Raw genomic sequence first — 142,578 nt, 5'->3', positions numbered from 1 at the left:
CCACTGGGCCCACACCTCGCTGCTTTCCTGCCATCCGGGAGTTCGGAGGACTATGTTCGCCATCTCTCGGAGGTTCTGGTGGCCATCCATGGAGCCGGGGGTCCGGGAGTACGTAGAGGCATGTTCGGTCTGCGCCCGAAACAAGACGTCCTCCAGGTCACGCATGGGACTCTTACAGCCGCTCCCCATCCCCTCCAGACCGTGGTCCGACATCTCCATGGACTTCGTCACGGGGCTCCCAGTGTCACAAGGTAACACCACTGTCCTCACAGTGGTGGATAGATTTTCCAAAATGGCTAGATTCATTGCTCTGCCAAAACTGCCCTCCGCCAAGGAAACGGCAGAGACCATGATGAACAATGTTTTCAGGATTCATGGATTTCCCAAGGACATAGTATCCGACCGGGGGCCCCAGTTTGTTTCCCGGTTCTGGAGGGAGTTCTGTCGACTCATCGGAGCCAAGGCCAGCCTGACCTCCGGATATCACCCGGAGTCCAACGGCCAGACCGAACGCCTAAACCAGCAACTGGAAACCGGCCTCCGGTGTCTGGTCACCCAGAATCCCTCTACATGGAGCAAGCACCTGGTCTGGGTTGAGTATGCCCACAACTCACTGCCCACCTCAGCCACAGGTTTTTCGCCGTTTGAATGTGTATTTGGTTACTTGCCTCCTGTTTTTGCAGACAACGAGCCAGAAGTCTCTGTGCCCTCTGCCCATGCCGTAGTTCGTCGTTGTCGCCGTATCTGGGCGGCCGCTCGGCAGGTGTTAACTCGTCAAGGGGATCGAGTCAAGAAAGCGGCAGACCGTAAGAGACGACCCGCTCCAGCCTACCAGCCAGGTGAGAGGGTGTGGCTGTCTGCTAAAGATCTCCATCTCAGGGTCCCCTCCAAGAAGCTGGCGCCTCGGTTCGTGGGTCCATTCCCCATCACCAAGATCATTAGCCCCGCGGCCGTCCGCCTCCGCCTGCCTCGATCCCTCCGTGTTCATCCGACCTTCCACGTAAGCCAGATCAAACCGGCCAAGGAGAGTCCCATGGTCCCGGCTGTCACACCTCCGCCGCCGCCAGAAGTGGTAGATGGCGGCCCAGTCTACAAAGTCAAGCAGTTGCTGGCGGTACGCAGCCGGGGCCGGGGTAGACAATACCTGGTGGACTGGGAAGGATACGGACCAGAGGAGAGACAGTGGATTCCCTCCCGCTACATAGTAGACCCTGGTCTAATAGAGGATTTTCATAGGGACCACCCTGACCAACCTGGGCCGTCAGGTGTCGGCCCTAGAGGGGGGGGTACTGTCACACCGCGGTGAGGTTTGTCTTGTTCTGGGTTTTATTTTGTCTTGTGACTTCCTGTTTTATTTTGAAAATTAACTCTCCTCTCGTTTCAGATCACTTGCCCTTCCCCTGGTGTCACTAGTCTGATTGTCTTCCCTGATTCCTGATTGTGTCCACCTGTTCCCCATTGCCCTCATGTGTCTTATAGTCTGCGTCTCCCTTTGTCTTGTGCCAGAGTGTTTCGTTCCTGTCGATCACCCAAGCCAGTTACCATAGTCCAAGTTTTGTCTCTGATTCTTTGTGAAGTGTTTTCTTTTCCTCCAGGCGAGTGATTTTGTGTTCATAGTGTTCTTAGTTTGTTCCTAGTGCCATAGTGTGTTTCAGCCTCTGTTTTTTAGGAGTGCCTTTTGTTTTGTATCTTTAGCCTTAGCATTTTTTCCTCCCTTTGGAGTGATTTTCTGTTGGTTTATTTTCCTTTTGTGTCTGCTGTTTTGTCCCTCCCTTTTGGAGTGGTTTTTTGTTCTTATTAGATTCATAGGATATTTTCATAGCCATTTATTTTATCACTGTGTCCTGAGGATAAGAGGGATTAATAAAGTCCACACGAATCTACGCTCTGCATCTGAGTCCTCCTTCATGTCCAGACCTGACACATTCAAATTTTGTCCATTCATTATATTGCAAATATATATTTATATAGCAAATTGCAGCCGTTTTAAATGCAGTCTGTTTTTACCCCATTGGTCGAAGTTATGTTTTGGAACTGAAATAGATTGTTAACGCAAGTTGCTCAACTTCCTGTGTAAGTTGATGTGATATCTTGCTAAAGGATAGATGACAGGTGGTTGAAATCAAGTGAGTGTAATAGATGGAAAAGAGTACGTAGGGGAAGAGAGACAAAAAAGAAGGTATTAGTATGTGTTGACAAGAGAAGAAAAGAAAAGGGCAACTTGCTTGCTACGAACTGTATGTAATTAAAAAAAAAATTTTTGGATGTTTGAACTCACAATCTGCCTGAATTTATATTCTTGCCCCAACATTTCTTGCAATTTATTCTCCGATACTGATTCAGTTATCAGTGTACTGAGATATTTTGTTACATTTTGGTTTCATTTCCACTGAGTGTGCTTCACTATTCTACAGTAAATGTTTTAAAGGGCCAGCCACTGTGGGTGAAAGGGGGGTGCCCCTGGATTTACCACGGTTGGATCATGTGTCCTTTTGCTGTACATTAACTGCACTGGAAGCCTCCTGTCCTCACAGGTCCAGGAGACATGACAGCTCCAGACAGAGAAAAGCTCTGGTAAGGGTGTAAGACTCTCTGAGTGTGTGTGGCTGAAGGTCATCAACAGGAAGTGGACAGAATCACGTTGGGCAAGTCCATATCAGGTTAAAAAAGAGCTGTGAGAATCATACATTCATGAAAAAATCATATTCATATAATCAATTGTTTTTGACATTATATACTGCAAAAATGTTTGATAAATGGGTACAGAAAGATTGTTTTGGAACGGCTGTGTTGTTCTGTTAGGCTCTGCTATCTCTCTTTATAGTGCTTCCTGTTCTGTGTCACCTGGAGCCGAGGGGGAGAGTGGACGGTGGTAATATTACTATATTATGTACAGAAATTGACATATTGATGACACAAGCATCGTGGTGTTGTGTGTTATGTGTATTTCTCATATCTGTTCTGTCTGTGCCTCATCTCCATGGTCATCGAAGGTAAAACCCTTTCCCCATATCAAATGACATTAATCCACTCTGAAATGCTTTGCTGCTCACTGATATTGCTACTATTCATAATTTTGTTTGAGTTGGCCTAATGAATGTTAGGCCAAAAGAGGGAATTGTTAAAATAATTGATTATTTTCTATATTGGTAAATGGTTTTATGCTTTATTTCTGCTTCTGTGGTCTGTCTCTGTTCTCTGTGAGTGACGCAGGTCACTATCAAAGGTCAAACCTTGACTGTAATAAATATCTCTATGCATTTATATTAAGTCAGACAATATGATTTGATACATTGATTGTGTTTGTGTGTTAATATTGATGTAGAAAACTTTAATTACATATATTCCATTTGCTTAAACTGATTAAGATTCTATAAATCACAAAGAATGACATCCAGATATATTGGTGCACAGTTTTTGCTGTGTGTGTATGTGCATTTGTGAGAGTGTGTGTGTGTGTGTGTGTGTATGTGTGTCTGGAGAGGGGAGACCACAGAAGGCCAAATGAAAATCCCGTGAGAGAATCTCTGTAAGTCATAACAAGGGAAAATGTTTGTGCTAACAAGTTTGTTAGTGGGTCAAGGCAAGGCCTGGTTTCGGCAGCAAGCAACCAGGTGGCATGACGTGCCGTTGTATGCATTAAAACTGGCGAATGAGCGGATCAAGAAGGCGGGACTTCCTGGAAGAAATCAACCAGCATGTTTTGTAAACAAATGTTAGTATTTTAATGGGTTCCAGGGAGGGAGTCGTGGTTCAGACTTCACAAACTGAAACACGTCTGTTTGTATTCAGGGACATGAGTTAATTTTGAACCCGGAGATCTCTGTAAAGTGCACATTTTTTGACGTATTGCAATAAAACTTTTGTTAAACTGAGAAACTTGGACGTCTCCAGCTCTTCATTTCCCCATCAAAGAATGCGCAGAAAAATGGTGAGGTTTTTTCTGTTGGTGACAGATTTTTTCTGTCGGTGACAGATTATCAATTTTCAAGGTTTCCTCATCTATCTATCTATCTATCTACCTATCTATCTATCTATCTATCTATCTATATATACACACACACACACACACATAGGCCTATGTGTGTGCTCAGACTGTGAGGGCCTTATTATTATTTAATTATGAGGCCTCAAAGTAGGTCCCTTTTTAAATGCAATGTATTCCAGTACATAAGAAGTTTTAGTTGTTAATTCTAATTAGACCATTAATGACAACTCAATTCAAATAACCATAATTACACTCTTTTTTCACAAAACACACTTGCACACATAAGACTGAATTACATTACTTACTAAGTTTTGTTAAGTACTATGCCAGAGACAGGTAATGCTGACGCTCGGTCCACCACTTGAAGGCATCCTCTGGCCAAAATAGGGACGCCCCGTTGATATAATCCAGTTGACGCCCGGCTGGGTTGCCAGATATGGGAGCTAATTTAAATATTTAAGCTACAAATAAAACTACAACTCCAAGCGGAAAGAGTTATTTTAAAATATTCGCAATTGGAATTTTTCATTTCCTTCTACTGCTTTCTTTATTATCAACTACATTTCTGACAAATAGGCTAATTGGTAAGCCCTACTTACCTTGCCTTTGATGCTGTTAAAATAATTGATTATTTTCTATATTGGTAAATGGTTTTATGCTTTATTTCTGCTTCTCTGTGGTGTGTCTCTGTTCTCTGTGAGTGACGCAGGTCACTATCAAAGGTCAAACCTTGACTGTAATAAATATCTCTATGCATTTATATTAAGTCAGACAATATGATTTGATACATTGATTGTGTTTGTGTGTTAATATTGATGAAGAAAACTATGATTACTTTAATTACATTTATTCCATTTGCTTAAACTGATTAAGATTCTATAAATCACAAAGAATGACATCCAGATATATTGGTGCACAGTTTTTGCTGTGTGTGTATGTGCATTTGTGAGTGTGTGTGTGTGTGTGTGTGTGTGTATGTGTGTCTGGAGAGGGGAGACCACAGAAGGCCGAATGAAAATCCCGTATGAGAATCTCTGTAAGTCATAACAAGGAAAAATGTTTGTGCTAACAAGTTTGTTAGCAGGCCACAAGGCCTTGTCCTGGGCTGCAGTGATTGTTATGCCCAGGTGGCCTGATGTGTGACGGTATGAAAGAAGACTGGCGAATGAGCGGATCAAGAAGGCGGGACTTCCTGGAAGAAATCGACCAGCATGTTTTGTAAACAAATGTTAGTATTTTAATGGGTTCCAGGGAGGGAGTCGTGGTTCAGACTTCACGAACTGAAACACGTCTGTTTGTATTCAGGGACATGAGTTAATTTTGAACCCGGAGATCTCTGTAAAGTGCACATTTTTTGACGTATTGTAATAAAACTTTTGTTAAACTGAGAAACTTTGACGTCTCCAGCTCTTCGTTTCCCATCAACGAATGCGCAGAAAAATGGTGAGGTTTTTTCTGTTGGTGACAGATTTTTTCTGTCGGTGACAGATTATCAATTTTCAAGGTTTCCTCATGCAATTTTTCTAACAATGCTCTGCATCTCCTGCGTCTCTTTCTCAAAAAATTTGTATAAACACAAATCTGGCAACCATTAAAAAAAATATTTTGTCAATTATTGAGATTAGAAATTATAGAGTGAGAAACACACTGTAGACTCAAAATGCAGCCATAGCTCATTATTATCATCATATAAGTAAATATCAGATGGACCTAATTGGTGTTGGTTGGCATTACACAAAAACGGAAAGATACAAGGAATATTGGATAAGACAGAAAAGTGAAACTGTTAAAGATGGAGAAGCTTAGGTTATTAAGCTGGAATACATTATCTTTAAGGAGACTGAACTGACAAATTACAGACAAATTAACAGTGACAGTATAGAAACATTAAAAGAAAACACTCAAAATTTGAAACATAGACAATTTTTTTAATTGTTTTTTTATACCCTACTTAACACAGTGAAAGACATGTATATTATGTTTGATGATACATAATACACAAATAGAACAAGGTGGAAACCCTTGTCTGTCTATTGATTTCAGACACAGCACCTGAGCTTGCCATGGAAGTGCCACGGCTATCTCCCCCAAACAGTGGTATCTGCCACGACATCTACCCCAAACAGCGGCACAAGCAGTGGCATCTCCCCCAAACAGCGGCATGTGCCGTGGCATCTCCCCCAAACAGTGGCATCTCCCCCAAACAGCGGCATGAGCCGTGGCATCTCCCCGAAACAGTGGCATCTCCCCCAAACAGCGGCATGTGCCGTGGCATCTCCCCGAAACAGTGGCATGTGCCGTGGCATCTCCCCGAAACAGCGGCATGTGCCGTGGCATCTCCCCGAAACAGTGGCATGTGCCGTGGCATCTCCCCGAAACAGTGGCATCTCCCCGAAACAGCGGCATGTGCCGTGGCATCTAGTAGCATGTGCCGTGGCATCTCCCCGAAACAGTGGCATCTCCCCCAAACAGCGGCATGTGCCGTGGCATCTAGTGGCATGTGCCGTGGCATCTCCCCCAAACAGCGGCATGTGCCGTGGCATCTCCCCGAAACAGTGGCATCTCCCCCAAACAGCGGCATGTGCCGTGGCATCTAGTGGCATGTGCCGTGGCATCTCCCCCAAACAGCGGCATGTGCCGTGGCATCTAGTGGCATCTCCCCCAAACAGCGGCATGTGCCGTGGCATCTCCCCGAAACAGTGGCATCTCCCCCAAACAGCGGCATGTGCCGTGGCATCTAGTGGCATGTGCCGTGGCATCTCCCCCAAACAGCGGCATGTGCCGTGGCATCTAGTGGCATCTCCCCCAAACAGTGGCATGTGCCGTGGCATCTAGTGGCATCTCCCCCAAACAGCGGCATGTGCCGTGGCATCTAGTGGCATGTGCCGTGGCATCTCCCCGCTAGGTGCCGCTGCCACGATTTGCGCTTGGCCTTGCTGACTGCTTTAGAAGTGGAAGCAGTGAACATTTCAGGGCAGGTTGTAAGGCGCAGAGACCAGCCGGACCTGCCAGGGAGAGCCCTTTAAACTAAGAGGGGTTGCTCCCGGGGGGCATGGAGCAACCGGTAATATGAAGTCCCAATTTTGTGCAAGCTGTGAAGAAGAGAAAATAATAGAGACACTTAGATGTTGTTCAGTTTGCAAAACCACATTGTACTGCTCAAAAGAATGTCAGGAGGCTCACTGGCCTGCACACAAAATACATTGTAAGCCGTACACATGTGCAAGTGTTAAGAGGCAGGCAACAAAGTTGTGTGGGAAAGCCAAATTCCACGAAGATGGTGCTACAGAGAAAATACCTACAGTAAGGGAGCTAGTAGGAAAAAAATGCATCATCAGGTGTTACCTACACAAACAGAAGGTCCAGGCTCTTGGGATACGGGCTCACAAGTTTGCGCTATAGATGAGGTATGGAAAACAAACCACTTACCTGATGTGCCACTAAGAGATGTTGCAGAGCTTGTTGACCCACTTGACCCCCTACAAATCGAAGCTGACAATGGGACAGAGATGCCATATATTGGTTGGCTTGAAGCACCCTTTAAGCTTGCTGCTAGTGATGATGAGATAATAATACCCATACTAGTGCTAAAAGCAACAGCCAGCAACAGTGTCCCATTATAGGTTTCAATGTCATTGAACGCCTTGTATTGGATAGTTTGCAGGACAAGAAACAACATGGGGACAAAGAGAAACTTGTGGAGACAGTAAAAAGGGCCTTTCCTCATCTAAGGAAAAATAAAGCACAAACCTTTATTAGAGCAGTGAGTGTCAGGCAGCCATGTGAACATAATGTGAGGACAGCAAGTGAGAGAATCAGTGTGCCTAAACACAGTTTTATGCAGATTGAGTGTCGTGTACAGGCCCGACCTTTCAGAGAAGATAAGACCCTGATTTTTGAGCCTCATGAGGACCCACAGTGGCCTGAGGGACTGAAGTTTTGTGATACTCTTGTGTCAGTCAAAGCAGACAAGACTCCAAAAGTCATTATCAGCATCCAGAACCCTACAAGTCACGACATCACACTGGCTGGAAGGACCATGATTGGAACTGTGCAGTGTGTCAGGTCAGTGTATCCTGCCAACATCTTTAAAACAGACCACACACCAACTGCATCTATCAACCATGTTCAGGCACAGGGCCCCAGTGAAAGCACCCCTACTCATGAACAATGGGATCCTCCAGTTGATTTGACTCACCTGGACGAACAACAGAGACAAATTGTCAGCCAGATGTTAAGAGAGGAGTCAGGGTCATTCTCCAGATCTGATGATGACATAGGCTGTGTAGGAAACCTGCAAATGAACATTTCACTAAAAGACTATGAACCAGTGTCAAGAGCATATCTCTCTGTTCCAAAATCATTATACAAGGAAATGAAAGACTACCTACAGGACTTGATAGCACAAGGGTGGGTTGAAAAGTCTGCTTCTTCTTACTCTTCTCCTGTCGTCTGTGTAAGAAAAAAAGATAGTACCCTGCGCTTATGTATGGACTACAGGGAGCTCAACAGGAAAACACACCCAGATCGCCATCCCATTCCCAGAGTGCAGGACATTATGGACAACCTGGGAGGAAACACTCTTTTTTCACTACTGGATCAGGGTAAGGCATACCACCAGGGGTTCATGACCAAGGACAGTAGGCATTTAACAGCTTTTGTGACTCCCTGGGGCCTATATGAGTGGGTTCGAAGTCCGTTTGGCCTTATGAATGCACCGGCCGCATTCCAGCGCTGCATGGAGGAGTGTTTGGAGGGTTTGAGGGATGAAATATGTGTGCCCTATCTTGATGACGTCCTTGTGTTTAGCAGAGCATTTGAGGACCACGTTAATGATGTGAGGAGGGTGCTACAGCGGCTGAAGGAGCATGGGATAAAACTGAAACCTCGAAAATGTGAACTGTTTAAAGCAGAAATACGGTACCTTGGGAGGATTGTGTCAGCTGCTGGAAGCAAGATGGATCCAGCTGACACTGCTGCAGTCACGGCCATGAAAAACAAACAGCCAGGTACTGTCGGTGAGTTAAGAGCTGTCTTAGGACTGTTGAGTTATTATCGGCAGTATATCAAAGATTTTTCTCGTATTGCCAGTCCTTTGTATGATCTGCTTAAAGCCCCAGCACAGACGGACACCCCACAAAACACAAACAGGAAGTGGCAAACAAAACGAAACACCAGAGGAGTTCCATCCAGTACACCCATAGAGTGGAAGAATGTGCATCAGTCAAACTTGGAACAGTTGTTAGACTGTCTCATTCAACCTCCTGTTCTAGGCTTTCCAGAGTTTTCACAGCCTTTTGTTCTTCACACTGATGCATCTAACCAGGGACTGGGTGCAGTTTTGTACCAAAGACAGAATGGAAAACTCCGAGTGATTGCATATGGTTCCCGTACTTTAACTGCAGCAGAGAAAAATTATCACTTACATTACATTCACAAAAAAATCCTAAAAAATTGCTGACCCAATACATAACATTCTCGTAACCTTCTGTTATAGTGGTCTGATCACGGTGGAGGAGACCTGGCAGTTTCCTGAGGGAAAAAAAAACATTTTCATGGGGCTATCATGGCTGAGCAAGTAAGTCACACAGTTAGCCTATCTCTCAGATTTCATTTTGATATCATTTGATTTTTTGCCGGGACCAGTGGGGTAGTAGGATTTTTTTTAGTGGGAGGTATGTTTATGAGTTTCACATAAGTTGTAACAATAGGAACTTTTGTTGGGAACCCTTGTTTAGCTTCGGTTTTCACACGGACATTTTTGAGTGTGACACCACCGGAGTGACGAGACGGAGATTTTGTTTATACCCTGCATGCTGAAGATAATAATAATAAGTTTGTAACCTAAGTGGGTGAAACGCCGAGAGAGTGTGTCCTTCTCAGGAAGAGATAACAAACTTTATCATAAGTCACCAAAGTAAACAGTGTTTGATTCGCAATGATGACCCGCCCTACTCTGCATCGGATTGGCTCTGATCTGAGACAGTAGGCGTTTAAAGTGACCAATCAAAAAGGAGGGGGGTTGCGGGGGCCGTCCATTCAATGCCCGCCCCCAAAGTGCCAAAACTCAGCAAAGTTGAGCGAGGAGAAAGCACAGAGAGAGACCGCGAGCGCGCAGAGAGTGACCGCGAGCGCACAGAAAGTGACAACGAGCGTATAAACAGAGACCACGAGCGCGCTGAGAGTGGTCTTTATGCGCGCTGATCATGTTTTTACGCGCGTGGATTTTGGCACTAAAATGACGCCATACCTACCTCCACTGTCAGGTCCCTCCACTGTCAGGCCCGGAAGTGCACGGGATACATTTCAAAATAAAACTGCAGACCTCCTCTGTCAGGCCCCTCCACTGTCGGGCCCGGAAGTGCACGGCATACATTTCAAAATAAAACTGCAGACCTCCACTGTGAGGTCCGTTCCGCCGCAGGCTCCACTCTCAGGCCCGGAAATGCAAGGGATACATTTCAAAATAAAATCGCAAATGCACTTCCAGTTGAATCGTTTTCTTCACAAATGAATTAATTTGTAAACAATATGACAAAATATATCAATCCCCGGTCTATTGTATATATTGTTTTTATTTGTATAGTAAACTTTTGATTCGTCAGTGCACACATTTGCTCTTAAGTTATTACTCAAATTCATAAGCCAACATCTCATAAGATGTCATAGGCCTATACTGTACATTATATTAGTATAGAGTACTTCACCGCCTTTTTCATTATGATTTAATTTTGACTTTATTGCACTGCTCTTTTTCTATACATTTGTTTCAGTTCTGTTGTATTATTCTGTATTTTTATTGTTAACCACCATAAATTTCATGTTTGGTTCTATGTCTATGCTAATTATGTTCTCGTGCTGCTGGAACACCTAAGTAACACTAAATACTACCCTAACTCTTGATATCTACAGTATAAGCCATGTAAAATTATTAAGTGATCAATGAGAAAACAAAAACACACACAAAAAAAAACACCAAGTCACAACATGATCAAATGTTCTGTATACCTTTACTAACATATACACACACTCACTCAGTGGGACATTCACAATAAGCCAAATAATTTATTTTCTCTATTATTTCTTCACAAAATCTCCAAATGTCATCAGGGTTGTGAAATGTGAATTTGAATGGCTCCAGGGTTGCTTCTCTTTCGTTCTCGTCCAAGTCTTCTTTCCACAGCCTCCCATACTGTAAAGCATAAAATAGGCTATATCATGTGTTTGAATTATAGTACATGAACTTCAATTGAAATTAATGTATACAGGCTGCAAATTTATTGTTTGTCTTGTCTTTGCTTACAGGTAAAATGGCCACTTGCACCAGGTAGTGTAAATGAGGCCATACTTATGTAGAAGAAGTAATAATGACTACGAAAGTACGAAAGCCGGCATGCTTCTTAATATTCACACCACCACAGCAAACCTCTCAACTGGACTCGATAATTTCTGCGACAGTTAAAAGCAAAATATACTCAAGTATCAAAAATAAAAGTACTGATGGTGCAGAAGCATTTCAGTTACTATTCCGTTTTTTATACACTGTAGTATACAACAGAGGTGGAAAAATAAAAGTAACAATGTTCCATGTAGTTCTGCCACATGTTGATTCCACAAGTTCAAAAATATGTTTTCAACTTTGTGAATATGCTCAATTAATGCACGGAGAGTTTACAAAAATATTTCATAACTTACATACAAACAAATGCGAACAGTTACTTTACACTATGCACTAAAAAGTTAAGAATCATTAGGTGTTGATGCAAACCACCATTGGTGAAAGTAAACTTTGAAGTCATCTAACTTAGCTTCAAAACGACAACCCAAACCGACATGTAACATTCGGTAATTTGCGTCATTAATGACTTCTATAACGACTATTACAACGGCACGTATATTGACGAAGAACACAAACCATGCATTTACTTTCTCTGGAAAATAAAAATCAGAAACTCACCGCTACTCGCAGAATAAGCTTACTCTTCTTCTTTTCGAACATATGCGCTCTCGCTGGTCTCTCTTGAATTCAAAGGGCAGGTGAAAATGACCCTCCCAAAATGTCCTCCCCACCTCCCCACGCCCCAAAAAACGTCCTCACTTCCGGGCCTGACAGTGGAGGTAGGGGCCTGACAGTGGAGGTCTGCAGCCAGGTGCCTCTCGGAAAATCAGGATGAATCCAGTGTGTCCTGGTCCATGGGAGTCTCAGTCAAATGTGCGGCAGTTAATGAAAACTCACCCCTCATTCCACTGACAACAGGACAGATTGAAAATGATCAAAGAAATGATCCCATCATTGGACCAGTGATTCAGTACAAACTAGCAGGTACAAAGCCATCAGGCCCAGAACTAAAACAACTCAGTTCACAGATCATATGTCTCCTTAGGGAGTGGGACAAGCTTGAAATTGATGAGAATGGAGTAATGCACAGAAAAACTGTAAACAAAAGTCAGTTGATACTTCCAGAAAAACATAAAAGTACAGTGTTGAAAGAACTCCACAATGAGATGGGTCATCAGGGAGTCGACAGGACTACATCACTGATCAGGGACCGATTTTACTGGCCCTATATGCAACGTGAGATAGAGGATTACGTCACAAAGAGATGTGTGTGCCTGAAACACAAAAAGCCAAGCCATGTAACAAGAGCACCACTAACGAACATTGTTAGTACTCAACCATTTGAACTGGTCTCTGTTGATTTCTTGCATCTTGACAAATGCAAGGGTGGTTATGAATATGTTCTTGTTATCATTGACCATTTTACACGTTTTGCCCAGGCGTACGCAACAACTTCCAAATCAGGTAAAACAGCTGCAGACAAAATCTTTAACGACTATGCATTGAGATTTGGCTTCCCCACAAGAATCCACCATGATCAGGGTGGTGAATTTGAAAACCAACTGTTCACACAACTGAAAAAGTACTGTGGAGTCGATGGGTCAAGGACTACTCCCTACCACCCCCAAGGGAATGGACAGGTTGAGCGGTTTAACTGAACTCTGCTCCAGATGTTAAAGACACTCACAGAGAAACAAAAGACTAACTGGAGGGATTCACTGAACAAACTGATTTATGCATATAACTGTACTCGGTCTGAAGTTACAGGTTTCTCTCCCTTCCACTTGTTGTATGGACGCTCCCCACGGTTGCCAGTTGACATGCTGTTCAACTTGACCTCGAACACGGAGATGGTAATCATCACAACTACATGGAAAAGTGGAAACAAGGTATGGAAGAGGCGTATGAGATCACGCGAGAAAATGCTCACAAGGCTGCCATGAGAAGTAAGAGACATTATGACAGTAAGGTCAAAAGCTCAGTGTTACAGCCGGGTGATCGTGTTTTAGTCAGAAACTTGAAACCTCGTGGCGGCCCAGGTAAACTGAGAAACCACTGGGAGGATATTGTCCACACAGTTGTGCGCCAAGTGAGTAAAGATATTCCTGTGTATGAACTCAGACCTGAGAAGGGAAAAGGGAGATCTAGAGTTTTGCACCGTAATCTTCTCCTCCCATGTGACCACTTGCCACTGGAAACTTCAGTGCAGCCGCAAGCAAAGAAAAGAAGTGTGGAAGAAGTTCAGGAAGCTGAAAAATCAGAGGAAGAGGACGATGATGAGTATTATCCAGTACAACCTCAGCAGCAATTCAGGCTGTGCTCACCTGAGACAGTGAATCCTGTATGTTCCCCCACACCTCAAGAGCAATGCACCCAGTCTGAGGAAAACATGCCACCTGAGCAGGAGGAGAACTTACCAGAGCTGGAGGACAACCACATTGGGGTCCCGCTTGAGGAGGCTGCTGTCCCCTTACCTGTGCCTAGTGTTTCCAGCGATGAGGAGCTTCAGCGGCCTAGGCGACAACATAGACGACCCAAGGTCTTCACATATGATAGGCTCGGTTCACCAGCCTGTTACAACCTGAGAACACTACCACAGTATATCAACTGCAGGGTGCCATGGTACACTGTGCAGCCATACCACTTCAGGCAATAGAGATGTGGTAGAGAAGTATGATGGGCTGTTGAACACTGCATCTGCATCCACACGGACTGTGGTTATACATAACGTTTACATGACATTTGCAGTCAATTCCATCACACTCATGGACCTGTGATAAAGGAGTTTCTGAACTGAACATACTGCACAAACAGAACTGTTAACAAAGCAGTAATGGGTTGTGAAGGGAGAGTTTTGAAACTGTATGCAACTAAATGGACACTGTAGGTCAAACAAGACTGAGACAGGAAACAAGTACATTGAGTATTTACTCATATGTGACAGAATGTATGAAAAGAGTTCCAGTCTGTAAATTTTGCACTATATATGGTCAAATGTGGCAATAGAGTTACTCTTACATGATGCATTGTGTGCGTATAGATGGATTTGAAAAAAATGCAGTACTGTCTGCACTAGAGTTCAACATTTATGATGTTGGGGACAACATCTATTTTGAGGGGGAGTATGTGATAGTATGATTTCATGTGTGGTTAAAGACATAGACATAGAATAAATATGTGTGGTTAAAGACATAGACATAGAATAAATAGAATAAATATGTTTGGTAAAATTATATTTAAAAAAGGGTTAAAAACTTCATAATTCATTTAAGGTATTAAAAATATGTGTTCATGGGTTAAGGGTTGAGTAAAATGCGTTAAAATACATGTTCAATGGTTTAAACTTTAAAGCTTCATAACAGTGCACAGTGATGTTGGGAGGATGTGTTTTTTCGGTGATTGATTGCTTTTGCCTGCAGGCCTGAGGAGGGAGCCTTTGCCGCTCAACGCTTCACTTGTAATGAAGCTGGCAAAAGGATTCAATCGTGTCCTGTCCTTTTCATTTACATTTCCCTCTTCAGGTACAGGAAACACAGTAATTGTGTAATGTGGTTGTAGGTGTTTTTTGTTTATGATTCATGAGTGCCCGGACGTAAAACGGAGAGTTGTCGGGAGTGTTGTTTTGTATCTTTTGTTGTGTGTCGCTGGTGAAGCGTTGTTTATTAGCAGTGGCTAAGCTAACTAGCCACCTGTGGCTCCCGTGTTAAACGTCTGAGAGAGATACTGTGTGTGCGTTCTCAGGGATGTTGTTCTCGTGTAGTGTTGTGTGTTAATGAGTACATGACAGTGTTAAATGTATGAATTATGTTTTCTTGACTTGTAATGAAGCTGGCAAAAGGATTCAATCGTGTCCTGTCCTTTTCATTTACATTTCCCTCTTCAGAGGGCGCAACACATACATTTCTTGCCTCATTACACCAAGTTTAGGGGTCCAGTGGAGGATTTTGCCTCAAAATGAATCTCACACTTCAGCTGACACCCTCCTCTAAGGCTGCACACATTTTTCCTCCCTGTAGCACTCTATAATGTAATTTGCAGATCTGTTGGCAATAACACATCTGTCCTGCATGTATGTGTGTTCTTTGAATGAAAATGTTCATGTAGTTTGCTCCATTTATGCATAACAAGAAGGTACTGAGCTGTTTTCATTGTAGAGGCCTCAACCTGTCTCCAAATGATCTATTGCACTCTATTGGCTTTTTTATTGAATGGAGGTTCTTCCTTGTCAGTTTCGTCTGTTAGCAAACAACAGAAAAATATAAAAAATGATAGCATTTTTGTCCCGATCAGCCCACCACAACTGATTACACCACACCGTCTATCTAGCGACCCCCTGAATATTTAGATATACTGACCATATCACTCCACACTTCACTACATGTAGGCTACTTAATATGGCCCTCATCGCAGAGTGTCAATCAGAACACAGGAAGTCAGGATGGATAAATTTCACTCTTTAATATAAATGCAATAACATGCTGCGCAGCAAAGACAGCCCATCAGCCTGCAGGACTGTTGCGTGCCCCTCCTCTCCCTTTGCTCTCCCTGTGTCATGAGTGTCATTCATCTGGTGTCTTGTTTTTCCTCAGGTGTAATCAGTGAGGCTGATTGAGGGAAGGTGAGAAGGCACTAGATTGTGGGTGCGTCCCATGTCGTCTATTTCGCATCCCTGCATCCCTCACTTGCGCCGTTCACTTGCGTCTTAGTCCCGCCCACTGGGGATGCATGGAGAGACGCAAGCGAGGGAAGCGAGGAGAGAGGAAACGATTTAAGAGACATGAGACGTCCTTCCCTCCGGAGCGTCGCGTGAAGCGACGTCCGTTTCTAATGACGGCGGCAGCAGATCACAGCTGGATCAGCTGTCAGTCGCTTTAACAGCTGGAGACATGCACTAATAATAATAATAATAATAATAATAAGTGTTTTCTCTGTTTAACAAACACCTGCACATGAATAACAACCTCCATTGTGTATTTATATTGTGAACTGTGTCCAGCTCAGGGGCACGGGAATGCCTTCATATTATTTATTTATTATTATTTGCTTCTGTATATATTAGGACGACTATTAGGGCCAAGTATGAAAAAAAAACGACCCAGGGGAGGGGGATAATACTGGTCCATGCCTCACTGGGTCCGTCCGGTGCCACACACATACACACACACACACACACTTCAAAAGGCACACGCTTCATGGCACGCGTAAAGACGCATCACATGAGAATGTCCGTGAGGAATGAAGGCTGGGAACAATAAACCTGCTGCTGTGAAATAAGTTTAGGCGAACGTTACACACTGTAACTGTCAACAAGAAGCAGAGGAGGTCTGAAAGAGAGCGCTCCGTGTGAACTCGAGGAGGAGAGAGCGTCAGTCGGATCACTCTGATAAAACACCCAAAACAGAGTGAGTGGTGGAGAAGAAGAGGCATCCCGCAGGTAGAAAGGAATGAAATGTGGTGATGTCGTAACATCACCTCATGTTATCTGTTTTTAATCATGCCATGGTGGCTGGGTCCCTCTCCCCTGGGTTCCTTTTAATTTTTTTCATATATGGCCCTAATACGCCGTCGTAGTAGACGATCCTGGTGATACATTAATTATTTAATATCCCAGAACATGATTGTGTCCGCTGAACACCGGCCAATATTTTATTAGGTTAGATGATGAAGGTAAAATGTAAATTATGTCACTCAGTAATGATTAGCCTCGCGTGGGACTGATGAAAATGACAAACAATGTAAAAGTGTTTCTTGCTGACGGACAGACTCTCATACTCTCTACTGTTTTTTTTTTTTTCTAACTTTAATATATATATATATATATATATATATATATATATATATATATATATATATATATATATATATATATATATATTATATCCATAATAAATCTGTATGGTGGAAAAAACAGATCACGAAAAGGAAAAAAAGGAAAAAGGAAAAAAAACTTCTAGAGCGATCTTTCTCTTAATTTATTATAAATGTAGAAATATGTTTGTGGTGTTTTTGTTGTTCAGAGTCACAACAAAACAGATTTTAATTACATGGTGAATCATATAAATAAAATATAAAACTTGTGGTGACACACTTTAGTTTAATCTGTGATCTGTCTTCACTCCGATATCAAACTACAGCGATGTTGATGTATAACATCAGTCCGATCAGCTGCTGCGTCTATTCAACGAGTCAGGGGGCGGGGCCACCGCTAAAAGACTTCCGCATAGGATTCTCTCGTGTATCCTCGCTTGTGCCTCCTCCGATATGCCTCCTCTATCCTCTATCCTCTGATCACAAATAAGAGCTTTGGGACGGTCTTAAAGATGGCGCCCACGAAAGAACTTCCGGTTCAAGCGAGGATAGAGGATAGAGGAGGCGAACATTAAGAGCTTTGGCATGTACCCTGTGTGTTGGTTATATACACTGCCTGGCCCCCCCAAAAAGTCACCAATTGGATAGAACTGAGAAAATAGTTAAGGGCCTCCCATTGAATAATTACTGCAGTGATTAATTTGTTTCAGCTGGCAACAAGTTATTTAACCCTTACTGACTGAGTCAGTAACTTCTCATTTCTTAAACAACCATGTTGGAAGACATATCCTGTGGTCGTAGAAAAGCTGCTTACATAAATGCATCAATACAAATAATGTAATAATATATTTTGAGTACATACAAATATTTGAGAGGGGCCATTCTTCATAACATGTACTTGATTTAATTAATTAATTTAATTTAATTTGATACTTTAAATACATTTGGATGCTGACACTTTTGTGCTTTTACTTCTGTAAGTTTTGAATGCAGGACTTTTACTTGTAGTGGAATAATTTCATGCTCATGTCTATGCTTCATAGTGAAAGTAAGAGCATTCCACATGCACAATGTGAAGAGAACTAAAAATATTGGACAAAACAGCTGTGTAGCCTCAAACCACTTGTCAGTGAGGCTAATCGAAGAAGAAAAAGGCTTCGCTTTTTTCCCCAATTTGCTAGGGAGCATAAAGATTGGACTCTGGAGCAAGGGAAAAGGGTCATGTGGTCTGATGAGTTCAGACTAACGCTGTTTCAGAGTGATCTGTGCATCAAGGTAAGAAGAAAGACAAATGACATGAAGAATACTGAAGTGTGACATTCATTTTGAGGCAAAAGCCTCTACTGCACTCCTAAACTTCTTGCAATGTGTCCAGAGATGTATGCTTACTATAAGAACATCAGTCCAACGAAATAAATGGCCAGGATTCGTACAGATGTCTTTGAAGGTTTATGTATCTCTCTCTCTCTCTCTCTCTCTCTCTCTCTGTGCTTCTGCAGACACCATGAAAACTACAACAAAATACAGACAGAAATGTTTCTAAGACACATGCAACTTCCACTCACTGTTAAGTCTCTCATTGTAATGTCTGAAGCATATAAGCGGAACAGAAATGTGCTGGAATAAATTAACTTCAAACACATCACCAATGTCCATAATAGGGCATATAAAGAACGTTATATACATAAACATGAACCATATTAAAGGAAAATGAATGTTGCTTTAAGGAGTTGCATGCTCTTTGTCATTTTTGTCAGCCATGTTGTTCTGACCATAATGCAACTAACCAACCTATCAACTATCAACCTCACATTTCCCACAATGCCCTCAAATCAAACAGACATTTTTCAATAAAAGTCTTACATGATGAGCAATACTTTCATTTTTTTAACCAAACATTTTAAGTTCCTTTAGACATGTTTATAGACCTTTTTAACAACGTATCTATTGCATTTTAATCACATTTTAATGACTTTATGAACTTAAATGATTATGAATAAATGTCTAAAACATAAACACAAAGCATAAAAATAGTCTCTGAATAGTTACACTGACAGCTCAGGGTTTGATTTGCAATCAGTGTTGGCTAAAGTGTTTGAAAGCTTGATGTCACACAGCTTTTACTGCAAAATGAATAGGGAAGGTTTCAAATGAGTATTTCCAGCTTCCACACACTCTGTCACACCTGGTGCTGGAAGAAAAACACAAAAGAAGTCATCAGCAGTATGAGTGTGGGTAAATAGCTGGTTTTAACCATCACAAACAGTTAAAAACAACACTTATTATTCTGGCTGTTACCATTCTGAGCACGGAGCCACGACACAGCCTTCATAGCCAGAAGCTCCCACTCTTCCTGAGCATCCATCTTGAAACCATGAAGCCAGATCAGAGCCAGAATGGTGGGCCACACATCCTGCTTCACCTGCTATTTACAACTGTGAATGCAAGCAACACACACATTGTGACAAAGTTGATTAACAATGCGCATGTCAAAGGAAAATGTCAAAGGTCAATTTAGATCAGAGCTGTCAAAAGTTTTAAGGGGGGAAAACACAGATACAGTTCAGGCTCTTGGAATGAACAGTAAGAGTCTGCAGCCATGTAAGCTTTTCTGTGGGTAGTAGCTTATCAGAACAGAAGCCTCTGCTTTTGCATCTATCACAGTCCCTGTAACATCCTACAACGTAGCAATACTTATTTTAATTTATTCTTTATTTAATTCTCGAGGAATCATTGAGGGCAACCCCTAATTTACAATGATGTCGAGAGTACAGAGAAAACAAAATGAAGAATAAACAGCACAGACAAAACACATGCAAAAACATTAAAAACAGTTGCAGTGAAAGGCAGAGTTATTGATTATCATAGTTTTAAACTGGCCCAACGTTGTAATTGTGTTGAGTTTAAGTGAATGTTGAAAAGATGTTCCAGTTAGATGCAGCAGAAAAACTGAGAGCAGTTTTTTCTAAATTCAGTATTTGTCCGGGGAACATTAAGCATTAAGCAATTACTAGAGCATGTTGGATAATTACTATGTGGCCAGTTTAATAAAGTGTTGAGGTATGGTGGCATGTCGCCTATCAAGACTTTATAAATGAAAAGGAACCAGTGCATGTCTCGTCTGATAGATAAAGGTGCCCATCCCACCTTGTTATATAGGATGCAATGATGGGTGGAGTAACTGTCACCAGTGATGAATCTGAGTGCAGAGTGATAAACAGAGTCCAGTGAAGTGAGAGTGGAGGCAGAAGCATGTCTATAGATAACATCAGCATAATCCAGAACTGATAAAAAGACAGCCTGAATGATCCGTTTCCTACAGAACAGAGGGAAGTTTGTTTTGTTTCTGTATAAGTATCCGATTTTTTGTTTAAATGTACTTGCAAGTATGTTAATATGAAATTTGAATGTGAGTTTTTGATCCAACCAGACACCCAGATATTTGTATTGTGAAACCCTTTCAATGCTGTGACCTGTTAAAATGGTGAGGAGAGAATGTTGTAGTTTGTCGAAGGCTTGCTGGAGAGTTTCAATGGCTGTATGTGCAGTGTCATCGGTGTAGAGATGGATGTTACAGTTTGTTATAGTGGATGTAATGTTGTTAATGAAAATAGTAAACAGGACAGGACCCAATATTGAACCTTGTGGGACCCTCTTTGTTAATGGTAAAACTTCAGGTTGGATATGAGAGTCGCACATTGCTGTCTGTGTGATAGGTAGTCCTGGAACCATTTACATCTACTAGAGTCAAAGCCAATGATACTGAGTCTTTGTAGTAGCAGAGCATGGTCAACAGTATGAAATGCTTTTGATAAATCGACAAAGAGGGCGGCATAATAATTTCCTTTGTCTTCTCATGTTCAAATGCATCAATCCCAGGCCACGTCTTGATTTAAAAACCTGTGGGTTAAATAGTTCTTCCCTGGAATCATCAGAGAAGTTTTAGTGCAAACTGTCAGCAACCAATCTTTGCTTGAAAACTATGTATTCAAAATGGAGTGTTTTGTTTCATAAAACTTAATATCACAATACTTAAGTCTATTGATATGTTTTTTTAGTATTAAACCACTGGGTTTCAGTGGATGCACTAAGTTCGTCTAAGCCCTCTGTCAAACTATGAAGTCAACAGAAATTAATTTAAGGTGTGTAAGACATTTTTTAAAAGCAGTTCTCGAAAGGCAAGTGCACTTTAGTCACAAGATATCATTTTATTATGAATTTCGCCGACACAACAAATACATTTTCGGCGCGACGCAATTTGATTATATCACGTGGAGTGTCCATGTAAAGTTAACACTTCATCTCCTCTCTGCAGGTAAGAGTTTTATACTGCAAAGTGAAATAGAATGACAGTAAAGTGTTTATCCTTCATGTCAGCTCGCTCTGGACCGGCTCAATGAATTTACCATAAATATCACAATACGGGCGCACTACATGGGCGACTGGTTTTACTATGGAGAAGTGAATGACGGCAGGAACCAATCAGGAGGAGGATCAGTGTCCAATATGTACCCTTTCCGGTTTGATGAATTGCTGGTGTGCTGTGATGAATTGCTGGTGTGCTGTGGTGAAATGCTGGCGTGCTGTGGTGAAATGCTGGCGTGCTGTGGTGAAATGCTGGCGTGCTGTGTGAATTGCTGGCGTGCTGTGGTGAAATGCTGGCGTGCTGTTCTGAAATGCTGGCGTGCTGTGTGAATTGCTGGTGTGTTGTGTGAATTGCTGGCGTGTTGTGTGAATTGCTGGTGTGTTGTGTGAATTACTGGCGTGTTGTGTGAATTGCTGGTGTGTTTTGCACTTCAGGGCCACCGTAGTGAAGTCCCGAATTAAGACATTCATTTTGTGTGTAAATGCATGATTTTACTTTACTTTTACAAAGTTAGGACAAAATTGGTATACATTTCAAAGACCAGTAAACATAAGGACGAGGGGAAACACCAAATGAAAATGTAAAAAAAAAAGAAGGGTATTTTATTGTTACTAAGGAGATAGTATGGTTATTATTGACAATGCAAAGCTTGTAGGATGCATTAAATCTCTTGTATATTAATCCTGAAGAGAATCCACTTCAATGAAAACCTCAGAGCCCCAGGACGTCTTTCTGCACCTTACAGCCCAACAGAGTATTTCCTGCTTCCACACACTCTGTCACACATGATGCTGAAAGAAAACCCGGAAAAAAGTCAACAGCAGAGTAAATGTGGGTGAACAGCTGATTTTAACCAGCACAAACTGTTAAAAACAACACTTATTATTCTGGTTGTTACCATTCTGAGCACGGAGCCATGACACAGCCTTCATAGCCAGCAGCTCCCACTCTTCCTCAGCATCCATCTTGAAACCATGAAGCCAGATCAGAGCCAGAATGGTGGCCCACACATCCTGCTTCACCTGCTTCACCAAACCGAAGGAAAAAATGCGGAACAAACGCGATTCAATACTTTCACAGAAAAATCTGTTCTATTATTAATTTATATGACTATCTGACAGTAACCCACCATAGCAGGTTTGGGCTTTTCCACCTCCTCGCTGGTCTTTCCCAGTGCAGCAGCCAGAGCTGGATCCAGCACCCAGCAGCCAGATGCCTTCTGGAGGGAGACCAGCTGCAGCAGAGGGTCTCTGGGAGGCTGTTTGGGGTCAATGCTGCTTCTCCCAGGGAAGGCAATACCTAAAATATAAAGAGTAAACTGAAAAGTTATAAAAGTGAAATGAAATTGACAACATTGAAGTTTAATTGATTTTGGCCACATGCAGGCAGAACATTAAGTTGAAAAAGTCTCCAGATGGCTCCTGGGGCACACTGCTTTGTGAGGAGTATATTAACGTGTTATTTTCACCTGCTGTATTTTAATATGTCCACATACTGGGGTCCCCAAACAGATTTATATCTATATATATGGATATAACTGGAAAGCTGAGACTATTGTAGATCAATGATCCCAATTTTATTCATGTGTGATGATGCTACTCACCATAAAAAAACATTTCATTTTAAAGAGAGCATTCTTTGAAACTTGACCACGCTGTATAAATATACCTGTTGAGAGCTCGAGGATATTCCAAATCACAGCATGGGTTTTCTATGTTGTTCCTCAAGGTCAAAGTGTCTTAATGCAACATATTCTTTTGAGGGGGTTCATATGATTTCCTACAGAAAGTAAAACATGATGGGCGCTGCTTCGACTATTTGCTGACACGTGCCTGGGACACCTTGGTGACACATGGCAATCGTTGTTATACCCTACTATCATGACTATCATGATAGTATGATATCTACTATCATACCCCTATCATGATCACTGTTTAAAACAGCATGCAGCCTGTTTAAAACATGCGATTAATGTTAAATGTTAATGTTAAATCCCCCAATTTTTTTGGATAATAAAAATGTCTGCCATAATTCTTACATGTTGTTTGCTCAGTGTTTATCCATTTAGTGATTTTATAGAAATACACAGATATGTGTTAAAAATCATATTTTGAATGTATACTATACATTTAAAATGACAACAATGATTAATCTGTTTATAAATAAGCAAATAAATTATTTGTTCTCCTCTCACAAATCTGATGAAATCTCATGTTCTGATACCAGCTGTAATTGTGATTCAGGCATTTATTGTGGCACAGCAGTCCATGGTCACAACAATAAAAGTGGCCAACCACATCTTGGTATAGTGATGCCAGTATGGTGTGGTTAACTATTTCTGCCCTGACATGCTGAAAATAATGGATCATAGCAGCTGACTGCATGTGTCTACTTACAATGTTCAGCATTGAGACTAGAAGGTGGTGGTGCACCTCTCCTCATCTGGTATGACATGTTCTTCACTGTTGAGAGAGTAAAAGCAGAATGATGTAGTATAGCTTATCCCACTGTGCCACAGAACGCCTTACCACGACCACCACGTCTACTACCATCATTACCACTACATCACCATCAAGTAGTAGTAGTGGTAGTGGTAATAGAATAAAAATACACACAAGAACCATATTTGTCACTTTGGTGACATATTGCTTCATTATGATGTATTTCATTCTTTCAACATTCTGATCAGCACAAAGCTATTCTCCAGACATTGAAACTACAGGAGTTGTTTCAGAATAAATTCACTGGCTGTGGTCATTCTTATGACACAAGATGTCACCCAGTGCAATGGAACGTCTCTTTAGTGCGGGATAATGACAATTATAGAAAATAGTTAGAACAAAGCTAGAGAAAAGGCTCTGGTGTTTGAGGAGTGTCTCATTATTCTGAGCAGACATCCAACTGTTTGTTTTCAATGCCTAGGACTGCCATAAAGCTTTCAAACAGTAAGGAGTTCATGTTGTTTGCTCAGTGTTTATCCATAAAGTGTATTTATAGAAATACACAGATATGTGTATAAAATGTAAAAATCATAGGTTGCATTAATACTTACGTCCAGATGGCATGGAACAGGGAACACGACGGCTCACTTTGAGATTAAAAAGAAAGAGAGCATTAGGTCAGAACGTTACCTGAGAATAAGTGAACATAAATATCAACCAGAAAACCAATGATTCACATGTTTTAAAGAAATATATATTTATAGTGTTTGAAAGTGAATATATGTGCAGGACACGCACAGAGGCAAGAACTGATGCACAAATGGGCAGACACAGATACGACAGCCTAACCTTCCTCACTTGCTGCACTCAGACATTGCTTGGTGCCTGTTAATGAAGCTCCTACTCTAGACACATCCATCAGAGTTATACTCCTATTCATTTTTTTTACTTACTGATATTAAGAGCAATAGGAGCAGGGGCACAGCGTTGCATACTACAGGCCATCATCACTGAGAGATTGTAAAAAAATCATAATAATTATAATTAAACAAATAAAGGTTATTATATATATAATTAGTAAACAACAATATTAACTAAACAACTGATGACTGAGCCAATTACACTCACATCTCACAACAAGCAGTTACATGTAGTACTTTACATATTCAGGTGTTTCCAACATTCAAAAATCTCAAAATTTAGTTTTTCCTTACAAACACAAAGTCATGGGACATGTGAACAGAAATGCTTTCTCTCAACTTCAAATCAAATGCAGGTATAACAGTGATATGTTTATCTGCAAGTGATCAATCATGTCCTTAAATGTACATCTCTTAACTAGAGATTGACTTTTTAAATTGATTTATCAGAAATACTCACTGGGTGGGTGGGAATACACTGGAATCAAGAGAGAAGGATTATAGATAAAGGTCATCAACTGGTGCAAAAATATCAATAGATTGAAAATAAACAGATAACTGATCAGAACTGTTTAATACTTTGATACTCTGGTTAAACTGAACATGTTTCTTGCTTTTTATTTTGTTCTTGGAAGAAAACACTTACTCGGTGTTGGGACATTTCTGCGCACCAGAGGTCCTTGGATCGCCTCACCGTCACCTTTGTTGACAGCAATGAAGGCAGTGAAGGCACTGCTCACTCCTGATTGGACACTGAGCTCCACCACCTTCTTCTTCTTCACTCCTCCATCTCCCTCCCCTCTGTGCTCCTTCTCCTCCATCTCCAGGGATCGAATCAGAGTCCGAGCAGCCAACCTGTGGACTGTTAATCTGCAGACAGGAGAGAAGGATAAAGACGTCCGCACAAACATTTGCTGTATTAAGTAACATTAGTAACATTTTCTAAGCATTGCATGTAAACGGTCTATTCTGGTTATGAAAAAAAAAACAGTTCACGGTTTTGTCTCCTTTTTTGAAAGAATGATTACATTTAAAGGCATTCTCCACCTTGTATCAGCCGCTGGGCAGACACTTAATGCCATGTATCAGTGCAATGTTCTTTTGTTTAACAGTGTAAAGTTTATCAGCGCTTGCTACTGTTTTATCTAACCTGACCTAATGCACCAGTGCAGTCTGAGCGAAACTTGTTTTACCCAGTGTCCTCTGCAGGTTTGAGACTGAAGCGGAGCTGATTCTGAGAGGGTTGACTTGCCAGGCTGTACTTCACCGTCACACAGCCCTCTGCTGCCTCTGAACTCTGAGAAAACATTTCAGTATTAGAAGACATGTTTATCACTGTCATCACATCATAATTAGTTTGAGGGATCACATTTTAAAAAATGTAACAGTTCCAAGGTTTGCTGATCAGTGGAATAGAGTGTACATTTATGTTGCTAAATACTAATTTAAACTAGAAAATTTCCTCTGGGGAAATTCTGAAAGGGCCACGGAGGCTACTGCCAGTGTGTGTACACTATGATGAGATTCTTAAGAGATTTCAAACTATGCCCTTTAACCTCAAAATGTGTGTGTGTGTGTGTGTGTGTTTGAAGCATGTGTATGCATGTGTGAGGAGTGTGCGCGCCTATGTGCATGTGTGTGTGTGTGTGTGTGTGTGTGTGTGTGTGTATCTGTGACTGTAATCAAATCAAAGATCAAAGGCAATCAGATCAAAGCAATCAACAGAATTAACTGACACCTGTTCCGGCTCAGTGACAGCAGAGGTGGACAGACTGGAATTTCTGGCCTCGAACAGAAAGCATTATTGGCAAAACCATAATACCTATCATTGATCCGACTTCACTTTGAGTGTCCTGAGTTCTTCCTGAATGTCTACATGTTTTTTTTTTCAGAAAAATGAAAAAATAGCTTTGTTAGAGCGATCTAAAAAAACTGTTCCATCTCCCTTTTTCAGAAATCTTCCTGCATTTTTAATATGGGAGCCAATGAGGCTGTTGGTGGTGCATCTGTGCTTCCTACGCCCAAACTATAACTCTGACAGCTTTACCAGAGGATTGTGAGTGAGAAGACTAATTTTCCTACGTTTATGTATAAATTATTTCTGTAGAGTGGAATTTGTGGCCTGGAGCGCAGTTTTCAAATGTATTTTTTGACAATTTTTTCTCTCCCTCTACACTCTGGCGATGATGTCACACACTGTGACACGAACATTCCGTGCAATACACACCCATTATAATCTAATAATAGAATTTCTCCAAAAATGATCATGGTCATTGAACAGGGATTGATAAAAAACTATATGACCTATCGAAATGTGGATTAATACACCGATACACAAGACTTGTGTCTACTGTTTAAAGTTTAAATGGAGTCTCTAGGTGAAATTATGCCGGAGAAGTAGACGTTTAAAAATCTCCAATTATTGTTCTTTTTCGCTCATTTTTTTTTCAGCCGTCCCATTCATTTCAATGCAAAATTTTGGGCAATTTTTTGCGACCTAAGTCGCGAAAAATTCTTGTTATGTAGAGGAAAGTAATAGCACAAAGATCCTGATCAAACTGCAACTCTTTCATTTGTCCTGCAACTCTTCAATTTGTAGGACTAGTAGCGGGACAAAATTGCGTCCGGAAGAGGAAGAAGAAAAAATCCACAGTATAACAGTAGTGCTCGGGGCAGCTATTGCTGTATAGGACCAGTGCTCGGTGCGATTGCCCCGTGGCCCTAATAATAAAGAGCAGGTATGTATTCCTCTATGAGATGAACTGCTCCTACCTGTCCAATGAGCTGGGCATAAACCAGTGACCTTTGACCCTGGAAAAGAGCTGTGATTGGTGGAGAGAGATCAGTGACAGAGACTCCCTCTGGTAAATCCCACTTGACTGAGATGTCGACCACAGCTGGTTGTAGAGCAAATCGCAGCGACTGCATCACCTGATGAGAAAAGAAGTTTACAAAAAGTTGTGAGAGGCACTGAGATTTTGCTTAATATATTTACTTCCATTTGTGATAATGTCTTTTGTCCAAATGGCATTATTCATTACAATGTACATTATTACTGTGATGTCTCTCTTACTTTGGGTTGCATCCTGTCAGTCCCTGTGATGAACTGAGCGTGACCTCCTCCTTCCTTGGCCAACCCGTTGATGAGAGCAGAGCTGGCCCCTTCCCCAATCCCAAAAGAGAAACACCTACAATACAGGAGTTTAGTTTTGAACACAACACAACATTTGAACAGTTGACATGTTTTAAGAATTGCGTAGGTGTTGATTGTGCTTTGTGTTTCAGTGGTTTCACCTGTGGGAACCTGAATTCTTCTTCACCTGATTGATAACTTCTTTGGTGTTCCCCACCTCTCCGTCAGTAAAGACAAATAGCTAGGGAGGAACATTTTTAAGGCACCCAGAAAAAAACCATGCAGAGCATGTGTTGAGTCATCCACATAATTCTCTTGACATCTTTGTTCGTTTGCTGTTTCAGCAACACAAGCGGTTTCAATGGTAATGTGTAAAGAACAAGGTGTGGCAAGAATGGACTTTAAAAACACACCTGTTACTTCAGCATTGCACTCGCAAAGTAAAAACAAATAGGACAGTAGTAAGTCCTACAGAATTGTATCGTAATGTTAACAGAGACATATATTTGTAAAACTGGTTTGTCATGTTTGTGTGTGTATGTGTGTGTGTGTGTGTGTGTGTATTACTTGTCTAGGTTGATTGGGAATGCAGCTCTGGCTGTAAATGTGTTCAAGGGGCCTCAGGATCTCTGTTCCTCCCAGATTAGCCTCCATCTCCTCAACTTTCTTCAGAGCCTCTTCCATGGTCTGCTGGCTGTACTCCACACTCTTACTGCCATCAACAAACACACACATGCACAAACATTGATGCCAAATGCGGGAACTAATCTGTTAGATTGAGTGGACTGAGGGAGTGACTAACGGAAAGATGTGTTCATATCTGGACCCAAAACTGATGATGTTGAAATAGCAGCCCATTGGTAAACTCTTCAACAGGAGCAGCAGAGTATCCTTAAAGGAAGAGAGAAAAGTTCATGAAGGCCACAGTGTGAGAGGAACACTAGGAATGATTTATGATGTAAGTTATTATTTTTTTAATATACTGTGTTTTTATGAATTAACTTAAAAGATGTCTGTGTTGTTATCCTGGAACCCTGGCACTCTTCATACGTTCCCCCTGCATACTTCCAGATCGATCCAGTAAGAACACAAACTCTCCACATGAGGCGACTGAAGACATCACAGCCTGGGGGAACTCAGGGTACAGACTCAGCATCACTACTGGATCACCCATCAGAGTGCCTGGAACACAGAGACACACAGCTTTTAACATATAATACAACATGTGTAATGTTTCAGGTGAATGATGAAACCCATATGATTTTACACTCACCAGGTTTGGCAGAGGCCTGTCCTGCCTCCACCACAGCAGTGGGCTGGTGAGCATCTTTGTAATAAATCAGCAGTTCAACATCTCTGTCAAACTTGTGTCCTGCAGACAACTTCACCTGCAGTTCGCAAAACACATGAAATAAAGTGATATATTTTATTATCATTAATATTACGGAACAATCATTAGACACATGATCAGTCTACCTACCGTGGCCTGGGTTTGCTCTGTGTTGAGGTACTGGAGAGGGTCCAGGGGACAGTTGGACTCTACTTTAGAGACTGGACGAGCAGAGGACACTCTGGCAGAGAAAGACAGACTGTAGGGCACCAGAGAGGCTGGAACAGAGGTCACCTGGACAGGGTTGCCTTCACTACCTGGAAACATAATGAGACTGGTTTGAAATCCAAGAGGCAATTACTGTGAACATGAACAAAACCTTATATTTTCAGAATAATTTAGCTGAACTTGAACTACTCACTCTCAGTTACACTGCCAAATAGTTACAGGTAGGTTGGTTGGTCTGAATGGTTAAATGAAATGTGCACGAATCTAAAGTTTGCTAAGACTAAGTATTAATGGTATGCACTATTACAGTGAGCCACCAGGACAACCCTTGATTTTTATTTTTCTTCACCTGCTTTAAAAGTACAGGTGTTGTGTACATGAAGCTGAAAAGGGTTGGCTGGTTATCCTACCTCTAGGTTGGTAGCGAGGGTTGAGCACAGCAGGCAGACAAAACCTGAGGCCTTCATCAGCCTGCACAGCCAGCTCAGTGACGTACTCCAGCCTGATGGAGGCGCTCTCTCCTGGAGGCAGACTGCCCACACTCATAGAGAATATATCTGGACTCTGATCACTCTCCTCCAACAGGAAGGCCTGCCGACCGGAGCTCAGTGCATCATCATACTCCTCACGAGCCTGGAGTACAGATGACACATGTCACCAACATTCACTGTGTTTTTAAGCTCCATTGTAGTGAGTAAGTCTTTACTGTCCAGCTCACCTCCTGTTTCTCCTTCACCTCAGCTACAATCTCTGTCTGTCCAATCTTAGCACTGAAATGACAGACAGCAGCATCTCCAGGCAGAGGGAAGACAAAAACTGCCTCCAGTGGTTTGTCCTCCTTGTTCTCATAGTTCAGAGTGGAGACCACTGTAGCCACATGGTCCCTCACCTCCACCTCCACCTCCACGCTCTTCACAGGAACTGACCCAGAAACAGAAGACAATCTTCAAAATTTACATCTGGTTAATGAAAAACTTTGGATATAATCTTGATTAAAAAGCTCCTTTGCTGCCTCCCTGTGGCCAAAACACACTTGCATGGAAAATTAAAATGTGTTGGAAGAAAACACAAGAAAAAAAGACAAAGAGACAGACAGTTAAATGTCTGCAGTAAACCACAGAAACTGTTGATTTGACAGGGTGCTAAACACTTTACATCTGTTTAAAGTTTAGGTTTGCTAACAACTCTTTACCTGGTTCCTTCTGAGCAGTTAGCAGACCACAGCAGTTCATCTTTGTACCTAAATGACAGAGATAGGGATTTACATTTTTTTTTAAACTACTTTATTTGCATCTAAAAAACATTTCATGTGTCACAGAAAGCATGTATTCTCTGTATAAACACAAGATGAACAGTGTCACCTGAGTAATGTTTTATTAAATCCAAAGGAACTGTTAAAAAAAATCACTTGGTCAACATTTCATCCAAATGTTCTAAATTTAAATAATAAAAAAAAAATCTTCATGACATCAAGACATAAGGAAGACATTTGGAGGAAAAAGACAATGTATTTCATCCTTCATCGATATGAATATATATATATATATATATATATATATACATTTATGGTATTTATTTTTTATGATATTTCCTATTTTTAAATGAATAAACTAGACACCTTTTCTGCTGACAGAAACACAAATTTGCCTTTTTCTTTGCATCTCCACAACAAATATACAAATTGTGACATTAATAGTGCTGTTTAACAACAAATTATTTTTCAGATTTGTTTTTAGTAACAAAATAATTATAAATGAATAATAAATAAAATAAATAACCATTTTACTTTTTGTTTTCATCTCAATAACATATATCATAATTCTGACTTTAATAGTGCTGTTAGACAAGAAATTCCATTTCAGATTTGTTTTTAAATAGCAAAATAATAATAAATCAATAATAAATCAATATTAGTAACACTGCCTCATTTGAGGGCTTCTCAACAAGCTACTGTAGCTGTAGAACACTGAAAAACACACTTATGTATTTGAGAAAACATACATGGTGCTAAAAAAACAAAACATGCTGAAGGGAAACAAAACTTTTGTATAATCAACACCATGTTTGAACAATTTTTCTCAGTTCTTACATCTATTAAGCATCTTCGGCAGTTTAGCCTAGGCCAAAAGGTAAGATTTGAAGCAACTTTTTTTCCTCAGTGAAGCAAAGGGTGTTGGTTGCATTCATTTTACAGAATTTGCAGTGGTCACACTTATGAAATTTTACCAGCCAGTGTGCAACCTGGTCGGTGCAAACTACATCTGAAACTCCAACACAAACTCTCTGGGGCAGTATTGGAGGAGCTGAGGCGTCAAGTGATGGGTGGCCTCTTTGTGCCTGCCAAAGAATGAGGCTAGTGGCAACCTCTGGAAGCTCCTTTGTTTCATTGGCTTTGGGACACTATATATATCCTTTATTTAACCAGGTAAAAGTCTCATTGAGATTTAAAAAAAAAAAAAAAAATCTATTTTCCAAGAGAGACCTGGCGAAGAAAAGCAGCAAGAGACAAGTTACAAGATTTAAACACAGTTATCATCACAATTAAATACAAATACAGCCATCACAACAACACTAGGTAATTTACAGTCATGGTGGTAGATCAACCATGCATTAACAAGGCCTAACATGATGGTTTGCCAGAACAGGTAGAGGTACCGCCTCCGTGACCTCATGTGGTACTTGGATTTTGTAACACATGCATCAAGGAGGTCTACCCCACCCATGAAAGTGTTGTACTTCTTTAAAATGTGTGTCCTGTTGACCTCCACTAATGCTTTGTCTGATTTGCTCCAGCATTGAGCTTCATCCTGAGGCTCAACTGCACAGGAGGAGATCAGGCTAATATATAGGATTCTTTTTTGTTTATATTTAGTCAAATGTACTTTAAATTGAACAGCTGAGCATATATTAATTCAAAAATAATTTAAAAAGTGAAAATAATTGAATGGCCTATTACCATTTTTGTTATTGTGACAAATATGTCACATCAGGTTTTCCATGATGATTTTTAGGTTAAAAGCCCGATGTGACGTATACGTCACAGCGATATTTTTGTTACTTGTTTTATATTAATTTGTTCAGGAAATTTGGTCAGAATAGGATAAATGCAATAAAGGACACCCTTTTAAAGGATTAGAATTGTTAAATGGATTTTAACTTAGCCAAGTAACAAAAAATAAGCTGTTTGAAATAGCTACTTTTTCACATTTCTGTTTCCAGTCACGCCCACATTTTGGAGAAGTCACTTCTTGTCAAAGTCACATGACCACCACACCAGGGTGTTGAGTATGTGTGTGTGTGTGTGTGTGTGTGTGAGAGAGAGAGAGAGAGAGAGAGAGAGAGAGATGCTGTTGAGCAAAGAAGTCAGTCAGGCAGTCTAACCAATTGATGCTAACTTATAAGTTAGTACTTACTAACATCTAGCCAACAAACAGGCCGTGTAACATTATTTAAAAAACTCGTTAAGGCGTCAAAATGAACAGACGATATGGTACGAAACGCTAATTTTTGTCCTGTCTGGCTTTCCATACTTACGTGCAGCTGTGCTCACAGCCTCGGCTCCTATTCACAGTTAACACATGAAAAGTAGATCAACTGCGGTTATTTCTGACTGCATGGGTTTATGACGGACTTCAAAATTGAGTCGGATTCAGATTTTCTGTCGACGTAACGTTAGCCTTATCTCAGACTCTCATCTTGATTTTCCGGTTAATCCGCCCTGTTATTATTTTAAACTCACTTGAGTTTTCCTGAGTAGCCTATGTCACCGTTGATACTTGAAGAAATATCTACCTTTGAAGAGAAGGATTTTTGTTGGGAGGTTCTGGTAGTTACCTCGTACAGGTGAAGCCCACACCTCGGCTAGAAACAGAAACAAGGGTGGGAAGTACAGACCCTGGATATTCACGCCTCAATCTGACAACAAGTGTCACTCCTCAGGCCCGCCTCTGAGAGCTGCGCACTATTCATGGGACAGCTTCGGAGGGCGAGGCTTCTTCTTAGCAAGCTGAAACAAGAAAACTGATTCTTTATCTCAAATTAAAGAAAAAAACGTCTTTTTTTTTCTTCAAATGATGTCTAACAGTCTTCACATCATGTAACCCACAACAGTGTTCCTATGCTCCTCCTCACTATCAGGAACAATAAAACCACAGGGTGTCTGACAGCAGACTGACAGACTGATACAGTTGCAAGAAAAAGTATGTGAACCCTTTGAAGTTACCTAGTTTTCTGCATTCATTTGTCATAAAATGTGATCTGATCTGCTTCTAAGTCCCGAGTTTAGACAAACACAACGTGTTTAACCTAATATCATGCAAACAATTATAATATTTCATGTTTTTATTGAATATATCCATGAAACATTCGTAATGCTGGTAGAAAAAGTAAGGGATGGGTCACTGCCGAAATCAATGACCCAAATGAATAATGGGACCTATATAAAACATATTTCATGACAGTTTATAATGAAGGCATTTACTCATATAAAAGATTTAATAAGGCACTCCAAAAGACGGGTGGAGAAAGTTCTGAAATGTCTAAAAGAAACACAATCTGACTCAGAAACTGGTTATGATGCCCTACAGTGGTATTTTAACCACTTGTTTGTTAAAGGCTTTGTCTGTCAAAAGCTAAATCTGTTTTTCTTTGACTTGACACAATTGCACTTTCTCTACACTGGCTATCTTCTAATAAAACAGCAAGTCTAACTGATGTGTTTGAAGACATGTCTTGTTTACTGTATAGTGCACTACATTTATTTCAGAAACGGAGTGACAGTGAAATGGCATTTGCAGGTTATAAGTAAGTAAATCTTTTTTACTAAACAAATAAAAAACTGCAAATGGACAAATATTACACAGGCTTTCATCGCAGGGCACAATGTGACTTTAATCGTTCAATGTCTTGCTACTATTTTCTGTGAAACACTGATCAGTCTTCCCTACTTTCTCATTCTGTCAGGAAACACTAAGATTAATGCTCATAAATTTGACTTTATCAGTCTGTCTGTCGGCTGTCAGACACCTTGTGGTTTTCATGTTTCCTGATAGTGAGGAGGAGCATAGGAACACTGGGCTACATGTCGTCACACTGTTAACATAATCGCCTAAGTCATTTTTTGTCAAAATTGTTTGTTTTTTTGCCGAAATCATCTCCTCATGATGCGGGCCACCTATGGTAAAATCGCCTACATCCTCAGTTGATCAGATCATGTGATTTTACCCCTTTAAGATAATCATTTCTTTGAAAATTTGCCACATTCATAGGCATCAGATAAGAACCCAGCAAAGAAGAGCTAGAGGGAGATTGATTAGTTATCAGTTTAGTTTATCAGTGTTTTATTGTTGACACTAATATTGGTAACACTGACATGAGCGTGTCATAAACATGACATGGGATGTGTCATGAACATTAATGACACTTTGAAGTAACATTAATGCTCATGATACTTGTCATGTCATGTTTCTGACAGGCTTGTGTGCCTCTGGTGTAGACACCTTCAAAATTAAGTGTTACCATATCTTGCTTAAGTCACAAAGGCATGTTAAAAAAATTGCCTAAGTCATTTATTTCTCTTAACCCTTGTGTAATGTTCATATTGTTGTTACTCAGCCAGCGTTTGTGGGTCTGATGGACCCGTTGCATTTTGTGGCTTTTAATGCCTCACAATCAAACACTTTTATGTTAAAATACTGAACAGATGTTTACCTTATCCCAATTACAAGCAGTATAAACAATATATATGGTTAATATTTGCCCTTTACCTTTGTTAGGTCACATTTATAACAATTTATAACTGCTCTCATTTTCTCGCACATTTGACCCTCTGATGTTCTGTGTACCTACACTCTGTCCTCCTCCTGTCTAGGCCTGCTGTGTGCGTGTGTGTGTGCGTGTGTGTGTGCGTGTGTGTGTGTGGTACACAGAACATCAATTTCCACACTTCTATTAGCCCCGGGTCCAGTGGACCCGGACATCTTATATGTAATAGAAATGTGTAGGGGGGGTGTATGGTGTGTGGTCATTAAATATGTATTCTGATATATGTTCTTCACAGAAAATGAGCCAAAGTCAGTGAGTCTCAGTTTGAAAAATTAATTAATTGTATCATTTTTCTTTTAATAAAAAATGAAAACGGGTCCCACAGACCCGAACACCACACAAGGGTTAAGTTACATAATTTACACACAGTGTTATTACTATGCCAATAGCCTTTGTTACATCCTTTTTGAGTGAAATGATCAATAAATGTCACATGTTACACTTTTGGTGAAGTTTTTTGTGTTTCCTGCAAAACTTGAAAAAATTAGTTAGGCGATTATTTTAACAGGGTGACGATGTGTAGGTTGTCAAACACTCTTTGAAAAAAAGTTTTGATAATTTGAGATATAGCATCAGTTTACTGGCAAGTGACACAGCAAAAAGAAGCCTCGCCCTCCGAAGCTGTCCCATGAATAGTGCGCAGCTCTCAGAGGCGGGCCTGAGGAGTGACGCTTGTTGTCAGATTGAGGCGTGAATATCCAGGGTCTGTACTTCCCACCCTTGTTTCTGTTTCTAGCCGAGGTGTGGGCTTCACCTGTACGAGGTAACTACCAGAAACTCGAGAGAAAAATCATTCTCTTCAAAGGTAGGCCTTTCTTTAAGTATGATAACGAAAACATACGCAGGAAAACTCAACTGAAATCAGAAAACAGGGAGTATTAACGGGGAAATCAAGACTAGAGTTTGAGATGTCGATATAAAATCTGAATCCGACTCAGTTTTGAGAAAAAAAAGTCCGTCATCAGAAACTTGATGTGCTTTTCATGTGTTAACTGCGGATATGAGCCGAGGTCTCTTTTTTTATTTTTTTATTGACATGTTTTGTAGTAACATACAAACAGCAAAATAAAGAGTGAGGGGGGTTACATGGGGGAATAACATAATTACAATTAATAGTTGTGTAAAATCATAGAGTGTAGGTACATTTATGGTAGGACAACACAAAGTAATTTCAAAAACACGGAAACAGAGAACATAATTCTAGAGTCTTTATGGCTTTCTTGTTTTCAGATTGAGTAATTGTATGAATGTATTGTTTGATTTCCCTTTCAAGACGGTAAGTACATGGTATTTGATTGGTGAATTTCCGGTTATGGATATGAGTTTTGGCTACAAATAATATTAAATTAATTATATAATATTGGTCTACTTGGGGATGAGCCGAGGTCTCTGTACATAGACATATGTCTATGTCTCTGTACGCAGCTAAGTGTATAAATGACGCAGCGGTACAACTATGGAAGGCCAGGCAGGACAAAAAATATACGATACGCAGATACAGCTATTTATATACAGTCTATGAGATACAATCATGGAAAAAAATATTAGACCACCTTTGTTTTCTTCAATTTCTTATTCATTTTAATCCCTGGTACAACTAAAGGCACATTTGTTTGGACAAATATACTGATAACAACAAAAGTAGCTCATAATTATTATTATTTTTTACCATTTTCTGTGCTTTTCTTAATAATAACCAAAATCGTTTTCATTAAAGACATGGAAAATGGCTAGATATCAGCTCTTAAATTAAACTCTTATTTCTCCTGATTACATGAATCATTTTAAAAAAAATATTTATATTTCTAACATTAGATGAATTGTTGACCTAGTGTTGTTTTTTTACTCAGGTGACACTGTTCATCTTGTGTTTATACAGAGAATACATTAAGCTATCTCTGACACATGAATCGTGTTTTAAATGAAAATGAAGTAGTTTTAGAAAATGTAAATCTCCATCTCTGTCATTTAGGTACAAAGATGAACTGCTGTGGTCTGCTAACTGCTCAGAAGGAACCAGGTAAAGAGTCGTTAGCAAACCTAAACTTTAAACAGATAAAAAGTGTTTAGCACCCTGACAAATCAACAGTTTCTGTGGTTTACTGCAGACATTTAACTGTCTGTCTCTTTGTCTTTTTTCTTGTTTTTCCTTCGACACACTCAATATTTTAATTTTCCATGCAGGTGTGTTTTGGCCACAGGGAGGCAGCAAAGGAGCTTTTTAATCAAGATTATGTCCAAAGAATTTCATTAACCAGATGTAAATTTGGAGATTGTCTTCTGTTTCTGGGTCAGTTCCTCTGAAGAGCGTGGAGGTGGAGGTGGAGGTGAGGGACCATGTGGCTACAGTGGTCTCCACTCTGAACTATGAGAACAAGGAGGACAAACCACTGGAGGCAGTTTTTGTCTTCCCTCTGCCTGGAGATGCTGCTGTCTGTCATTTCAGTGCTAAGATTGGACAGACAGAGATTGTAGCTGAGGTGAAGGAGAAACAGGAGGTGAGCTGGACAGTAAAGACTTACTCACTACAATGGAGCTTAAAAACACAGTGAATGTTGGTGACATGTGTCATCTGTACTCCAGGCTCGTGAGGAGTATGATGATGCACTGAGCTCCGGTCGGCAGGCCTTCCTGTTGGAGGAGAGTGATCAGAGTCCAGATATATTCTCTATGAGTGTGGGCAGTCTGCCTCCAGGAGAGAGCGCCTCCATCAGGCTGGAGTACGTCACTGAGCTGGCTGTGCAGGCTGATGAAGGCCTCAGGTTTTGTCTGCCTGCTGTGCTCAACCCTCGCTACCAACCTAGAGGTAGGATAACCAGCCAACCCTTTTCAGCTTCATGTACACAACACCTGTACTTTTAAAGCAGGTGAAGAAAAATAAAAATCAAGGGTTGTCCTGGTGGCTCACTGTAATAGTGCATACCATTAATACTTAGTCTTAGCAAACTTTAGATTCGTGCACATTTCATTTAACCATTCAGACCAACCAACCTACCTGTAACTATTTGGCAGTGTAACTGAGAGTGAGTAGTTCAAGTTCAGCTAAATTATTCTGAAAATATGAGGTTTTGTTCATGTTCACAGTAATTGCCTCTTGGATTTCAAACCAGTCTCATTATGTTTCCAGGTAGTGAAGGCAACCCTGTCCAGGTGACCTCTGTTCCAGCCTCTCTGGTGCCCTACAGTCTGTCTTTTTCTGCCAGAGTGTCCTCTGCTCGTCCAGTCTCTAAAGTAGAGTCCAACTGTCCCCTGGACCCTCTCCAGTACCTCAACACAGAGCAAACCCAGGCCACGGTAGGTAGACTGATCATGTGTCTAATGATTGTTCCGTAATATTAATGATAATAAAATATATCACTTTATTTCATGTGTTTTGCGAACTGCAGGTGAAGTTGTCTGCAGGACACAAGTTTGACAGAGATGTTGAACTGCTGATTTATTACAAAGATGCTCACCAGCCCACTGCTGTGGTGGAGGCAGGACAGGCCTCTGCCAAACCTGGTGAGTGTAAAATCATATAGGTTTCATCATTCACCAGAAACATTACACATGTTGTATTATATGTTAAAAGCTGTGTGTCTCTGTGTTCCAGGCACTCTGATGGGTGATCCAGTAGTGATGCTGAGTCTGTACCCTGAGTTCGCCCAGGCTGTGATGTCTTCAGTCGCCTCATGTGGAGAGTTTGTGTTCTTACTGGATCGATCTGGAAGTATGCAGGGGGAACGTATGAAGAGTGCCAGGGTATTTATTATTTGCTAATTTTGTCATTCCTAGTGTTCCTCTCACACAGTGGCCTTCATGAACTTTTCTCTCTTCCTTTAAGGATACTCTGCTGCTCCTGTTGAAGAGTTTACCAATGGGCTGCTATTTCAACATCATCAGTTTTGGGGACAGCTATGAACACATCTTCCCGTTAGTCACTCCCTCAGTCCACTCAATCTAACAGATTAGTTCCTGCATTTGGCATCAATGTTTGTGCATGTGTGTGTTTGTTGATGGCAGTAAGAGTGTGGAGTACAGCCAGCAGACCATGGAAGAGGCTCTGAAGAAAGTTGAGGAGATGGAGGCTGATCTGGGAGGAACAGAGATCCTTGAGCCCCTCAAACACATTTACAGCCAGCGCTGCATTTCCAATCAACCTAGACAAGTAATACACACACACACACACACACACACACACACACACACACCAAAACACACTGAAACACACATTCACAAATTGTACAAGAATCTGCATGCACTGGGCAATCAGGACTTGCCCACCAAAATTAATGCAAATGGTATACAGTATATAAGGCAGCAAACATGCTGTCATGCAAGTTTTATGTACTTGAAGTGTGCATCAGATCAGCTAGGGATCGGGGGCAAAAAACTTCAGGACAGGAAATCGCTAGTTAAAACCAGTTGTGGTACTAAAACAGCAATTTAACACAGCTCTAAGCTAAATAATTTAAAGACTCAAAACATGCTGCATATTTCTAGGTGTTTAACTTCAATGGATATGTAAACTCTACCCCCTAGGTATTTGTCTTTACTGATGGAGAGGTGACAAACACCAAGAAAGTTATTAACCTGGTGAAGAAGAATTCAGGCTCCCACAGGTGAAACCACAAAAACACCTGCACACTGTTCATAAAATGCCCCATGTTCAACTTCTCTGTCTATTAAAAATAAACAACTCCTGTATTGTAGGTGTTTCTCTTTTGGGATTGGGGAAGGGGCCAGCTCTGCTCTTATCAGCGGGTTGGCCAAGGAAGGAGGAGGTCACGCTCAGTTCATCACAGGGACTGACAGGATGCAACCCAAAGTAAGACACAGTCGTTACCTACAATTTAATGACAAATGTAATATAGACAACAGAGATAATTACAAATGTGAGTGAATAAATTTTTTCATAACCTATGCCTGACTCATTAGGTGATGCAGTCTCTGCGATTTGCTCTACAACCAGCTGTGGAGGACATCTCAGTCAAGTGGGATCTGCCAAGGGGAGTCTCTGTCACTGTTCTCTCTCCACCAATCACAGCTCTTTTCCAGGGTCAAAGGTCACTGGTTTATGCCCAGCTCACAGGACAGGTAGGAGCCATGCCTATCACGACACAGAAAGCACTGAACGCAAAAGCACGAATCAGAGTGTCCAAAAAACAAAGTTTATTTAAAGCAACAAACAACTTAGGTAGCAAGCAAAAAGGCTAACTAAAGTGAGGGAGAGAGGCCAAAAAATCCTCTAGCAGAAGTCAAGACAAGAGCAGGGCATTTGGTATGATGATCTGACAGAGGGTGAATGAGAATGGGTAGCATTTGAATGGGAGTCTGAATGGGAGGCTGGTGAGGATGGTGAGGGCCAGGTGTGGAAGTGGGCGGGGAAGCACAGGTGAGGGGAATGAGGTGATGGGAGGGCAGACGAGGGTGGCAAGAGCTCCAATGACAGGATAGTTAGTGACAGGCAGATGAACAGGTGATAAACAAAAACAGTCCCTAAGCAGGTGATCACGTGACAATGCCATGTAACAGTGAAAACAACTTTATGGTTAGATTTGTCAGGTTTGAATAATCTGAATAACAGTGATTTATATGTTATTACCAAAACTGTGATGCTTTTTTCAGAGCTCAAAAGCAGCAGAGGGCTGTGTGACGGTGAAGTACAGCCTGGCAGGTCAACCCTCTAAGAACAAGCTCAACTTCAGTCTCAAACCTGCAGAGGACACTGGGTAAAACAAGTTTCGCTGAGATAGCAGAAGTTAATGATTTTTATTTTATTTTCTATTTTGCAATTAGAGTAATGAAAGGTAAAATACACCTGTTTATCCTTCTCTCCTGTCTCCTGTCTAGATTAACAGTCCACAGGTTGGCTGCTCAGACTCTGATTCGCTCCCTGGAGATGGAGGAGAGAGAGCACAGCGGGGAGGGAGATGGAGGAGTGAAGAAGAAGGTGGTGGAGCTCAGTGTCCAATCAGGAGTGAGCAGTGCCTTCACTGCCTTCATTGCTGTCAACAAAGGTGACGGCGAGGCGATCCAAGGACCTCTGGTGCGCAGAAATGTCCCAACACCCAGTAAGTGTTTTGTTCCAAGAACAAAATAAAAAGAAAGAAATATGTTCAGTTTAACCAGAGTATCAAAGTATTAAACAGTTCTGATCCGTTATCTGTTTATTTTCAATCTATTGATATGTTTGCACCAGCTGACAACCTTTATCTATAATCCTTCTTTCTTGTTTCCAGTGCAGTTCCAATGCATGATGCTTTGTGAATCTGGTAAGTAAGAGCTTTGTTGGCTTTTTGAACACACACTGATGTATTTCTACAGCCACTGAGCACAAGTACACACAAAGACAACATTTTCCCAGTCAGACTTACTGTAATCTGTACAGAGCTTCTCCTTAACATTTTTTTAGAAGGTGCTGTGCTTTATACATAGATACATACATACAAGAGTTTATTTGCAAAAACATAAGGAAGGTGATGTAAATTGAATAAACCAACAACAGTTTAATGGGTATTACTAGAATGAATTGCTCCCCTGGACTGATGAATCTTGTTAGGTTCATTGAAGTCAAGGTAACCAAGATCACACAGAGCAGCTCAGGAAAACAGTATCAAGCATTAATTTAGTGCACTGCACAATTTAATATAAGGAAACCGTCTCTTTTTGATTAGAATTATGAAATATTTTTCTTTGCTGTTGCTATTGTGACTTTCAGATGATTTTTGCAATGCGGCACCTTGCAGTTTTGATCTGGATGACTATGAAGAGGATGAGGGTGGTTCGGAAGATGACGAGGACGATTATGAAAATCGCTTCGGCCCAGGTATGTTGTATTTCGGTTGCACACAAACTTTTTATACAAATTGATGCTGTTCATGGAGATAGTCAACAATAGATAACAAATATCATTCCAATGAGACCTGCTCACACACTGTCGACTTTAAACATTTCTTACAGTTACTTTTTAGTGCACAATCAATACAATAAGATTATATAATTATACAAGAAAAACATGATTTAGACATATAAAGAAAATGGACATGAACCTGCAATAACTCTGGCTGTAGTTAGCTGCTCAAATGCTCACTTTTACAGTATATTATATATAAACATTAGTATTAAATAAACAACAACAATCATAACAAAAATAACTCATAAGGGGTTTAATTTAAGAGCTGATATCTAGCCATTTTCCATGATTTTCTTGATCATAACCAAAATCACTATCAAGAAACTTGTCCAAACAAATGTACCTTTAGTTGTACCAGGCATTAAAATGAACAAGAAATTGAAGAAAACAAGGGTGGTCTATGTTGTTATTGGACCACAGGTGAATCTTGGGTTCATTTGTGGATTTAAAACTGATGTGGACTAAAATGCGGCAGCATTTTATCCACCCCCATTTTGGCTCTCTGGCAAGGGACAGTCAGAGACCTGCCCTCCATTTTGTTTATCTGGCAAGGAACTTCCTCCCAGGATGCCTTGCGTTTACGACACCTACAGGCAAAGGGACCTTTGACACTGCAGGTGCTCCACTGTAAAGGCCAGATCTCCACCTCTGATCTTTCTCTTTCTCCACTGCTGGCTGAAGCAGCAACACCTCAATCTTCTTCAGGAGGGGACACAGAGGCCTGGAATCACCAGCCCACTCCTCCCTCATCTCCTGCAGAGCCCTGCTCAGATTAGGCCCTCTGTTCAGAAATCTCCTTTTCATAAGGAATTCTAAAACAACTGCAATCCTGATCTACCCTGCGCATCAAGGTTGCATTAATGAACGCAAAGTTCATTGCAACCGCCAGAGAAGACAACAACAAGGACAAGCCAGAAGCTTAATTTGCAGACAGCAAATTATTGAAACTCAACCTGAAATCAAACTTCCTTCCACGCCCTCCATCGAAAAGGATTTCTCCCCCTTTTCCAACTGGACTGTGAGTAATGTAACTGGGCTTAGATAAGAAATCAGCAAGGACCATAAGTACAAAGGATTTGACCTGTAATTAATGATTTGGTTTATATGTGTGTTTTTAAGTCTATTTGTTGTGATATTCGTGTAGCTACATAATAAATAATAATAATAATACATTTAATTTATAGGCGCCTTTCATGTCACCCAAGGTCACCTTACAAAGTCTAAAATCTTAAACATCTTTAAAAGCAAGACAACATGCTAAAAACAACACAACATGGTAAAAAACAAGACAATGTGATAAAAGCAAGTGAAGTAGTGTCCAGTTATACAGTGTATGCCAGTTTGAACAGGTGAGTTTTGAGTTGTGACTTGAAGGTTGTGATGGTGTCAGACTGTCTTATGTGTGGGGGGAGGGAGTTCCAGAGCCATCATTAGAAGTTGTATGTTACTCTTGCTTTATACAGGCAGTCAGTCTTATTTTCAACTAACTTTACTAACCTTTGATTTGCTCACACACTGTTTGACACATAATATAGCCTACTTTAAATTGGCTGTAACAGAGACACAGTTTTGTAGCAGCTCACAGAGCCACACAGCCATTTGGCCAGTTTTCCCTTCACAGCACAAGTTTTATAACTCTTTGACTCAGTCTGTTGAGCACTTTAAAACATTATTAAAACCCTATTTATTCTCCTTGGCGTTCAATCCCAGCTAGGCAAGAATCCTTGGCTTTCTTTTACTTTTTTTACCCTTTTATTTTTCTTTTCTATCCGTTTTTGGATTGAGTTTTTATTACTATCTTATTGTTTTACTGTTTTTTAGTATTTTATTGTTTTTATTTATAACTATTTGTGTATGATTTTATTCTATTTTAATAACTGCACTTTGATCAACTGAGGTTGTTTTTAAATGTGCTCTATAGATAAACTTTGACTTGACTTGACTCTTTGTGTGATGAGCCCCACACACACAGTATAAATGTAAATGTATGTGTATAAATGCCATACAATTAGGTTCTCAATTATGTTTGTGACAGAAATATGATGCTGTGATAGTTTGGAATTTCCCCGATCTTAAAATCCACTTTTCCCATCTGAAGGTGAGAGATTTGTTGAAATAAAGAAGCACACACAAGATCTGGGAAACTTCATACACGGAAGTCTACTTTCTTTGGGATCATGTTTACTTTTACAACTTTTACTTGTTTATTTAGAATAAATATCATTTTGGAATATACAAATGCTGTCTATTTAATGTTGTACACTGTGAACGATATGCTAACCTCTTCTGTGAAAAGAATTCACAATGCCTTAGACCACTACTAAATATAAATATGGTAATTTGATTATAATTATATTCATAATTATTAATCAGTGTCCCATATTGGTAGTTTAGTAACTTTATAAGACTGATTTAGGTGAATTGGCTATATTTTTCTCTGTTTTACAGAGTGGTGCCCCAACGAGCTATGACGAGGAGTATATCAAGTCATATCATTTATTATAATTAATAATTATTTATGATTATTATTGATAATTCTGATAGCCATCTAACAACACTTTTGAACCATGAGATTCACCCAAGTGTTGCTCAGGTTCATCCTTACATATTTGATATCCTTATGGGAGGGATAGCATTGATGATAATGCCCTTTTATTTAAATATTTTATGTCCTGTGCAAGGTATCATTTATTCATAAAAGAGGCATCTTAAATTCCCAACATCTAATAATTTTTTCCATGACTGTAGGTAAAATCAAAAAATACTCATAACAATAGAATAATTTCTGGGGATCATTTTGTCTTTACACTTTCTTTGATTATTTTACTCAGGCCTTCGTGGCTGTGCTTTAGGGATGAGGAATGACGTTGCCAAGCCCAAGCAGCCTCCCAGAGACCCTCTGCTGCAGCTGGTCTCCCTCCAGAAGGCGTCTGGCTGCTGGGTGCTGGATCCAGCTCTGGCTGCTGCACTGGGAAAGACCAGCGAGGAGGTGGAAAAGCCCAAACCTTCAGGGGTGGGTTATGGTCAGAAATAATAACACAAATAAATAATGACACATGTTGCATTGCGTTGTTTATAATGATTTCATTCATCAGTTCAAAGATATTAGTCTGAAGGTGTTTGTCTATGCCATCTCTTTTTATTTTGCCTTTACAGCAGTTTTTTGAAGTTCTGTTTCCCATTTGTTTTCTCCTCAACATCTGCAATTATTTGATTTGCTGATTTGAAAGGCTTTATCTGTGAAAAGCTCATGTGAAGGTATACTTCGGTTTTTCTTTGGTGAAGCAGGTGAAGCAGGATGTGTGGGCCACCATTCTGGCTCTGATCTGGCTTCATGGTTTCAAGATGGATGCTCAGGAAGAGTGGGATCTTCTGGCTATGAAGGCTGTGTCGTGGCTCCGTACTCAGAATGGTAACAGCCAGAATAATTGTGTTCCTTATCTATTGTGTAAATAAGTGTTGTTTTTAACACTTTGTGATGGTTAAAACCAGCTATTTACCCACACTCATACTGCTAATGACTTATTTTGTGTTTCTCTTCCAGCACCAGGTGTGACAGAGTGTGTGGAAGCTGGAAATACTCTGTTGGGTTGCAAAGTGCCAAAAAACGTCCTGGGACTATGACGTTTTCTTGAACAGGACTGGTACACAGAAACAGATTTACACCATCTTACAGCCTTTGTATTATCAACATATATACCTCGTAATTAAATCATATTCTGTTGTTTCCACTGGTTTTGTATGTTGTATGTTTGAAACCTTCCCTATTCATTATGCAGTAAGAGCTGTGTGACATCAGGCTTTTTAATGCACTTTAGCTTTCACTGATTGCAAATAATACCTCGAGCTGTCAGCATACATTTCTCGCCTCATTACACCAAGTTTAGGAGTCCAGTGGAGGATTTTACCTCAAAATGAATCTCACACTTCAGCTGACACCCTCCTCTAAGGCTGCACACATTTTTCCTCCCTGTAGCACTCTATAATGTAATTTGCAGATCTGTTGGCAATAACACATCTGTCCTGCATGTATGTGTGTTCTTTGAATGAAAATGTTCATGTAGTTTGCTCCATTTATGCATAACAAGAAGGTACTGAGCTGTTTTCATTGTAGAGGCCTCAACCTGCCTCCAAATGATCCATTACTCTCTATTGGCTTTTTTATTGAATGGAGGTTCTTCCTTGTCAGTTTCGTCTGTTAGCAAACAACAGAAAAATATAAAAATGATAGCATTTTTGTCCCGATCAGCCCACCCCAGCGCTCCCCTGAATATTTAGATATACTGACCATATCACTCCACACTTCACTACATGTAGGCTACTTAATATGGCCCTCATCGCAGTGTCAATCAGAACACAGGAAGTCAGGATGGATAAATTTCACTCTTTAATATAAATGCAATAACATGCTGCGCAGCAAAGACAGCCCATCAGCCTGCAGGACTGTTGTGTGCCCCTCCTCTCCCTTTGCTCTCCCTGTGTCATGAGTGTCATTCATCTGGTGTCTTGTTTTTCCTCAGGTGTAATCAGTGAGGCTGATTGAGGGAAGGTGAGAAGGCACTAGATTGTGTGTTGGTTATATACACTGCCTAGCCCCCCCAAAAAGTCACCCCCTGGATAGAACTGAGGGAATAGTTAAGGGCCTCCCATTGAATAATTACTGCAGTGATTCATTTGTTTCAGCTGGCAACAAGTTATTTAACCCTTACTGACTGAGTCAGTAACTTCTCATTTCTTAAACAACCATGTTGGAAGACATATCCTGTGGTCGTAGAAAAGCTGCTTACATAAATGCATCAATACAAATAATGTAATAATATATTTTGAGTACATACAAATATTTGAGAGGGGCCACTCTGCATAACATGTACTTGATTTAATTAATTAACTAAATTTAATTTGATACTTAAAATACATTTGGATGCTGACACTTTAGTACTTTTACTTCAGTAAGTTTTGAATGCAGGACTTTTACTTGTAGTGGAATAATTTCACAGTGTGGTATTAGTACTTTTACTTAAGTAAGGGATCTGAATAATTCTTCCACCAATGCTCATGTCTATGCTTCATAGTGAAAGTAAGAGCATTTACACATGCACAATGTGAAGAGAACTAATAATATTGGACAAAACAGCTGTGTAGCCTCAAACCACTTGTCAGTGAGGCTAATCGAAGAAGAAAAAGGCTTCGCTTTTTCCCCCAATTTGCTAGGGAGCATAAAGATTGGACTCTGGAGCAAGGGAAAAGGGTCATGTGGTCTGATGAGTTCAGACTAACGCTGTTCCAGAGTGATCTGTGCATCAAGGTAAGAAGAAAGACAAATGACATGAAGAATACTGAAGTGTGACATTGATTTTGAGGCAAAAGCCTCTACTGCACTCCTAAACTTCTTGCAATGTGTCCAGAGATGTATGCTTACTATAAGAACATCAGTCCAACGAAATAAATGGCCAGGATTCGTACAGATGTCTTTGAAGGTTTATGTATATCTCTCTCTCTCTGTGCTTCTGCAGAAACCATGAAAACTACAACAAAATACAGACAGAAATGTTTCTAAGACACATGCAACTTCCACTCACTGTTAAGTCTCTCATTGTAATATCTGAAGCACATAAGCGGAACAGAAATGTGCTGTAATAAATTAACTTCAAACACATCACCAATGTCCATAATAGGGCATATAAAGAACATTATATACATAAACATGAAACATATTAAAGGAAAATTAATGTTGCTTTAAGGAGTTGCATGCTCTTTGTCATTTTTGTCAGCCATGTTGTTCTGACCATAATGCAACTAACCCGGCCTTACATATCAACCTCACATTTCCCACAATGCCCTCAAATCAAACAGACATTTTTCAATAAAAGTCTTACATGATGAGCAATACTTTTATTTTACTACTTTCATTTTTTTTAACCAAACATTTTCAAGTATCCTTTAGACATGTCCTTTAGAGACAGCTCAGGGTTTGATTTGCAATCAGTGTTGGCTGAAGTGCATGAAAGCTTGATGTCACACAGCTTTTACTGCATAATGAATAGGGAAGGTTTCAAATGAAGCCTTTCACTTCATTTTAGACACAAATTGACATAAATGCATACTTCATTGACTTGACATTTTCAGTGATAAACCAAAATAGAAAATGATCAATAAAGATACAAAACCAGTGGAAACAACATAATGGGATTTAATTAGGTATATAATATGTATATATATATATATACACACACAGTATATATATATATATTATACAAATGTTGTAAGATGGTGTAAATCTGCTTCTAAGTACCAGTCCTGTTCAAGAAAACGTCTTTTGGCACTTTGCAACCCAACAGAGTATTTCCAGCTTCCACACACTCTGTCACACCTGGTGCTGGAAGAGAAATACAAAAGAAGTCATCAGCAGTATGAGTGTGGGTAAATAGCTGGTTTTAACCAGCACAAACTGTTAAAAACAACACTTATTATTCTGGCTATTACCATTCTGACCATGGACCCACGACACAGCCTTCATAGCCAGAAGCTCCCACTCTTCCTGAGCATCCATCTTGAAACCATGAAGCCAGATCAGAGCCAGAATGGTGGCCCACAGATCCTGCTTCACCTGCTTCACCAAACCAAAGGAAGAAACATGGAACAACAGTGAAAAGAAAAAAAACATTTTTTCTGCTCAATCATGGTGGTACAATATGTCCACGACTGTGAACAGAACCCCCTCTCTGTGTAGACATGAAGGGTTCATTCTAAGCTAATGACAAAGACATATTTTAATTATTATAAACTAATGATAACATAGTTATGAATATTATATGCCGCTTCAACCAACAGAGCCCGTAAATCATGCACACTGCTTCTTTAAGTAGAGTGAATAATATATCAGCAAATAGTGACCCACCGAAGCAGGTTTGGGCTTTTCCACCTCCTCGCTGGTCTTTCCCAGTGCAGCAGCCAGAGCTGGATCCAGCACCCAGCAGCCAGACGCCTTCTGGAGGGAGACCAGCTGCAGCAGAGGGTCTCTGGGAGGCTGCTTGGGGTCAATGCTGCTTCTCTCAGGTAAGGAGTGATCTAAAATATAAAGAGTAAATGCAAAAGTCTGTACAGCAATGCAAGCATTCTATATATATGTATACATACTGATATATATATATTTTTATTTGCTTTGCTTTTTATGAATAAATGCTTTTTGGAAAATACATGCTGTCCATTTAATGTTGTACATGGATGAGTGATGCAAACCACCAAATCCCTTAAGCCATTATTAATTATTAATATGATAATTTAGTTATAATTATTAAGTTAATTATTAATCAAAGCTCAAAATTTGATAGATTTGATTTAGTAACTTTATGAGACTGATTAAGTTGACTGGTTTTTTCATCCATTCATTCTCCTTAACCGATTATCCGAACTCGGGTCGCAGAGGGCTGGAGGCGATCCCAGCTGACATTGGGCAAGAGGCAGGGTACAACCTGGACAGGTCGCCAGACTACCACAGGGCTGACACATAGAGACAGACAACCATTCACACTCTCATTCACTCCTATGGCCAATTTAGAGTCATCAATTACACCTAAGCTGCATGTTTTTGGACCATGGGAGTAAGCCAGATTGAAGAGAACATGTAAACTCCACACTGAAGAGCTGCAGGCCGGAGTCGAACCAGTGACCCTCTTGCTGTGAGGCAAGAGGGCTAATCACTACACCTCCGTGTAACCCGCGCTGGGTTTTTGCTTAATATATTTACTTCCATTTGTGATCATGTCTTTTGTTCAAATTGCATTATTCATTCAAATGTACATCATTACTGTGATGTCTCTCTTACTTTGGGTTGCATCCTGTCAGTCCCTGTGATGAACTGAGCGTGACCTCCTCCTTCCTTGGCCAACCCGTTGATAAGAGCAGAGCTGGCCCCTTCCCCAATACCAAAAGAGAAACACCTACAATACAGGAGTTTAGTTTTTAACACACACAACATTTGAACAGTTGACATGTTTTAAGAATTGCATAGGTGTTGATTGTGCTTTGTGTTTCAGTGGTTTCACCTGTGGGAACCTGAATTCTTCTTCACCTGATTGATAACTTCTTTGGTGTTCCCCACCTCTCCGTCAGTAAAGACAAATAGCTAGGGAGGAACATTTTTAAGTCACATCGCACACAGAAAAAAAACATGCAGAGCATGTGTTGAGTCATCCACATAAGTCTCTTGACATCTTTGTTCGTTTGCTCTTTCTGCAACACAAGTGGGTTTAATGGTAATGCCTAAAGAACAAGGTGTGGCAAGAATGGACTTTAAAAACATACCTGTTAGTGTGTGTGTGTGTGTGTGTGTGTGTGTGTGTGTGTGTGTGTGTGTGCGTGTGTGTGTGTGTGTGTGTGTGTGTGTGTGTGTGTGTGTGTGTATTATTATTATTACTTGTCTAGGTTGATTGGGAATGCAGCTCTGGCTGTAAATGTGTTTGAGGGGCTCAAGGATCTCTGTTCCTCACAGATCAGCCTCCATCTCCTCAACTTTCTTCAGAGCCTCTTCCATGGTCTGCTGGCTGTACTCCACACTCTTACTGCCATCAACAAACACACACATGCACAAACATTGATGCCAAATGCAGGAACTAATCTGTTAGATTGAGTGGACTGAGGGAGTGACTAACTGGAAGACATGTTCATATTTGGACCCAAAACTGATGATGTTGAAATAGCAGCCCATTGGTAAACTCTTCAACAGGAGCAGCAGAGTATCCTTAAAGGAAAAGAGAAAAGTCCATGAAGGCCACTGTGTGAGAGGAACACTAGGAATGATGTATGATGTAAGTTACACATATAGATACCCTGGCACTCTTCATACATTCCCCAGCCATACTACCAGATCGATCCAGTAAGAACACAAACTCTCCACATGAGGCGACTGAAGACATCACAGCCTGGGGGAACTCAGGGTACAGACTCAGCATCACTACTGGATCTCCCATCAGAGTGCCTGGAACACAGAGACACACAGCTCAGACACTCTGGCAGAGAAAGACGGACTGTAGGGCACCAGAGAGGCTGGAACAGAGGTCACCTGCACGGTGCCACCTACATTACCTCCACTCCCTGTAAACAAGTAAAAAATGCTGTAATGTGAAGTGCCTTGGTAATCAAGTGGTTACAACACATGCCACATAACTACGAGGATCGATTCCCATCAGAAACTTTCTCTCTCTGACTGTCCTTCCATCTCTCTGTCGTTTCCTTTCTTTTAGTGTATTGCAATGAGGGGAAAATATAATTAGGGTTCTATTTACAACTGTGAATGCAAACAACACACACATTGTGACAAAGTTGATTAACGATGCGCATGTCAAAGGAAAGTGTCAAAGGTCAATTTAGATCAGAGCTGTCAAAAATTTTGAGGGGGGAAAACACAGATACAGTTCAGGCTCTTGGAATGAACAGTAAGAGTCTGCAGCCATGTAAGCTTTTCTGTGGGTAGTAGCTTATCAGAACAGAAGCCTCCGCTTTTGCATCTATCACAGTCCCTGTAACATCCTACAACGTAGCAATACTTATTTTAATTTATTCTTTATTTAATTCTCGAGGAATCATTGAGGGCAACCCCTCATTTACAATGATGTCGAGAGTACAGAGAAAACAAAATGAAGAATAAACAGCACAGACAAAACACATGCAAAAACATTAAAAACAGTTGCTGATTGATTATCATAGTTTTAAACTGGCCCAACGTTATAATTGTGTTGAGTTTAAGTGAATGTTGTAAGATGTTCCAGTTAGATGCAGCAGAAAAACTGAGAGCAGTTTTTTCTAAATTCAGTATTTGTCCGGGGAACATTGAGTATTAAGCAATTAGAGCGTGTTGGATAATTACTATGTGGCCAGTTTAATAAAGTGTTGAGGTATGGTGGCATGTCGCCTATCAAGACTTTATAAATGAAAAGGAACCAGTGCATGTCTCGTCTGATAGATAAAGGTGCCCATCCCACCTTGTTGTATAGGATGCAATGATGGGTGGAGTAACTGTCACCAGTGATGAATCTGAGTGCAGAGTGATAAACAGAGTCCAGTGAAGTGAGAGTGGAGGCTGAAGCATGTCTATAGATAACATCAGCATAATCCAGAACTGATAAAAAGACAGCCTGAATGATCCGTTTCCTACAGAACAGGGGGAAGTTTGTTTTGTTTCTGTATAAGTATCCGATTTTTTGTTTAAATGTACTTGCAAGTATGTTAATATGAAATTTGAATGTGAGTTTTTGATCCAACCAGACACCCAGATATTTGTATTGTGAAACCCTTCCAATGCTGTGACCTGTTAAAGTGGTGAGGAGAGAATGTTGTAGTTTGTCGAAGGCTTGCTGGAGAGTTTCAATGGCTGTATGTGCAGTGTCAGCGGTGGAATACAGAACCTTGTCATTGCCGTAGAGATGGGTGTTACAGTTTGTTATAGTGGATGTAATGTTGTTAATGAAAATAGTAAACAGGACAGGACCCAATATTGAACCTTTTGGGACCCCCTTTGTTAATGGTAAAACTTCAGAGCGGTTGGATATGAGAGTCGCACATTGCTGTCTGTGTGATAGGTAGTCCTGGAACCATTTACATCTACTAGAGTCAAAGCCAATGTTACTGAGTCTTTGTAGTAACAGAGCATGGTCAACAGTATGAAATGCTTTTGATAAATCGACAAAGAGGGCGGCATAATAATTTCCTTTGTCTTCTTATGTTCAAATGCATCAATCCCAGGCCACGTCTTGATTTAAAAACCTGTGGGTTAAATAGTTCTTCCCTGGAATCATCAGAGAAGTTTTAGTGCAAACTGTCAGCTACCAATCTTTGCTTGAAAACTATGTATTCAAAATGGAGTGTTTTGTTTCATAAAACTTAATATCACAATACTTAAGTCTATTGATATGTTTTTTAGTATTCAGTGGATGCACTAAGTTCGTCTAAGCCCTCTGTCAAACTATGAAGTCAACAGAAATTAATTTAATGTGTGTAAGACATTTTTTAAAAGCAGTTCTCAAAAGGCAAGTGCACTTTAGTCACAAGATATATTACTGTTGCAATAATGTGCAGGTGTGGTGTACACTAAGCTGAAGCTTAAGGGATCCTGCTGGCTGGTTTTCTTACCCTGAGGTTGGTAGCGAGGGTTGAGCACAGCAGGCAGACAAAACCTGAGCCCTTCATCAGCCTGCACAGCCAGTTCAGTGACGTACTCCAGCCTGATGGAGGCGCTCTCTCCTGGAGGCAGACTGCCCACACTCATAGAGAATATATCTGGACTCTGATCACTCTCCTCCAACAGGAAGGCCTGCCGACCGGAGCTCAGTGCATCATCATACTCCTCACAAGCCTGGAGTACAGATGACACATGTCACCAACATTCACTGTGTTTTTAAGCTCCATTGTAGTGAGTAAGTCTTTACTGTCCAGCTCACCTCCTGTTTCTCCTTCACCTCAGCTACAATCTCTGTCTGTCCAATCTTAGCACTGAAAAGACAGACAGCAGCATCTCCAGGCAGAGGGAAGACAAAAACTGCCTCGAGTGGTTTGTCCTCTCCCTCACCTCCAGCTCCACGCTCTTCAGAGGAACTGACCGAGGAACAGAAGGAAACATAATGAACATAATCTGTTTTGTTGTCTGAAAATGTCCTACGTTGTTGAGGTTCCAGTTTCACTGTTTCACAAACTGTGCAAAATTTTGCATTGAGATAAAAAGAAAATGCACGAAAAAGAACAATAACTGAAGATTTTCAAACGTCTACTCCTCGGCATAATTTCACCTAGAGACTCCATTTAAACTTTAAACAGTAGACACAACTCTTGTGTATCGGTGTGTTAATCCACATTTCGATAGGCCATATAGTTTTTTATCAATCCCTGTTCAATGACCATGATCATTTTTGGAGAAATTCTGAGATTATAATGGGTGTGTATTGCATGGAATGTTCGTGTCATAGTGCAGAGGGAGAGAAAAAATTGTCAAAAAATAAATTCGAAAACTGCGCTCCAGGCCGCAAATTCCACTCTACAGAAATAATTTATACATCGAAACTTAGGAAAATTAGTCTTCTCACTCACAATCCTCTGGTAAAGCTGTCAGAGTTATAGTTTGGGCGTAGGACACACAGATGCGCCACCAACACGCACCAACAGCCCAATTGACTCCCATATTAAAAACGCAGGAAGATTTCTGTAGACAAGCATATTTAACAGTTTTTCAGATCGCTCTTACAAAGCTTTTTCTTCATTTTTCTTCACAAAAAAAATATGAAGCTGTTCAGGAAGAAAGTGAAGTCGGATCAAAGATAGGTATTATGGTTTTGCCAAAAATGCTTTCTGTTCAAGGCCAGAAATTCCAGTCTGTCCACCTCTGGCTGCTGTCATTATGCCGGAACATTCTACAGCAGCAGTTAATTTCGTTGATTGCTCTGCCCTGATTGGTTGACCCCAATGTCTTTGATCCTTTGATGTATTGCTCACAGAAAGAGAGACCCAGACACACACGGACGGACATACGGACGCACGCACACACACACAGGTCACTTTATGTGATTACAGTTACAGATACACGCACGCACACACACACAGCTCACTTTATGTGATTACAGTTACAGATACACGCACGCACACACACACACACACACACACACACACACACACACACACACACACACACACACAGGTAACTTGATGTGATTTTAGTTACACACACACAGATTTGCGTGGAAGTGCGCACACTCCTCCAGATACACATGCTTCACACACAGACACACACACAGGTAACTTTATGTGATTTTAGTTACACACACAAATGCGCGCATTAGCGCGCACACTCCTCCAGATACACGTTTCACACACACACACACACACACACACACACACACTCATTTGAGGTTGAAAGGGCATAGGTTGCTGTATAAATAAATACTTGAAAAGGAATGCTTGTTGTAGGTGTGCTCCTTGTATATAATATAGTATCATAACATTACTAGTATTAATTGTTTGAAATCTCTGAAGAATCTCATCATAGTGTACACATACCGGCAGTAGCCCCCGTGGCCCTTTCAGAATTTCCCCAGAGGAAATTTTCTAGTTATTATTATGCAGCTGTTTGTTTTTCGATTGAGCCACGGAGATTAAAATACTAATTTCACTAGTCTCACTCTGACGGGAAATTACAGATCAAACTGATGTCTGGTTCAGTCAACGCTCCTTTTGTCCTTTTTTTTTTTTAATGGCAAATCTTTTACCACTGAAGTTCATATGGAAATTCAAAATGATTTTAAGCTAGATGAAGAATGCCTACCTCTGAGGACAGATGTAAATGTGTCCGCGGAAGTTTTACTGCAGTTTCCTATTGTAAGTAGCAGAAGACAACTTGTTGGTTCATGAAGCAGAAAGGTATAAACTTACAAATGAGAAGGTCAAAGTCCGATTTAGTTGTACACTCGATTACAACACAATTGGTAACCGGGTGGGTGGAGCTTAGATTTGCAATAGGAGTCCTTTTTCAAAGACTTCATGTCAGAAAATAATATCTGACTTCTGTTTTTCTTTTTCCAAAATGCCTCTAAAGTGCTGACTGCACAAAGTTTCCAATAATAATCTGGCCTACAGCCTCCACAGAAATGCAGTTGTGTGCTTGGCAGTAGTACTTACTCTCTTCTTCTTCTTCTTCGTAATAAACACACCAAGCGTCTGCTAAATGACATTGTAGAACACACATCTGCAATCTAATCGCAATAGAATAGAACTCCATATGTGTTGCATTAAGTCTAACAAGAGATGAAAACTGTGTGCAGCCTAAGAGCATGTCAACTGAAGTGTAAGATTCAGTCTGAGGTAAAACATCCTGTGGACTCAGCAGCAACATTACAAAAAGTTATTTAAATAAATTACTTAAAACTTGGCACAATGTGGCCAGAAATGTACGCAGGCAGCTCAAAGTTTGATTTGCAATCCAGTGTTTATTAAAGTGCTTGTAAACCTGGTGTCACAGTATTTACTGCACAATGAAAAGACAAAGTGTGAAGTCCCGAATTAAGACATTCATTTTGTGTGTAAATGCATGATTTTACTTTACTTTTACAAAGTCAGGACAAAAATAGTACACATTTCAAAGACCAGTGAACATAGGGACAAGGGGAAACACCAAATGAAAATGTAAAACAAAAGAAGGGTATTTTATTGTTACTAAGTAGATAGTATGATGATTATTGACAATGCAAAGCTTGTAGGATACATTAAATCTTGAATCTTTTTATGTATCAATCCTGAAGAGAATCCACTTCAATGAAAACCTCAGAACCCCAGGACGTCTTTCTGCACCTTACAGCCCAACAGAGTATTTCCTGCTTCCACACACTCTGTCACACATGATGCTGAAAGAAAACCCAGAAAAAAGTCAACAGCAGAGTAAATGTGGGTGAACAGCTGATTTTAACCAGCACAAACTGTTAAAAACAACACTTATTATTCTGGCTGTTACCATTCTGAGCACAGAGCCACGACACAGCCTTCATAGCCAGAAGCTCCCACTCTTCCTGAGCATCCATCTTGAAACCATGAAGCCAGATCAGAGCCAGAATAGTGGCCCACACATCCTGCTTCACCTGCTTCACCAAACCGAAGGAAGAAATGCGGAACAGACGCGATTCAATACTTTCACAGAAAAATCTGTTCTATTATTAATTTATATGACTATCTGACAGTAACCCACCGAAGCAGGTTTGGGCTTTTCCACCTCCTCGCTGGTCTTTCCCAGTGCAGCAGCCAGAGCTGGATCCAGCACCCAGCAGCCAGACGCCTTCTGGAGGGAGACCAGCTGCAGCAGAGGGTCTCTGGGAGGCTGCTTGGGGTCAATGCTGCTTCTCCCAGGGAAGGCAATACCTAAAATATAAAGAGTAAACTGAAAAGTTATTAAAAAAAAGTGAAATTGACAACATTGAAGTTTAATTGATTTTGGCCACATGCAGGCAGAACATTAAGTTGAAAAAGTCTCCAGATGGCTCCTGGGGCACACTGCTTTGTGAGGAGTATATTAATGTGTTATTTTCATCTGCTGTATTTTAATATGTCTACATACTGGGGTCCCAAAACAGGTTTATATAAGTGGATATAACTGGAAAGCTGAGACTATTGTAGATCAATTATCCCAATTTTATTCATGTGTGATGATGCTACTCACCATAAAAACATTTCATTTTAAAGAGAGCATTCTTTGAAACTTGACCTTGCTTTATAAATTTACCTGTTGAGAGCTCGAGGATATTCGAAATCACAGCATGGGTTTTCTATGTTGTTCCCCAAGGTCAAAGTGTCTTAATGCAACATATTCTTTTGAGGGGGTTCATATGATTTCCTACAGAAAGTAAAACATGATGGGCGCTGCTTCGACTATTTGCTGACACGTGCCTGGGACACCTTGGTGACACATGACAATCGTTGTTATACCCTACATCATGATCACTGTTTAAAACAGCATGCAGAATGTTTAAAACATGTGATTAATGTTAAATGTTAATGTTAAATCCCCCAATTTTTTGGGATAATAAAAATGTCTGCCATAATTCTTTCATGTTGTTTGCTCAGTGTTTATCCATTTAGTGATTTTATAGAAATACACAGATATGTGTTAAAATCACATTTTTTATACTATACATTTAAAATGACAACAATGATTAATCTGTTTATAAATGAGCAAATAAATTATTTGTTCTCCTCTCACAAATTTGATGAAATCTCATGTTCTGATACCAGCTGTAATTGTGATTCAGGCATTTATTGTGGCACAGCAGTCCATGGTCACAACAATAAAAGTGGCCAACCACATCTTGGTATAGTGATGCCAGTATGGTGTGGTTAACTATTTCTGCCCTGACATGCTGAAAATAATGGATCATAGCAGCTGACTGCATGTGTCTACTTACAACGTTCAGCATTGAGACTAGAAGGTGGTCGTGCACCTCTCTTCTTGTTTGACTTCTTCTTCACTGTTGAGAGAGTAAAAGCAGCATGATGCAGTATAGCTTATCCCACTGTGCCACAGAACGCCTTACCACGACCACCACGTGTACTACCATCATTACCACTACATCACCATCAAGTAGTAGTAGTGGTAGTGGTAATAGAATAAAAATACACACAAGAACCATATTTGTCACTTTGGTGACATATTGCTTCATTATGATGTATTTCGTTCTTTCAACATTCTGATCAGCACAAAGCTATTCTCCAGACATTGACACTACAGGAGTTGTTTCAGAATAAATTCACTGGCTGTGGTCATTCTTATGACACAAGATGTCACCCAGTGCAATGGTACGTTTCTTTAGTGCAGGATAATGACAATTATAGAAAATAGTTAGAACGAAGCTAGAGAAAAGGCTCTGGTGTTTGAGGAGTGTCTCATTATTCTGAGCAGCCATCCAACTGTTTGTTTTCAATGCCTAGGACTGCCATAAAACTTATAAACAGTAAGGAGTTCATGTTGTTTGCTCAGTGTTTATCCATAAAGTGTATTTATAGAAATACACAGATATGTGTATAAAATGTAAAAATCATAGGTTGCATTAATACTTACGTCCAGATGGCATGGAACAGGGAACACAACGGGTCGCTTTGAGATTAAAAAGAAAGAGAGCATTAGGTCAAAACGTTACCTGAGAATAAGTGAACATAAATATCAACCAGAAAACCAATGACTCACATGTTTTAAAGAAATATATATTTATAGTGTTTGAAAGTGAATATATGTGCAGGACACACACAGAGGCAAGAACTGATGCACAAATGGGCAGACACAGATACGACAGCCTGACCTTCCTCATTTGCTGCACTCAGACAGTGCTTGGTGCCTGTTAATGAAGTTCCTACTCTAGACACATTCATCAGAGTTATACTCCTATTAATTTTTTTTACTTACAGCAATAAGGAGTAGGGGCACAGCGTTGCATACTACAGGCCATCTTCACTGAGAGATTGTAAAAAAAGTATAACAATTATAATTGTTACAATAATGATGACAATAATAATGTACAATAATAATATTGTAAACAACAATATTAACTAAACAACTGATGACTGAGCCAATTACACTCACATCTCACAACAAGCAGTTACATGTAGTACTTAACATATTCAGGTGTTTCCAACATTCAAAAATCTCAAAATTTCGTTTTTCCTTGTGAACAGAAATGCTTTCTCTCAACTTCAAATCAAATGCAGGTATAACAGTGATATGTTTATCTGCAAATGAGTCCTTAATGTTAAAGCAGTACATCTCTTAACTAGAGATTGACTTTTTAAATTGATTTATCAGAAATACTCACTGGGTGGGTAGGAATACACTGGAATCAAGAGAGAAGGATTATAGATAAAGGTCATCAACTGGTGCAAAAATATCAATAGATTGAAAATAAACAGATAACGGAACAGAACTGTTTAATATTTTGATACTCTGGTTAAACTGAACTTGTTTCTTGCTTTTTATTTTGTTCTTGGAACAAAACACTTACTGGGTGTTGGGACATTTCTGCGCACCAGAGGTCCTTGGATCGCCTCACCGTCACCTTTGTTGACAGCAATGAAGGCAGTGAAGGCACTGCTCACTCCTGATTGGACACTGAGCTCCACCACCTTCTTCTTCACTCCTCCATCTCCCTCCCCTCTGTGCTCCTTCTCCTCCATCTCCAGGGAGCGAATCAGAGTCCGAGCAGCCAACCTGTGGACTGTTAATCTGCAGACAGGAGAGAAGGATAAACACATCCGCACAAACATTTGCTGTATTAAGTAACATTAGTAACATTTTCTAAGCATTGCATGTAAACGGTCTATTCTGGTTATGAAAAAAGAAACAGTTCACGGTTTTGTCTCCTTTTTTGAAAGAATGATTACATTTAAAGCCATTCTCCACCTTGTATCAGCCGCTAGGCAGACACTTAATGCCATGTATCAGTGCAATGTTCTTTTGTTTAACAGTGTAAAGTTTATCAGCGCTTGCTACTGTTTTATCTAACCTGACCTAATGCACCAGTGCAGTCTGAGTGAAACTTGTTTTACCCAGTGTCCTCTGCAGGTTTGAGACTGAAGCGGAGCTGATTCTGAGAGGGTTGACCTGCCAGGCTGTACTTCACCGTCACACAGCCCTCTGCTGCCTCTGAACTCTGAGAAAACATTTCAGTATTAGAAGACATGTTTATCACTGTCATCACATCATAATTAGTTTGAGGGATCACATTTTAAAAAATGTAACAGTTCCAAGGTTTGCTGATCAGTGGAATAGAGTGTACATTTATGTTGCTTAATACTAATTTAAACTAGAAAATTTCCTCTGGGGAAATTCTGAAAGGGCCACGGAGGCTACTGCCAGTGTGTGTACACTCAACCCGTTCTCATTCCCAAAGCGTAATATACCGACGATTTGTCACACCCCTAGACGTATCATACTGGCGCAAAGGGTACCCTTCCACGTCTGTGTGAAACGCTCTGGGTTCTCAATTGACTCCAATATAAACCCGCTCGCGGCGCTGACAAGCGCTTAGAGCAGAGGCTTACAGCCGTCTATTCACTCCAATAATATCCCGACCACGGCCCTCCATTACGCTGCCAGCGACAATCTGAATGGAGAACCGAGGACCCTGTGCACAGAAGTATTTTTCTCCCTATTTTAAGGATTTCTTTTAATGACATCGTCAACATTTCTCAACACAAACACATCAAAGTCTCACTGATAATTCAACAATAAAATAGCTTCATGTTGTGGCTCTCAGTATCATTTTTTTCTCCTTCGATTCTGAGAAATAAACTGTTATTCGTTTGTTTTACGGCATTCCACTGGCAGACATTTCTCTCATTTTTAGTGAAAAAAAATAAATATTTTGACTTTGTCTCTCCATAAAAATGGATTTTGATTACATTTCTAGCGAGAAATATATGTTTTATGTTCTTAATATTCACTCAGTGAATGTACATAATCACTTTGTGGCGAAGATCTCGCCAGAAAAAGACGATCCGCTGTGTTTTATTTTGAAATCTGTTTTATTTTGTAATCTACCGCGATCATAGCGGATGTGGTCCTATCCTCGCGGATGTGCTGTGTGATCTCATTGAATCGCGCTTCACTGTAAATGGCCCCGACTCTGCTCTCCTGTTTTAGTTAAAATATCTTCATTAAACAAACATTGTTGTCTTTTTTTAGCATAGATAATATACATACAGTGTAATTATTTATTAGACAGTGTGTGATATTCAATATATTGGGTAGAAATAGGTTTTCACAGCCCTAATAGGGAAGAACTACAAAACGAGAGGTCTAGGGAGTTGTAGTTTTTTTAATAAAACAGGTTTTTACCTAAAATTGGAAGTTGGAAATACTTAATTAGTGGCTTTCCAGGGGTTTGAGGGGATGTCAATCACATTTTTGGCATCAGAATTTAAATATTGTCTTGTTCAATGGGGGATTTGTTGTTTTTTCAGCATATCCTAAAGCCCCCCCACACCCACCCCTTAGTGACTATGCTTACATTATAGTCCATGTCAACACCTTTCTATAACAGTAGGTCTCATGTCTGTAACCCTTTTTGTCTCTTAGTTATAATCATTTATATATGCCCCAGGGTTAAGGTTCAAAGGTCAATATCTCAAAGCAAGAATATTATAGAACCTTGAAATTGATAAATGTTACTCTCCAGGCCAAGACCTTTCCGGTGATGTATTTGGTTTAGCTCTATGACAAAGTTTTATTTTTTTCAAACCTTGGAAATCTGCCCTAACAGACTTAGATTCCCACAGCCCTTTGAGTGCTCTCAGTGCAAGATGTGAAAAAATAAAACTTTGTCATAGAGCTAAACCAAATACATCACCGGAAAGGTCTTGGCCTGGAGAGTAACATATATCAATTTCAAGGTTCTATAATATTCTTGCTTTGAGATATTGACCTTTGAACCTTAACCCTGGGGCATATTTAAATGATTATAACTAAGAGACAAAAAGGGTTACAGACATGAGACCTACTGTTATAGAAAGGTGTTGACATGGACTATAATGTAAGCATAGTCACTAAGGGGTGGGAGTGGGGGGGCTTTAGGATATGCTGAAAAAACAACAAATCCCCCATTGAACAAGACAATATTTAAATTCTGATGCCAAAAATGTGATTGACATCCCCTCAAACCCCTGGAAAGCCACTAATTAAGTATTTCCAACTTCCAATTTTAGGTAAAAACCTGTTTTATTAAAAAAACTACAACTCCCTAGACCTCTCGTTTTGTAGTTCTTCCCTATTAGGGCTGTGAAAACCTATTTCTACCCAATATATTGAATATCACACACTGTCTAATAAATAATTACACTGTATGTATATTATCTATGCTAAAAAAAGACAACAATGTTTGTTTAATGAAGATATTTTAACTAAAACAGGAGAGCAGAGTCGGGGCCATTTACAGTGAAGCGCGATTCAATGAGATTGCACAGCACATCCGCGAGGATAGGACCACATCCGCTATGATCGCGGTAGATTACAAAATAAAACAGATTTCAAAATAAAACACAGCGGATCGTCTTTTTCTGGCGAGATCTTCGCCACAAAGTGATTATGTACATTCACTGAGTGAATATTAAGAACATAAAACATATATTTCTCGCTAGAAATGTAATCAAAATCCATTTTTATGGAGAGACAAAGTCAAAATATTTATTTTTTTTCACTAAAAATGAGAGAAATGTCTGCCAGTGGAATGCCGTAAAACAAACGAATAACAGTTTATTTCTCAGAATCGAAGGAGAAAAAAATGATACTGAGAGCCACAACATGAAGCTATTTTATTGTTGAATTATCAGTGAGACTTTGATGTGTTTGTGTTGAGAAATGTTGACGATGTCATTAAAAGAAATCCTTAAAATAGGGAGAAAAATACTTCTGTGCACAGGGTCCTCGGTTCTCCATTCAGATTGTCGCTGGCAGCGTAATGGAGGGCCGTGGTCGGGATATTATTGGAGTGAATAGACGGCTGTAAGCCTCTGCTCTAAGCGCTTGTCAGCGCCGCGAGCGGGTTTATATTGGAGTCAATTGAGAACCCAGAGCGTTTCACACAGACGTGGAAGGGTACCCTTTGCGCCAGTATGATACGTCTAGGGGTGTGACAAATCGTCGGTATATTACGCTTTAAGAATGAGAACGGGTTGGTACACAATGATGAGACTCTTAAGAGATTTCAAACTATGCCCTTTAACCTCAAAATGTGTGTGTGTGTGTGTGTGTGTGTGTGTGTGTGTTTGAAGCATGTGTATGCATGTGTGAGGAGTGTGCGCGCCTATGTGCATGTGTGTGTGTGTGTGTGTGTATCTGTAACTGTAATCACATCAAAGATCAAAGGCAATCAGATCAAAGCAATCAACAGAATTAACTGACACCTGTTCCAGCTCAGTGACAGCAGAAGTGGACAGACTGGAATTTCTGGCCTCGAACAGAAAGCATTATTGGCAAAAACCATAATACCTATCATTGATCCGACTTCACTTTGAGCGCCCTGAGTTCTTCCTGAACATCTGCATATGTTTGTTTTTTTTTAAGAAAAATGAAAAAATAGCTTTGTTAGAGCGATCTAAAAAAACTGTTCCATCTCCCTTTTTCAAAAATCTTCCTGCGTTTTCAATATGGGAGCCAATGAGGCTGTTGGTGCGTGTTGGTGGCGCATCTGTGCGTCCTATGCCCCAACTATAACTCTGACAGCTTTACCAGAGGATTGTGAGTGAGAAGACTAATTTTCCTACGTTTCTATGTATAAATTATTTCTGTCGAGTGGAATTTGCGACCTGGAGCGCAGTTTTCAAATTTATTTTTTGACAATTTTTTCTCTCCCTCTACGCTCTGGCGATGATGTCACACACTGTGACACGAACATTCCGTGCAATACACACCCATTATAATCTCAGAATTTCTCCAAAAATGATCATGGTCATTGAATAGGGATTGATAAAAAACTATATGACCTATCGAAACATGGATTAATACACCGATACACAAGACTTGTGTCTACTGTTTAAAGTTTAAATGGAGTCTCTAGGTGAAATTATGCCGGAGAAGTAGACGTTTAAAAATCTCCAATTATTGTTCTTTTTCGCTCATTTTTTTTCGGCCGTCCCATTCATTTCCATGCAAAATTTTGGGCAATTTTTCGCGACGTAAGTTGCAAAAAATTCATATTCTGTAGAGAAAAGTAATAGCACACCGATCCCGATCAAACCGCAACTCTTTCATTTGTCCTGCAACTCTTCAAGTTGTAGGACTAGTAGCGGGACGAAATTGCGTCCGGAAGAGGAAGAAGAAAAATCCACAGTATAACAGTAGTGCTCGGGGCAGCTATTGCTGTATGGGACCAGTGCTTGGTGCGATTGCCCCGTGGCCCTAATAATAAAGAGCAGGTATGTATTCCTTCATGAGATTAACTGCTCCTACCTGTCCAATGAGCTGGGCATAAACCAGTGACCTTTGACCCTGGAAAAGAGCTGTGATTGGTGGAGAGAGATCAGTGACAGAGACTCCCTCTGGTAAATCCCACTTGACTGAGATGTCGACCACAGCTGGTTGTAGAGCAAATCGCAGCGACTGCATCACCTGATGAGAAAAGAATTTTACAAAAAGTTGTGAGAGGCACTGAGATTTTGCTTAATATATTTACTTCCATTTGTGATAATGTCTTTTGTCCAAATGGCATTATTCATTACAATGTACATTATTACTGTGATGTCTCTCTTACTTTGGGTTGCATCCTGTCAGTCCCTGTGATGAACTGAGCGTGACCTCCTCCTTCCTTGGCCAACCCGTTGATGAGAGCAGAGCTGGCCCCTTCCCCAATCCCAAAAGAGAAACACCTACAATACAGGAGTTTAGTTTTGAACACAACGCAACATTTGAACAGTTGACATGTTTTAAGAATTGCGTAGGTGTTGATTGTGCTTTGTGTTTCAGTGGTTTCACCTGTGGGAACCTGAATTCTTCTTCACCTGATTGATAACTTCTTTGGTGTTCCCCACCTCTCCGTCAGTAAAGACAAATAGCTAGGGAGGAACATTTTTAAGGCACCCAGAAAAAAACCATGCAGAGCATGTGTTGAGTCATCCACATAATTCTCTTGACATCTTTGTTCGTTTGCTGTTTCAGCAACACAAGCGGTTTCAATGGTAATGTGTAAAGAACAAGGTGTGGCAAGAATGGACTTTAAAAACACACCTGTTACTTCAGCATTGCACTCGCAAAGTAAAAACAAATAGAACAGTAGTAAGTCCTACAGAATTGTATCGTAATGTTAACAGAGACATATATTTGTAAAACTGGTTTGTCATGTTTGTGTGTGTGTGTGTGTGTGTGTGTGTGTGTGTGTGTGTGTGTGTGTGTGTATTACTTGTCTAGGTTGATTGGGAATGCAGCTCTGGCTGTAAATGTGTTCAAGGGGCCTCAGGATCTCTGTTCCTCCCAGATTAGCCTCCATCTCCTCAACTTTCTTCAGAGCCTCTTCCATGGTCTGCTGGCTGTACTCCACACTCTTACTGCCATCAACAAACACACACATGCACAAACATTGATGCCAAATGCGGGAACTAATCTGTTAGATTGAGTGGACTGAGGGAGTGACTAACGGAAAGATGTGTTCATATCTGGACCCAAAACTGATGATGTTGAAATAGCAGCCCATTGGTAAACTCTTCAACAGGAGCAGCAGAGTATCCTTAAAGGAAGAGAGAAAAGTTCATGAAGGCCACAGTGTGAGAGGAACACTAGGAATGATTTATGATGTAAGTTACACATATAGATACCCTGGCACTCTTCATACGTTCCCCCTGCATACTTCCAGATCGATCCAATAAGAACACAAACTCTCCACATGAGGCGACTGAAGACATCACAGCCTGGGGGAACTCAGGGTACAGACTCAGCATCACTACTGGATCACCCATCAGAGTGCCTGGAACACAGAGACACACAGCTTTTAACATATAATACAACATGTGTAATGTTTCAGGTGAATGATGAAACCTATATGATTTTACACTCACCAGGTTTGGCAGAGGCCTGTCCTGCCTCCACCACAGCAGTGGGCTGGTGAGCATCTTTGTAATAAATCAGCAGTTCAACATCTCTGTCAAACTTGTGTCCTGCAGACAACTTCACCTGCAGTTCGCAAAACACATGAAATAAAGTGATATATTTCATTATCATTAATATTACGGAACAATCATTAGACACATGATCAGTCTACCTACCGTGGCCTGGGTTTGCTCTGTGTTGAGGTACTGGAGAGGGTCCAGGGGACAGCTGGACTCTACTTTAGAGACTGGACGAGCAGAGGACACTCTGGCAGAGAAAGACAGACTGTAGGGCACCAGAGAGGCTGGAACAGAGGTCACCTGGACAGGGTTGCCTTCACTACCTGGAAACATAATGAGACTGGTTTGAAATCCAAGAGGCAATTACTGTGAACATGAACAAAACCTTATATTTTCATAATAATTTAGCTGAACTTGAACTACTCACTCTCAGTTACACTGCCAAATAGTTACAGGTAGGTTGGTTGGTCTGAATGGTTAAATGAAATGTGCACGAATCTAAAGTTTGCTAAGACTAAGTATTAATGGTATGCACTATTACAGTGAGCCACCAGGACAACCCTTGATTTTTATTTTTCTTCACCTGCTTTAAAAGTACAGGTGTTGTGTACATGAAGCTGAAAAGGGTTGGCTGGTTATCCTACCTCTAGGTTGGTAGCGAGGGTTGAGCACAGCAGGCAGACAAAACCTGAGGCCTTCATCAGCCTGCACAGCCAGCTCAGTGACGTACTCCAGCCTGATGGAGGCGCTCTCTCCTGGAGGCAGACTGCCCACACTCATAGAGAATATATCTGGACTCTGATCACTCTCCTCCAACAGGAAGGCCTGCCGACCGGAGCTCAGTGCATCATCATACTCCTCACGAGCCTGGAGTACAGATGACACATGTCACCAACATTCACTGTGTTTTTAAGCTCCATTGTAGTGAGTAAGTCTTTACTGTCCAGCTCACCTCCTGTTTCTCCTTCACCTCAGCTACAATCTCTGTCTGTCCAATCTTAGCACTGAAATGACAGACAGCAGCATCTCCAGGCAGAGGGAAGACAAAAACTGCCTCCAGTGGTTTGTCCTCCTTGTTCTCATAGTTCAGAGTGGAGACCACTGTAGCCACATGGTCCCTCACCTCCACCTCCACCTCCACGCTCTTCAGAGGAACTGACCCAGAAACAGAAGACAATCTTCAAAATTTACATCTGGTTAATGAAAAACTTTGGATATAATCTTGATTAAAAAGCTCCTTTGCTGCCTCCCTGTGGCCAAAACACACTTGCATGGAAAATTAAAATGTGTTGGAAGAAAACACAAGAAAAAAAGACAAAGAGACAGACAGTTAAATGTCTGCAGTAAACCACAGAAACTGTTGATTTGACAGGGTGCTAAACACTTTACATCTGTTTAAAGTTTAGGTTTGCTAACAACTCTTTACCTGGTTCCTTCTGAGCAGTTAGCAGACCACAGCAGTTCATCTTTGTACCTAAATGACAGAGATAGGGATTTAAATTTTTTTTTAAACCACTTTATTTGCATCTAAAAAACGTTTCATGTGTCACAGAAAGCATGTATTCTCTGTATAAACACAAGATGAACAGTGTCACCTGAGTAATGTTTTATTAAATCCAAAGGAACTGTTAAAAAAAAATCACTTGGTCAACATTTCATCCAAATGTTCTAAATTTAAATAATAAAAAAAAAATCTTCATGACATCAAGAGTAAGGAAGACATTTGGAGGAAAAAGACAATGTATTTCATCCTTCATCGATATGAATATATATATATATATATATACATATATATATATATATATATATATATATATATATACATTTATGGTATTTATTTTTTATGATATTTCCTATTTTTAAATGAATAAACTAGACACCTTTTCTGCTGACAGAAACACAAATTTGCCTTTTTCTTTGCATCTCCACAACAAATATACAAATTGTGACATTAATAGTGCTGTTTAACAACAAATTATTTTTCAGATTTGTTTTTAGTAACAAAATAATTATAAATGAATAATAAATAAAATAAATAACCATTTTACTTTTTGTTTTCATCTCAATAACATATATCATAATTCTGACTTTAATAGTGCTGTTAGACAAGAAATTCCATTTCAGATTTGTTTTTAAATAGCAAAATAATAATAAATCAATAATAAATCAATATTAATAACACTGCCTCATTTGAGGGCTTCTCAACAAGCTACTGTAGCTGTAGAACACTGAAAAACACACTTATGTATTTGAGAAAACATACATGGTGCTAAAAAAACAAAACATGCTGAAGGGAAACAAAACTTTTGTATAATCAACACCATGTTTGAACAATTTTTCTCAGTTCTTACATCTATTAAGCATCTTCGGCAGTTTAGCCTAGGCCAAAAGGTAAGATTTGAAGCAACTTTTTTTCCTCAGTGAAGCAAAGGGTGTTGGTTGCATTCATTTTACAGAATTTGCAGTGGTCACACTTATGAAATTTTACCGGCCAGTGTGCAACCTGGTCGGTGCAAACTACATCTGAAACTCCGACACAAACTCTCTGGGGCAGTATTGGAGGAGCTGAGGCGTCAAGTGATGGGTGGCCTCTTTGTGCCTGCCAAAGAATGAGGCTAGTGGCAACCTCTGGAAGCTCCTTTGTTTCATTGGCTTTGGGACACTATATATATCCTTTATTTAACCAGGTAAAAGTCTCATTGAGATTTAAAAAAAAAAAAAAATCTATTTTCCAAGAGAGACCTGGCGAAGAAAAGCAGCAAGAGACAAGTTACAAGATTTAAACACAGTTATCATCACAATTAAATACAAATACAGCCATCACAACAACACTAGGTAATTTACAGTCATGGTGGTAGATCAACCATGCATTAACAAGGCCTAACATGATGGTTTGCCAGAACAGGTAGAGGTACCGCCTCCGTGACCTCATGTGGTACTTGGATTTTGTAACACATGCATCAAGGAGGTCTACCCCACCCATGAAAGTGTTGTACTTCTTTAAAATGTGTGTCCTGTTGACCTCCACTAATGCTTTGTCTGATTTGCTCCAGCATTGAGCTTCATCCTGAGGCTCAACTGCACAGGAGGAGATCAGGCTAATATATAGGATTCTTTTTTGTTTATATTTAGTCAAATGTACTTTAAATTGAACAGCTGAGCATATATTAATTCAAAAATAATTTAAAAAGTGAAAATAATTGAGTGGCCTATTACCATTTTTGTTATTGTGACAAATATGTCACATCAGGTTTTCCATGACGATTTTTAGGTTAAAAGCCCGATGTGATGTATACGTCACAGCGATATTTTTGTTACTTGTTTTATATTAATTTGTTCAGGAAATTTGGTCAGAATAGGTTAAATGCAATAAAGGACACCCTTTTAAAGGATTAGAATTGTTAAATGGATTTTAACTTAGCCAAGTAACAAATAATAAGCTGTTTGAAATAGCTACTTTTTCACATTTCTGTTTCCAGTCACGCCCACATTTTGGAGAAGTCACTTCTTGTCAAAGTCACATGACCACAACACCCGGGTGTTGAGTATGTGTGTGTGTGTGTGTGTGTGTGTGTGTGTGTGTGTGTGTGTGTGAGAGAGAGAGAGAGAGAGAGAGAGATGCTGTTGAGCAAAGAAGTCAGTCAGTCAGTCTAACCAATTGATGCTAACTTATAAGTTAGTACTAACATCTAGCCAACAAGCAGGCCGTGTAACATTATTTAAAAAAACTCGTTAAGGCGTCAAAATGAACAGACGATATGGTACGAAACGCTTATTTTTGTCCTGTCTGGCTTTCCATACTTACGTGCAGCTGTACTCACAGCCTCGGCTCCTATTCACAGTTAACACATGAAAAGTAGATCAACTGCGGTTATTTCTGACTGCATGGGTTTATGACGGACTTCAAAATTGAGTCGGATTCAGATTTTCTGTCGACGTAACGTTAGCCTTATCTCAGACTCTCATCTTGATTTTCCGGTTAATCCGCCCTGTTATTATTTTAAACTCACTTGAGTTTTCCTGAGTAGCCTATGTCACCGTTGATACTTGAAGAAATATCTACCTTTGAAGAGAAGGATTTTTGTTGGGAGGTTCTGGTAGTTACCTCGTACAGGTGAAGCCCACACCTCGGCTAGAAACAGAAACAAGGGTGGGAAGTACAGACCCTGGATATTCACGCCTCAATCTGACAACAAGTGTCACTCCTCAGGCCCGCCTCTGAGAGCTGCGCACTATTCATGGGACAGCTTCGGAGGGCGAGGCTTCTTCTTAGCAAGCTGAAACAAGAAAACGGATTCTTTATCTCAAATTAAAGAAAAAAACTTCTTTTTTTTTCTTCAAATGATGTCTAACAGTCTTCACATCATGTAACCCACAACAGTGTTCCTATGCTCCTCCTCACTATCAGGAACAATAAAACCACAGGGTGTCTGACAGCAGACTGACAGACTGATACAGTTGCAAGAAAAAATATGTGAACCCTTTGAAGTTACCTAGTTTTCTGCATTAATTTGTCATAAAATGTGATCTGATCTGCTTCTAAGTCCCGAGTTTAGACAAACACAACGTGTTTAACCTAATATCATGCAAACAATTATAATATTCCATGTTTTTATTGAATATATCCATGAAACATTCATAATGCTGGTAGAAAAAGTAAGGGATGGGTCACTGCCGAAATCAATGACCCAAATGAATAATGGGACCTATATAAAACATATTTCATGACAGTTTATAATGAAGGCATTTACTCATATAAAATATTTAATAAGGCACTCCAAAAGATAAGAAACTGTAAATAGTTCATGGGGGGGGAAAAACGATGCCATAATTATTATTAATAATTATATTAATAAGGGAAACTAAGACACAATCAATCCATTAAAAAGAGATTTCAGCAGAATTTGAAGAGACTGTGATTTATAACAACTGGTCGTCCATTGGTGTGTCAAACAGTGTGGTGGAGAAAGTTCTGAAATGTCTAAAAGAAACAATCTGACTCAGAAACTGGTCATGACGCCCTACAATGGTATTTTAACCACTTGTTTGTTAAAGGCTTTGAATGTCAAGTCTGTTTTTCTTTGACTTGGTGATGTGAACCAGGACGTGTGGTCCACCACACATGGTTTCAAGACGGATGCAAAGAAAAAGAAAAACTGTTGGGTTGTAAGGTGAAGAAAGACCTCCTGGGACTCTGAGGCTTTCATTAAAGGGTACACCACAGCATATTAGCTTATATTAGCTTCATCCTACACGGTAGTTTTTCAACATTGTGCTTCATTGCACTACTAAATTACATCATACAGTCATCCTTTGCCTCCTAAATCCACTGAGATGGACGGACTTGTAAAAACGTTTGTGCCTCATTATCATTGTATATTGTATTTAAAGAGTCGTTGTGTTGTAAGCCTGTTTCTCTTTATCTGAAACAAACTTTATCAACTTGATTATTTGGACAAAGTGAATACACATGCATTAGTGGATGCTATATTATAAAGTAAGTTCATAAAGAACACAATTGCACTTTCTCTACACTGGCTATCTTCTAATAAAACAGCAACTCTAACTGATGTGTTTGAAGACATGTCTTGTTTACTGTATAGTGCACTACATTTATTTCAGAAAGGGAGTGACAGTGAAATGGCATATGCAGGTTATAAGTAAGTAAATCTTTTTTACTAAACAAATAAAAAACTGCAAATGGACAAATATTACACAGGCTTTCATCGCAGGGCACAATGTGACTTTAATCGTTCAATGTCTTGCTACTATTTTCTGTGAAACACTGATCAGTCTTCCCTACTTTCTTATTCTGTCAGGAAACACTAAGATTAATGCTCATAAATTTGACTTTATCAGTCTGTCAGTCGGCTGTCAGACACCTTGTGGTTTTCATGTTTCCTGATAGTGAGGAGGAGCATAGGAACACTGGGCTACATGTCGTCACACTGTTCGTCAAAATTGTTTTATTTGCCTAAATCATCTCCTCATGACCACCTATGATACAATCACCTACATCCTCAGTTGATCAGATCATGTGATTTTACCCCTTTAAGTAAATCACTTCTTTGACAGTTTGCCACATTCATAGGCATCAGATAAGAACCCAGCAAAGGAGAACTAGAGGGAGATTGTTTAGTTATCAGTTTAGTTTATCAGTGTTTTATTGTTGACACTAATATTGGTAACACTTTACTCTAAGGTGTCTAGAGTGACATGAGCGTGTCATAAACATGACATGGGATGTGTCATGAACATTAATGACACTTTGCTCATGATACTTGTCATGTCATGTTTCTGACAGGCTTGTGTGACTCTTATGTAGACACCTTCAAAATAAAATGTTACCATATCTTGCTTAAGTCACAAAGGCATGTTCAAAAAAATTGCCTAAGTCATTTATTTCTCTTAAGTTACATAATTCACACACAGTGTTATTACTATGCCAATAGCCACCCTTTGTTACATCCTTTTTGAGTGAAATGATCAATAAATGTCATATGTTACACTTTTGGTGAAGTTTTTTGTGTTTCCTGCAAAACTTGAAAAAAATAGCTAGGCGATAATTTTAACAGGGTGACGATGTGTAGGTTGTCAAACACTCTTTGAAAAAAAGTTTTGTTAATTTTAGATATAGCATCAGTTTACTACAGCTGGCAAATGGCACAGCAAAAAGAAGCCTCGCCCTTTGGCAGTGTAACTGAGAGTGAGTAGTTCAAGTTCAGCTAAATTATTCTGAAAATATAAGGTTTTGTTCATGTTCACAGTAATTGCCTCTTGGATTTCAAACCAGTCTCATTATGTTTCCAGGTAGTGAAGGCAACCCTGTCCAGGTGACCTCTGTTCCAGCCTCTCTGGTGCCCTACAGTCTGTCTTTCTCTGCCAGAGTGTCCTCTGCTCGTCCAGTCTCTAAAGTAGAGTCCAACTGTCCCCTGGACCCTCTCCAGTACCTCAACACAGAGCAAACCCAGGCCACGGTAGGAAGACTGATCATGTGTCTAATGATTGTTCCTTAATATTAATGAGAATAAAATATATCACTTTATTTAATGTTTTTTGAACTGCAGGTGAAGTTTTCTGCAGGACACAAGTTTGACAAGAGATGTTGAACTGCTGATTTATTACAAAGATGCTCACCAGCCCACTGCTGTGGTGGAGGCAGGACAGGCCTCTGCCAAACCTGGTGTAAAATAGTAGTGGGATGTCTTCAGTCGCCTCATGTGGAGAGTTTGTGTTCTTACTGGATCGATCTGGTAGTATAGATTCACCTATGAGCAACAATGGCAGTCCAGAACGCATTGACAGTGCCAGGGTATTTATTATTTGCTAATTTTGTCATTCCTATTTTTCCTTTCACACAGTGGCCTTCATGAACTTTTCTCTCTTCCTTTAAGGATACTCTGCTGCTCTTGTTGAAGAGTTTACCAATGGGCTGCTATTTCAACATCATCAGTTTTGGGGACAGCTATGAACACATCTTCCCGTTAGTCACTCCCTCAGTCCACTCAATCTAACAGATTAGTTTCTGCATTTGGTGTCCATGTTTGTGCTTGTGTGTTTGTTGATGGCAGTAAGAGTGTGGAGTACAGCCAGCAGACCATGGAAGAGGTTCTGAAGAAAGTTGAGGAGATGGAGGCTGATCTGGGAGGAACAGAGATCCTTGATCCCCTCAAACACATTTACAGCCAGAGCTGTATTCCCAATCAACCTAGACAAGTAATACACACACACACACACACACACACACACACCAAAACACACTGAAACACATTTACAAATTGCACAAGAATCTGCATGCACTGGGCAATCAGGACTTGCCCACTAAAATTCATGCAAATGGTATACCGTATATAAGGCAGCAAACATGCTGTCATGCAATTTTTATGTACTTGAAGTGTGCATCAGATCAGCCAGGGATCGGGGGCAAAAAACTTCAGGACAGGAAATCCCTAGTTAAAACCAGTTGTGGTACTAAAACAGCAATTTAACACAGCTCTCAGCTAAATAATTTAAAGACTCAAAACATGCTGCATATTTCTAGGTGTTTAACTTCAATGGATATATAAACTCTACCCCCTAGGTATTTGTCTTTACTGATAGAGAGGTGACAAACACCAAGAAAGTTATTAACCTGGTGAAGAAGAATTCAGGCTCCCACAGGTGAAACCACAAAAACACCTGCACACTGCTCATAAAATGCCCCATGTTCAACTTCTCTGTCTATTAAAAATAAACCAACTCCTGTATTGTAGGTGTTTCTCTTTTGGGATTGGGGAAGGGGCCAGCTCTGCTCTTATCAGCGGGTTGGCCAAGGAAGGAGGAGGTCACGCTCAGTTCATCACAGGGACTGACAGGATGCAACCCAAAGTAAGACACAGTCGTTACCTACAATTTAATGACAAATGTAATATAGACAACAGAGATAATTACAAATGTGAGTGAATACATTTTTTTATAACCTATGCCTGACTCATTAGGTGATGCAGTCTCTGCGATTTGCTCTACAACCAGCTGTGGAGGACATCTCAGTCAAGTGGGATCTGTCAAGGGGAGTCTCTGTCACTGTTCTCTCTCCACCAATCACAGCTCTTTTCCAGGGTCAAAGGTCACTGGTTTATGCCGAGATCACAGGACAGGTAGGAGCCATGCCTATCACAGACACAGAAAGCACTGAACACAAAAGCACGAATCAGAGTGTCCAAAAAACAAAGTTTATTTAAAGCAACAAAAACAACTTAGGTAGCAAGCAAAAAGGCTAACTAAAGTGAGGGAGAGAGGCCAAAAAATCCTCTAGCAGAAGTCAAGACAAGAGCAGGGCATTTGGTATGATGATCTGACAGAGGGTGAATGAGAATGGGTAGCATTTGAATGGGAGTCTGAATGGGAGGCTGGTGAGGATGGTGAGGGCCAGGTGTGGAAGTGGGTGGGGAAGCACAGGTGAGGGGAATGAGGTGATGGGAGGGCAGACGAGGGTGGCAAGAGCTCCAATGACAGGATAGTTAGTGACAGGCAGATGAACAGGTGATAAACAAAAACAGTCCCTAAGCAGGTGATCCCGTGACGTCACAATGCCATGTAACAGTGAAAACAACTTTATGGTTAGATTTGTCAGGTTTGAATAATCTGAATAACAGTGATTTATATGTTATTACCAAAACTGTGATGCTTTTTTCAGAGCTCAAAAGCAGCAGAGGGCTGTGTGACGGTGAAGTACAGCCTGGCAGGTCAAACCTCTAAGAACAAGCTCAACTTCAGTCTCAAACCTGCAGAGGACACTGGGTAAAACAAGTTTCGCTGAGATAGCAGAAGTTAATGATTTTTATTTTATTTTCTATTTTGCAATTAGAGTAATGAAAGGTAAAATACACCTGTTTATCCTTCTCTCCTGTCTCCTGTCTAGATTAACAGTCCACAGGTTGGCTGCTCGGACTCTGATTCGATCCCTGGAGATGGAGGAGAAGGAGCACAGAGGGGAGGGAGATGGAGGAGTGAAGAAGAAGGTGGTGGAGCTCAGTGTCCAATCAGGAGTGAGCAGTGCCTTCACTGCCTTCACTGCTGTCAACAAAGGTGACGGCGAGGCGATCCAAGGACCTCTGGTGCGCAGAAATGTCCCAACACCCAGTAAGTGTTTTCTTCCAAGAACAAAATAAAAAGAAAGGAACATGTTCAGTTTAACCAGAGTATCAAAGTATTAAACAGTTCTGATCCGTTATCTGTTTATTTTCAATCTATTGATATGTTTGCACCAGCTGACAACCTTTATCTATAATCCTTCTTTCTTGTTTCCAGTGCAGTTCCAATGCATGATGCTTTGTGACTCTGGTAAGTAAGAGCTTTGTTGGCTTTTTGAACACACACAGATGTATTTCTACAGCCACTGAGCACAAGTACACACAAGGACAACATTTGCCCAGTCAGACTTACTGTAATCTGTACAGAGCTTCTCCTTAACATTTTTTTTAGAAGGTGCTGTGCTTTATACATAGATACATACATACAAGAGTGAATTTGCAAAAACATAAGGAAGGTGATGTAAATTGAATTAACCAACAACAGTTTAATGGGTATTACTAGAATTAATTGCTCCCCTGGACTGATGAATCTTGTTAGGTTCATTGAAGTCAAGGTAACCAAGATCACACAGAGCAGCTCAGGAAAACAGTATCAAGCATTAATTTAGTGCACTGCACAATTTAATATAAGGAAACAGTCTCTTTTTGATTAGAATCATGAAATATTTTTCTTTGCTGTTGCTATTGTGACTTTCAGATGATTATTGCAATGCGGCACCTTGCATTTTTGATCTGGATGACTATGAAGAGGATGAGGGAGGTTCTGAAGATGACGAGGACGATTATGAAGATCGCTTCGGCCCAGGTATGTTGTATTTCGGTTGCACACAAACTTTTTATACAAATTGATGCTGTTCATGGAGGTAATCAACAATAGATAACAAATGTCATTCCAATGAGACCTGCTCACACACTGTCGACTTTAAACATTTCTTACAGTTACTTTTTAGTGCACAATCAATACAATAAGCTTATATAATTATACAAGAAAACACATGGTTTAGACATATAAAGAAAATGGACATGAACCTGCAATAACTCTGGCTGTAGTTAGCTGCTCAAATGGTCACGTTTGCAGTATATTATATATAAACATTAGTATTAAATAAACAACAACAAACAAACAAAAAAATAGCTCATAAGGGGTTTAATTTAAGAGCTGATATCTAGCCATTTTCCATGATTTTCTTGATCATAACCAAAATCACTATCAAGAAACTTGTCCAAACAAATGTACCTTTAGTTGTACCAGGCATTAAAATGAACAAGAAATTGAAGAAAACAAGGGTGGTCTATGTTGTTATTGGACCACAGGTGAATCTTGGGTTCATTTGTGGATTTAAAACTGATGTGGACTAAAATGCGGGAACTGGGAATGTCCTGAGAGCTGAAAGTTGGTCAGTTCATGACAAAGACAGAATTTGGTTTGCTTGTTTTGGTGTTGGCTACGGCCCAAAGTAGCCTGATTGTTCACGACTAAAGCACCGTAAATATACCGATATATATGTAAAAAAAAAAAAAAATCTAACGAGTATATAGGGTGTATCCCGGTGTATCACGCAGAATAAACCACTGGGTATACGCAAATCACTCCCCTTTACCAGTGGGTATAAGGCGTATCCCTGCGTATCACGTAGACTACACCACTGGTCTGGTTGTGATGAAGATGTCATGCTTTTGCGCTTTTGGAGACTCCAGAGGGTAAAAAACATTTGTTGTTCTGAACTCTTGGAACAGGACCTGCCGTAGGGGGCAGTCGTTTCTCGGCAAGAAGTCTCTTTTCGGAACAACACCGGACGCGTAACTTTCACTTTCACTTCCTCGTTTGACACGTCATATCTGCGACGTGCATTCGCTGTTTCTCCACGTGTCAACAAGAGAGAGGTGCAGTAAAACTGTATACATGTGTCCTCAGAGGCAGGCATTCTTCTGTTACGACTACATGTACTGTGTTTAGCAGGAACTGATGTAACAGCACGTCAACATAAAGATGCTGCAAGAAGGAGCTCGGTTATCGACATCGGGCTGTTTCTTTTTTTGCGACCTCCTCTGGAGCTGTTATAAAGCTGGACTGTGATGGTTGTTCTGTAGCAGTTCAGCTCTTATGATGGATGTGCCATAACTGTATCGTTTGATAACCGCTATTTAAGGGATATTTGGGACAAGTCAAAGACGAACTAATTCATTCGGCCGGGAGAGAGAAATACTTTACATTTAACATGTTGCTGTTTTTATGGAACAAACCAACGTGGGTCTGTGCTTTCTTGACATACTGTGAGTAGTTTCTTATTTATTCTTAATTTGTTTCTATGTAGAAACCGCAGTGGTGAAGGAAGTATTCAGATCCTTTACTTAAGTAAAAGTACCAATACCACACTGTGAAATTACTCCACTACAAGAACAGGTGCATCTCAGTATATTAGAATATCATGGGAAAGTACATTTCCAGTAGTTCAAGTCAAATAGCCCCAACAAAATATTGAGTCATATAGATGGACATACTATTCAAAGGCTAACATTTCCATATTAAACATACTTTTTAAAATTGGTCTTTTGTAATATTCTTTTTTTTTTGTTGAGATTTTGAATTTTAGGTCTTCATTAAATGTAAGCCATAATCATTATAATTAGAATACATTAAATAAATTAAGACATGAAATGTTTCATTCTGTGTGTAATGGATCTATATAATGTTTTATTTCCACTTTTTTAATTGAATTACTGACATAAATAAACTTTTCTATGGTATTCTAATTTATTGAGATGCACCTGTACAAGTCCTGCATTCAAAACTTACTTCAGTAAAAGTACAAAAGTAGATAATATATACTTATATAGTATTGATGTTTTATGAAAGCAGTGTTTTAATTTTGTAAAGACAGGGCTCATTTAATTAAATTAAATATTTTTAAAAAATTAAATATACTGTTATAAGATCTAATCTTAAAAAAAAAGTCTAATCACTTTAAATTGATCATGTTTCATGTTAAATCTCGACCTAAAAAGTAGCTAAAGCTGTCAGCTAAATGTAGTGGAGTAGAAGTATAAAGTTACAGTAATTAGTTCAATCCACCACTGTTAAAAGACATCAAGTAATGTGCATTGTAAACTATATAGAAATATGTGGAGAAATACTTGATGTAATAAATTAAATGAAGAAGGTGTAGTAACCCAGCATGATAATGTAACAATATTAACATATATAATGTTTTATTTAAATACTTTTTTGTAGTTTTTCCTCATGTCCAGTGCTGATCATAGTCCTTGTTGATTGTTGTACAGGTACGATGGTGAGCTGCTGTGGTCTGCTGACCTCCCTGAAGCAACCAGGTACAAATCTATTAGAACCCAAACAGACAGACATTTCCGATTTCCTCCATAACATTTTTTGCACGCACACTTCAATTATAAAGGCTTATGTCAGCTGTAATCGCTCTTGGGCACAAAATTGTATCGTGATTTGCACATTATGAGACGGAGACATGTTTGTCTACCATTATAACATAATAAGTTCTGACACAGATTATGTTAATTATGTTTCCTTCTGTTTCTCGGTCAGTTCCTCTGAAGAGCGTGGAGGTGGAGGTGGAGGTGAGGGACCATGTGGCTACAGTGGTCTCCACTCTGAACTATGAGAACAAGGAGGACAAACCACTGGAGGCAGTTTTTGTCTTCCCTCTGCCTGGAGATGCTGCTGTCTGTCATTTCAGTGCTAAGATTGGACAGACAGAGATTGTAGCTGAGGTGAAGGAGAAACAGGAGGTGAGCTGGACAGTAAAGACTTACTCACTACAATGGAGCTTAAAAACACAGTGAATGTTGTTGACATGTGTCATCTGTACTCCAGGCTCGTGAGGAGTATGATGATGCACTGAGCTCCGGTCGGCAGGCCTTCCTGTTGGAGGAGAGTGATCAGAGTCCAGATATATTCTCTATGAGTGTGGGCAGTCTGCCTCCAGGAGAGAGCGCCTCCATCAGGCTGGAGTACGTCACTGAGCTGGCTGTGCAGGCTGATGAAGGCCTCAGGTTTTCCCTTCCTGCTGTGCTCAACCCTCGCTACCAACCTAGAGGTAGGATAACCAATCACATACACTGGCAGAACACATTATCTTACACCTACTTTTGTAGGCTGGAAACAGTCTTTCAGCCTTTTGTTACGCTGACAGGTAGATAGGAATCAATATTGAATTTTGAGGTCAAATCAGAACAGATATTGTTGCTGACTAGTCAGGTCGAGGGATTTGAAAGCTCGATATTGGTCCTAACCTGAAGTAAGTCAAAGAGGGTAATAAGTGAATTAATTGGGTTTGGTTACTCTGTAGCTGCAACTGAGTTAGCTGTTTGTGCCCTTTGCTTAATTCTATAATCTTTATTCTGGATGAACACAAAAAATGGCCCTGAAGGTTTTAGTGTTAACAACAAAAAGTTGTTTTTACATTCAGTGTTTGTAACCAAAACCATCATCCAGAACTTCTGGCGGACCAAATATTCTGAATTTGCCTTATGTCATTTACAGGTAGTGAAGGCAACCCTGTGCAGGTGACCTCTGTTCCAGCCTCTCTGGTGCCCTACAGTCTGTCTTTCTCTGCCAGAGTGTCCTCTGCTCGTCCAGTCTCTAAAGTAGAGTCCAACTGTCCCCTGGACCCTCTCCAGTACCTCAACACAGAGCAAACCCAGGCCACGGTAGGTAGACTGATCGTGCATCTGATTTTCAGAACTGAGAATAAAACAAAGGGTTTCCCTGAGAAAACTTTCACCGCCTGATGGTAGAGAAGCCCACTGGCGGTCCACCGTGTTTTTGTAAAAAAAAATGTTAAAAGTTGACAGGAATTTTGAAACTATTTGTGTTATTATAAGTCATTTATTAAAAATATTTAAATGTAGAGTCTTACAAAAAGTCACAATCTTGGCAAATCTTGAAATACAGTTTTAACAAACAAAAAAAAAACACAATTAAATAAATATTATCAAATGTTTTCACATAAGTTAAATCCTAGTGAATCTTAAAACAAGCCATTGCTGGTCACATTTAAAAGTAAAATAAATTAACATAAATAAAAAAGTGCAAACATGGCCAAGGGGTAAAACCAGGGGCGCAGATGGGATTTTTGAACTGGGGGGGGGACGAAGCTGTCAGCAAATGATTTCAACTCAATGAGTTAATCTTCCACTCCATTCCTTAACCCAAATATGTTTTATTTAAAAAATAAATAAATGAACTGTAGTGTAAACAACAACCAACATATTACATAAATAAAAAGAAGTTTGTACATGAAATTCCCAGTGCAGCCAAACAAATTTACTGACTTGAAGCTGACTCAATGGAGGACCCAAAACATCTCTAATCCTTTCATTACCCTGAACATACTGCCGGGGAATTTCTTGTCTGTCCAGTCTGTCAAGCCTTTAGAACCTGTGTTTCCCCCAGGATTTTCTGAGCCTATGATGGGGGGACCCAAACAGAGTAGGGGGGTCCGGGGGCATGCTCCCCCGGAGAACATTTTTGCCCTAAAAGCCTAAATTGGGTGGCCTCTCGCACTTTCTAATGCCACTATTCCATCTTAATCATTGCATATTTTAATGAATTATTGTAAATGAGAATAATGGTTCTTCTATGTTTTATTTAAGGCATCATATTTTGATGGTCTTCTTGTGAATTCTGTGGTGGACTCTGCTAACACATCCATGTGCTCTTATTTTGAAACCTACATGTGTTTGATTTATTTTGAAGGCGGGTCTAACACGTTCTTACCATTTCGCCTTATGAATGGCGACGAATGGAATTATGTGTTTAATTTACACTGAAAGTCAGTACTTGGAGCTTGGAACAACGTCGGAAATTCTGACATTCGTGTAGACCTTGAACGCACCATTAGCCGCCTGACTCTAAAGAAAAGCCTGATGGCCTGTCAGGCCTATAAAGCACTGTAGTGGGGCGGATTAGCTCAATATTTTACAACAATCGTTCACTTTGTGATAAAAGCATGAAATTTGGTAGATGTGTTGGTGAATATGTTTCGAACAAATCTGGATATTGGGCCACCTCAAAAGCGCCCCCTAGTGGCTGTGGCAAGCATTTGTTATACAAATAAATCAATGATGAATAAAAACTGTCCTTTTAATAATACCAACTGGTGATGAATTGTATATTGTTGGAAAGCCTGATTAGTCACCTTTACAACGAGGTACAGCTTGTAAGGATCGTGCATTCATGGAATGAGCAACGGGGCTAAACGTGTGGGTAGCACCCCCCAAAAATGTGCATCCCCTGTGTAGTGGGGCGGATTAGCTGAACAATCGTTCATTTTGTGATAAAAGCATCAAATTTGGTATACTCATTGCTGAATACATGTTTAATGAATCTGGATATTGGGACATCGCAAAAAAAATTCTGATGGCTGTGGCGGCCATTTTTAAAAATGGCCATTTAAAAGCGGCCATTTTCAAAAATGGCGGCTTAGCCAAATAAAGGGACACGCCGGACAAAAGCATTCAATTTTTTCCACATACTCTCTATCATTATAGGTTTCAATTTTTAGTAGGAGCCACTTCATCAAGATTGCGGTGATGGCAGCCATATAAAGTCTATGAGAAATGCTATATCTTCCAAGCCACTTAGAAGGTCAATCTTGGTGTCAAAATATACATTTTCTGGGTCCATGAATCATTTAAAGCTATTGAGAATATCACTAGATGATTATTTGATCAAATAGATATGTTCTTTTTCACAAAGACTGGGCAACTCGCTTCAAGTGCTGCAGCAGGGAATCCTGAGTTGAAAATGTTTGGAATCAATGTTCACGGGAGAGTGTGGATTAGCTGGCATGTACACTGCTCAAAAAAATCAAGGGTACGCTTTCATCTCATGTCAGATCTTGATCAACAAATTATTTACAGTGACTCATCTAGTGATATTCTCAATAGCTTTAAATGATTCTTTGACCCAGAAAATGTATATTTTGACACCAAGATTGACCTTCTAAGTGGCTTGGAAGATATATTGGTTCTCATAGACTTATGGGTTATATGGCTGCCGTCTCCTATCTGCAATCTTGATGATGAAGTGACTCCTACCAAAAGTTGAAACCTATAGTGATGGAGAGCATGTGGAAAAATTTTGGTGCTTTTGTCCGGCGTGTCCCCTTTCTTCCCAAATCTGGTCCAAAGCCGCCTGACTAACTGTGATGGAGTTATAAAATACATTTAAAAAAAGAAAAAAAGAACCACATGGGCAAAGGAGACATATGACATATAGATTGTGTGCGTGTGTGTGTGTGTGTGTGTGTGTGCAGAGAGAGATGTCCACATTCCACAGGACATAATTTAACAGTGTCTTATTAAGCTTTCACACCCAACAGCCACTGATACATGTTCCAAGCTAACTAGCTAGCTTAAGTACCTGTTTTTCTTGCTAATTTACTTTTCCGCCAAGGCCCGTGATGATTGTTTTTCTCTTTAGCCTTTATGATGTTCATAGCATATTTTATTCATAATTATAACAGGTGAAATAAAATATTTAGACATACCTTGATGGACAGTCCACTGCACTGCTTGTCCCAGGAGGCAAATGCTAGCTAGCTCATTTGCTAGCTAGCTCGATGGCTAGCCCGATTGTGGTGGGGCAGGAAAAATAACTGAAAGAGTGTCTAACTGGATTTTTGTTAATTTAATATGTGTATTTACATTTTTTTAATTTACGTTTGTATATTTAGTTTACATTTTTTAAATATTTTAAGAAATAATTTAAATATTTTTTGTAATTTTAACGAAGAAAATGACTGCTATGGCCACTAGGGGGCGAATTTGCGATGGCCTAATATACAGATTTGTTTGAAACATATCCACCAACACATCCACCAAATTGTGTGCTTCTATCACAAAATAAACAATTCTTGTGATTTATTGAGCTAATCCGCCCCACAGGGGATGCACATTTTTGGGGGGTGCTACCCACACGTTTAGCCCCGTTGCTCATTCCATGAATGCACGATCCTTACAAGCTGTACCTCGTTGTAAAGGTGACTAATCAGGCTTTCCAACAATATACAATTCATCACCAGTTGGTATTATTAGAAGGGCAGTTTTTATTCATCATTGATTTATTTGTATAACAAATGCCTGCCACGGCCACTAGGGGGCGCTTTTGAGGTGGCCCAATATCCAGATTTGTTCGAAACATATTCACCAACACATCTACCAAATTTCATGCTTTTATCACAAAGTGAACGATTGTTCAGCTAATCCGCCCCACTACTGGGGGAAACCCTGAAACCTATAACTTTATTTAATGTGTTTTGTGAACTGCAGGTGAAGTTGTCTGCAGGACACAAGTTTGACAGAGATGTTGAACTGCTGATTTATTACAAAGATGCTCACCAGCCCACTGCTGTGGTGGAGGCAGGACAGGCCTCTGCCAAACCTGGTGAGTGTAAATTAATATAGGTTCTTTTTTATTCTTTTCTTCTTTAACATATAGCACTCCTGTAGCGATGACAGTTAGCTCTTAAAGTTATGTACTTACTTGATTCCTGTGGTCTATGTCTAGTACCTTCAGGTTGAATGCACTTATTGTAAGTCGCTTTGGACAAAAGCGTCTAAATGACATGTTTCAACATTCACCTGAAACATTACGCATGTTGTATTATATGTTAAAAGCTGTCTGTCTCTGTGTTCCAGGCACTCTGATGGGTGATCCAGTAGTGATGCTGAGTCTGTACCCTGAGTTCCCCCAGGCTGTGATGTCTTCAGTCGCCTCACGTGGAGAGTTTGTGTTCTTACTGGATCGATCTGGAAGTATGGGTTCACCTATGAGCAACAATGGCAGTCCAGAACGCATTGACAGTGCCAGGGTATTTATTATTTGCTAATTTTGTCATTCCTAGTGTTCCTCTCACACTGTGGCCTACATTACTTTTTCTCTCTTTCTCTCTTCTCTTTTCTCTCTTCCTTTAAGGATACTCTGCTGCTCCTGTTGAAGAGTTTACCAATGGGCTGCTATTTCAACATCATCAGTTTTGGGTCCAGATATGAACACATCTTCCCGTTAGTCACTCCCTCAGTCCACTCAATCTAACAGATTAGTTTCTGCATTTGGCGTCAATGTTTGTGCATGTGTGTGTTTGTTGATGGCAGTAAGAGTGTGGAGTACAGCCAGCAGACCATGGAAGAGGCTCTGAAGAAAGTTGAGGAGATGGAGGCTGATCTGGGAGGAACAGAGATCCTTGAGCCCCTCAAACACATTTACAGCCAGCACTGCATTCCCAATCAACCTAGACAAGTAATACACACACACACACACACACACACACACTGGTTTTTCAAGAATCTAGTGTCAGTATAAATGCTATACAATTAGGTTCTCAATTATGTTTGTGACAGAAATATGATGCTCTGATAGTTTGGAATTTTCCCGATCTTAAAATCCACTTTTCCCATCTGAAGGTGAGAGATTTGTTGAAATAAAGAAGCACACACAATATCTGGGAAACTTTATACTCAGAAGGATAATGTGCCACTGAGCAATTTTCATAGGAACGAATGGGGCACAGCCTCCAACACTGTAACCAGTTCTCTTTATACCTCCATAGAACATCCTGGGGATAGGGCAGGGGTGTAGCATGTAACCTGTAGCTTAGAGTGATATGAAAACTCTTTTCCCTAGCTATTTGTCTTTACTGATGGAGAGGTGACAAACACCAAAGAAGTTATCGATCTGGTGAAGAAGAATTCAGGCTCCCACAGGTGAAACCACTGAAACACTACAAACGATCCATACAGTACCCAGAATATGTTCTCTGTTGTGTTCAAAACTAAACTCCTGTATTGTAGGTGTTTCTCTTTTGGGATTGGGGAAGGGGCCAGCTCTGCTCTCATCAACGGGTTGGCCAAGGAAGGAGGAGGTCACGCTCAGTTCATCACAGGGACTGACAGGATGCAACCCAAAGTAAGAGAGACATCACAGTAATAATGTACATTTTAATGAATAATGCAATTTGGACAAAAGACATGATCACAAATGGAAGTAAATATATTAAGCAAAATCTCAGTGCCTCTCACAACTTTTTGTAAACTTCTTTTCTCATCAGGTGATGCAGTCGCTGCGATTTGCTCTACAACCAGCTGTGGTCGACATCTCAGTCAAGTGGGATTTACCAGAGGGAGTCTCTGTCACTGATCTCTCTCCACCAATCACAGCTCTTTTCCAGGGTCAAAGGTCACTGGTTTATGCCCAGCTCACTGGACAGGTAGGAGCAGCACATCTCATAGTTAAAACTAAGTAACTTTCTGGTTACATGTGTCAGGTTAGAATAAAATGAATTGGAGTCATTTTATGTAATTATGATAATTCTGGTTTACAACACTGTGATGTTTTCTCAGAGTTCAGAGGCAGCAGAGGGCTGTGTGACGGTGAAGTACAGCCTGGCAGGTCAACCCTCTCAGAATCAGCTCTGCTACAGTCTCAAACCTGCAGAGGACACTGGGTAAAACAAGTTTCTCTCAGACAGAAGAAGATCTTTAAAACAAACAGTTCATTTTGGTTGATTTGATTTGGCTTGATTTTGAGGCTGCACATTCAGATAATAGCACTCACTTACATTTGTGCCTACATGGGCTTCTATATGAAATATGCCATTCATAACATAACTGGAAAGACATCACGCAGTAAAACAACATTAAAAATAAGCATTAGAAAGCCAAAATGCCAATTAAGATTTATGAGTTGCCTTGTATGGAGATAAACTTTCCAGGACCAGCCTTTTTAAATATCATCATGTTAAACACAGCCATGTTTCAAAGAAAGGGACCAAAGACTTTAAGTAAAAGAGATAGAGGTGTTTGTTTGTTTGTGTGTGTGTGTGTGTGTGTGTGTGTGTGTGTGTGAGATATCTCTGTCAACATGTCTTTGACAATCTAAAAAAAACTTTCTGAAAGGTCAGACATCCACGTTCTCGTCAGGATTATGACCAAGTATTTGTAAAACAAATGACATCCTCATCAGCCTCATTTATACTTGTACTGATTAACTCAGTTAGTAATAATGGAAAACATTATCATCTGTGTTTACTCCTATGTCCTGTCTGCAGATTAACAGTCCACAGGTTGGCTGCTCGGACTCTGATTCGCTCCCTGGAGATGGAGGAGAGAGAGCACAGAGGGGAGGGAGATGGAGGAGTGAAGAAGAAGAAGGTGGTGGAGCTCAGTGTCCAATCAGGAGTGAGCAGTGCCTTCACTGCCTTCATTGCTGTCAACAAGAGCAATGGCGAGGCGATCCAAGGACCTCTGGTGCGCAGAAATGTCCCAACACCCAGTAAGTGTTTTGTTCCAAGAACAAAATAAAAAGAAAGAAACATGTTCAGTTTAACCAGAGTATCAAAGTATTCCACATGTATATACACGTGTTCCATGTAAGTGTTTTATTTTTTTTCCAAGAACAAATGAAAAAGCAAGAAACATGTCCAGGTCAACCAGAGTGTGCATGTTGCATGTTTCATTATTAAATAATTATTACCATTTATCAATTTATTATCCATCTGATATTTTTGTTACAACAAATATCCTATTCTCATTTTATTGCAGTGTCTATTGCAGCTAGTAGTTACATGATGCGTATGGCTCAACATATGCAATCCGGTGAGTATTTTTTTCAAGATTAATTTAAGGAACATGTTGAGTTCAACCAGAGTGTGCTTGTTGCATGTTTCATTATTATTATTATTTATCAGTTAATTATCAATTAATTGTTCACTATCTTTGTTCCAGCCGATGGCCTTCATTTAATGTCATTGTCTCTGTTTATTGCAGGGCCTGCTCCTCACTTTGGTAAGTTAAAAGGTTCATTGGCTTTTTGAACACACTTCACTGTATTCCTACAGCACTACTGGAGTGGAATTTCTCATTAACCTCTTTGTTTTCGACAAACAGTTATGTTTTATTCATAAAGTATGAAGAGTTAATTGTCAAAAACAGATAAATAAGCTGTTCATTATATCAATAGATCATTTCTGAAAGCTAAAATAAAGAGCGGTGTCTTTTTAAAACAGTCCATAACAAGAGGAGACATGAAGAGTGTTGCAGTGAAGATGGTACTGTATCTGTTTAGGTTTTTATGGAATTATTAGTTACACAAACACAATTTAATGTCCAATTAAGAAACATTCATTTTGATCAATGATCATTAAATGTTTTGGTATGTTTCTGCTATTGTAACACTGCATTTTTTTCTGCGCTAACAGATGACGATGTGGATCGATTCCTTTTGATGGATGGATTGCATGATGAGTTAAACAGTGAAGATGGTACAGTATCTGTTTTTTTTTTTTTTATGGAATTATTAGTTACACAAACACAGAAATGTTTCAGCAGGTGCTTTCAGATTGTGTCCTGAGCTTTATTATATGTCATTTATTTGGGGTGCTGCACAGGTAATGAGTGGATTATCACTTGGTCTGAGCTCATGAGACTGTTAAATCTAGTCGGGGTCATCGGAGTGAAGCAAATCACGATCAGACTAAAGGAAAACAAGATCAAGCAATAATTTGGTGCACTGTACATTCATTTCGATCAATGATCGTGAAATGTTTTGTTTGTTGTTTGTTTCTGCTAATGTAACAGTGCATTTTTTTCTGCACTAACAGATGAGGATGAGGATGAGGATGAGGGTGAATCCGTTTTGATGGATGGATCTCATGAATTTCAAGAGTTAGAAAGTGACGATGGTACTGTATCTGTTTTTTTTTTTTTTAAATGGAATTATTAGTTACACCAACACAGAACTGTTTCAGCAGCTGTCTTCAGATTGTGTCGTGAGCTTCACTATAGGTCATTTATTTGGGGTGCTGCACAGTTAATGAGTGGATTATCACTCGGACTGAGCTCATGAGACTGCTGAATCCAGTCAGAGCCCCTGGAGTGAAGCAAACCACGATCAGACAAAAGGAAAACAAGATCAAGCATTAATTTGGTGCACTGTACATTCATTTTTATTAATGATCGTTAAATGTTTTGGTTCGTTGCTGTTATTATGACAGTGAACTTGGACTTTCTTTCTTTTCTAACTTTTTTAAAGAGTCAGACAGTGACGATAGTGCAGTATCTCTTTTTGTTTTGTGGTACACAAACTTGACAACAGGCATTGATTATTTTTATACAGACTGACAAATTTTACAGGGAGTGTCAGTGTATATATGCATGTGTATATATAGCATGGCTTCATTGCTGTACAGATTTTTGCGTTTACTCTTTATATTTTAGATCACTCCTTACTTCAGCGAAGCAGCATTGACCCCAAGCAGCCTCCCAGAGACCCTCTGCTGCAGCTGGTCTCCCTCCAGAAGGCGTCTGGCTGCTGGGTGCTGGATCCAGCTCTGGCTGCTGCACTGGGAAAGACCAGCGAGGAGGTGGAAAAGCACAAACCTGTCGCGGTGGGTTATTTAATGATAAGCCTAGTACCAAGAATAGCTCATATGTGTATCGGGGGATTTTGAAAGAAACCCCTCAAAACACTTAATACCTTTTACTAAATCCCCTCAAAGTCTTCCCTTTATACAGTATGAGTTTGGACAGACGTGGATGTAAACTGCAACATGACTAGTCACTTTTCTCCTGAATTTCTCTTTTTTCCTTTTGGTTTTTAATTGTCTCACCTCCCCAATAACTGTATTTTTTGATAAATTAGGTGGATGAGGATGTGTGGGCCACCATTCTGGCTCTGATCTGGCTTCATGGTTTCCAGATGGATGCTCAGGAAGAGTGGGAGCTTCTGGCTATGAAGGCTGTGTCATGTCTTCGTGCTCAGAGAGGTAACAACCAGAGTAAAAAATGCTAAATGTGTGTTTTTAGCAGTATGCAGCTATCTGATTGCTTGTTCTTTGTTGTTGTTTTTCAGCAGCGGGTGTGACAGAGAGTTTGGAAGCTGGAAATACTCTGTTGGGTTGCAATGTACAGAAAGACATTCTGGGATTCTGAGGTTTCCATTAAAGTTGTTGTTTTTCAGTATTCTTATGGCACTGAAGCAGATTTACTGCTCCAGCAACCAATTTACATTGAATGTTACACTTTGCACTAACTGTCTCTGTAATATTGTGTGCCTTCGTATATATATTTGCACTGTCAAGGCAGAGGATTGTTCTGCTTTGTGCCATTAATGTTGCTTTGTTCTGGAAATTGTTTCACGTCAAAATTTAAAGTGGAATCTTTGGACCTGAAATGTCATTACTGAATCATGCATGTCAGCAAAAAAGGGACAATTTTTACTGCGGTCAAGTGAGCTGTCATTCGCTTCTCCGTAGTCAAACCAGCCGCCCCTATATATGTAGTGCGCCCGTATTGTGAGGCCCAAATACCAGATAAATATGGAAATAAGATTAGTTGCATGATATTCACAGAACTATTCACTGTGGATTTTTAAAAATAAATAAAACACCTTTGGATATAGACTGTACAGTAAAATATTAGATTATATAAAAAAAATTATTAAAATGATGTAATAATGTAATAATTAATGTCTGTTAATATAATAATTAACGTCTGTTTCCAGTCAGTAATTTCACTTTAAGTACATTTTAGAGGACCTTGGGTATCTAATTCAAAATTGATAAACATGATACAAATGGATGTGATGACTGTAGACATGAAGAAACAGTAAAACTGTAGAACATGTCATAATATTATATTGTCAGAAATATAAGGAAGAAAGAAGGCAATGGGTTCAAATCCTCACAAAAATTGAATTAGAGCTTGGTCTAATAGATATTTTACAGAAGAACAAGCGAGTAAGACCACTAGTATCTGAGACAAATTAGCCCTCTGAACCATGAAATGAATGTTTTCTTTAAAATAATTCCAAAATACAGCATTTATGGTAGAAAGAAACTATAAAAACTGGCATTATCATCCAAATTTTTAACTTTTTGACAGTCCTGGAAAGGATCAACCTATAGAGGTGCATCTCAATAAATTAGAATACCATAGACAAGTTTATTCATGTCAGTAATTCAATTCAAAAAGTGGAAATAACACATTATAAAGATCCATTACACACAGAATGAACCATTTCATGCCTTAATTTATTTAATTTTTTTAATTACAATGATTATGGCTTACATTTAAAAAAGTCTGAAAAGTATGTCCACCTATATGACTCAATACCTGGTTGGGGCAATTTGACTTAAACTACTGGAAATGGACTTTTCCATGATATTGTAATTTATTGAGGTGCACCTGTATAGTGCAGTGAGATACAAGGCCACGGTAGGTAAAATGTAAAAAGAGCAAAGAACGCCCTGAAACGGGTCGGGGAGTTAATTAGATAGAGGAGATATGAGGGAGTGCTCCAGCCTTTCTGGTCGACACTCCTCACCAGTTGGTGGCGTTTTAACACCGACTCGTAGTTAGTTGACCGCCTATAAACCCCAAAGAAGAAGACACCAATAACCACCTCAGAAGAAGAACAGTGGAAACACCATACCAGCGCTCTCGTTATTATTTCTCCCTACTTTCAGGGGCGTAACATAAAAAAACGGGCTAATTGGCCACAGGTGGCAGTATCATGGCTGGGTCTGACAGGGGCGTCCTCCAAAGGCTCACTAGTTCACAATTAAGGATGGGGCGAGGCTCACCACTTTGTGAGGAACTACGTGAACAAATAGTCCAACAGTTTAAGAACAACGTTTCTCAACGAACAATCGCAAGGAACTTAGGGATTTCAACATCTACAATCCATAACATCATTAAAAGGTTCAAAGAATCCGGAGATATCTGTGCTCGTAAGGGGCAAGGCCGAAAACCGACCCTGGATGCCAGTGAGCTCCAGTCCCTCAGACAGCACTGCATTACAAACCGACACGACTCTATAAAGGACATCACTACATGGGCTCGGGAACACTTTGGAAAACCGCTGTCGGTAAACACAGTCCGTCGCTGCATCGACAAGTGCAAGTTAAGACTCGAGCATGCAAGGAGAAAGCCCTCCTGTAAACACTTCAGCGAGCCGACGGTTGACGGTAGGTCTAAGACAGTCTCTCACGTCAAACAGCTCGTTGTAGGTTGCATATAAGAATAAAAATGTCACGAGTATAACTAACAGCAGAGGGACAGGAGACGGACTCAGGCTGTCAGAGGGACAGAGGTGGACTCAGGCTGTCACAGGGACAGAGGACGGACTCAGGCTGTCAGAGGGACAGAGGTGGACTCAGGCTGTCACAGGGACAGAGGACGGACTCAGGCTGTCACAGGGACAGAGGACGGACTCAGGCTGTCAGAGGGACAGAGGTGGACTCAGGCTGTTAGAGGGACAGAGGTGGACTCAGGCTGTCAGAGGGACAGAGGTGGACTCAGGCTGTCACAGGGACAGAGGACGGACTCAGGCTGTCAGAGGGACAGAGGTGGACTCAGGCTGTTAGAGGGACAGAGGTGGACTCAGGCTGTCAGAGGGACAGAGGTGGACTCAGGCTGTTAGAGGGACAGAGGTGGACTCAGGCTGTCAGAGGGACAGAGGTGGACTCAGGCTGTCAGAGGGACAGAGGTGGACTCAGGCTGTCAGAGGGACAGAGGAGGGACTCAGGCTGTCAGAGGGACAGAGGTGGACTCAGGCTGTCAGAGGGACAGAGGAGGGACTCAGGCTGTCAGAGGGACAGGGGATGGACTCAGGCTGTCAGAGGGACAGAGGTGGACTCAGGCTGTCAGAGGGACAGAGGTGGACTCAGGCTGTCAGAGGGACAGAGGAGGGACTCAGGCTGTCAGAGGGACAGAGGTGGTCTCAGGCTGTCACAGGGACAGAGGACGGACTCAGGCTGTCAGAGGGACAGAGGTGGACTCAGGCTGTCAGAGGGACGGGACGGACTCAGGCTGTCAGAGGGACAGGGGATGGACTCAGGCTGTCAGAGGGACAGAGGTGGACTCAGGCTGTCACAGGGACAGAGGACGGACTCAGGCTGTCAGAGGGACAGAGGTGGACTCAGGCTGTCAGAGGGACGGGACGGACTCAGGCTGTCAGAGGGAAGGGACGGACTCAGGCTGTCAGAGGGACAGAGGACGGACTCAGGCTGTCAGAGGGACAGAGGTGGTCTCAGGCTGTCACAGGGACAGAGGACGGACTCAGGCTGTCAGAGGGACAGAGGTGGACTCAGGCTGTTAGAGGGACAGAGGTGGACTCAGGCTGTCAGAGGGACAGAGGTGGACTCAGGCTGTCAGAGGGACAGGGGACGGACTCAGGCTGTCAGAGGGACAGGGGACAGACTCAGGCTGTCAGAGGGACAGAGGTGGACTCAGGCTGTCAGAGGGACAGAGGACGGACTCAGGCTGTCAGAGGGACAGAGGTGGACTGAGGGATTTGGGGCCTGAAGACAGACATAGGTATGGAGTCCTTATCCCACCACTGCTGAATTGAAGAGCTCCTACAAAGGTGTACAGGCTAAATATGGAAATAATCTGTCAGGAAAAAATAAACATGAATAAACAATAAATATGCACCAGCACCATCCACTGTAAACCCTGAAAAGCACAAAAACTCAATGAATAAAGAGTCTGATATAACCTTGATTGCATAGATACAGGCTTTTACCTTGGTTGTCCCTCAGTCCCCCTGATATAAACTGCTAACTGAACATGCTACTTGCTGCTGTATTGTGTTTTATTTTGTTTCCTTGTTTATTCTAGTAAAGTTTCCCAGTTTCTCCCAAGGTGCAATAACAATCTTTCTCCATGTTAAATGTCAGACAAGCTAGCTAACATCAACTGGTTTTGCTGTGTTCAGTATCAACAGGGTATCCACAGGGTCTTAATTCCAATAATTTGAATTTAAGGCCTTAACATGTCAAAAATTATCTTAAAATTAAATAAAATGTCTTAAATTCGATTTTGTTACTTAAAAAAATGCATTAACTTAAGTCTCGCTTTTAAATATTTTAATTTTTGAGGACACTATAATGTAACTACAAAACGTAACTAAGTACATGTGCAGCTCAGTCACAATTTGAGCTGTGAATAAAGTCATACACTTTGCAAGTAATTCCGGGCCTCCAATTTTCTTTCATGTCTTTTGTACTTTTTTGCCAGTATGGATGTGAAATGGGTTTTAAATTGTATTTTTTACGGTCTTGAAAAAGTCTTAAATTTGACTTCATGAAACCTGCTGATTAATGAGTTTCTGTGCCTTTAGCTGTTTGGGGGGCACCTGGTTCACTAATCAAAAATTTGAACTGGGATCCCCCCGCCCTTATTGCCCTTTCCCCATTTAAGGGCACCCTGGGGATACTTTATCTGGTTTTGTCTATCACACGGTTTTCATACGAAGGAACCAAAATGGGGTGGCTGCCTGTTCAGTTCTATGGTCATGTTATCCTGCTGCAATTCTCCTATTTGGCTTTCTCTGAAATATTATTTAGATACAACTTAATGGTTTTATAAATGTACTCTTTTTGTTACATAGGTACAAAAATCAACTGCTGTGGTCTGCTATCTGTCCAGAAGGGTCAAGGTAAAGAACTTCAAATCCAAACTTATTTTCTTTATTCAGACATAAAATTAGATGTTAAGTTTTAGCACCCTGCTGTCAGTGTTGTGGTATGCTGCATACATTCAGTTGTTTGTGTCTCAGTATTTTTTGTATTCCTTAATGCCATGTGTGTAGAAGAATAATGGGGTTTTGAATTTTCTGAAGTATGTCTCTTTATGTGTGCAAAAGGTGTGTGTTTGAGCCACAGGGGGGCAGCAAAGGAGGTTTTCTATTAAAAATTGGAGAAGGGAAGGAATACAGACTTTTTGACTTGAATAATTATACTCAAGTATCATCATTGAACCATATCATTAACCAGATGTAAATTTTGAAGATTGTCTTCTGTTTCTCGGTCAGTTCCTCTGAAGAGCGTGGAGGTGGAGGTGGAGGTGAGGGACCATGTGGCTACAGTGGTCTCCACTCTGAACTATGAGAACAAGGAGGACAAACCACTGGAGGCAGTTTTTGTCTTCCCTCTGCCTGGAGATGCTGCTGTCTGTCATTTCAGTGCTAAGATTGGACAGACAGAGATTGTAGCTGAGGTGAAGGAGAAACAGGAGGTGAGCTGGACAGTAAAGACTTACTCACTACAATGGAGCTTAAAAACACAGTGAATGTTGGTGACATGTGTCATCTGTACTCCAGGCTCGTGAGGAGTATGATGATGCACTGAGCTCCGGTCGGCAGGCCTTCCTGTTGGAGGAGAGTGATCAGAGTCCAGATATATTCTCTATGAGTGTGGGCAGTCTGCCTCCAGGAGAGAGCGCCTCCATCAGGCTGGAGTACGTCACTGAGCTGGCTGTGCAGGCTGATGAAGGCCTCAGGTTTTGTCTGCCTGCTGTGCTCAACCCTCGCTACCAACCTAGAGGTAGGGAAACCAGCTAAATGTAAACAACACCTGTACACTCAAAGTAGGTCAAGGAAACAATCAATACCAGTCAATTACACTGGCAGGAAAACAAGTTGTTCATCAACTATGCTGACAGTCTGCAAATAGTCTGTGATTTTGAGACTGCAATCAAAATGATATGATAGAAAAATGAAATCCTGGCTGAGTTTATTTTTTCATATAAACACTAAAAAATGCTTGCAAAGCTCTTGAGATCTTTTTTGGTTATCCAGAACTTCTACGTGACACTTCAGCAGGATTCTCTTTCCATAATATATTACAGCATTGTTTGTCTGTCTGTACTTGTTTCCAGGTAGTGAAGGCAACCCTGTCCAGGTGACCTCTGTTCCAGCCTCTCTGGTGCCCTACAGTCTGTCTTTCTCTGCCAGAGTGTCCTCTGCTCGTCCAGTCTCTAAAGTAGAGTCCAACTGTCCCCTGGACCCTCTCCAGTACCTCAACACAGAGCAAACCCAGGCCACGGTAGGTAGACTGATCATGTGTCTAATGATTATTCCGTAATATTAATGAGAATGAAATATATCACTTTATTTCATGTTTTTTGTGAACTGCAGGTGAAGTTGTCTGCAGGACACAAGTTTGACAGAGATGTTGAACTGCTGATTTATTACAAAGATGCTCACCAGCCCACTGCTGTGGTGGAGGCAGGACAGGCCTCTGCCAAACCTGGTGAGTGTAAAATCATATAGGTTTCATCATTCACCAGAAACATTACACATGTTGTATTATATGTTAAAAGCTGTGTGTCTCTGTGTTCCAGGCACTCTGATGGGTGATCCAGTAGTGATGCTGAGTCTGTACCCTGAGTTCCCCCAGGCTGTGATGTCTTCAGTCACCTCATGTGGAGAGTTTGTGTTCTTACTGGATCGATCTGGTAGTATGGGTTCACCTATGAGCAACAATGGGAGTCCAGATCGCATTTTCAGTGCCAGGGTATTTATTATAATAAATAAAGTCATTCCCAGTGTTCCTCTCACACTGTGGCCTTCATGAACTTTTCTCTCTTCCTTTAAGGATACTCTGCTGCTCCTGTTGAAGAGTTTACCAATGGGCTGCTATTTCAACATCTTCAGTTTTGGGTCCAGCTATGAACATGTCTTCCCGTAAGTCAAGTCCTCATGTTACTCAGTCACAAAAATGTGCTACATTCTTTGATTTCACAGTTTGTAGATTTGTAACTCTTATCAGCTCTTTCAGCAAACAGATAATTGATGAAATGAAGTGATTCTGCAAAACCATAGTTTATGTTTAATGAGTGAGTGTTCACGCCTGATATTTGGAAATTATTTGTTTCAGCATAATTTATTCATTGCAACTGCAGTACAGGAAGACATGTTTAAGTCTGTGGAATGGTTATGATTCCACAGACTTAAACACTGAGCTATAAAAGTTGGTCTCAGACTGGATATATGATGGGAAGTTAGTTGTGCTACAACCATCCACCACCTGACTTAGTTCTTTGTGTATCTGCAGTAAGAGTGTGGAGTACAGCCAGCAGACCATGGAGGAGGCTCTGAAGAAAGTTGAGGAGATGGAGGCTGATCTGGGAGGAACAGAGATCCTTGAACCCCTTAAACACATTTACAGCCAGAGCTGTATTCCCAGTCAACCTAGACAAGTAATACACACACACACACACACACACACACACAGTTTTTGTTCAAGAATCTTGTGCCAGTTTAAATGCTGTTGGGGTTTACGCCTATGTGGGTCTCAAAGTTCAAAAGTGTTTTTAGATGGCTATCAGAATTATTCATAATTATCATACATTATTATTAATTATATTAAAGATGACTTTATTTACTCTAAGTCAACTTGAGATGGGGCATCACAAAAGATAGCCAGTTTAGTCAAATCTGTCTCATAAAGTTACAATTTCAGTTACAATTTGGAACTCTGATTTAATTATTAACTTTATAATTATAACCAAGACACTGGTTGCTGCTTTCTTCCAGGGTTTGTTGCTCGGTGCAAACCCACTCTATTGGCTCCTGCTGTGGAAGTAAACTCTGTGTTCACTAATCACAATCTAGATGCACAGAGCAGTCTGGGGAGATGGGAGGCTGCGTAGCTGCAGACCCCCTTATCTCTGGAGAGAGAGTTCAGCAGGAAGCCTCTGTCCTCTGGAGTCTCCAGGGAGAAGTCTTGATCCAGGAGAGAGGATGGAGAAGAGAGAGTGAGGAGTGGAGTTGCAGAGTTTTATAACTGGTGAGACTTCCTGTGGTGACAGAGGTCTTTCTGACCAATAAGGTTATCTGTCGGGGCAATAAAATGGAACTAGTTTTGGTGGGTTTGGTTTGGTGACTGTGTCCTCTGTTGGAGAACTAAGGGATCTAGAATGTTGTTGCCTTTACATTCAAACCAGCCCAATATGTACAAATGAACAAAGTCCATCTGTGGCATACCTTTGGTCCCAACAATGCCATGCAATTAGGTTCTCAACACTAGGGGCTCTGTTCTGTGACAGAAGTATGATGCTCAAACAAAGGCAGAAAATGTCAAAACCCACATTCACAAGAGGCAAGCAGGTGTTACAGATACACTCAGATCTCCTTCTGAATGTCTGAGCTCCTCATGCTTTTTCTAAGGATGACTGCAGCACTATCAAGGAAACTTATCTTGGTTGCCTTTATCTGTTAGTACCTCCTACCTCTTCTACTCGCACCTTTCCAAGTACAATCTGGAACTAACTAGTTTATTTGACTAATACTTATGATTCCTAGTAAGTGTACTTTTAATCTTCTTCAAACTGTTTAATCCATATTTGTTTTTGAAACAGCAATATAATACTGGTGCCTCAACCTTCCTTTCCAGCTATTTGTCTTTACTGACGGAGAGGTATGGAACACCAAAGAAGTTATTAATCTAGTGAAGAAGAATTCAGGCTCCCAGAGGTGAAACCACTGAACACCACAAGAAAGACCCACACGATTCCCATGTTCAAGTGCTGTGTGTGTGTTCAAAACTAAACTCCTGTATTGTAGGTGTTTCTCTTTTGGGATAGGGGAAGGGGCCAGCTCTGCTCTCATCAACGGGTTGGCCAAGGAAGGAGGAGGTCACGCTCAGTTCATCACAGGGACTGACAGGATGCAACCCAAAGTAAGACATTATTGTTATTCCATCGATTTAAATCAAAAATGCAATTCAGATAAAAGACATGATTACAAATGTGAATATAGTCATTGTAAACAGTGTGTCTCTCAACTTTTCTGAACTTTTTTTTTCTCATCAGGTGATGCAGTCGCTGCGATTTGCTCTACAACCAGCTGTGGTCGACATCTCAGTCAAGTGGGATTTACCAGAGGGAGTCTCTGTCACTGATCTCTCTCCACCAATCACAGCTCTTTTCCAGGGTCAAAGGTCACTGGTTTATGCCCAGCTCACAGGACAGGTAGCAGCAGTTCATCTCATAGTGGAATACATACCTGCTCTTTATTATTTAAATTAGTATTTAGTGATATAAATATACACTCCTCCATAGCATTGATCAGCAAACCTTGAAACTGTTACATTTCTTTTAATGTGATCCCTCATACTAATTACGATGTAATGACAGTAATAATATTTTCTAATACTGAAATGTTTTCTCAGAGTTCAGAGGCAGCAGAGGGCTGTGTGACGGTGAAGTACAGCCTGGCAGGTCAACCCTCTCAGAATCAGCTCCGCTTCAGTCTCAAACCTGCAGAGGACACTGGGTAAAACAAGTTTCGCTCAGACTGCAGAAGTTATTGATTTTTATTTTATTTTTTTAATACGCAGTTATAGTAATGAAAGGTTAAATCCACCTGTGTTTATTCCTCTCTCCTGTCTGCAGATTAACAGTCCACAGGTTGGCTGCTCGGACTCTGATTCGCTCCCTGGAGTTGGAGGAGAGAGAGGATGAAGAAGAGCATGATGAAGGAGTGAGGGAGGTGGTGGAGCTCAGTGTCCAATCAGGAGTGAGCAGTGCCTTCACTGCCTTCATTGCTGTCAACAGTGATAGTGAGGCGATCCAAGGACCTCTGGTGCACAGATATTTTCCAACACCCAGTGAGTGTTTTTGTTTATTTCAAAGAAAAACTTAAGGAGCGGGAAACATGTCCACATTGGACACGTCCCATTATTAAATCATTCTGATTGGTTATCAGTTTATTATCAATGCACTGTGTGATATTTTTGCCCCAGCTGATGCCTGTTAATTGTCTGTCATTGTCTAAAATCTTTCTCTCTTTCCATCGCAGCTCATGTCGATCTCCTGATGGTCCGTGACAATGAAGACATTTGTAAGTAAAAGCTTAATTGACTTTTTGTTTCTTTGTTTTTTTTAGTACAAGGTGCAGTGCTTCATACACAACAAGAGTTAATTTGCAAAAAAGGATCAACGCCATTCTGAAAATTAATAAACTAATTGAAGTTTAAGTGATTATATTTTTGAGTGCACATCAAAAAAACATGTTTTATGAAAATGTTTAAAGAGAGATATCTTTTATATTTATATTTTTATGTATATATATATATATATATATATATATATATATATATATTTTGTCTATGTACAAAAACACTTTCTGCTGCTACACTTGTGTGCAATATAAATATTCTATTTTTACAGTTTTATATTGCTACTTTATTTATCTGATATTCCAGAGTACAATCACTGTGAGCCAATGCAACTGAGTTTTGTTCAATGTGCATGATTTTATGTATAACTGAATGACAGAAAAGTCTGTCTAAATCTAAAAAAAAGTTTTATTAGCTTTTGCTCTTGTAACAGTGCTTTTTCCCTGAGACAGCACATTATTATGGAATTTTGGAAGATGGTGAGGATGATGAATTGGAAGGGGTGTGCAGTGACAGAGGTACAGTATCTGATTGTTTTTAGATACAGACACAATTTGCAGTCATTACAACATGAATTGCTTCTTTTGTACAGACCGATGCTGATGCTTTCCTAAGAATAAATGTGCTCTTCCACTTTTTAAAACCTAATGCATGGTAGTAAATGTTGGACAATCAACACTCAATTAAATGAGTCAGATGCAAGACAAAATGTATGACACCAGGAATTCTTGTTAGGCTAGAGATAGTTTATTCTCATAAGCCATCATGAAGTATTCCCATAAACTATCTGAGAAAAACAACCTGCTAGTTTATCCCTATAAACTCTGGAGCCAAACACTGTGCAGGTTCCTTAATGTCAACTATCCCATGGAGGCAAAAGACACAAGAGACTGCACCAACTAATTATTTACAAATATCTTTGACTCATGTTGCCTTTTTTAACATATGTTGTACTGAATTAATGACATTCTGACGCTTCAAAGAGTAATTTGCAATCTCAGAGTTTTACTTGTTGACACAACTGTGGTTTCTTTTTTTAAATTAAGTGTATGGCATATATTTAGAATCATGTGACCTGCAAGTCTAAATCTATAACTGCCATCTGACAACCTTCATTAAAAAGAAAATCCTGATGCGAGGATGAATTGTGAAACATTTAACATTTTCTCATGATAATTATTTTGATGTAAAATATGTTTTCTTCCAGGCAATCCAGCATGACATTTGTCAAGTGAATAAATTGAAGAAAAAAAACGATAAGCTATTTTTTACATATACAAGCACATGTGTAATTTGAACAAATCAAGAAAATGGATATAAAACCTGAAATAACTGTGGCTGCAGTCAGCTTAACTGCAGTATACTATATCTACACAAAGAGAAAACTACCTATACCAGTTGAATGATTAGCTTTTATCTTTGCATTTTCTGTAATTCTTTTCCTCAGACTTATGTGCTGGAGAGGTTGAGGTTGCCAAGCCCAAGCAGCCTCCCAGAGACCCTCTGCTGCAGCTGGTCTCCCTCCAGAAGGCGTCTGGCTGCTGGGTGCTGGATCCAGCTCTGGCTGCTGCACTGGGAAAGACCAGCGAGGAGGTGGAAAAGCACAAACCTGCTTCGGTGGGTTATTGTCAAAGATAATAACACAAATATATACAGTATATATATGATTATAAACACAAGCTTAGGAAGCTTAGGTTTAATCAATAGAAATGAATCTCAAAGTATTTGTGTGTGCTGTCTCATTTAAGTATGCCTCCTCTACAGCCAGGGGGCGTGATGTTTTCAGGTCGATTTCATCCGTCACATTCCTGTGAAAATGCTCTCACAAACGATTTGTGGGAATTTCTTGAAATTTGGCAAACATTTCAAACGTGATATGACAATATGAAAATTTCACAAAGACGTAATGACATTTTATATCCTAAATGTCAAAGGTAACATCATAATGTCTGTCAAAACACTTTTCTGACCATCAATGCATAATCCAGTTAAGACTGTAGAGATGTGGAAAGAAATCGATTCAGCATAGTATCGCGATAATTTGCATAGCAATATTATATCGATTCATGACCGACAAGTATCGATATTTAGTGTTCCCGGGACGTCAGTATTTGCGGAGGCACTTTTAAGAAAATACTGGAGATACTGGTATGAAACTAGAAGATCTAAGGAATCTTTAGGCACCATATGCATTAGGATATTGTTTTGGGAAGTTGTAGAAATAACCATGCAAAGTTAGCCTTTTTTTATGTTTCATGGTGATTTCAAAGCGGTCATGTGACCTCTGACATCATGCTATCTCAATGAAAATAGGCTGTCTGGGTTCCCACAAGTGAGATGAATAGACTTAGAATTTTCTCTGATTTGACAAAATAATGTCTCATTGAATTTAATTTCTGGACACAAAATGTAGCTAAACAGTTATATCGCAATATATTGTATTGCAATGCTTAAAATCACAATAATATCGTTTCGTGACTCAAGTATCGAGACCTCTAAAAAAACAGCATGTTCTCCACTGGAAAATATTAAGTGGAATTCTGCATGTCAATATAGTGATGCTAAAAAAATACACTTCATAACTTTTATTGATTCCTTCAAAATCTTATATATATATATATATATATAGGTCTGGATGGACATGGATGTAAACTGTAGCCTGACTGGTTGGTGGAAACATACAACTGCTTGGTTGTAATGTATTATGTATATATATATATATATATATATATATATATATATATACTGTTGTTGCTGTTGTAATAATGGTTTAAAACCGTTCCATTAATTTTTTTTCTTTCTCTTTTGTTCTCTTGTTTCCTTTGGATTGCTGAATTAGGTGAACAAGGCAGTGTGGGCCACCATTCTGGCTCTGATCTGGCTTTATGATTTCAAGATGGATGCTCAGGAAGAGTGGGAGCTTCTGGCTATGAAGGCTGTGTCATGGCTCCATGCTCAGAATGGTAATAATGAGTGATGAGGTGTTGCTTCTAACAGAATGTGTATAGTGTCATCCATTTGATTGTTTTTTTTTGGTATTGTTTTCATTCAACAGCATTTGTGTCGGATTGTGTTGAAGCTGGAAATACTCTGTTGGGTTGCAACGTGCAGAAAGACATTCTTGGATTCTGAGGTTTTCATTCAAGTTGCTTCTCTTTGGGATTGGTACACTGAAGCAGATTAACTGCATCCTACAACTTTAAAATCGCATGTTATATGTAGCACTATCTACCTCTACAATATTGTAATCCTTAGTATATTTGCACTGTCAAGATTTCTGTTTTGTGCCATTACTGTCGCTCTGTACCAGAAATTGTTTTACTTCAGAAAATTAAAGTGGAATCAAACATATTTCTCTATGCAGTGTTTCATTGTCTGCACTATGCCCCTTAGTGGTAATTGAATATTAAATTACACTAAATTTAGTTCAGAAATATGAAAGACAAATATGGGGTATGCAATGCAAATCTTTTATCTTTTAAAACAAATGGAAAAACTTAATTAATTAAATAATTCCACTTGATTTTACTCTAGTACCTGTTTGGGGATTTTCCACAGGATAGTTAACATTAAGGAGGTCTGCACACTGTTTGGCTCTTGAGAGTTTATATAAACTAGCTTGTTATTTTTACTCAGATAGTTCATGGGAATAATTTATGATGGGTTTTATGAGAATAAACTATCTGGAGCCTAACAGTCACAGACTTCCTTGTTTCTTAATGTTTTTTTCTTGGTCCCTCTTCAACAATTTGCAAACAAATCACACCAACGTCACTTTAATCCAGCAACGTCTTGAAACTTTGATTTTAAACACTGGCCAACTGTTCTCTACTTTCTCCTCTTCTCTCAAAAACCTTCTTAACTGACAGATCAGTGGGTGGTAATTTGACTTTGTAGATGTAGATGATTTACTGCAGTTGGACAATGACGTGGCTGCAAAATTAGCTACAAGCTCCACCCATCCGATTTACGTCATCATCGTACATCATCAATAAAGCGCACTTGTAGCGTCTATAAGCGCACCTCGTAAAGTCACAGCTGTATTATTGAGCTGGCGGGCTGTTCCTGTTTAATCTTCAAGTGTGCTCCACATATCTGCATGAGGAAACCATAACACTTAGGGACTTCTGATTCCTTTTCTTCGAAGGTAGGTGTAAAAAACCATACGAAATATATGTTCATCAGCCGGAGCCAGGAGGTTTAGGTCCTTTTTTAGTAGTTTGATCATTGAAACAGTTTTTTTTCATCCAAGTGTGGAACATCTTTTCTCCATCGTATAGTCGGTATTTCTTTAAGTAACCTAGCAAATATGACACTGAATAAAAAATACACTTCACTTGAGAGCATGTTGTATCTGCTGTAGATGTGCTTTATTTTCTTATGGTAGAGTAAGAAATGTCTTACAGTTTATTAAAAACTAAACTGTCTGACAACACCCTGCGCTTGCATGTGAGCACGCGCGTAGCTGGCAATAGCTGAGTCGTGGGCGTGCCAGTTACTGTCAGCTCTTGAAGTGGGGAGGGGGTGAACTTTCCTCCGCATTTCATCCCAATGTTTCTGCCTGTAAAATGGCATTTCACTATGATTTGATGAGAATTATTGGAATGGATTTTTTGTTTACTAAATATTTTGTAAGTATATACCCCCCCTATTTTCCTTTTATTTGGTCATTTCATTTTTCTAAAGGACCATGAAACATGATTTAGATGCAAATAGAGAAGTGTGCAAAAATGTAAATCCCTGTCTGTTGCATAGGTAAAAAGATGAGCCTCTGCTGTGGTCTGCTAACTATCCAGAAGGCACCAGGTACCGTTTTTTGAAAAACATCAAACCCCAGAACTATTACTTCCCTCCTGTCCTTTGAGAACAACAGTATCATGGTCATTAATTGTGTCTTTGTTTTTTCTTTCTATATTTTCCTTCTGTGTTGTAATCCTTATTACTATTGGTGTGCCAAAGAAGGAGGATTTTGAATTTGCTGGAGTATGCATCTCCATGTGTGTATATATTTTTTCCATGCAAGTGTTTGTTTGGGCAACAGGGAGGGAGAAAAGGAGCTTTTCGAATAAACATTGAGTACATCAGATGTCATTGTTAAAGAGGAAAGGAAATTAAGTTAGTAAATAAATGCAATTAGGTGTCATTTCCCAGGATCATTATCTGGAAGTACATTTTAAAGATTGTGTTCTGTATTGGATTTGGAAACAACCATAAACTGTATAAATAACATTATCAAACATTTCATTCAGGATGGAAGTAATGTGTAGCTGAATTTAGTATAAGTCCATCAATTAATAAAGTAAGGTTCTGTTTGCACTCCTCAAATTTGGTGCAACTTTTTTCACCAGTTTCATCAGTTCCATCAGTTCATTTTTCATTCAAGTAAGCATGTTGGAAACTTTTCGAAACTTTTCGTTTTCACAAAGCTACAAGTTATTACTGCGACACATGAAGCGATTTTTAAATTTTAAATTAATCTTACTAGCAAAGAAAAAAAAGTACTATCTATATACAGTAGTGTTCATTATAATAGCAGTCCAATGTGACTAACCAGAGTAAGCCAGGTTTTTAGCATATTTTTTATTGCTACATGGTAAACAAGGTACCAGTAGGTGCAGTAGATTCTCAGAAAACCAACAAGACCCAGCATTCGTGATATGCACGCTCTTAAGGCTGTGCAATTGGGCAATTAGTTGAAAGGGGTGTGTTCAAAAATATAGTAGTGTCTGCCGTTGACTTTACAAACACAAAACTATTTTGTACAAACTTTTTTGTTTCCAGGATTTAGCAATCCTGTGAATCACTAAACTAATATTTAGTTGTATGACCACAGTTTTTTTATAACTGCTTCACATCTGTGTGGCATGGAGTCAACCAACTTGTGGCACCTTTCAGCTGTTTTTCCACTCCAAGATTGTCTAACAACATTCCACAATTGATTTACATTTCTTGGTTTTGCTTCAGCAACAGCATTTTTTATGTCACCCCACAAGTTCTCAATTGGATTAAGGTCCGGGGATTGGGCTGGCCACTCCAATGTTGTTGGTTTGGAACCAAGATTTTGCTGGTTTACTAGTGTGTTTGGGGTCATTGTCTTGTTGAAACACCCATTTCAAGGGCATGTCCTCTTCAGCATAAGGCAACATGACCTCTTCAAGTATTTTGACATATGCAAACTGATCCATGATCCCTGGTATGAGATAAATAGGCCCAACACCATAGTAGGAGAAACATGCCCACATCATGATGCTTCACTGTCTTCACTGTGTACTGTGGCTTGAATTCAGAGTTTGGGGCTCGTCTCACTAACTGTCTGTGGCCCTTGGACCCAAAAAGAACAATTTTACTCTCATCAGTCCACAAAATGTTCCTCCATTTCTCTTTAGACCAGTTGATGTGTTCTTTGGCAAATTGTAACCTCTTCTGCACATTCCTTTTTTTAACAGAGGGACTTTGCGGGGGATTCTTGTAAATAGATTAGCTTCACACAGACGTCTTCTAACTGTCACAGCACTTCCAGGTAACTCCAGACTGTCTTTGATCATCCTGGAGTTGATCATTGGCTGAGCCTTTGCCATTCTGCTTATTCTTCCATCCATTTTGATGGTTGTCTTCCGTTTTCTGCCACGTGTCTCTGGTTTTGCTCTCCATTTTAAAGCATTGGAGATCATTTTAGCTGAACAGCCTATACGTTTTTGCACCTCTTTATACGTTTTCCCCTCTCCAATCAACTTTTTAATCAAAGTACGCTGTTCTTCTGAACAATGTCTTGAACGACCCATTTCCCTCAGGCTTTCAAAGAGAAATGCATGTTCAACAAGTGCTGGCTTCATCCTTAAATAGAGGCCACCTGATTCACACCTGTTTTTTCACAAAATTGATGACCTCACTGATTGAATGCCACACTGCTATTTTTTTTAACACACCCCTTTCAACTAATTGCCCAATTGCACAGCCTTAAGAGCGTGCATATCACGAATGCTGGGTCTTGTTGGTTTTCTGAGAATCTACTGCACCTACTGGTACCTTGTTTGCCATGTAGCAATAAAAAAACACTACTGTATCTATATATCATTAATATCTATGAAGGATAAAATACCTTCTCTTTTCGTCCAAACGTCTTCCTTACTCTTGATGTCATGAAGAATTATTTTAAACCGTTTTTTTAAACAGTTGGGATTTTATAAAAAGTTACTCAGGTGACAATGTTCATCTTGTAGTTATACAGAGAATACATTAAGCTATCTCTGACACATGAATCGTGTTTTAGATGCAAATAAAGTTGTTTTAGAAAATGTAAATCCCTATCTCTGTCATTTAGGTACAAAGATGAACTGCTGTGGTCTGCTAACTGCTCAGAAGGAACCAGGTAAAGAGTCGTTAGCAAACCTAAACTTTAAACAGATGTAAAGTGTTTAGCACCCTGACAAATCAACAGTTTCTGTGGTTTACTGCAGACATTTAACTGTCTGTCTCTTTGTCTTTTTTCTTGTGTTTTCCTTCGACACACTCAATATTTTAATTTTCTATGCAAGTGTGTTTTGGCCACAGGGAGGCAGCAAAGGAGCTTTTCCAATCAAGATTATATCAAAATAATTTAATCGTAATTACCAGATGTAAATTTGGAGATTGTCTTCTGTTTCTCGGTCAGTTCCTCTGAAGAGCGTGGAGGTGGAGGTAGAGGTGAGGGACCATGTGGCTACAGTGGTCTCCACTCTGAACTATGAGAACAAGGAGGACAAACCACTGGAGGCAGTTTTTGTCTTCCCTCTGCCTGGAGATGCTGCTGTCTGTCATTTCAGTGCTAAGATTGGACAGACAGAGATTGTAGCTGAGGTGAAGGAGAAACAGGAGGTGAGCTGGACAGTAAAGACTTACTCACTACAATGGAGCTTAAAAACACAGTGAATGTTGGTGACATGTGTCATCTGTACTCCAGGCTCGTGAGGAGTATGATGATGCACTGAGCTCCGGTCGGCAGGCCTTCCTGTTGGAGGAGAGTGATCAGAGTCCAGATATATTCTCTATGAGTGTGGGCAGTCTGCCTCCAGGAGAGAGCGCCTCCATCAGGCTGGAGTACGTCACTGAGCTGGCTGTGCAGGCTGATGAAGGCCTCAGGTTTTGTCTGCCTGCTGTGCTCAACCCTCGCTACCAACCTAGAGGTAGGATAACCAGCCAACCCTTTTCAGCTTCATGTACACAACACCTGTACTTTTAAAGCAGGTGAAGAAAAATAAAAATCAAGGGTTGTCCTGGTGGCTCACTGTAATAGTGCATACTATTAATACTTAGTCTTAGCAAACTTTAGATTCGTGCAGATTTCACTTAACCATTCAGACCAACCAACCTACCTGTAACTATTTGGCAGTGTAACTGAGAGTGAGTAGTTCAAGTTCAGCTAAATTATTCTGAAAATATAAGGTTTTGTTCATGTTCACAGTAATTGCCTCTTGGATTTCAAACCAGTCTCATTATGTTTCCAGGTAGTGAAGGCAACCCTGTCCAGGTGACCTCTGTTCCAGCCTCTCTGGTGCCCTACAGTCTGTCTTTCTCTGCCAGAGTGTCCTCTGCTCGTCCAGTCTCTAAAGTAGAGTCCAACTGTCCCCTGGACCCTCTCCAGTACCTCAACACAGAGCAAACCCAGGCCACGGTAGGTAGACTGATCATGTGTCTAATGATTGTTCCTTAATGTAGTGACTTGATTTCGACAAAACAAAAACCTAAGCCACAATGAGGGGCTGGTACCGGGATACGTAGTTGACGTGTTGTCATGTGGCGGCTCCATGTAGTCAATCAAACATCTGCGAACTTGTGCTTAAGACGTATTTATTTACTATCATATTTCACTACAGCTTTTGCTATACACACACTTACATCAGTAAATGGTATAAAACAAACAAAAGGGCTTAAAGGTTAGCCGGCGGTAAACGGTGCTTCTCCCGGTAAGCAGCTCACCTGAGGAGTAATTGCCTCTTCCTCAACTTATACATTTACACATGCTAGTGTCCAATACGCCACCTACTGTGGCAATCGGGGAATGACCTTGACACAGATATAAATGACTCTAACACTTGATATTAATGATAATAAAATATATCACTTTATTAATGTGTTTTGTGAACTGCAGGTGAAGTTGTCTGCAGGACACAAGTTTGACAGAGATGTTGAACTGCTGATTTATTACAAAGATGCTCACCAGCCCACTGCTGTGGTGGAGGCAGGACAGGCCTCTGCCAAACCTGGTGAGTGCAAGTTAGTGAACGTGTTGCTTTGCAAATAAAAATATTTACTATCCTCGTTATGTAACTGATGCATGGCACATAAACATAACACAATTTAACATAAATGTTAATAACAAGATTTGTGGTCATTTTCCTGTCTGTCTCTGTGTTTCAGGCACTCTGATGGGTGATCCAGTAGTGATGCTGAGTCTGTACCCTGAGTTCCCCCAGGCTGTGATGTCTTCAGTCGCCTCATGTGGAGAGTTTGTGTTCTTACTGGATCGATCTGGTAGTATGGCGGGGGCACTTATGAATTGTGCCAGGGTATCTATATGTGTAACTTACATCATAAATCATTCCTACTGTTCCTCTCACATAGTGGCCTTCATGAACTCTTCTCTCTTCCTTTAAGGATACTCTGCTGCTCCTGTTGAAGAGTTTACCAATGGGCTGCTATTTCAACATCATCAGTTTTGGGGACAGCTATAAACACATCTTCCCGTTAGTCACTCCCTCAGTCCACTCAATCTAACAGATTTGTTCCTGCATTTAATGTCACTGTTTGTGCATGTGTGTGTCTGTTGATGGCAGTAAGAGTGTGGAGTACAGCCAGCAGACCATGGAAGAGGCTCTGAAGAAAGTTGAGGAGATGGAGGCTGATCTGGGAGGAACAAAGATCCTTGATCCCCTCAAACACATTTACAGCCAGAGCTGTATTCCCAATCAACCTAGACAAGTAACACACACACACACACACACACACACACACACACCTGTGTTACTAAAACAGCAACCTGTACAACATGTAACTTAAAGTGATATGAAAACTCTCGTCCCTAGCTATTTGTTTTTACTGATGGAGAGGTGACAAACACCAAAGAAGTTATTGATCTGGTGAAGAAGAATTCAGGCTCCCACAGGTGAAATCACTGAAATATTACAAACAATCAATACAATACCCAGAATATGTCCCCTGCTGTGTTAAAAACTAAACTCCTGTATTGTAGGTGTTTCTCTTTTGGGATTGGGGAAGGGGCCAGCTCTGCTCTTATCAACGGGGTGGCCAAGGAAGGAGGAGGTCACGCTCAGTTCATCACAGGGACTGACAGGATGCAACCCAAAGTGAGAAATACATTAAACAGGCCTGTCAAATTCAACAAGTAATGTCTATGTAAATTGTTCAAATAGTGGGGCGGATTAGCTCAATATTTTACAACAATCGTTCACTTTGTGATAAAAGCATGAAATTTGGTAGATGTGTTGGTTAATATGTTTCAAACAAATCTGGATATTGGGCCACCTCAAAAGCGCCCCCTAGTGGCCGTGGCAGGCATTTGTTATACGAATAAATCAATGATGAATAAAAACTGCCCTTTTAATAATACCAACTGGTGATGAATTGTATATTTTTGGAAAGCCTGATTAGTTACCTTTACAACGAGGTACAGCTTGTAAGGATCGTGCATTCATGGAATGAGCAACGGGGCTAAACGTGTGGGTAGCACCCCCCAAAAATGTGCATCCCCTGTGGGGCGGATTAGCTCAATAAATCACAAGAATTGTTTATTTTGTGATAGAAGCACACAATTTGGTGGATGTGTTGGTGGATTTGTTTCAAACAAATCTGTATATTAGGCGATCGCAAATTCCAAGATGGCGGCCATTTTTCAAGATGGCCGATACCTTAGTGGAGCAATTGAATGATATAATGGTTTATTTGGTGATACAAGCATACAAATTGGCATGAGCAGTATCTGTGGGTCACTTGACAATAGCCCACCCACAGTTACTTGAAATTCCAAGATGGCGGCCATTTTTCAAGATGGCCGACACCTTAGTGGAGCAATTAAATTGTATAATGGTTTATTTGGTGATACAAACATAAAAATTGGCATGAGCAGTCTCCATGGGTCACTTGACAATAAGCCGCCCACAGTTACTTGGGTTGACAAAAAAACACTCCCAGCCACTTGAAATTTCTATTTTCAAGATGGCCGCCCCCTGGATCCTCAAAAGATCAATTTTCTCATAGGAATGTATTGGGATTTAGATTATTCTGGAAAACAAGTTTTAAAACATCATAATACAGTTGTGTTGAGTTGTTGATCATAGACAGATTAGACAAGAGTGAGTATCTGCACTACCAGGGCACACTGGTGATATATGACTGCTGTTAAACTCAGAGTGGGGTTCAGTGTCAGCCAGTTGTAAAGTTAGTCAAAGAAGAGACGACAACTCTCTGAGTAGTTTGAGTTAACCGGGTGGTGTACAGATCGTACAGGGTAAAAATGGCATTGGATGAACGATTGGACTAAGTGTAGGGTTAAGGCATGAACTTAGTTGTATCCCATACATCAAAGTGCTTATTAAAAGGTGGTAAAAGGATAAACCCTCGGCCTCTGCCTTTGAATTTGCTGCAGACATTGCAGAAGCCATCATAACAGTTGAGAAAACAAACAGCAGGACACCAAGATCATACTGGTTATAATACCATTGCAAGAAATGTTCCATTATTTCATAAAATAAATGCTCTGCCTATCTTACGTAGTCCAACCCGACTAGATGAAGGTGATGGCACATTGACAAGAAACAGAGCAAAATATCATTCAAGCTGTAAACTTATGTTCAACAACACACAGCTGGAAAGGGCCCAAAAGAGAGCATCTACTGCTGCTAAAGACACTAAAGATACCAAAGATATCCATGTCAAGAGGTCAAGAAGATCCCAGACCTCTTATGAGGCTGGATATGTGTGGGACAGGCATTGAAGAGAGACATCCACAAATGCCAAGCCCGTCCGACTGGGGATGGGTAAACAGGACAAGGAGTGGAAAGTCTTCTGGACTCCACTTCCACCTATTGCGGAGAGTTGTTGGGAGTTGACAAAATGTGGGTGCACCAAGGCTTGTACTGGAAAGTGTAAGTGCTACAGATATGGACTCAGTTGCACATGCCTATGTATTGCCCCTGCTAGAACTTATTTGCTTGTTTCTTTTGCCAGTGTTATTCCTTGTTGTCCTTTGTGTTTTCAAGTGTAGGCCTATGGCTCGGCTTCCCCTCGCCACATCGGCGCATTATGTTCTATTTTGTCACCAGCCTATTACTGTGACATGTTCAGTTTTTACTTTGTAACATTGCTTTCACATTTTCAGTTTAGTTCCCTAGTATAGCTTCAGATACTGTTTGTCATGGTTCCGTGTCAGCCAGAGCTGCTGTTGCCTCTGGATCTGTCATTATTGCCATTCAGTATTAACCATTGCTCAATTATTATTTTGGAGCACCGTCCGTTCAGCACCACCCCTGAGTATTTATTTGGCATGTTTAATGGCAGTAGTAATGGTTAGTTATAAAAAAAGTACTTTAAAAAAGTATTTAAAAAAGCCCTCATGGTAAGGGAGCCTGTGTACCTCAGTGAACCCGGAGAGCTACGCCGGTGGGAGGGAACTCCTGTCAGGTTTTACCAAACTGGACAGGTCGTGGGCAAGGAGTCAGACAAAGCACAGTCAAACAACCTCTCTTGATTAACCCAATACATTTCTATGAGGAAATTCATAATTTAAAGGTCCACATGGCAGGCGGCAGTCATCCTGAAAAAAAGAATTGCCGCCTTGAAATTTCCAGTAGCTGTGGCTGGCTTATTGTCAAGTGACCCACAGATACTGCTCATGCCAGTTTTTATGCGTATATCAACCAATAAACCATTGTATCACTTAACTGCTCCACTAAGGTGTCGGCCATCTTGAAAAATGGCCGCTATCTTGGAATTTCAAGTAACTGTGCGTTGCTTATTGTCAAGTGACAATTTTTATGCTTGTATCGGCCATCTTGAAAAATGGCCGCTATCTTGGAATTTCAAGTAACTGTGCGTTGCTTATTGTCAAGTGACAATTTTTATGTTTGTATCACCAAATAAACCATTATATAATTGAATTGCGCCACTAAGGTATCGGCCATCTTGAAAAATGGCCGCCATCTTACAATTTCAAATGTCTCGGACAATTTTTTTGTTAAGTGACCCATGGAGACTGCTCATGCCAATTTTTATGCTTGTGTCACCAAATAAACCATTATATCATTCAATTGCTCCACTAAAGTGTCGGCCATCTTGAAAAATGGCCGCCATCTTGGAATTTCAAGTAACTGTGGGTGGGTTATTGTCAAGTGACCAACAGAGACTGCTCATGCCAATTTGTATGCTTGTATCACACAAATAAACCATTATATCACTTAACCGCTCCACTTGGGTGTCGGCCATCTTGAAAAATGGCCGCCATCTTAAAATTTTAAATGTCTCAGACAATTTTCTTGTCAAGTGACCCATGGAGAGTGTTCATGCCAATTTTCACGCTTGTATCATAAACTGAAAGATTATATCACTTAGCCGCTCCACTAACAGAAGAATACAAGCCAAAGAGGAGGCCGTAGCCTGTGAATGGGAATATCAAGACCTAATAAAATGTTATACAAAGTTAATGTTCTTTTCTATTAGACTGTAATAAAGCTTTTGTCACTTTAACATGTCTCTAAATTATATTTGTGGTGCTGAAAACATGAAACAGCAGCTGTAGGGTAGGCAAAGCATTCCACGCCAGTAACCACCGGCGGCCATTTTTTAAAATGGCCGCCACAGCCATCAGAATTTTTTTTTGCGATGGCCCAATATCCAGATTCATTAAACATGTATTCAGCAATGAGTGTACCAAATTTGATGCTTTTATCACAAAATGAACGATTGTTCAGCTAATCCGCCCCACTAAAATGAATAATACCACTTTATTTTTTCTCATCAGGTGATGCAGTCTCTGCGATTTTCTCAACAACCATCTGTGGTCGACATCTCAGTCAAGTGGGATTTACCAGAAGGAGTCTCTGTCACTGATCTCTCTCCACCTATCACAGCTCTTTTCGAGGGTCAAAGGTCACTGGTTTATGCCCAGCTCACTGGACAGGTAGCAGCAGCACCATCCCATAGTGGAATACATACCTACTCTTTATCATTTCAATGAGTATTTAGTGATATAAATATACACTGCTCCATAGCATTGATCAAACATTGAAAATGTTAAGTTTCTTTTAATATGATCCCTCAAACTAATTATGATGTGATGACAGTAATAAACATGTTTTCTAATACTGAAATGTTTTCTCAGAGTTCAGAGGCAACAGAGGGCTGTGTGACGGTGAAGTACAGCCTGGCAGGTCAACCCTCTCAGAATCAGCTCCGCTTCAGTCTCAAACCTGCAGAGGACACCGGGTAAAACAAGTTTCGCTGAGACTGCACTTGTGCATTGGGTCTCTTGACCTTATAAACGTCAAGTTTAATGTATCTGTTTATTAAGTTAAAGTTAGATATAACGATAGAGTAATAGAGAAGAATATTGCATTGATACATAGCATTAGGTGTCTGCTCAGTGACCGATAAACACAAGGTGGTGAATGGCTTTAAATGTAATCATTCTTTCCCAAAAGAAGACAAAACTTTTAATAGTTTCCTCTTTCAAAACCAGTTTAGACTGTATCCATCCATCCATCCATCCATTCTCATCCGCTTATCCGAGGGGGGGTTGCGGGGGCAGCAGGCTAAACAGGGCATTCCAGGCTCCCCTCTCCCCAGCCACAATGTCCATCTCCTCCTGGGGGACCCCGAGGTGTTCCCAGGCCAGGCGAGAGATATAATCCCTCCACCGTATTCTGGGTCTTCCCCGGGGCCTCCTACCAGTTGGACGTGCCCGGAACACCTCTAACGGGAGGCATCCTTACCAGATGCCCAAACCACCTTAACTGGCTCCTTTCGACACGAAGGAGCAGCGGCTCTACTCCGAGCTCCCTCCGGATGTCTGAGCTCCTCACCCTATCTCTAAGGCTGAGCCCAGCCACCCTACGGAGGAAGCTCATTTCGCCACTTGCATCTTGTTCTTTCGGTCACTACCCAAAGCTCACGACCATAGGTGAGGGTTGGAACATAGATGGACCAGTAAATCGAGAGCTTTGCCTTCAGGCTCAGCTCCTTCTTCACCACAACGGTCCGGTACAACGCCCGCATCACTGCTGACGCAGCACCAAACCACCTGTCCATCTCACACTCCATTCTACCCTCACTTGTGAACAAGACCCCGAGATACTTGAACTCCTTTGCTTGAGGCAGTACCTCTCTCCCCACCCAGAGGGGGCAATCCACCATTTTCCATCAGAGAACCATGCCCTCAGACTTGGAGGTGCTGACTCTCATCCAAACCACTTCGCACTCGGCTGCAGACAGCCCCAATGAGTGCTGGTGGTCCCGGTCTGATGAAGCCAAAAGAACCATATCATCTGCAAAAAGCAGAGATGCAATTCTAAGGTCACCAAACCGGATCCCTTCCTCCCCCCGGCTGCACCTTGAGATCCTGTTCATGAAGACCACGAACAGAATCGGAGACAAGGGGCAACCCTGGTGGAGGCCAACACCCACTGAGAATGTGTTTGACGTTGTGCCGAGTATGCGGACACAGCTCTCACTTTGGTTATATAGGGACCGAATAGCTCGTAGCAACAAGCCCAGTACCCCATATTCCCACAGTACCCCCCACAAGACTCCCTGAGGGACACAGTCGTAAGCCTTCTCCAAATCCACAAAACACATGTAGATTGAGTGAGCAAACTCCCATGACCCCTCCAGAAGTCTTGCATCTTTTGGAATCTCATCCAACCCTGGCGCCTTGCCACCGGGCAGCTTTTTAACTACCTTGGCGACTTCTGCCAGGGATACTGATGAGTCTTCCCCTGCCTCCTCTGCGCAGGACGTTTTGGCTGGATTAAGGAGTTCCTCAAAGTGCTCTTTCCACCGTCTGAGGACATCCCCAGGTTGGGTCAGCAGGTCTCCTCCCCAGCTGAACACAGCGTGGGCAAAGCCCTGCTTTCCCTTCCTGAGTTGCCCGACGGTTTTCCAGAACCTCTTTGAGGCCGACCGAAAGTCCTCCTCCATGGCCTCCTCCATGGCCTCCCCAAATTCCTCCAATACCCGAGTTATGCTTCAGCGACAGCCACAGCTGCAGCCCTTCTGGCCGAACGGTACCTGCCCGCTGCTTCTGGAGACCCCTTGGCCAGCCAAGACCGAAAGGCCTCCTTCTTCAGCTTGACGACCTCCCTCACCCCTGGTGTCCACCAGCGGGTTCTTGGGTTGCCGCCATGACAGGCACCGACGGCCTTCAGGCCACAGCTCCTACCAGCCGCGTCAACAATTTAGGCTTTGAACATGGCCCATTCGGACTCCATGTCCCCAACCTCACCTGGGATGCTAGAGAACTTCTTTCGGAGGTGTGAGTTAAAGATCCTGCAGACAGGGGCCGCCGCTAGACGTTCCCAGTTCACCCTCACTACACGTTTGGGTTTGCCAGGTCTGTCCAGCAAGCCTCCCCTGCCACCTGATCCAACTCACCACCAGGTGGTGATCAGTTGACAGCTCTGCTCCTCTCTTCACCCAAGTGTCCAAAACATGTGGCCGCAGATCTGATGATACGATAATGAAATGGATCATCAATCAATCAATCAATTAAATCAAATCAAAATTACTTTATTTATCCCCGATGGGAAATTCAGTTAGTCTGGTAGAATCTCTTGAAGAATGAGACAGCCTGATGGCTGTAGGAGCGAAGGATCTTTTACCAAACTTTTGCTGCTCCTCCATGAAGCGCATTCCATACAATCTTTAGCCTAGAGTTATGAGCAACTCTATGTTCGAACATGGTATTTGTCATTGACAATCCGTGACTAGCACAGAAGTCCTATACCAAAACACCACTTGGGTTTAGATCGGGCAGGCCATTCCTCCCAATCACCCCCCTCCAGGTACCATCATCGTTACCCACGTGATCGTTGAAGTCTCCCAGAAGAACAATAGAGTCCCCGAGTGGTACCCCTTCCAGGACACCACCCAGAGACTCCAAGAAAGCCAGGGTACTCTGAACTGCTGTTCGGTGCAGTTGCACCGTCGCACAGCCGCAAGGAGGCGACCCTCTCGTTCCTCGGGGAGAACTCCAACACAGCGGCGCTCAGCCAGGGGCTTGTGAGTATCCCCACACTTGCCGGCGCCTCTCACCCTGGGCAACTCCGGAAAAGGAGAGAGTCCAGCCTCTCTCCAGGAATTTGGTTCCAGAGCCCGCGCTATGCCTGGAGGTGAGCCCAACTATCTCTAGTCGGTAACGATCCACCTCCCGCACAAGCTCGGGCTCCTTCCCCGCCAGCGAGGTGACGTTCCCCATCCACAGAGCTAGCCGCTGGAGCAGGGGGTCAGCACGTCCAAGTACTTTGCCTGTTGCCCGACTCACTATGCATCCGACCCTTAGGGCTAACTCTGCGGATGGTGGGCCCACAGGTCAGCGGCTCCACTTAATTTTTTTTGGGCTGAGCCCAGCCGTGTCCCGTGGACAAAGGCCCGGCCACCAGATGCTCGCCCGCGTGCTCCCCTCCCGGGTCTGGCTCCAGGAGGGGGCCCTGGTTCACCCGTGCCGGGCGAGGTACTCTGATTTTCGTGTTCCCGCTTCATAAGGGTCTTTGAATCACTCTTAGTCTGACCCCTTCCCTGGGACCACTTTGCCTTGGGAGACCCTACCAGGAGCTATTGCTCCCGACAACGCAGCTCCCAGGATCACTGAAGCACACAAACCCCTCCACCGCATTAAGGTGGCGATTCTTGTGTACATGCAGTACTTAGAAAACAAAGCACAGCCCTCAAGATGCTTGGGTTGTTTCCATTATATTTAAGGAAAACAAAACTAAGTAATACTACTGAATACAGCAAATGTTTGTGCGGATGTGTTTATCCTTCTCTCCTGTCTGCAGATTAACAGTCCACAGGTTGGCTGCTTGGACTCTGATTCGCTCCCTGGAGATGGAGGAGAGAGAGCACAGAGGAGAGAGAGATGGAGGAGTGAAGAAGAAGAAGGTGGTGGAGCTCAGTGGCCAATCAGGAGTGAGCAGTGCCTTCACTGCCTTCATTGCTGTCAACAAAGGTGACGGCGAGGCGATCCAAGGACCTTTGGTGCGCAGAAATGTCCCAACACCCAGTAAGTGTTTTCTTCCAAGAACAAATTAAAAAGCAAGAAATATGTTCAGTTTAACCAGAGTATCAAATTATTAAACAGTTCTGATCCGTTATCTGTTTATTTTCAATGTATTGATGTTTTTGCACCAGCTGATGACCTTTATCTATAATCCTTCTCTCTTGTTTCCAGCGCAGTTCCAATGCATGATGCTTTGTGACTCTGGTAAGTAAGAGCTTTGTTGGCTTTTTGAACACACACTGATGTATTTCTACAGCCACTGAGCACAAGGACACACAAAGACAACATTTGCCCAGTCAGCCTTACTGTAATCTGTACAGAGCTTCTCCTTAACATTTTGCTGTGCTTTATACATACATACAAGTGTTAATTTGCAAAAACATAAGGAAGGTGATGTAAATTGAATAAACCAACAATAGTGGTGAGGCGATCCAAGGACCTCTGGTGCGCAGGAATCTTCCAACATCCGGTGAGTGTTATTTTTCTTTCCCCAAAAACTAATGTGTCACCAGCCACTTGGATAATACTAAACAGTGATAGTGTGCTGAACTTCAAAACTATACAATTATTTACAATGAAACATTTCATTCCTTTTATTTTGGCTGAAATTCTGGTGTTCACTCTGATGACTATGCTGCAGAAAAGAAAGCAAAAATCTGGACTTGTCTCTGCAGAAATCTCTTCTCAGAATCAGACGACACACTGACCCCACTGACATGCCTTGTTACCATAACAACTAACAACAATTGCCATTTTGTTTTGGACCAGCCAAATGACCACAGCAAACAGTGCAATATCATTTCTGTCCTATTTTTATTCTGTAACTGAGAATACTGACTTTAATCTCAGAATTCTTCTCAGAAGCTTAAAATAATGATATTTCCTCATAATCACTTTACATGTATCCTTAAAGATTCTGCCAAAAATAACCTGCTTGCCGGATCTGTGAAAAACATTTTGGATCAAACATTTAATCCCAGTATTAATAACACTTGTGTACACTTATATATTCTATTTTATTTTCATCTCTGGTACATAAACTATCCAACTATCCAAATCCAACTTGTGCTTTTTTTCTGTTTATGCTGTTTTTCTGATTAATGGCATTTTAACTGTGTTATGCTGCACAAAAGATTCTCCCTATGTGTAGTCATGATTTTGCTGTTTCTGCAGTGGTGTATATTGCAGTGGTATGAAGCCACAGAGAGGCATGCATATACAGTATCCACTGGCTGTTTATTTCTCTTTCCCCTGTGTTTTAATTAGGGCCTCGGGGCAATCGCACTGTCGACCCGAGCACTACTGTTATACTGTGGATTTTTTCTTATTCCTCTTCCGGATGCAATTTCGTCCCGCTACTAGTCCTACAACTTGAAGAGTTGCAGGACAGATTATATATCAAAACGTGCGGTTTGATCGGTATCGGTGTGCTATTACTTTTCTCTACGGAATATAAATTTTTCGCGACGTAAGTTGTGTATTACACGGAATGTTCGTGTCACAGTGTGTGACATCATCGCCAGAGTGTAGAGGGAGAGAAAAAATTGTCAAAAAATAAATTTTGAAACTGCGCTCCAGGCCACAAATTCCACTCTACAGAAATAATTTATACATAGAAACGTAGGAAAATTTGTCAGTTAATTCAGTTGATTGCTTTGATCTGATTGCCTTTGATCTTTGATGTGATTACAGTTACAGATACACACACACACACACATGCGCGTAAGTGCGCACACTCCTCACACATGCATACACATGCTTCAAACACGCACACACGCACACACAGGTAACTTTGTGATTTTAATTACACACACACACACACACACACACACACACACACACACACACACACACAGGTAACTATGGGATTTTTGCTACACACACACACACAGGTAACTTTATGTGATTTTAATTACACACGCACACACACACACACAGGTAACTTTATGCGATTTTCGCTACACACACACACACACACACACACACACAAATGCGCGCGTATGCGCACACACTCCTCCACATAGATGTTTCTCACACACATACACACACACACACACACACACATTTTGAGGTTAAAGGGCATAGTTTGAAATCTCTGAAGAGTCTCATCATAGTGTACACACACCGGCAGTAGCCCCCGTGGCCCTTTCAAAATTTCCATAGAGGAAATTTTCTAGTTCTGTTTACTTTGCAGCTTGTTTTGAAAATGTCTGCACAGCGGCATTCAAGTGTTTTGGGGGAAGCTTGGCATTTAGGGAGCACGATTCAACTCTGTTTGTGAAACAAATGTGAATTTAGCAGAATTTGAATATTTTTGAAAAACAGTCCACCGAGTTTTCAATTTATTATAACTTTTCCATTTGACATGAAAAAATCCTCTTGTGAACTGCATGTGTATTTGAGTATTTTTGATACTTTGCTCTATTCTTATCAGTTATTGTGAGTGTTGCCTCTGGAAATCTTGAGTTATCAGTCAATTCAAGAGACTAGTGACCGTTTATTTTTCTTTACTCTAAAGGGGCCTCGCATGGTGGTGGTGGTGGTCGTCGATGTGGTCGAAGGTTGACCTCACAGGGTGAGTAACAAGTTAAAGCCTTTTTTTCAAACATCTGTGTTATTTCATTTATCTATCTCAGTACTAACACTGAACAAAGCATTGCTCTTGTAAGAACATTGTTTATTCTTCTAAGCTTCACATTTGAACTATTCCCTGTGGTCTTATTGTTTGCCTTCATTGCATCACTTATGCTTAGAGAATGAAAACAATTGTAGTTGCATTCTAAGACACGTTTGGTTATTTTTTTGCTTCAGTCTAAACTTAATGCAGCATTCTTATAATATTCCTTTCTTGTTTCTTTTGTTGTCCTAGGTTTGCACGACTATCACAATTTTTTCAGTAAGTACCACACCAAAGACATTATTTAACTCACACACATATTCATCACTTCTCCGATATTAGTATAATATTTAATATTTAACTGGCATATAAACTGTGTAAAGGTGCATCAGAATGAATGTGGAGAGTTATTTAGAGGCTACAATGAATGCATACAAAGCCTATTAAATAATACAATGCAAATCGTGGGGATTGTGTTGTCATGGTAAAAAAGGTCTAAGCCAAAGTTAAACTTAGATGGTGGACATGGTGAACACAATACCTGCCTAATATCTGCATATTAGCATTTTTACTGTGAGATTGATAACATTTAGCTCAAAGCACAACTGTGCCTCAGTACAGCCTCACACAGCTGCTAGTAGTGTTTTATTTGTACAGCTCACTAACTTTACTCCTATTAACCCCATTTCTAGCAGCGCCAGGAAGCTTTTTTCACATTGAAGCCACTGTAATGAATAGTTTTATGCTTGTTACATACTTGTAAACATGAAGACATGTAGTCCAGGTCTTTATTTTGTCCCCTTATTTCTTTTAGTATTAGGCTGAATCCCATTACCACCCTTTACCCCTACCCCTCTGTCTGAGTCTTCCCCTTGCCCTAGGGTTGCCAACCCCCCAAAAAATAAAAAAATGTTAGCCCCTTTTTTGTGAGTGAAATTATTTTTTAACGATTTGACTCGAACCTGAATTGAATTAGATGCATATTTTTGTGTGACATGAATCTGCAAAATCTAGTTGCTACTTTGACTATTTTTTTGGGTCATGTCACAAATCTCACTGAGACTCTTTTCTTTTGAAGAAAGTTGATCAGAGAAACTCTTTAGTCAGTAAGTAACGGAATATTTCTGCAAAGACACATTGTTCTTTGAATACCAAAAACTAAACTCAGTTTGCCTAATCTATCTCAGAGATATGTATGGGTTTTTTTTCAGCTTGATGCCTCCATCTGGCCAAAATCAAATATTTCAACATCATTGTTGGTGCTTTTCACTTTTTCTTTTAGGCTTGGGACATCACATGCATTCTCACAGAGACCCTCTGTTGCAGCTGGTCTCCCTCCAGAAGGCGTCTGGCTGCTGGGTGCTGGATTCAGCTCTGGCTGCTGCACTGGGAAAGACCAGCAGGGAGGTGCAAAGGCCCAAACCTGCTTCGGTGGGTCACAATTTGCAGATATATCATTCACTTTATTTAAGAGTAAAATGTATAGGATTATTATTAAATTACAGCAACATAAAAACATCACTATAATAATAGAAAACATGAAACAAAATTGAATAATGGATGAAAATGAATGAAAGCATATAAGCATTGGTGTAAAAAGTATTCAGACCCTTAACTTAAGTCACATACTAATACCACCCTGTGAAATGACTCCATCACAGGTAAAACTCCTGAATTCAAAACTTACTTAAGTGAAAGTACAAAAGTATCAGCATCAAAAAGTAAAAGTACTTGTTATGCCGATTGGACCCACTCAGATTGTTAAATATATTCCAATATATTATTGGATGATTTTATTTAAGCAGTGTTTACTTTTCTCAAGGTAGGGCTTATTTTAATTACTTAAAATTCTGTTATGATGTTTAAATAAATAAAAAAGTCTCATTACTTTAAATTGATCATGTTTTTTATGTTAAATCTCGACCTGTAAAGTAACCAAAGCTGTCAGCTAAATGTAGTGGAGTCAAAAGTACAATATTTGGCTCAAAATGTAAAAAAATAGAAGTATAAAGGTACATTAAATGGAAATACTCAAGTAAAGTACAAGTAGCTCAAAATTGTACTGAAGTCCAATACTTGAGTAAATGTACTTAGTTGCATTCCACCACTGCATATAAGGATATATAATCATGATAATAATGATGCTCTTTGATATGGCGTCTTTACTTATGTGTTCTGTATGAGCTAAAGACAAGAGAGTAATATTATCATGGCTGTATGTAGACTGTTCAAAACCACCACACAACCGTCTGTGTACTATGATTTTTTCCTGTTTCATTTGTCTTCCTTCAATTTGGTGAATTAGGTGAAGCAGGATGTGTGGGCCACCATTCTGGCTCTGATCTGGCTTCATGGTTTCAAGATGGATGCTCAGGAAGAGTGGGAGCTTCTGGCTATGAAGGCTGTGTCGTGGCTCCGTGAGAATGGTCAGAATGGAAACAGCCAGAATAATAAGTGTTGTTTTAACAGTTGCTGCAGGTCAGAATCACCTGTTTGCCCACTGACAGAGTGTGTGGAAGCAGGAAATACTCTGTTGGGTTGTAGGGTGCCGAAAGACGTCCTGAGGCTCTGAGGTTTTCATTGAAGTGGCTTCTCTTCAGGATTGATACACAAACGCATCGCTCACTTTATCAGCATTGCACTTTTGAAACATTCACATTTAATTATGTAGCTGTTTGTTTCAGGCCTTGGAAATGAATTGATTTGAAATGAATTGTCACTATCTTATGTGTGCAAAAGAACATTTTTAATTGTGCAAGAAACTACTTTCAGTTTTACTTAAAATCATGAAATAGCATCTCAATAAATTAGAATATGACGGAAAAGTAAATTTCCAGTAGTTCAAGTCAGTTAGCCCCAACCAAGTACTTAGTCATATAAATTCACATACTCTTCAGATGCCCACATTTCCATATTAAACATACTTTTTAAAATTGTTCTTTTGTGATATTCAATTTTTTTGAGACACTGAATTTTAGGTCTTCATTAAATGTAATCATAATTAGAATAAATTAAATAACTTAACAGGTGAAATGTTTCATTCTGTGTGTAGTGATTTATGTGTTATTTCCACTTTTGAAATATAATTAATGACATAAACTTTTCTATGATATTCTAATTAATTGAGATGCACCTGTATATGAATCTGTTTTACTCGTGAAAATAAAACCAGGATTAAGAGATAAAGGAGATATAAATGAAGAATTGAAAGCTATTTAGTCTCATATGCGAAGTGAGCATAGACACAAAGCAAGAAGTCTTTTCATGAAGAGTGAACTAAAAATAATGTACTACTACACCCCATGCATTCATACACTGACAGAGGGAGCTGGCTCTGTTATGACTTAACGTTATAATTATGCATAACCCGAGCTTCTCTTCTTTTGCAACAGTCCACTTTGTGTGATAGGTGATTATAAATGCAGGTGTTATGAATATTTCACCCACAGTTTTCACTTGGAACTAGTTTAAAATCACCACCTGTGACCATTACTTAGAGAGCCTTGTGATGCTATGCACAAACCAGGATACCTTTAATAACTTCCTCTGCACTATATTTATCTGGTGAACAGTATGTTGATTGTGTTGCTTTTTTTATGGATCAACCCCTAAAGCAAGCCCCTTTTCTTCTTTATGTCACAACACCACTACAAGACCTTCACCTGGTCTTCCACTGCCACCTAGTGGTTCTTATGTGTATGGTTTCCTTAACAGAATAACACCACAGGGGCAATTTCTCTCTCAAGCTCTTCTCTGTAACAAGTTTTTTAAATGCTCATTTTAAAGTGTTTCTACTCATCCAAATTACCAGCAGGAAGTCCTGAAGTCCCAGATGAACCTACAGATTGTAGTTAGACAAAATGTGAGAAGTGCCTTTCTACAACAGGGTCAGTTTACCACAGCAGCCCTGATCCAGGTTTTCTCTTCTTTGTTGACCACAAATTCAGATTCCATGTATCTGAAGCAGTCACTGGTTATAGGGAAGCCTTTGAGTTCATACAGTGTGGCATAGACAGAAACAACAAACATAATTGCATCTATTGGTCCACTTGTATCTACTGTGCCATTTAATGTTGATATAATTTTGTAATGTAATCATTTGAATGATATTTACATATAAAATGTAGGATCCTTTTGTGGCATTAAGTATTTTAGTCCTTCAGATTGTCACGGCAGATATATCGTGTGATGTTGCTGCTTCATGCTCACCTCACTGGGATTCAGGAGCAGCTTTTGTCGTTTACAAGATAAAGATGTAATCTCTGAATCTCTATTAAATGTGTGTTGAAAAGAGTGTAGTGTGGGTGGTTCTCTCATTTATTAGTTATGTTGTAAATTTGTCAGCTAAGGATTAATGCTCTAATACTTGTTTAAGACACCAGTTGGAGACATTTAAAGACATCTTTCCCTTTTTAGGCCCCGTTCACACGAGGACGGTCTGAACAGAAGACGCAAAAGTGGCGTCGCGTCTTCACTTTTTATTCCTCGTTTAGACGAGCATTTTCGGGAGGAAATCTGCGTGCATACGGTGACGCAAAAGTGTGTGAAATTCGATTGTATACATTCCAGGCGGCATCACTTAAAGCGATAAGAGCATCTTTGGGCATGCAGAAGTTTTCACGCCACACATTTTCATCAGCTACTCCTTCCACAAAGTCCTCCACCATCCACTAGATCTCCCAGGTCTCGTTCACAGCCGTCTGGCTCGCCTCCGACGAATTGCTGCATCCAAAATGTGATAGAGGTAATTACAGATCCTTCTCTGTTCAGTAATACTATCTCTACATATCCTGTACATTTGGTGGAAAGACTCCTGTAAGTTTATTAGAGCTGCCAGAGCAGCTTGAAGGTCCGACGCATGGAAATAATCCCACGTTTGTTTATTTTCCTGTACTGGAGCATGTATGTGACGTAAACACATACGTGACGTGAGCAGAGTTTTGCGTCTTGGCAGTGTAGAGGGACACGCTACGGCAGAGCGTATTTAACTTTTCCACTTTGGAAAGTGGTTTCAAATTTTTGCGTCTTTAAGCCCCAAAAACGCCGTCACCGTCTAAACGAAAGGCACTTCCGATAAAATATTTTGTCGTTTTCACCCGCGAGCGTCCTCGTGTGAACGGGGCCTTACACAGTAGACTTTTGTCCTGTGCTGCCTTGACGATCCTGCCACCTACACGATTATGACCCAGCTGTTAAACTACACTATTTAGGGGACACTAATAAGCGGTTTCTTTTAACATCATACCCCCTCCTCAAGGCCACCCAGCTTGGACTGATCAGACACAAGCTTGTGTCCAGATGGCAAACTAGCTACTCTGCCACCATGGTTCTCCTCTCTTGTGGCACAGCCGCCTTTAGGCTCTCTTTGCCGCTCTTCTTCTCCCTCTGTATGCCTAGCAAGCTAGTAGCTCTGAGTAGTGATTGGGCCGCAAAGACCCTGCATCCAACCTCTATTCGCTGATCAGACCATTGTCTTTGGTGAGCTTCCTCTCAAATGCCGCTTCCAAGCTCCTCCCAAGGTACTGTCAAGTCCAGGAGCAAAGCTTGTTTTGTGGTCTCGGACACCAGTGTCACGATTCTCACTTGGACAATTAGTGTTCTCTCCCCTTACCTGTCAAGTATGACAGTTCTGAACTTTTGTTTACCCAGCCATGTGTTTTAGTCATGTGCCCGGGGCCTCGCCCATGTCCTTGTTTGGTATGTCCTGCCTTTGTTCTTTTCCCGCCTTTTTCTCTGTTCACCTGTCTCTCATTTTGAGTATTTTAACCCTGTCTTTTCAGTTAAGTTTGCAGATTGTTGCAATGTGTACCTTATTGTGGCGTGAGCGGGTGTGAGTGTGTTTGTGTATGCGTGTATATGTCTAATGTGAGTTGCCAACAACAACAAATACATTTTTTTTAACAAAGATTATTAAAATAACTAAAATAACGGTATTGCAAAGTGGAATAAGTGCACCCAGATGGGACCCCCACACTGGCGGGGGCAAACAAAAGATACTAATCAGGGCTGGGCTTACCACGGCGGCAGGGAACTAAAAAGGGGAAAAATGCAACTATATCACCAGTGCACTGCAACCAAACGGTGTCAAACACCATCACCAGGGGAAGGCTGCCGCTCGCTTGGACCCACCACCTGTAGTAAATAAGGAAAACACAAATCAATATTAGGCACAGTGTGGGGACATCTGGGGCATCGCAGTTAAAAGAGCCAAAAAATTCTAAACAAATTAACAAAAGAAACACAATCCTAATTAACCCAACTTAGACTAAATAGAAACAAATCAAAAATTAAACCAAAGAATATAATTATCAACCTAATATAATGTGGAAAATAACCCAAACTATTATTAATCAAACCCTAAACAGAAACAAGCTTAATTGAACAAACGAAATATTTACTCTTTGTAATTAATACTGACTTATAAAAACTAATTAAAAAGACAGGCGACAGTCAGCCAAACTTGGCTTTAATTTGTCTGAATCTCATCCACAAAGGACCGAAACTGGGGGCACGTGGAGTGACCCGAGACAGTGGAGCTTCTCCGTCCACACTTGGCAGAGCCAGGACAGCAGCAGACCTCGTCGTGGTAGCCGATGACCGGATACACACCAGGACGCCAAACGGATAAGTGCAGAACTAGGAGAGTGGGAGACGCTGGCTACAGCGCCCCGCTGTACAGCGACAAAGAGAGAGAGTGTCACAACTAGCGCACTGAGAGGCAAACTGCAACAGCAGACAATTAAGAGCAGCCTACCTCTGAGCTCTACTGCACCCAAGCACGCGCTCCGACCAAACTGCTTGCCCCCTCCGGCTCACCGTCGCTCCATGCCTCTGCAACGGAGCGGGAGGATGAAGCCCCAGGGCCAAATAAAAGTAACAAGACGGCAGTTAGGACGGGATGCCTACCTTAATGTTGCGCCGAGGAGACACGGACATGCACGGCGACCTGACACACCAGACGCGCCGCAGTGTAGAATCAGAAAAGGGAGAGTGGTGACAAACACACCTGTTTTAATCACACACACACACCGCGCCCCGCCCCAATTAACCTGCACACAGCTGGCACAGCGTCATGCAGTGACCAGGAGGGAAATGGCTCATCCGGTCACATCATGTTGCCTGAAATCTGTGTAAGTATTAGGCATATTATTTATTTTAAGTTTAAATTGGAGAGATTTAAGAAAGTTTTTCTTCTGTTTTGTGTTCATGCCTGGTTTTTGAAGTTATCTGCCTGCCTGTCTGTACCTGGACTCTGTTTTTGCCTACTGGACTGTCATTAAATGAAAACCAATCATTGCAAGTATTTGGATCTGCTTTTGATTCCCCACCTGAGGTTTGACAACCAGAACCACATCAGGTCTTAAGGTGGTGTTGGTAATCTAATGAGGGAACTTTAGTTGCTTCTTAAGGTCTACCATCAGCTGCCAGGCTCTTGCTGAGGCCATCATTTCTTGCAGACGATTTTGACTGCTCACCAGCTGCTTTGAGGGCTGGATCTTCTTGGCTTGCTCGATTCCAGTGCTGATAGCTTCTGCGATGGCCTTCAAGACCTGGTTGTGTCTCTAACTGTACTGCCCCTCTCTCACCCCTCTCTTGAAGACCATGCTGCACCTAGGCCATATTCAAGTGCACAAATGTACAGTGCAAAGACTTTTTGCTTGCTGTAATAAGTTCTCCTGTTTACACAGGCTATTTAAAAGATCCCTTTCAATGAAAGTAATGGGTAACAATTCCAAAGTTCTATTCTGTGGGAAAATGTATTCTAAAAGATTATCTGAAGTCAGCATGAGCGTCAGCAGTATATCTTCCTAATTCAGTCTTTTCAGCACGAAAGTCCTATACAAATTGCCTATAACAGCCTGTGGACTGATTTCTATGTGACTTCACATTTACACTTTCTATTAACTCCAAATAGGAATCCAAAGTATCTGAAGTTAATCATTTTAGCCACAATAAATGATTTAACGGTACAAAGCCAAATGCCTAAATTTGCAAAAACTCTTGCGTAATGATGAAGGTTGGGCATATAACTTAAATAATTAAATACAAGTAAATAAAATATCAAATCAAACTTTATTTATAAAACACTTTTCATACAATAAATGCAAGTGCTTTATTAACATAAATAAATAATGTAAGAATAGGTAGCTGGGCAGTGAATCTCACCAGAGTTTTTGTAAATTTACAATGTTAACACATTTTCATGTAGTAGCAGCCAACTAGCACACTGTTACCTAACCTAGGCTACGGTTAGCCAACCAGCTGTAGCTACGCATCCAAATATAATATGGTAATATAATTAATTTTTCACCGTTATGTTCAGTCCAGAGTCGGTTGTGTCATGTCACTCTTTTGGCAGTGGTGGAAAAAGTATTCAGATCCCTTACTTCAGTAAAAGTATTCAGCATTTTGAAATTACTCCACTACAAGTAAAAGTCCTGCGTTCGAAACTTACTTCTGTTAAAGTACAAAAGTATTAGCGTCAAAAAGTACTCGTTATGCAGAATGGCCCTACTCAGATTGTTGTAAATATTCCAAATATATTATTGTATTATTTGTATTGATGCATTTGTGTAAGCAGTGTTTTAATTTTTTAAAGGCTCATTATAACTACCTAATATACTATGATCATAGAGGTTATGAAGTATCATTGAAAAACAAATGTCTAATCCCTTGAAATTTTTCATGTTTTTAATGTTAAATCTTGACCCAGAAAGTAACTGAAGCTGTCAGCTAAATGTAGTGGAGTAAAAAGTACAATATTTGCCTTTTAATGTACTGAAGTCGAAAGTATAAAGTTACATAAAATAGAAATACTCAAATAAAGTACAAGTACCTCAAAATTGTACTTAAGTACAGTACTAGAGTAAATGTACTTGGTTACATTCCACCACTGTCTTCTGGCTGATGCCAATTTTGTGCAACAGGATGCAAACATATCCTTTAGCCTGACAGTAGTCTGTAAAATGTCTGTAACTGACCTTGATGAGGACTCATCAAAATTCAGAGCCCATAGAGTCATTCAGTCGTACCTCTCACCCCCAGTTTTTCTTTCCCTGACAAGATATATTATTTGCATTTGTGATGCATCATACACACTGGGCTCTGTCTGAGCAAGCCGGAGATAAATTGTTTTTATCTACTTTGAAGTATCGGTGCAGTGGTGAAAGAATTACAGAATATTTTTCTCAGGGAACAGATAAGGAATAATATACTGAGAGAATATGACTCTGTGGAAGCCGTATTTCATTAAAAAAAAAAAAATCAATAAGACTGTTAAACAATAAGCATTCATATGTTCATGCTATAAATCCCTCTATTGTTGGTTGTTTTTTAAACCTCTTACTGAGCACACGCAGTATCAATATTATAACATTATTCTCTTAGGACTAAAACAAATGTGTAAATACAGTATACGGTTAAATCAAAAGAATACATAATCACACCACTTATCAGATATTGTGGACACATGAGCTATCCATACACTTTGACGTCAACAAACAATTCAAACAATGTCGTCTGGCTAGGAGTCAGGAAAAAAAGGGCCAAAAATATCCAAGTAAAGTACAAGTACCTCCAAATTGTACTTAAGTCCAGTACTTGAGTAAGTCTACTTTGTAACATTCCACCACTGAACCTAAGTACAAGTACTAAAGTACTAGTAGAATTACTCTATAATCATCTTCATACAGCATTTGTAATTAACAAAATCATGTTTTATGTTTCTGTAATGGTTAATACACTAGTATGTAAAAGCTCTTTAACCCAAATTATATTTTTAATGCTAAAATATAATTACTCTTATCCATGAATTTTCAAAATTACTGTTTTCCAAAAAAAGTAAAAATATTAAAGTACATTATTTCTTGATTAAAATTTCAAATTGCATTCCTGAACTGAAAAGTGATTTTTAGAGGTTAAATATTCTGCTGTGATGTTTAATTTCTGACTTCTCAGAGAAGCCCAGTGAGCCAGTTAACATCTGGCTATAAAAAGGTGAATTCAGTTTGTTATTTGCCAAATAAATAACATTTTAGATTTAAACAAGCTTTTAAAAGATTTCTAAAATATATTTTTTTGTTATGACAGGTGGTCTAATAAATTTGTTACGCACTGTTTATTATTCATATGTTGCCGAAATGTGAAGTAAAATTATTGTATGTCAGTACAGTACTTCAGTAAATGTATTTATTTACCTTCCACCACTGGACACATGCTTTTGCCAAATTTGTCATGGACACACCCAAAACAATAATATACTATTACTGCAGACTTGATGAATCATAATGTATGTTTTTAGAAATGACTTTGACAAACTCCTGGGTAACCATGACGATAGAATAATAGAACAATAGAATTTCTGATAAAAGGCTATATGCTATCCAGTGTTGTGTTTTTCCACAGCCAGTGCTTGTCATTGGAGCAGTGGGCAGTAGTCTCTCTAGTGGTATAACAGCCTGTCCTGCTTGGAAGAGGCAACACTCAGTCTGGAGTCTGGTCCTGCCAACTGCAGGTCAACACCTCAGAATCTAGAGCAGCAACTAGCACAGTCACTGCAGGCTAACTTTTATAACAGGGTTCTGTAAAATCACCATTTAATGAAAAATGCAACACCCTAAAGATTAATCATAATACTAATATACAAGTGGAGACAGCTACTCAGTTAAAAAGGTATGATGTCAGTGGTGGAAGAAGTATTCAGATCTCTTACTTAAGAAAAAGTACTTATACCACACTGTGAAATTACTCCACTACAAGTAAAAGTCCTGCATTTGAAACTTACTTCAGTAAAAGTACAAAAGTATCAGCATCAAAATGTACTTAAAGTATTATTATGCAGAATGACCCCACTCAGATTGTTTTATATATTCTAAATATGTTATTAGATGATTATTATTGATGTTTTTTTGTAAGCAGCATTTTACTGCTGTCAATCTAGGGCTCATTTTTTGTTTAGTTAATAAACATGCATAATCACTTTAAATTGATCAAGTTTTTATGTTAAATCTCGACCTGAAAAGTAACTTAAGCTGCCAGCTAAATGTAGTGGAGTAGAAATTACAATATTTGCCCTTAAAATAGTGAAGTAGAAGCATAAAGTTACATAATGTGGAAATACTCAAAGTAAAAGTACCTCAAAATTGTACTTAAGTATAGTACTTAGTAAATGTACTTAGTTAGATTCCACCACTGCATGATGTCATAGTGATCTGTAACAGGAGGTGTTGGGTATGAAAGATCTGGGTGGCTACCAGGCACTTAAAAACAAAAGCAAGATCAGTTGCATCATGGGAAATATAGGATCCTTATCATAAGATATTTTGGCCTCTGCTGCTTTGATTTTGATGATATCTTCTTAATATCTGTCTCTTACAAGTCCCCTCAACATGGAAGTGCACTACTAAATCACTTAATTACCCTTTCAACTGCACCTCAAAATACAATAGGTAAAGTTAGGTTTACTTGGATAAGGTTAGAAAAAAAAGCAGGGTTACAGTTAAAATAACTATATATACCGTAATATTTAAATTACTGGGCTCAATATGTGATGTAGAACATAACATAGAAAATAATAACTTAGCTGGTTTCACACAGGACACAATCACCGGTTTCACAGTCTGACGTTCATTTGACCCTCCACAACCCCTCCCATCAACCCTAAAAGGGACCTTTGAATTCTTTATATTTCACACATTTGCTCAAATCCAATATTAATGAAAATGGGTTTGCATTAAGGTTAATGAAAGGGCGTCTCATACAGATTGTATTGTGCCTTGGTATCTGCCGCATAGTGGCCCTGACCAAGTGTCTGTATCTGACAAGCTGGTAATGAGACCAAGCTGATACAGACACTATAGACATAGAGTAGTGCAACAGAATGAAGTAGACTGTATTTTGTTTGTGTGTGTATGTTTGTGTGTTGGGGGGGTATTTAGATACAGGGTTGAATTGAATTTCTGCAGATATAATAGGACCCATAAGCTGTGGTTTGCGTTGAGCATAAGGCGTCTGCCATCAGCTCACACATTGACAAAGGCTGAGACATGTCGCTTGTTACTGAAGCTCACAGAGACAGATTTAGGCCTGTGGGGGACTTGTTACTATGGCAGGCAACATGCAACAGTGATACCCACTAACGTCAGCCAATTTAGATCCCATGAATTTTGCTCTAAACGCATAAAGTTGTGGATTATTTGAATGCTGGTCGTCCTTGCACTGAGAAAAGTTTGAACATGTTGAGCGTTCAGTTCATTAGAGCTGTATTTTGCATTTACTTAGTTCGGACACCATGTTTCTGACGTCTGTAGTTGACTATAAATAACAAGCCGCTTCACTATTCATAGCGTTAGCGTGCCTCTATTTGCATCAATGCTAAAGTGTCAGTTACAGTAGCCCATTACAGCCAATCTCATCCGAACCTTTGGGAGACCTCCAACCAACACTTTCTGAACTGGTTTCCAAGGCAACCCCAACCAGCAGAACCAATTAGAATTGACAAAGGATCCCCGCACACTAAACTGCCTGGAGATTAGGGGGAAAGAAGACACATCCTCAAAACAAACACAACAAATGAAAGAAGGGTGCTGTGATCTGTGGGTGTGTCTATTTGAGACAGATGCTTTGCATGGGCATGCACCTGTGGGCTCAGTTGTGTCTACTTCGGTCTGTGGGAAAAAAGATTTAATTAAAACTGCTGTCTTCCCTGTGTTTCTCTCTCCATAAGTCTGCTGTGTGTCCATGTGTGTTGTTAGAGCCACAGGCAGGAAACCAGATCAATAACAAATAGTTTAGAGTGGCTGATGTTTCTTTTTTTCTTTATAGGCCACCAGTGGAGCTCTGTGGCCTCTGAGCCGCACATCAGTCACAGACTGTGTGTGTGTGTGTGTGTGTGTGTGTGTGTGATTGATCTGATGGCCTTTGTACTTCAATGGGGACCTACTCTATTGAATAATGGACACCTATGACCCCTTGGTGTTTGTTGGTTATTGTGTGCATGTGTGTGTGTCAGCTTCTCTGGGAGTTGAAATGTGTGTCAAATATCAAAATCAATGACCTTTACTGTAAAACCTTTCAGCACACTCCTGTGAGGTGAGAGCAGGGTTTTATTCACTGTAACAGTCATACTGCTCTATAGAGCCAACACACTTGCTGGGCTCAAAATTGCCTACTGTGGTACATTTCATATTATTGAGTATGTAGTGTGTTCACACGCTGCATCATCGTTTAACAGTAGCATAAGCTCAATGCACATACTAAACCGTTCCAAAATGCATTACAGTTCTTCAGACACAGAGATTTTGATAAAAGCTGTTAATATGTCACTTTATTGAGTTTTAATTAATGTTTGTGCAAGAGAGTAACCATTTAAATTTTAATATGTGATAAGTTAATCGAAATAACACCACCTAGGAAATTTTCTGCAATGTTTTCGGAGATGTGAGAGCTGCAGCTGGATCAGACTGGCGGTCAGTCGTGTCATTAATTATGTTTTGTTCTTCCCAGTCTGCCGACTTTCAACTGTAAGGCAAGAGTGCTACATAAAGTGAAAGCTAACTGGTAATACAACCACAGCTTGCCTTTGCTAAATTTTAAACTAAACCAACACTTTTCCCCCTGTATTCCCTTTTTCCTTATTGGTAATTGAAAAATAGTCACTTTGATAAAGCGTGATCTTGGTAATTAATTTTGTGAATCCACATGAGCCAGTATCTAAACCCAGCTAAAAGCTTGCTAAAGGTGACTAACTAGCTTAGCTTCTTAGCTTTTCTAGTGGAGTTCATGTGATTTGGTGACGCTGCTTTTAAAACACGTTTTAGAGAGTTCAAGTGTAAATTACTTTATTAACTCATTCTCCTTAACCAATTATCCGAACTCAGGTCGCGGGGACTGGGACTGATCCCAGCTGACATTGGGCAAGAGGCGGGGTACACCCTGGACAGGTAGCCAGACTATCTCAGGGCTGACACATAGAGACAGACAACCGATCACGCTCTCATTCACTCCTATGGACAGTTTAGAGTCACCACTTAATCCTAAACTGCATGTTTTTGGACTGTGGGAGGAAGCCTGAGGACCCGGAGAGGACCCACGCTAATGGAAACTCTACGTTGTATCCCAAGTGTAAATTAAGTCATTTTATTAATATCAGTGTATTGTAAATATTAACAGTACTCCCAGTACGTTGAATTTAAAGTTGTTGTTTTTTTAAACAACGGATGAACGGACATGAAAGCTGAAAGGACACATTTTGTTTGTTGACACCACTTTTCCAAGATTAACCAAAGGCAGAGTGCGGTATCTGCTTTTTATATAGCTGTGTAGGTTTGGATGATTCCTTTAGGTCAAATAATAAGCTTAAAAATACTTAATATGAAAGCATTACAAGATTCATTTGTTAGTTCTAGCATCTTCTTTACCCTCATGCCATGTGCTAAAATTAGATCTTCAAATGTTATTTCTGTATTTATTTGTAGCTCGTAAAGTTGGACTGCGTATCTGTATATAACCTGTATCAGGGCCTGTGTGATGCTGTCTGTCTGTACTAATGATGAGTTGAGAGCTCATCTTGCCCCGGGTCATGGTCTTTGAACTTTTCACCCCTCCCTCCTTATTAATATCCTTTCCTACTATCTTCTTTGATCTCTTAGTCTGTCTTTTCTGCCTTTGCCCCCCCTCCAAAAAAAAAAAAATCTTTCATTTTTTACAGCCTGACTGTCTCTCAGCTTTTTTTTTTAACTCCTTTGGTCTTAAAAGGCATTAAAGGATTTAAGGCGTAGCCCTCTCCATGGTAACACCATCTCCCATCCTCACACACATTTTCTTGCTGTCTCTCATCTCATAATTCTGTCCTACCCTACGCTTTATCACTGTACCCTCCCCCTATATGCACTCCCTCTCCCTCTCCACCTCCCCTCTCTCTCTCTCTCTCTCTCTCTCTCTCTCTCTTTCTCTCTCTCTCTTTCTCTCTCCCCCTCCTTCTCTCTCACACACATACACTCAACCTCTCCTGCTTTGGCAGCTGCTCTCCTACTAATGCTGCACCATCCACTGACTGCGAGATGTTCACCCCAGCTTGTAAAGGATCTGCAGGGGAGCCGAGGTAAGGCTTTCACGTCCATTTCCTCTGGGGCACAGCAGAGATGTTTCTGCTGCTGCTGTTGTTGGCTGCTGGCAACAGCAAACTGGAAGCCAAATGAATGATGGGAAAAGCGTGAGTGTGTCTGTGTGTGTGTGTGTGCTGATTTGTGTGAGAACTGTCCAGCTGGAGTAGGGAGCCTCTATGAGTTGCAAGGTTAGGTTAAACACTTGTGATCAACATACACACACAATCAAGTGAAGTGTGTATTTATTGCCTGTTTTTTTTTCCTTTCTGTATTTCTTTAAACTTGAGGATATTTCTGTGTGTGTGTGTGTGTGTGTGTGTGTGTGTGTGTGTGTGTGTGTGTGTGTGTATTTAGAGTAGGCATGAGTGTGCACATGTGTGTGTGCAAGCTGTGAGAGAGCAAGTGGCAGCCTGCTGGCACGCAAATTGTCTTTCTAGTAATGCTGCAACGGTGCTGCAATGTCTGATGCTATATTATCAGTTTATGGCACCATGCTGTGTTCGTGTGTGCGCGTTTGATTTGTGGGGGGATGGTGAGTGGGGGGCATGAAGTTAGGCTTCTGCATATGTGAGTGGGTGGATAAAACTGTTTTTAAAAAAATGTATTTTCATAAATTGAACTCAACATACTGTGTTCATGCCACTGGAGAAAATTCAAAGGAAGCAACAGATAAAATATCATCAGAGGCCATGAAAAGAAGATGTATTATTAATAATAGTAGTGTTATTTTGAGAAGAATATGTGAATGACATGTAAAACGTGAGTGTTCTGAACTGTGTGTGAGCCAACGGGTAAATGTCTTCATGCATGCATGGATGTTCTAGCATGTGTGTGCCGGTGGGTATTCATTCATGTTCGTGTACATATACAGTACATGGTGAGTGTGTAATATGTGTAAGCAAAGTCCCCCCAAGGAATTGTGGTCCCTACTGCATGCAGTGCAGAGGAAGATGTTGATTTGATTTATGGGTCCGTTTCCCCAGAGGAAGCACTGCGTGTGTGGTAATAGTAGACATTAAACATCTTTCAAGATTTCAAGCAGGAGGTGATGGTGTTCATTTAGTCCTTTAAAGCAAAGGAAGGTAAAGATCTACTGGCATCATCTGGGGAAAAAAAGGTGACGTACTTTAAATATTCCTGCAGAAAAGTGTTGTACTCTACATCATTACGCTGATCTATAATCAGAGAAGGAGTGTTATTTTGGAAGAATAATTCCAAATAAAAACTTGAATTTTTAAGCCAAAGAAGAGTACCCATGCCTGTTACATTACTCTCTGGGGTTTTGCTAAAACAGCCTTGTTTGGTCTGGTATGACAAGTAGATGCGGCCATAGTGGTAAATGTTCAGCAAAAATGACTTTTAAAGTGTGGTATACGACATTCAGGACATTATGTTTGCTTTGTAAAGATATAGTGGAGTAATGGAGTCTTGAACAGAGAATGGAGTCACACTTCCTCTCTGTGTGCTGTAATCCACAGCCCAGTTGCCAGAAAAACAATGTTGGCATTTAACGTGTCTGCAAACCACAGATGCATTCATCTGAAACCTTTTTTTTGTCTCAAAAGCTATATAGGTCCTCTGCCGATAAGACTTTAGACCGAAAGACCAGTGGTCCTGTCCTGTTGTTGGGAGTTTTGTGTGAAATTTGTTTTTTTAAGCCTAACCCTGGTTTTTGTACCTTACCTTAACCAAGTGGTTTTGCTGCCTCACCCTAACAAAAGTATTTTTAGAATGTTTTAAAGTGTTCCAAACAGTGATTCTCATGTCTCACGCATTTTGCAGCATGTTTAAAGCAGTGGTCGTCATGTGTCACAATGAGAATGGGTTACAGCAATTAAGAAACATTAATATTCAACAAAATGTTGTTGCACCCATCTGTGGTCTATAGAAACGTAAGATGCCAACATCCATTCTGGCAACTTTTGATAGCCGGCCTGGCCATGCGTTCATGTTAGCGAATCCTTTTAAAACCCCATTTATGCTGTTAATTCTGTCAGCATGGCGCCATTTCAGCTCTGCCTTCTCCAGGTGAGAGCCTTGTGCATCCAATCACGGCCCAGGCTCTGAATCAAAAATCAAAATCAAAATTACTTTATTTATCCCTAAGGGGCAATTCAGTTAGTCTGGTAGAATCTCTGGAAGAATGAGACAGCCTGATGGCTCTAGGAGCGAAGGATCTTTTGTATCTTTCCGTCCTGCAATGGAGAGAATGTGTAGCGGATGATCTGGGTATTTCAAGATGGCCTTGAACATCTTGACAGGTCATCTCTCCACCACCTCCTCCAGTGTGTCCAACCTGGCTCCAATCACAGAACCAGCTCTTTAGACCAGTCTGTCCAACCGCCTTCATCTCTGTGTGTGATGCTGCCTCCCCAGCAGACTGCAGCAGAAAACAACACACTACCACCACTGACTGATAAAACATCTGCAGCATCTTACTACAGATGTCAAGAGATATGAGCTTCCTTAAGAAAAATAGGCGACTCTTCCCCTTTTTGTAGAGAGCGTCTGTGTTTAGGGACCAGTCCAACTTATTATCCAGGTATACACCTAGATTCTTATAACTTGGCACCACCTCAATGTCCACTCCACAGGTATTCACTGGCTGAAGAGGGGGCTTGAACCTGCTGAAATATATGATAATTTCCTTAGTCTTTGAGGTGTTCAGTAGGAGATAGTTCTTGTGACTTCAGTCCGAGTACTTCTGGATGTGGCAGGACTCAGAGTTGTATTTGAAGTCCGCTGTGTACAGTGTGAACAGCAATGGAGCCAGAACAGTCCCTTGTGGAGCCCCAGGGCTGCTCATTAATGTCCCAGAAACACAGTTCCCCAACCTGACGTACTGTGGTCTGTCAGTAGGACTGTGGTGAGAGCCGAATGGAAGCAATCCCAGCCTGGACTGAATTTTGTACTGAAAGTCACGTACAGCACCGATAAGGAAACTTCGCTGAAACAGGTTTCTTTAGTGCACAATGACATAAAACACACTCCGATATCGCACCACCATATATTTTTGCTGTTGTAACTACTTGACTGGTGTGAACATTTTGCAGTGTGTTTACAGTGTGTGCTTTGCTCAAAGTGCTGATGGAGCAGAACACAATCTGTAAGCGTTTTACTTTTCTACAAAGAAAAGTTTTCAATACATTGGTGTAACCTGGGGGATGTGAGATGTGCATAGAGTGGAGTTATGCCTTCAGCTGGAACCCTCCAAGTATAATTGGTGTGTGATTGCTGACTTGCTGGCTTTGGAGCTTCTAAATCATGTTCCTATCAGGACAGGTTTGAATGTGTGTAGCACCTTTCAACAACAGGGCAAAGTGAGACATAAAGACATCAATACAAGATATAAAATAAATCCAAAGCAATATAATAAGACACATACATGGGATTTAAACAGAATAAAATACAAGAAAAAAAGAACCTAAAGTAGAAAGATTAAAAAGCAGAATGCAGCTGCTATCTTGCAGCAGTGCAAAATATGAATAAATAGCCCTAATACCAACCCAAACAGCAGAAAGAGAATCTTGACACAGCAGTCCCAGACTAAGAGGCTTGATGAAATCCCAGTTATGCAGTGTCGAGTGGACGGCTGGTCCATGTCGGCAGCTCTGTGTACTATCAGCTGCTGATTCCAGCTCAAAATAGATGGAGTCTAATCTGTACCTCTCAGGTGGAGGCAATTCAGGATTCGTCCCAGTTATTTAAATGTGCATAAACATGCATAAATACGCACTTTCATATACTGTGTGTGATTTTAAAAAATCCTTGTATACAAATCCAATAATGGGTAAGAACCAAGCTAATACCTTGTTAACTATTTGCCCTTAAGAACACTGTGCTCATCTGCTGCTGATTTTTGTTTTGTTTCCTGCAACCGCTGAGAGAAAATCACAGATGCAGCCGTTGTCAATTGTGCCCTAAAGCTATGGAATACACCACAGGAGAGCCATCTCACTAAATATTTTAGTAGAAAGCGCTTCATTTTAATCCCTTACTAGCTCTGACTTTATCAATAGAGGCCTGATACGTTTTTTTCTTACTTTTACTTTTTACTTACTTCTTACTCACTGCTGCAATTCTGTTAATGTTGTATTTAACTTGATTTTATGCTTTTTTTTCTCTTTTTATTATTATTTTTCAGTGGGTTTTATTTCCCATCCTATACATTCTGTATTATATTGTGAAAATAATTTATCTAATTTCTTCTATTATTATCAACTAGTTTTTTTTTCTACTATTTTGAATTAATTATGGTATTCTATCTGTTTCTTTATATTCATTCTATGCCTATTTTCATGGAAAGCACTTGGTGCATGCAACTACCTTAGCCAAGGAGGTTATGTTTTGGGTTCATTTTTTTGTATTTGTTCGTCTGTTTATCAGCAGGATTATGTAAAACCTACTGGCCTGATTTTCATGAAAATTGGCTGGTGGTGTGTAGCGTGGGCCAGAGAAGAACCTGTTATATTTTGGAGCGGCTCCGAATCACGGGGCATACAAACACATAGGTCACGGCCTTGGCGGAGGTCTGAGCTCTCCGATTGCCCTCCCAGGATTGGCAGGCTCAGGGTCTGCGTTTAAAAAAAAAAAAAATAGGGAACCAACTTCATGCAGTTCATGCAGAGGCAGTTCTACTTTCTTTATTCTAAAGCACTTTGAACTGCATTTCTTCTATGCAAGGTGCTATACACATTATTAACAGTACTGTTGATAATGATGATGATTATTTATTGTGGCAACATGCAGACACCAGAAAAAACTGCCCAGCAGAGACAGGAATATCTTCTTCTTTCCCTTTTATACTTAACATGAACATTCTGTGTGCTTAATTCTTTTAACTCTCTTTGAGTCAATTTTTTCATTGTGTCCACACTCTCAGTCTCATCTCTTTGGTCCCTATAAATGACTTCAGTAGTTCTCTTGAGAGCTGATAAAAGTCACAAACAACTCAAAAAAGAGTACGCACACCCTCCTGTCTTCTCCTCACACCTCTCCTCCTTCCTCTGCTCATTAACCACCTTTCATTAATCCTCTTCTCAGTCCAACACTTCCTCTTACACCTCTGTCACCTCTGGCCCTGGGGTCATTAAGTCTCATATCTGATTGGACCTCATCGCCTCTTGTCAATCATCACTTATACATTTCCAAACCTCTGTAGCTCTTCATTACGCAACTGTTTTTCTTTATTTCTGGGCTAACGGATTCCAAACCTACAAATCTCACCCCCCGCCTATTATTCCTGCACATACTTTGATGATGAGATCAATATGAACTTTGATACAGTGAAACATGCAGCTACAGAGGCGATTGCATTATACCTTCACAGCTTGTGTTTGTATTTGTGTGCTCCCATTAAGTGGGAAATGAGACGGTGTGAGGAAATTGCCATGTTCTCAGAGCACACCTGATTAAATTGTTTTTGTGTGAGCTGAGCGTTTGCCGTTGCCCCTGTGGGTGTTTCTCATTGTGTTGGCGGGATCTTGGGTCTGTGTGCTGCTCTTTATAGTCTGCCGGAGCTGCAGCGGAGGGGAAGTACGTGAATTAAATGGATGTTTTTTTTCTGATCAATGTCGTCTGGAAGAGTGAACAACAGGGGAGAGGAAGGCTGAAGGAACCGTGGAGGCCGTGGGTGGAGGAGGTGCAGCGTGTGTATGTGTGTGTGTATGTGTGTGAGAGAGACAGAGAGATAGAGTGTGTGTGTGTGTGTGGGTGTGTGTGTGTGTGTGTGTGTTTGTGTGCGTGCACAAATGTCACAGCTTGTTAATTTTTTTGCATGAATGTGCACACGAGCCAAGTCGGCGTGCTTTTGTACATGAGAGCACGCATCCCTGTATGTATCTATCTGTGGTCGTCTCTGATGGTGTGTATGGATGGATGTGTACATTCTTTTGTGTGTGTGTATGTGTGTGTGATCTGGAAGAGTGGGTGTATGGGTGGGCTTGCTGTCACTTTCACTAAATCCACCAGCAGAGAGAAAAACTATAGGGGGGGAAGTAGAAAAATAAAAATAGAATGCGAACAGGAAGAAGGTTTAGTGAAGAGTGATAGACTGAACATTGTGAAAGATGAGAAAAGGAAAGATATGAGAAGGATAGAAAATAATAAAAGGGAACCCACTAGAGGACAGAAGAAATGTTTTTCAGTCCATCTACATACTGTTGTGCACATTCCTGTACCCAAATATTAATCATGTGACCCATGGTCACAGTTAAGGGGGTTCTGAATAATGAAATAAAAGTATTAGTTGATTAGATGATAATTTCTTGACTATCTGTTGATTTTATTGGTCAGTGCCAAGCTCTTTACACTGCTTACATTTTGCTTCCATAACAATGTTTTATTTAAACCAATGGAAAGAAAACATCCAAAATACACATTTAAGTGTTTATTTTACTACACTTTGTCTATGTGTCTGTAGATTTCTCCTAAATTCACCATAAGTTAATATAAGATAATTCCTCATTTGCATATTAAGACATTATATTTCGGAAAACTTGTAATATTAAAAATAATTGTCTTAATGTAAGCAATCAACAGGGGAAGACTTATTGTTATATATACGATTATATATATTATTATTATTAATATTATTATTATTATTATTTTACCCTTTTCACTTCTTGCAAAATGCATGGAATTTTACTTTGCACATTTTTAAAGTCTTTTTTCGCAAAATTAGTTTTTTCTCAAACTCTGAGGCAGAAATCTGCACTTACATACATCACACTTTACATTGTCATGCCTATCTATCCTTCTATTGTGCATGAGGAAATAAAACATATACAAATCATAATAACTGCTCCACAGTGCTACTAAAACTCTACAGGGTACCTTTTAGTGTGATTTCTTTTCTTGCTTCACTGCAAATTTGTGTCATAAATTGTTACTGCAGAGAGAGATTCATATAAAAGTATTAGAAAG

The 142,578-nt window shown here is 40.3% G+C and overlaps 7 protein-coding genes and 1 pseudogene across 16 annotated transcripts; 5 read left to right on the top strand and 3 right to left on the bottom strand.

The window, feature by feature from the left end:
• Positions 1-22,074: 22,074 nt before the first annotated feature.
• Positions 22,075-33,512, bottom strand: LOC131970176 (von Willebrand factor A domain-containing protein 5A-like). Its single transcript, XM_059331489.1, has 21 exons — positions 33,346-33,512; positions 30,746-30,793; positions 30,272-30,474; positions 29,964-30,186; positions 29,476-29,642; positions 29,269-29,383; positions 29,029-29,177; positions 28,798-28,886; positions 28,563-28,707; positions 28,157-28,236; positions 27,936-28,050; positions 27,635-27,793; positions 26,056-26,159; positions 25,509-25,732; positions 25,323-25,340; positions 24,896-24,952; positions 24,554-24,589; positions 23,898-23,963; positions 22,631-22,800; positions 22,400-22,523; positions 22,075-22,292 (listed from the first exon to the last, which is right to left on the bottom strand). Exons 2-21 carry the CDS (start codon positions 30,783-30,785, stop codon positions 22,213-22,215), a joined length of 2,364 nt encoding a protein of 787 aa, XP_059187472.1. The 5' UTR covers positions 30,786-30,793; positions 33,346-33,512; the 3' UTR covers positions 22,075-22,212.
• A 2,540-nt stretch (positions 33,513-36,052) lies between these two features.
• LOC131970174 (von Willebrand factor A domain-containing protein 5A-like) lies at positions 36,053-46,118 on the top strand. 4 transcript variants are annotated; one of them, XM_059331486.1, is made up of 19 exons: positions 36,053-36,139; positions 37,349-37,396; positions 37,672-37,874; positions 37,960-38,182; positions 38,504-38,670; positions 38,763-38,877; positions 38,969-39,117; positions 39,200-39,288; positions 39,379-39,523; positions 39,898-39,977; positions 40,069-40,183; positions 40,294-40,452; positions 40,984-41,087; positions 41,209-41,429; positions 41,598-41,630; positions 42,077-42,184; positions 45,103-45,284; positions 45,557-45,683; positions 45,816-46,117. In XM_059331486.1, the coding sequence occupies exons 2-19, from the start codon at positions 37,357-37,359 to the stop codon at positions 45,893-45,895; spliced, it is 2,340 nt and encodes a 779-aa protein (XP_059187469.1). In that variant the 5' UTR covers positions 36,053-36,139; positions 37,349-37,356; the 3' UTR covers positions 45,896-46,117. The 4 variants fall into 4 exon arrangements, with proteins under 4 accessions (XP_059187469.1, XP_059187470.1, XP_059187468.1 ...); XM_059331487.1 differs by having other exon boundaries at positions 36,083-36,181; positions 45,816-46,118; XM_059331485.1 differs by lacking the exon at positions 36,053-36,139 and having other exon boundaries at positions 36,770-37,396; positions 45,560-45,683.
• A 1,800-nt stretch (positions 46,119-47,918) lies between these two features.
• Positions 47,919-53,975, bottom strand: LOC131970672 (von Willebrand factor A domain-containing protein 5A-like). Its single transcript, XM_059332103.1, is given in 12 exon segments — positions 47,919-48,647; positions 48,755-48,878; positions 49,170-49,339; positions 49,671-49,743; positions 50,097-50,211; positions 50,317-50,396; positions 50,688-50,832; positions 50,923-51,011; positions 51,100-51,248; positions 53,399-53,621; positions 53,707-53,860; positions 53,959-53,975. Coding segments are annotated over 12 exon segments (1,431 nt in total). The 3' UTR covers positions 47,919-48,555.
• A 2,249-nt stretch (positions 53,976-56,224) lies between these two features.
• Positions 56,225-70,576, bottom strand: LOC131970177 (von Willebrand factor A domain-containing protein 5A-like). 2 transcript variants are annotated; one of them, XM_059331491.1, is made up of 21 exons: positions 70,443-70,576; positions 67,806-67,853; positions 67,332-67,534; positions 67,024-67,246; positions 66,536-66,702; positions 66,329-66,443; positions 66,089-66,237; positions 65,912-66,000; positions 65,677-65,821; positions 65,253-65,332; positions 65,032-65,146; positions 64,731-64,889; positions 60,332-60,435; positions 59,788-60,008; positions 59,602-59,619; positions 59,196-59,243; positions 58,854-58,889; positions 58,201-58,263; positions 56,991-57,160; positions 56,760-56,886; positions 56,225-56,652 (listed from the first exon to the last, which is right to left on the bottom strand). In XM_059331491.1, the coding sequence occupies exons 2-21, from the start codon at positions 67,843-67,845 to the stop codon at positions 56,573-56,575; spliced, it is 2,352 nt and encodes a 783-aa protein (XP_059187474.1). In that variant the 5' UTR covers positions 67,846-67,853; positions 70,443-70,576; the 3' UTR covers positions 56,225-56,572. The 2 variants fall into 2 exon arrangements, with proteins under 2 accessions (XP_059187474.1, XP_059187475.1); XM_059331492.1 differs by having other exon boundaries at positions 56,760-56,883.
• Positions 70,577-72,881: 2,305 nt separating this feature from the next.
• LOC131970178 (von Willebrand factor A domain-containing protein 5A-like) lies at positions 72,882-77,040 on the top strand (annotated as a pseudogene).
• Positions 77,041-77,637: 597 nt separating this feature from the next.
• LOC131970173 (von Willebrand factor A domain-containing protein 5A-like) lies at positions 77,638-90,150 on the top strand. 5 transcript variants are annotated; one of them, XM_059331479.1, is made up of 22 exons: positions 77,638-78,225; positions 79,234-79,281; positions 79,511-79,713; positions 79,799-80,021; positions 80,468-80,634; positions 84,259-84,373; positions 84,628-84,800; positions 84,905-84,993; positions 85,084-85,228; positions 85,613-85,692; positions 85,780-85,894; positions 86,037-86,195; positions 86,329-86,432; positions 87,036-87,259; positions 87,529-87,582; positions 87,754-87,771; positions 87,993-88,034; positions 88,185-88,247; positions 88,587-88,667; positions 89,203-89,372; positions 89,627-89,750; positions 89,840-90,150. In XM_059331479.1, exons 1-22 carry the CDS (start codon positions 78,171-78,173, stop codon positions 89,914-89,916), a joined length of 2,529 nt encoding a protein of 842 aa, XP_059187462.1. In that variant the 5' UTR covers positions 77,638-78,170; the 3' UTR covers positions 89,917-90,150. The 5 variants fall into 5 exon arrangements, with proteins under 5 accessions (XP_059187462.1, XP_059187463.1, XP_059187461.1 ...); XM_059331480.1 differs by having other exon boundaries at positions 77,640-78,225; positions 88,593-88,667; positions 89,837-90,150; XM_059331478.1 differs by having other exon boundaries at positions 77,640-78,225; positions 89,837-90,150.
• Positions 90,151-91,369: 1,219 nt separating this feature from the next.
• Positions 91,370-103,022, top strand: LOC131970171 (von Willebrand factor A domain-containing protein 5A-like). 2 transcript variants are annotated; one of them, XM_059331476.1, is made up of 19 exons: positions 91,370-91,952; positions 94,379-94,426; positions 94,802-95,004; positions 95,090-95,312; positions 95,647-95,813; positions 95,906-96,020; positions 96,112-96,284; positions 96,366-96,454; positions 96,825-96,969; positions 98,166-98,245; positions 98,336-98,450; positions 98,584-98,742; positions 98,943-99,046; positions 99,166-99,380; positions 99,572-99,613; positions 100,124-100,189; positions 101,119-101,288; positions 102,511-102,634; positions 102,727-103,022. In XM_059331476.1, exons 1-19 carry the CDS (start codon positions 91,499-91,501, stop codon positions 102,801-102,803), a joined length of 2,769 nt encoding a protein of 922 aa, XP_059187459.1. In that variant the 5' UTR covers positions 91,370-91,498; the 3' UTR covers positions 102,804-103,022. The 2 variants fall into 2 exon arrangements, with proteins under 2 accessions (XP_059187459.1, XP_059187460.1); XM_059331477.1 differs by lacking the exons at positions 98,336-98,450; positions 98,584-98,742; positions 98,943-99,046; ... (4 more) ...; positions 102,511-102,634; positions 102,727-103,022 and adding an exon at positions 97,385-97,559 and having other exon boundaries at positions 91,374-91,952; positions 98,166-98,216.
• A 498-nt stretch (positions 103,023-103,520) lies between these two features.
• LOC131970175 (von Willebrand factor A domain-containing protein 5A-like) lies at positions 103,521-124,838 on the top strand. Its single transcript, XM_059331488.1, has 20 exons — positions 103,521-103,818; positions 104,427-104,477; positions 106,993-107,040; positions 107,323-107,525; positions 107,611-107,833; positions 108,155-108,321; positions 108,799-108,913; positions 109,068-109,216; positions 109,305-109,393; positions 109,484-109,628; positions 109,733-109,812; positions 109,900-110,014; positions 113,683-113,841; positions 114,043-114,146; positions 117,713-117,936; positions 118,105-118,137; positions 120,452-120,508; positions 120,803-120,829; positions 121,833-121,981; positions 122,856-124,838. The coding sequence occupies exons 2-20, from the start codon at positions 104,435-104,437 to the stop codon at positions 123,120-123,122; spliced, it is 2,397 nt and encodes a 798-aa protein (XP_059187471.1). The 5' UTR covers positions 103,521-103,818; positions 104,427-104,434; the 3' UTR covers positions 123,123-124,838.
• The last annotated feature ends 17,740 nt before the right edge of the window (positions 124,839-142,578 follow it).

Source organism: Centropristis striata, chromosome 4, assembly GCF_030273125.1.
Source record: "Centropristis striata isolate RG_2023a ecotype Rhode Island chromosome 4, C.striata_1.0, whole genome shotgun sequence".
NCBI lineage: Eukaryota > Metazoa > Chordata > Actinopteri > Perciformes > Serranidae > Centropristis > Centropristis striata.
Note: the sequence above shows the minus strand (reverse complement) of the source record. Positions and strands in the feature narration are given on the sequence as shown.

What these genes read in the sequence shown, in the direction of transcription:
- LOC131970176 (XM_059331489.1), bottom strand. Translation starts at nt 30,785, where the DNA reads ATGAACTGCTGTGGTCTGCTAACTGCTCAGAAGGAACCAG. An exon ending in TCCTATTGCTCTTAATATCA is followed by an intron (nt 24,590 to 24,895) that starts GTAAGTAAAAAA and finishes TTAATCTCAAAG; the next exon opens with TGAGCCGTCGTGTTCCCTGT. An exon ending in AAAAGCCCAAACCTGCTATG is followed by an intron (nt 22,524 to 22,630) that starts GTGGGTTACTGT and finishes TTGGTGAAGCAG; the next exon opens with GTGAAGCAGGATGTGTGGGC.
- LOC131970174 (XM_059331484.1), top strand. Translation starts at nt 37,282, where the DNA reads ATGAATCGTGTTTTAAATGAAAATGAAGTAGTTTTAGAAAATGTAAAT. An exon ending in AACTGCTCAGAAGGAACCAG is followed by an intron (nt 37,397 to 37,671) that starts GTAAAGAGTCGT and finishes TTTCTGGGTCAG; the next exon opens with TTCCTCTGAAGAGCGTGGAG. An exon ending in AAACCTGCAGAGGACACTGG is followed by an intron (nt 41,088 to 41,208) that starts GTAAAACAAGTT and finishes TCTCCTGTCTAG; the next exon opens with ATTAACAGTCCACAGGTTGG.
- LOC131970177 (XM_059331491.1), bottom strand. Translation starts at nt 67,845, where the DNA reads ATGAACTGCTGTGGTCTGCTAACTGCTCAGAAGGAACCAG. An exon ending in CAGAGCAAACCCAGGCCACG is followed by an intron (nt 66,444 to 66,535) that starts GTAGGTAGACTG and finishes TGCGAACTGCAG; the next exon opens with GTGAAGTTGTCTGCAGGACA. An exon ending in CTGACAGGATGCAACCCAAA is followed by an intron (nt 64,890 to 65,031) that starts GTAAGAGAGACA and finishes TTTTCTCATCAG; the next exon opens with GTGATGCAGTCGCTGCGATT.
- LOC131970173 (XM_059331478.1), top strand. Translation starts at nt 78,171, where the DNA reads ATGTTGCTGTTTTTATGGAACAAACCAACGTGGGTCTGTGCTTTCTTG. An exon ending in AGATATGAACACATCTTCCC is followed by an intron (nt 84,994 to 85,083) that starts GTTAGTCACTCC and finishes TGTTGATGGCAG; the next exon opens with TAAGAGTGTGGAGTACAGCC. An exon ending in ATGCCCAGCTCACTGGACAG is followed by an intron (nt 86,196 to 86,328) that starts GTAGGAGCAGCA and finishes ATGTTTTCTCAG; the next exon opens with AGTTCAGAGGCAGCAGAGGG.
- LOC131970171 (XM_059331476.1), top strand. Translation starts at nt 91,499, where the DNA reads ATGGCTGGGTCTGACAGGGGCGTCCTCCAAAGGCTCACTAGTTCACAA. An exon ending in AGGTGAAGGAGAAACAGGAG is followed by an intron (nt 95,005 to 95,089) that starts GTGAGCTGGACA and finishes TCTGTACTCCAG; the next exon opens with GCTCGTGAGGAGTATGATGA. An exon ending in AAGAATTCAGGCTCCCAGAG is followed by an intron (nt 98,246 to 98,335) that starts GTGAAACCACTG and finishes CCTGTATTGTAG; the next exon opens with GTGTTTCTCTTTTGGGATAG.
- LOC131970175 (XM_059331488.1), top strand. Translation starts at nt 104,435, where the DNA reads ATGAGCCTCTGCTGTGGTCTGCTAACTATCCAGAAGGCACCAG. An exon ending in CAGAGCAAACCCAGGCCACG is followed by an intron (nt 108,322 to 108,798) that starts GTAGGTAGACTG and finishes TGTGAACTGCAG; the next exon opens with GTGAAGTTGTCTGCAGGACA. An exon ending in AGCTATAAACACATCTTCCC is followed by an intron (nt 109,394 to 109,483) that starts GTTAGTCACTCC and finishes TGTTGATGGCAG; the next exon opens with TAAGAGTGTGGAGTACAGCC.